The sequence below is a fragment of the Bufo gargarizans genome, chromosome 2, assembly GCF_014858855.1.
Source record: "Bufo gargarizans isolate SCDJY-AF-19 chromosome 2, ASM1485885v1, whole genome shotgun sequence".
In the NCBI taxonomy this organism is placed as follows: Eukaryota; Metazoa; Chordata; class Amphibia; order Anura; family Bufonidae; genus Bufo; species Bufo gargarizans.
The window spans coordinates 306816226-306945724 of NC_058081.1; the positions used below are offsets into that span (position 1 = coordinate 306816226).

General features: G+C 44.6%; 2 protein-coding genes across 2 annotated transcripts in view; both read right to left on the reverse strand.

The window, feature by feature from the left end:
• MYRFL (myelin regulatory factor like) overlaps positions 1–14068 on the reverse strand; it is a 158525-nt gene extending 144457 nt beyond the window's left edge. Inside the window, exons 1-2 of the mRNA XM_044277209.1 lie at positions 14014–14068; positions 6361–6451 (exon numbers count right to left, since the gene is read on the reverse strand). Coding sequence (XP_044133144.1) covers positions 6361–6451; positions 14014–14068 — 146 coding nt within the window. The remainder of the gene's footprint in view (positions 1–6360; positions 6452–14013) is intronic.
• A 22409-nt stretch (positions 14069–36477) lies between these two features.
• LOC122925797 (RAB3A interacting protein) lies at positions 36478–108384 on the reverse strand. The gene is made up of 11 exons (XM_044277152.1): positions 108256–108384; positions 72748–73011; positions 65119–65374; positions 61330–61425; positions 48471–48548; positions 45587–45787; positions 44655–44783; positions 43329–43441; positions 42303–42402; positions 42154–42223; positions 36478–36863 (listed from the first exon to the last, which is right to left on the reverse strand). Exons 2-11 carry the CDS (start codon positions 72987–72989, stop codon positions 36781–36783), a joined length of 1368 nt encoding a protein of 455 aa, XP_044133087.1. The 5' UTR covers positions 72990–73011; positions 108256–108384; the 3' UTR covers positions 36478–36780.
• Positions 108385–129499: the final 21115 nt, after the last annotated feature.

Consider the following 129499-nt stretch of genomic DNA (forward strand, 5'->3'; position numbering starts at 1 on the left):
TGACTTACATTGTAAGTCTGAACGGATCCGCTCGCCTCCGCACGGCCAGGCGGACAGCTGAACGCTGCAAGCAGCGTTCAGCTGTCCGCCTGGCCGTGCGGAGGCGAGCGGAGCGGAGGCTGAACGCCGCCAGACTGATGCAGTCTGAGCGGATCCGCTCCATTCAGACTGCATCAGGGCTGGACGGAGGCGTTCGGGTCCGCTCATGAGCTCCTTCAAACGGAGCTCACGAGCGGACCGACGAACGCTAGTGTGAAAGTAGCCTAAGCCATGTCCATCTGTTGGGCAAATCTTCATAGACAATAAAAATAGACATAGAATAAAAAATGGAACTCAAAGCAAGTCCCGCTTGCAATTGAGGACCCTCTGAAAAATAAAATTGACGAGACTCAGAGCAAAATGTCTTCAAATGTATTACCTCTTTTCCTCTCACCGCAAACCTTCTCAGCGTGCCTCCTCGCGATGAGTCTAAGGGCTCATGCACACGACCATTGCTGTTTGCGGCCGGCAAATTGTGGATCCACATAATACGGATATCAGCCGTAACTTATTTTTTGGGGAACAGACATGCGGACATATGCCCACGGAATGCATGCAGAGTGGTTTCCTTCTTTTAGTGTGTACCCATGGAAGTAAATGGTTCTGCATACGGGCCGCAAAAAAAACATGAAATGGACACGGACAAAAACATACATTCGTGTTCATGAGCCATAAAACACTACTCTGTTGTCAGCTGTATCACAACCAGCTTATTATTTCAATGAAGCTTGTCCTTTTCAGAGAGTGTACGTGGATCCCACCCAGGGTGTTTATTCCTTTGCCTCCTGATTGTTCATTCAGCTATTTCCTGAAACACTACAAGTGTGAACGTAGGTCTGAATATTCTGTGCATCTGAAGAGGACAAGCTACCTTTAAATGAGAAAGTAAACCTGATTATGATACAGCCGATATCAGAGAGGTTATTTATTGTATGGCATAGGCACTAAAAATAGCAACACATAAAAATGCATAAGTGAATCCATAGGAATAAACACATGCATAAACTCAACACTTAGTAAAATAAGGTGTGTAGGAAAGCGCAAGGGTCTGTTATCGACAGAAGATATGTGTCACCGAGGTTCCTGGCCTCGGTGAGGTAAGAGCTGGTAATTTTAAGTGTCAGCAGCAGCTAGTGCTGACTGACACTATTGGTTATTTAGTGTGGCTGTAAAGCCGATCCGGGCCGGCTCTTACTGGGAGCAGCCAAAGTGCAGGGTGGGTGGCTGTTGCCCACGTTCCAGGCCGGGTTTTGGTTAGGGATATAAAACTCAGCCAGCAGTCTTAGCTGGGTGTGGATTATCCTCCATTTCACAGTGGATCTGAGGAGTCTCTGTGGTTTGAGATCTGCATGATGTGTGCCGTACTAAAGAACCGCATTTCTGGGAAGCAGGCCCTAAAGCTTGTTGGGGACTGCTACTGCCAAAACAGCTGACAAGGTGAATGCTTTTTGTTCTGTGGACTTGCCAAGGTGCGAATGAACACCAAGACGACGAACTGTCATTTTTGTTTATGTGTGAATAAACACTGCACTGTTTAAGTCAAAGACTTTGTTTTTGCCTCTGTACTGCGTCCGCTAATCTGCCTACCAGAGCCAATCCCTACAGGTGACAATGATGAAGCAGAGTGAATATGTAGGTGTGGCAGGGTGGAACAAAGCAGGCTTTGTCTGTTCATAGACACTGAGGAAGGGGTGTATACCCTGAAACGCGGCTGGGTCTGCTGAGACAGTGAGCCGTTCCCTAATAACCAGGATTTATCGACAGAAGAAGGTTACAGTCCTGTGGATTTTCGCATATGGACTATTGCCATTGTCTCGAACTAGAGGCAGAATCGTGACAAGGATCCGATACTTTACAGCTGCCAAGCCGAGGAGTCACGTGAGACGTCACGTTTGAGACTCCATACCACGTGGGACGCCGTGTAGGGTAAGATCGGCAGAATCTTCGATTTGTAACATCGAGCTGGTGACGATACATGGTAACAGATCTCCCTCACGATTATTAATATATCGGATTATCCGAATAAGCCAGAGGACTGAATCTGGACAGAGTGTGGTGTGATACTGCCTCACATAGTAAGATATTTCATGCGAATCATTTGGAGCCCTTCATTTGGCTGGAGATAGGAACCATCACTCCAAGTGCATAAAGTATCTCCTGCGACTATTTACAAAGAGAATCGCTCATAGGAACACTGTGGGAATTGCTATATATTCGCGAATATGATTGTTTCATATACCTATGAATACTCGCGATTATTTGGCGATTATTTGAGGTCCTTATTTTTATGTATATTTTATGGATGTTTTTACTGTCTTATGTATTGGCTCCCTATAGTGAATATGTAATAAATATGTATTATTGACTTAGCCACTATACACTTGCTGCTCTCTTTTCCCAAACGTGGAGTGCCCCTCATTGTCTATTGCTTCTTCCATTGTTCGTGCGGTCTGGGTGGACCGAGAGGTGTGCACCCTGATCCATTCGGTTGATAGGTAGAGTCGCTGTCTTGTATTTTCTTCCATTCTGTTCATAGACAAACATCCAATTTGTCTATGTCTCAGGAAATCTTCAGGGTTGCCATCATGGGACCTTGTCGGACATTCTTCTATGATATGTTTTATAGTCTGGTTATTTCCGCAATCACAGAGTGGGGAAGGTTGTTTGCCCCATTTGTGTAGGAGGTATGCGCACCTTCCATGCTCGGTTCTGATCCTGTTTAGCGTAAACCAGGTTTTGCGTGGCAGGGCGAAACCCGGTGGAGTTTGGGTAATGCATGGCATAGGCATGTTGTTGTGATGCATGTTATGTACTTGGATCCATGCATTGGTGAGGTTGTACCCTTACTCCATGATCATTTTTGCTCCTTTGGTAGGTGATTCACGGGATCGGAGTCTGCCATAATTGGCATCTTCTATGTCCATGTGTATCGGCAGGTTTCTGTTGTCCATTATCTTTTTATATTCTCACTTTAGAGAATTTTTTCTCCCCAAGTGTGGTGGAGGGATATGGCTTAATGTTGGCAGCCAGTATGTGGAGGTTGATTTGACAGTCCCTGATATCATGCGCATAGTGTTTTTCAGTTGGGTTTCAATTTTTTGTATATATGGGCTGTTAAGCCATACTGGGGCGCAGTATTCAGCAGCAGAGAATACAAGACCCAGAGCCGAGGAGCGCAGAGTGGAGGCCGATGCTCCCCAGGTTGTTCCACGAATCTTCTGGATGATATTGTTTCTTGTTTTAACTTCTCAGCTGTTTTTGTTAGGTGTTCCTTGTAAGACAGGGTTCTATTTAGGGTTACGCCTAGGTATTTGGGTGTTTGGTTGTACTTTAGAGAGGTGTTTTCAAATTGTATTTTAAGTTCTCTATTAGATAATTATTAAGGTGGAAACAGGTTACTTTCGTTTTAGTAGCGTTTGGTTGGAGTCTCCATTTTTTTAAATATTCTCCCAGCACTTTTAGGCTGTTGGGATTTCTATTCCATTGATGTGCTTCTTGTTGCCAATACCCAGTCATCGGTGTATCCAAAATTCCTCGATCTAGTTTGAGGTATATCCGCGATGCACAGGCCAAAGAGTAGTGGTGCAAGCAATGACCCTTGTGGTAGTCTGTTCTTTAGCTTTATTTTGGAGCTGGTGTTTGTTTCTATGATTACTTGAAATGTGCGATCATTGAGCATGTTGTCTATTAGGCAGGATAGTGATTTGCAAGGGATTACACAGAGAAATTTAATTATAATCATCCCCTTTCTCCATACTGTATTATAGGCTGTGGACAGGTCTATAAATGCAGCAGAGGTCGATATACATAGTGAGTGATAGGATGGTCTGCGCAGCTTCTTTTGGGTCGAAATCCGGCTTGTTCGATGGGTATTGCTTTGAGTATTTCCAGACTGCTTTGATTATAGATAAGTCTTTCGAGTAACTTGTACATAGCAGATAGCAGGGAGATCAGCCTGTAACTTTTAGGATTATCTGATGGTTTGCCAGGTTTTAATATGGCTATTATCTTTGATTGTTGGGGTGCAATGCTAGTTTGCCTCCATATGGTGTACCCTGGGTAACTCTAAATGAACTAGTGAACATAGGCGGTCAGACAATCCAAGGATCTCCTGATACCAAATTGACACACACCTTATACCTCTTACTACAAAGTAACATGTCCCAGAACAGAAAAAATGGACCTTCTCAGGACGAACAGACCAGAAAGCTCGGACCATCAGTCCAAATCTGTCACCTGAACATAGAAAGCTTAAGCTATCCAAAAAGCCAATACCTATCAAAGCTCTTAAACATCGAATATCGATCTGATTGCCATACAGGAAACACATTGCTACACAGAGATGCAACTACAAAAAAGAGGAAGAATATCGGGTTATGATCTACTAGAAGCAACATACCATCGAGTGTACAGTGCAGCAACATATGTCAGACACAATATTAAAAACGCACTTCTTGTATCTAGTACTACAAATGAAGATATCCATAGTGTGGTTACAAAGATAGGAAATATGACAGTAACGAATATCTACAAACCACCAGTAACATCCTGGCCACCCCAAGTTATCCAAACTCATCCCCACCCTGCCATATATGTGGGAGATTTTAACAGCCATCACGAACAATGAAAGTACAGAGACTGTGATGCAAATGGAGAAGCGCTCGTGAAATGGGCAGAAGACAAACAACTCACCCTCATGTTTGACGCCAAAGAGTACAACCCCGATCTGTGCTTCGCCTCATCTGACCAAAGAGGACAACCCCTGGCAATTTCCAGAAATGTTCCCCTCAATTTTCCACACAGCCCAGTCATAATTGAGGTGGGAATCCAAATCCCCCTAATCAGCTGTATTCCTCGACAAAGATGGGGGGGGGGGGGGAAATGGCATTAATTCGCTACAGAACTGGACAAATGGCTAGGATGGATACCCCCCCCAAAAGCGGGAATTACAACAGATTCGTTGGCGCTGTCAAGTGCACTGCAAGAAAGTGCATACCCAGAGGATACCGCAAATAATACATCCCGGGGTGGTCCCAAGAAAGCGAACAATTGTATCAAAACTACCTCAAAACTGAAAACCATGATACAGCATACGAGCTTCTACACAGCCTCAATAACGCGAGACTGCAACCAAAATGGACTGCAACCGTAGAATCGCTAAATTTCCAGACATCAAGCAGAAAATCATGGTGGCTGCTTAGAAAACTAGAAAGCGGAATGTGCATACAAAGAGATTAGACTGCTGTAAGCCTGAACTCGGTTGCCTTACACATAGTCGCGACCTCCAAAGCACCAATAGACAAGGCTCATACAATAAAAACAAAGCGCGACCTGAAATCGATAAAGGCGGAAGCCACAGAAACTGCACACGCACTTCCCTTTACAAGTGAAGACATCAGAGAGGTGTTTTAGGCTCCTCGGTAGCAGACGCGCTGAGGAGGTTTGCGGTGACAGAAAAAAAAACATAATAAACACAGATAACACATTTGAAGTTATTTGAGCCCCATTAATTTTATGTAATAAATGCTCTGTGCTGTTCACACAGAGGTCCTGTCCAAAAATGACTGCTGATGGAGGGTCATGCGACCAGACACATCACTCAGCCTCCTCCATTCAAACACACTTCACCTGCCATCTGTACTTTCACTGTTGGGAGTTTAGTGATGTGTCTGGTCACATGACCTTCCATCAGCGGCCATTTTATGAACAGAACCTCTACATGGACAGCACAACGACTTGGCCAACAAGAAGGCAAAAACAGAAACAGAATATACAAAAGGCTGTATTAAGAGGAGCCATATAGTCATCTTACAAACACATTGGTCAACAGTGGCCAGAAAGTGACCAACCCCAACCAGCCTCCTTGTCAAACAGGTGATCAATGGGGGCGTTGGACCCCCGCCAATCAGATATTGATGACCTATTGTGAGCATAGGTCATTAATATAAAACCCCTGTACAACCCCTTTAATGTGTATGGCCACCTTTAGAGAACAGATCTACCAAAAGTGATTTGCAGGGATTCTACATTAATGTTGTCATAATACTAAATCTAAATGCAATAAAAATTTTTTTTTCCCAACATGAAATATCATAACAGCAAACGTTTCAAAAATGCATACAGAAACATGGATACATATACTGTACTACATGGATGTCAAACTCATGGCCCTCCAGATGTTGCAAAACTACAACTCCCATCATTCACTGATAGCTGTAGTATGCCCAGGCATGATGGGAGTTGTAGTTTTGCAACAGCTGGAGGGCCACGAGTTTGACATCCCTGCTGTACTAGAAACTAAAGCAAGCGATATTCACTTACAGTGCCCCAAATGCATAGTCACTACTAAGATACTCCTCCAGCATGCTCGTGTCCACCATAGGATTATCCAAGGCTCTGTGTACATCCTGGCCTAAGAGATTATACAAAAAGTCATGTCAGGCAATAGTAACTGTGGTTATAAGAAAATAAGAGTAAAGCCACTGGTAATTTTACGTGCTTCAGAAAAAATAAGCATGTGATAATTTAACACCTCTTTCCTCTCTGCTCTTGAAATCAGCAAGCTTTACTATTTGTATTAATAATAGGCACTAGAATACTCAACTTGCTTTAATTTATGAAAGGACAAAACTGTAATAATTGAAGAATATCACAAAAAATTGACGAATTCAGAATTGGATTTGCATTGATTTTCTTTGAGCCAAAGAAAAACTCTTTCCCCGGTAAAGTGAGTGAAACCACCAGATTTCCACAAAAGTATGAAGATCATCAAAAATGTTTTTCATCACACACACCACTCAACAATAAAACTGCAACACCATGAAGGACAAGCTATAAGGTTATGCAAATCGAGGAAGTAGCAGGTGTCGCTAAAATATGCAGATTGCACCTAGGTCCAATATGTGGAACGTGGGAGGGGCATAAAAGCCAGATTGAAACCCTTTTCGTCATATAAAACCTCAGAAATCAGATCAATAATTGTGTGATAGCTCCTGTTTGTTGATGTGCCAGTTATCACTACTTGCCAAGAACTAAAGGTCAGAAACCTTGAACTGAGAGACCTTGGTTAAAAAAAAATAAAAAATAAAAATAAAAAAACAACAACACAAGAATTAAATAAATAAATTTGGAATTGGTGTAATTGTACAAACCTGAAAAATGAAGGCAGTGTGTCATGTTTACCAGAAAAAACAATGAGCAAGTAAAAAAGTAATGGCTCTTCAAAGACATCTCCCTTCATCAGAGATTGACAACCGGCTGTTGCCAAATGACTGCAAGACTTTCAGCCTTCTCACCATTTATTGAATGCCCTGCCGCCGCACTATATGGCTGAATGAAAAAATCTTCAGTTGCATCATGCACAACACGTCTGCTAGGCCCACCCCTCACGCCTCCACCCCGGCCTCCATAAAGGAGCGATAGCAGAGAGTGGCACTCTGCTATGCTACTGGCTGCCTGCTACTGTACCTTAATGCAGCACGTCTCCTCCTCCTCAGGACTGCCACAAATTAAGAAAGGTATTTGAATGTACTGGGGGTTGGGAGGAGGATGGTCAGCTTTGGGAGATGGGTTAATGAGCATGTGACCAGATTTGGGGTGGGGGAGGAAGGTGAGCATGTGACCATAATTGGGGTGGGAAGAGGAAAGTGAGCTTGGGGAGATAAGGTAACAAGCATGTGACCAGATGTGGGGTAGGGGGGAGGATGGTAAGCTTGGGAGGATGGCGGAAGGAGCCCTGTGACCAGATTGCGGTTGGGGTAGGAAGGTGAGCTTGAGTAGATGGGGTAACGAGCATGTGACCAGATTTGGGTTGGAGGAAGGATGGTGATCTTGGGAGGATAGCGGTACGAGCACTGTGACCAGTTCAAAGGGGGGGGGGGGGGGGAGATGATGAGCCTGAAGTTGGTTATGAAGGGATGGTTTTTGACTACTTTGGGGAAAATAGTGGTGAGCATGAAAATGATTGCTGGGGAGGATAAAGAACAAGCTCTCTAACTACTTTGGGGGGTGCGGTGGGGATGGTGAGTCAGAATATGATTAGTCTGTGTGTGGGATCGTGAGATCTAGGTGTGATTGGTGCCCCTTATACTTGTCACCCTCAGAATAAGAAGAATCAGAGCTACACCAATGTATGTCAGACAGTGGTGCATGTTTGGTCGGGGGGCCCATATACTGGTCCCATAGTCAGATTCTGAGGAGCAGTGACAAGCTTTACTATTTGTATATTTGCCAGGAGGCAATTTTTCTAAAAGGTTGGAAACCTCTTTAAGGAAGCCTTCACACGTGGCAGATTTTGTGGGAGAAAATTCTGCAACTGAAAATCAGTTCCTTCACAAAATCTGCTGCGTGTGAAGGTACCCTAAGGGGTGCAGGTCAGGCAGTGTTTCGGGAAATAGCTAGTAAATACCTGGTTTATGTCACATATTTCCTGTATGGCTCAGCACACTGAGCGCTTCAGCTTTGATTTTATTTTTATTTTTTTCATTGTCACTCTGTACAAAAAAGCTTGCTGACCCCTGCCCTACATCATGGTGTAGGCGTTAAAAAGTCCCAAATGCATTTTTTTTTTTAATGCCCAGCTTGGCTGTTTTTAAAAGGGGAGCATGAGGAGAGCAATGGCAGAAAGTGTGGTAAATAATGACTGAAATATATGCCAGCTGCGAGTTGGCGTAGATTTCACACTGGCTTGACTTTCTATTCTCTCTGCAACTGCCGCTCCCTCTGCACTTTGATTGACAGGACAATGCAGTGAAATCATCATCATGCCTGCCCATGTCAATGAAAGTGCAGAGGGCACAGCAGTTGCAGAGAGAGCAGAGCCTCTAGGTGTGACGGCAATGCCCCCGTTTGCATATAGTAAAACATCATTTTTACCAGCAATGAGGGCCAATATGAACATGGGACCAAAACACAAATGCCTTCAGCTGCTAAGTGCACATGTAACAGATCAGCCAGTGTCATAGGTACAAATCTGCTGACAGATGCCTTTTAATTTATGAGGAGGCCTGCGCTGGAGCAGCATGCAAAAGCTGCATCAAAAGAGCATAGTGTGAACAAGAGCATTTCTGAATAAAGTCACTTGAACACAATAAGGTGTTTAGCGACAATCTTAAAAAAACACTGCTTGCAGAATTTGGATTTATGAGAAGCCGAAGTCACAATGAGCCGCACAAGGTGCTGTGTAGAAAGTAGCCTTGCTATTGATAAATCGATGAAGAGAGTAATGCTGGATTTACACCGCACAATTGTCAGGCAGATTATCAGGAATGAAGATTAGTACGAACACTTGTTTCGATAATCTGCCATGTAAAGGTGTCGCAGATAACCTGACGAATGAGCAAAACACTAATTAGTCGGCTGAGTTCATCGTTCATGCAACACATTAAGGCTAGGTCTACACGACAACAATAAGTCGCGCGGCAGATAGGGCACAACTACACTTCAACAAATGTCGCGCGACTGGATTTTTTGCGACTGTCGCGTCTCAGTCGCAGCATATCGCATGTTGCAGTGCGATACCATAGACTACCATTATAAAAATTGTCGCGCGACAAATGTTGTCGTGTAGACCTAGCCTAAATCAACAGCTATCTGCTGCCCAGAAACAATGAATCTGTATGTGGACGAGGGATAGCAGTATCCATCGCTCATCTCCATACAGTGGAGATGATTGCTGCATGTAAATGAAGCTCTTCACCAAAAAAAAGTGAGAAGGCTATTATCAGGAAAGAATGGTCCCTTCCCTATAATTGACTTCTCCGCCAGGCAGTATAAATGCAACATAAGTTTATAGACTTAACTAGTCAGAAACAAATAGTGACTGATCTCTGTCTTCACTAACTCAATTGTCCTGTATAGCTCAGTGGTATCCACTGTACAATGGATTTAGCAGAGGTTTGTGACTTTTGTTATGAACAGAAGCCACTACCCAAGTGCATGAGCAGAGCGCAAACATAGGGGTCATTACAAAGGGCAATGATTGGGAATGACCTTGGGATCTACAGTACAGACCAAAAGTTTGGACACACCTTCTCATTCAAAGAGTTTTCTTTATTTTCATGACTATGAAAATTGTAGATTCACACTGAAGGCATCAAAACTATGAATTAACACATGTGGAATTATATACATAACAAAAAAGTGTGAAACAACTGAAAATATGTCATATTCTAGGTTCTTCAAAGTAGCCACCTTTTGCTTTGATTACTGCTTTGCACACTCTTGGCATTCTCTTGATGAGCTTCAAGAGGTAGTCACCTGAAATGGTCTTCCAACAGTCTTGAAGAAGTTACCAGAGATGCTTAGAACTTGTTGGCCCTTTTGCCTTCACTCTGCGGTCCAGCTCACCCCAAACCATCTCAATTGGGTTCAGGTTCGGTGACTGTGGAGGCCAGGTCATCTGGCGCAGCACCCCATCACTCTCCTTCATGGTCAAATAGCCCTTACACAGCCTGGAGGTGTGTTTGGGGTCATTGTCCTGTTGAAAAATATATGATGGTCCAACTAAACGCAAACCGGATGGAATAGCATGCCGCTGCAAGATGCTGTGGTAGCCATGCTGGTTCAGTATGCCTTCAATTTTGAATAAATCCCCAACAGTGTCACCAGCAAAGCACCCCCACACATCACACCTCCTCCTCCATGCTTCACGGTGGGAACCAGGCATGTAGAGTCCATCCGTTCACCTTTTCTGCGTCGCACAAAGACACAGTGGAGTGGTTGGAACCAAAGATCTCACATTTGGACTCATCAGACCAAAGCACAGATTTCCACTGGTCTAATGTCCATTCCTTGTGTTCTGTAGCCCAAACAAGTCTCTTCTGCTTGTTGCCTGTCCTTAGCAGTGGTTTCCTAGCAGATATTCTACCATGAAGGCCTGATTCACACAGTCTCCTCTTGACAGTTGTTCTAGAGATGTGTCTGCTGCTAGAACTCTGTGTGGCATTGACCTGGTCTCTAATCTGAGCTGCTGTTAACCTGCGATTTCTGAGGCTGGTGACTCTGATGAACTTATCCTCAACAGCAGTGCTGACTCTTGGTCTTACTTTCCTGGGGCGGTCCGCATGTGAGCCAGTTTCTTTGTAGCGCTTGATGGTTTTTGTGACTGCACTTGGGGACACTTTCAAAGTTTTCCCAATTTTTGTATTCCCAAAGTAATGATGGCCACTCCTTTTTCTTTACTTAGCTGCTTTTTTTTGCCATAATACAAATTCTAACAGTCTATTCAGTAGGACTATCAGCTGTGTATCCACCTGACTTCTCCACAACGCAACTGATGGTCCCAACCCCATTTATAAGGCAAGAAATCCCTCTCATAAAACCTGACAGGGCACACCTGTGAAGTGAAAACCATTTCAGGTGACTACCTCTTGAAGCTCATCAAGAGAATGCCAAGAGTGTGCAAAGCAGTAATCAAAGCAAAAGGTGGCTACTTTGAAGAACCTAGAATATGACATATTTTCAGTTGTTTCACACTTTTTTGTTATGTATATAATTCCACATGTGTTAATTCATAGTTTTGATGCCTTCAGTGTGAATCTCCAATTATCATAGTCATGAAAATAAAGAAAACTCTTTGAATGAGAAGGTGTGTCCAAACTTTTGGTCTGTACGGTATATGCAGCTATAATCTGCTCTGTATGGAAATGAAGGATCATTACTGCAATATTTCGTCCCCACACAGATTCACTGTTTGTGAGCAGCATGTCCCTGCTTACAGCGCTGACGACCGCAACAGCGTGGATCAGGTTCTCAGGGAGGTAAGCCACTGTCAGAGATGTCTATCAGTGACTTTCTCCTCTCTCCCCATTTAGTATACATGCATACCCAGCCAGGCATGCATGTGTATGTAGAGGTAGAGAGATATAGCTGTTGGCCAAAAACTAAGTAATGTGTATGATCAGCTTAAAGTTGCAAGATAACATAAGTGAACCCTTTGGAATTCAGTGCATTGATTATTAACACAAAATTATATCAGAGTCATAACAAGAACCACATACAGGTAAAACTCGAAAAATTAGAATATTGTGCAAAAGTCCATTTATTTCAGTAATGCAAAATAAAAGGAATTGCATTAATGCAACTTAAAATTAGAATTTTGTGAAAAGGTTCAATATTCTAGGCTCAAAGTGTCGCACTCTAGTCAGCTAATTCATCCATACCCCCTGAGCAAAGGTACCTCAAAATTGTGACTTTGGGGTTTCATAAGCTGTAAGCCATAATCATCCAAATTATAACAAATAAAGGCTTGAAATATCTTGCTTTGCATGTAATGAGTCTATCTCATAGGTGAGTTTCACCTTTTAAGTTGCATTACTGAAATAAATTAACTTTGCACGATATTCTAATTTTTCGAGTTTCACCTGTAGTTCCCATGAGTTGTTGAGGGTAGCAGCTGAATTATACAGCTGACACTCCGTTCTAACAGCCATGATGGGGGCTAACTTTGATCCTGACCATTTAACTCCTTGGATGCCTCACTAAATCTGGGTTGCTACATCTAGCTCCCTTTGATCAACCATGGGAACAAAGGGCCTAACAAAAACATCCAGGCCAAGGCATCCGTGTTCTGTCAGTGCGTCACGGACTATTGACAGGAGATGTTCTGGAAATGAATTTTCTGCTGGGCAGTGACAATGGAATATGGATGACACATGTCAAATAACACACACGGACCAAACACGGATTCTTCACAGATGAAAGACGGATCGATTTCTTATGTTTGTCAGACACTGAAATGTGAATGAGGCCTTAAGGAGCAAAGATTTTTAAACCAATGTCACCTATGTGTGAAAAAGTAGGAATCTCTTGATTCCCTTACACTTTAGGCACAACAGTTTCAACCGAACTGCCAATAATTTGATATCAATATTTCATATCACCATATAGGAACTTAATTCACTAATGTTAGCACAGGTGTCCAGACATATTAGTAGGTCAAACAATTGAATAGCCCGGTGCAAAACTTCCATTTTCTTTTCATTTCTCATTTAGATGTAGAATTGCCTTTGTGTTTTGATCAGTCTTGCTGCATAACTCAGTTGAGCTTTACGTTTTTTATAAATTAACCTATTTATGAAAATTTTTGAAAAACCCAAGGGTATAAGTTGTGGCAAAAAAAAAAGTACAGTATGGCCTACACTGTGTGCTTAATATTTCATGAAATGGCATTAATGGCACAACAAACATAAATGAGGCATGGGAATAAATAAAGACCCCTCCAAAGGAAATGTTTTATACTGCAGAGCTATAGGGACTTAGTATTCTACTATATGGTGCTTCTGTATGGCACCATACTATTTTTGTACTCTAGAGGAAGCTTTTAGGGGAGAAAACTTCCATAATACAGAATGTGATGTACTGTAGCATGTTTTGTGTGTTGCGTGAAATGAAATCCTAGACATTTGAGGTAGACATCTATAGAACTGTACAGCTTTCTAGTCATGGATGCTTCAGAAATGGCAAAGGAGGAAACAACTTTAACACTATAACTTGTGCTGGAGGGAAATGGGGGGGGGGGGGGGGGGGTTTGGGCAATACCATTACAGTTTTTGCAATGACAGGTGAAGCACATTGTATTTGCAACCACTACACATAAAGGCAACATAAAGCGGTTTTCACACTGTTGCTAATCTCCTTTCATCTGGTTTCAAGAATATCAAAGTCTGCAGTGACTCCCTTAAATTATTGAGATATGTTCATTTTTCATTCAGATTCGTTTTAAAATGGATCTATGCTGTTAATGTGAACAGAGTTCAATAGAATATTATTCTGTACATATAGTTATTGGTAATATGTACTATGGACAGCAAGTATGTACGTCTGCTTAACTGTGTAAATGCCAAGCCTTCTGGAAAGGTAGAATAATTACTACAGAAAGGACATGTAAGTGTTGAACGTTCAAATATCTTAGCTGATGAAAAAACACAGAGCAATAATGATATCACAATTATGTACAAGAAAACTAAAAATTACCTTCAAAGAATTGTTGTAACGCCTCATTTTCCCCTAATACATCCAGCCGATCCATGACAACTTCCTTGGCAATTGTTCAAAGAAGACAATACTGACAACAGTAGCCAGTAATCCTGGACTGATTCAGTAGGCCATACTTGCTACTGAGAATGCATCACGCATGACCACAGCTCTTCTTGTATAACAGAAAACCTGCTTAAGTCCACCTCATCTACATATTTCAGTAAATCCAGAAAGTTATTTTGCTTAAAAAGTTATGGCAGAATATCCTGTAGATCAGAATATCCTGTAGATCAGTTGAAATATGTTTTAATTCTGAAGCAGATTAGACCATTACCATCCCTTCCTTGTTCCGGAGACCTTTGCTCTAAGAGCACAGCGCATGCATAGACACTAGAGTAATAACCATTAATTCTTATCTAACATTTGTCCTTCCATGCAGCAAAAATATTTTTACAATGCATGCAATCAAGGATTATGATACACCTCCATGAGCATTATTTGGATGACACAGCAGCAGGATGATGTTAAAAGGAACACCAGTCATTTAACTGTACATTATATTCAGTTGCAAGAAAAAGTATGTTAACCCTTTGGAATGATATGGATTTCTGCACAAATTGGTCATAAAATGTGATCTGATCTTCATCTAAGTCACAGCAATAGACAACCACAGTCTACTTACACTAATAACACACAAATAATTAAATGTTACCATGTTTTTATTGAACACACCATGTAAACATTCACAGTGCAGGTGGAAAAAGTATGTGAACCTCTAGACCAGGGATCAGCAACCTTCAGCACTCCAGCTGCTGTGAAACTACAACTCTCAGCATGCAAACTTTCTCGGCTGTTCTTGTGACTTCTACAGAAGTGAAAGGAGGATTCTGGGAGTTGTAGTTTTGGAACATCTGGAGTGCCGGAGGTTGCTGATCCCTGCCCTAGACTAATGACATCTCCAAAAGCTAATTGGAGTGAGATGTCAGCCACCTGGAGTCCAATCAATGAGATGAGATTAGAGGGGTTGGTTACAGCTGCCCTGCCCTATAAAAAACACACACCAGTTCTGGGTTTGCTTTTCACAAGAAGCATTGCCTGATGTGAATGATACCTCGCACAAAAGAGCTCTCAGAAGACATACGATTTGTTGACTTGCATAAAGCTGGAAAGGGTTATAAAAGTATCTCCAAAAGCCTTGCTATTCATTAGTCCACGGTAAGACAAATTGTCTATAAATGGAGAAAGTTCAGCACTGCTGCTACTCTCCCTAGGAGTCGCCGTCCTGTAAAGATGACTGCAAGAGCACAGAGCAGACTTCTGAATGAGGTGTAAAAGTCTCTGGCATATGCTAACATCCCTGTTAGCGAATCTACGATACGTAAAACACTAAACAAGAATGGATTTCATGGGAGGATACTACAGAGGAAGCCACTGCTGTCCAAAAAAAACATTGCTGCAAGTTTACAGTTTGCACAAGAGCACCTGGATGTTCCACAGCAGTACTGGCAAAATATTCTGTGGACAGATCAAACCAAAGTTGAGTTGTTTGGAAGAAACACACAATACTAAACCTATTAAACCTAAAAACTATTCCTATGACCCCTGCTCCTTTGGTTACTCTTGCAGGAGCATTATAGAATGCACGCTCTGTCTGTAACAAACTATCCTATATTCATGAACGTTTTATCTCTCAAAAACTTTCCTTTCTGGGTCTCACAGAAACATGGCTGACACCCTCTGACACCTCCTCCCCTGCTGCACTCTCATATAGTGGATTTCAATTCACTCACACCCCCTGCCCCGGCTGCAAACATGGTGCCCAACTCCACTGCCATCCCTCCATTGCGCTCACCTCATTTGAAGTACACTCTGTTCACATCTACTCTCCCTCCAACCTTCAAGTAGCCGTCATTTACCGCCCCCCAAGGCCCAGCCACCATCTCTCTTGACCACTTCAACACCTGGCTACTACACTTTTTTTTCTGCCGACATCCCCACTATCATCATGGGTGACTTCAACATCCCTATTGACACCTGCCACTCTTCCACCTTCGGCCTCTCACAGTGGTCTTCAGCTCCTACCCACAGAGATCTTATCTTTACCCGCCTCTGCTCCCTATCTAACCTCTCTAATTCACCTCTCCCCCTATCTGACCACAACCTTTTCACCTTCTCTTCATTGGTCTCTTCTGCTGCTCCCCCGGTCCACACACTAGCACACCCCCTCAGGAACCTTAAACATCTTGACTTTCGCTTGCTTTCTGACTCTCTTCTCCCATTCTCCCACTCTCTACCATGATAATTACCCCTTAATACTGGAGGCGGGTACTGGCAGATCAGCGGCAGTGAACCCCTCAGGTGCCGCACCTGAGGGGTTAACTGCCGCTGATCGCAGCTCCCTGTCAGAGGCAGGGTGCCAGCTATGTGATTCTGTTGCCGGCACCTGCCTTCTGTATTATGCGTAAAAGACTACTTTTCCTGGGTCCAGACTTTCAGTATTAGGCTACACAGAGCGGCGCCCAGCGATGTCCCAGCACTTACCATTATTCCTGGGTGCCGCTGCGTTCGCCCGCTGTGCCCCATTACTGTCTCCTCTCCTGCTCCATATGCTAATTACTATCGGAGCGATGGGAAGGAGACATCAGCTTCTCTAGTGGGTAAGTGCTGGGACATCGCTGGGCGCCGCTCTGTGTAGCAAAAGTCGTATCATTGGTGGTGCAGGGCGCCCGCCCGCCCCTCCTCCGCCCCTCTCTCCTCATTGGTGGCAGCAGCAGCACAGGGGGGAGGGAGACACTGCTTCCTTCTCCCCTGTGCTGCTAAAGGGAACATGAGCGCGCTGACAGCAGCGTGCTCATGTTCAGAGATACTAGACTGCGCAGCCCAGTATCGAAAAAATGGAAATCCCGGTATCGTATCGATACCGGGACAAAAGTATCAATTGGGTATCAAAATTTTGATACCCGCAACAACCCTACCTTGGATTCTGCCCTTTTCTTCCGACCGCACATCCAAGCCCTTTCCACCACCTGCCGCCTCCAACTCAAAAACATCTCCCACATCCGCGCTTTCCTCATCTTTGAATCTGTGAAAATGCTTGTACATGCCCTCATCATCTCCCTCCTAGACTACTGCAACATTCTCCTCTGTGGCCTCCCATCTAGCACTCTCGCACCTCTCCAATCTATCCTCAACTCTGCTGCCCGACTAACCCACCTCTCACCCTATTACTCCTCTGCCTCTCCCCTCTGCCAATCCCTTCACTTGCTCCCCATTGCCCAGCGAATTAACTTCAAAGTACTAACAAATACATACAAGGCCGTCCACAACCTGTCCCCGCCCTACATCTCTGAGCTACTTTCCAGATACATCCCCACACGCACTCTCCGATCCTCACAAGACCTCCTCCTCTCCTTTCCTCTTATCACCTCTTCCCACAATCGCCTCCAGGATTTCTCCCGTGCATCCCCCACACTCTGGAACTCGATACCCCAACATATCAGACTCTCACCGACACTGGAATCCTTCAAAAGAAACTTGAAAACCCACCTCTTCAGAGAAGCCTACAACCAGTGACCCTGCTGCCTCTATATCGCCATGACCAGCTTCACCCTCACCTACTGTGTCCTTCTCCTATACCATGTAGATTGTAAGCCCTCACGGGCAGGGCCTTCTCTCCTTCTGTACCAGTTTGTAACTTGTCTTGTTTAAGATTAGTGCAATTGTCTGTATTATGTATGTACACCCCTTTTCATATGTACTGTACAGCGCTATGGAATGAATGGCGCTTTAATTATAATAAATAATAATAAAATTCTATGTGTGTGAGAAAAAGAGGCACAGCACACCAACATCAAAACCTCATCCCAACTGTGAAGTATGGTGGTGGGGGCATGATGGTTTGGGGCTGCTTTGCTGCGTCAGGGCCTGGACGGATTGCTATCATTGAAGGAAAAATGAATTCCCAAGTTTATCAAGACATTTTGCAGGAGAACTTAAGGCCATCTGTCCACCAGCTGAAGCTCAACAGAAGATGGGTGTTGCAACAGGACAACGACCCAAAGCAAGTAAATCAACAACAGAATGGCTTAAACAGAAGAAAATGCGCCTTCTGGAGTGGCCCAGTCAGAGTCCTGACCTCAACCCGATTGAGATGCTGTGGCATGACCTCAAGAAAGCGATTCAAACCAGACATCCCAAGAATATTGCTGAACTGAAACAGTTCTGTAAAGAGAAATGGTCAAGAATTACTCCTGACCGTTGTGCACGTCTGATCTGCAACTACAGGAAACGTTTGGTTGAAGTTATTGCTGCCAAAGGAGGTTCAACCAGTTATTAAATCCAAGGGTTCACATACTTTTTTCATCTGCACTGTGAATGTTTACATGGTGTGTTCAATAAAAACGTGGTAACATTTAATTATTTGTGTGTTATTAGTTTAAGCAGACTGTGATTGTCTATTGTTGTGACTTAGATGAAGATCAGATCACATTTTATGACCAATTTGTGCAGAAATCCATATCATTCCAACGTTTCACATACTTTTTCTTGCAACTGTATCCAGAATATGGTGGAACCTGTCAGCATAGCATAGCATTTTTTATGGGTGTATTATATACATAGAGATGATTGTACATACTTTTGGTATTTATTTCCATGGTTGTCAACACCAAGCTAAAATGTCTTCTTTTAATTCCCAGTGCACTGTATCTGCTTGAATTTATAAAAGGTATCTTACTGATTTTAGCACAAAAGGAGGTACCAGCCCAAGAGACTCACAGGCTGGGTGCATGGACCCCACCTCCGGCCAAGCAGCACAGGATCCAATCCAAGAATGTCCAGCTCCACAGGCAAGTAAAAATGTCCAGTACGTTATTAAATCACATAAGGTTTATAATAATCAAGCGGCAAGAGAAGAGCTTACGCATTTCGATCATTATATGATCTCAGACTGGATTCATATCATGTATTTGCCCGTCCGTTCTGTGCATTGGGAACAGCAACTTGCGGTCCCTAATGCACGGGCAACATTCGTGTGGTTTCCGCTGACTGATGCAGACCTATTCAACTTGAATGGGTCTGTGATCCGTCAGCACCCCAAAAAAATAGAACATGTTTAATTTTTTTTTGCGGTGCGGAGGCACGGACAGAAAAACCACAGAAGCAATCTGTATTGCTTCCATTCGGCACTGCACCTTCCGGATTGCAGACCCATTCAAGTGAATGGGTCCACATCCGTGATGTGGTGCAAAAACGTCTAAGGCCTGTATATTGCTGACCCACTGTCTGCAGGCCGCAATACGGGCCTGGCCGGCACATGTTCGTGTGCATGAGCCCTAACGTATACATTGGGAAATAAAGAATGCAACAGTGTAGTACATTACACTTTTCCATCCTGCAGAGTCCGGCAAAAAAAGTATATATATATAAATACATATATATTGTAAGAAGGTACAAGGAATCATCGTGGATGATAGGTATGTGTCTCAGGAGGTTCCTGGCCTCAGTGGAGTAAGAGCCGGTTTTTATGTGTCAGCAGCAGTTGCTTTTTGACACCTTGATACTTAGTATAGCTGATCTGGGATGGCTTTTACTGGGAGTAGCCAAAGTTCTGGGTGGGTGACTACTCCCCATGTTCCAGGCTGGGTTTGGCCAGGCATAAAAACCAGCCAGCACTGCCAGGTGGAGAGGATTACTTTCGTCTGACAGTGGAAGGTCTCTGTGTTGGGATCTGAGGTTTTGTGCCGGACTGGAGGGCTGAGACCCATGTACAGGGGAAACAGTCCCTCTAAAGCCTGCTGTGAACTACTGGAAGAAGAACTGCCAACAAGGTGATTTGTGCAATATGAACTTTCCATTGTGTGTGAATTAACACCAAAGACTGCAAAGTGACATGTTGTTCTGTGCAAATTGAACTTTCCATTTTTGTGTGAATTAACACCAAAGAGTGCAAAGTGACGTGTTGTTTTATGCAACTGCCGCAAGTGTGAATAAACACTAAAGTTTGAGTTAAGAACTTGTATTTTGCCTCTGTACTGCGTCCGCTTACCCTATCTACCAGAGTGAAACCCCACAATTGGTAGAAGATACAGGCAAGTGCAGTGAGGCTGGCGTGAAGGCCGAAATATATATATATTTTTTCCGGGCACGGTTGTATGTCTTACATCAAACCAGAGAGATTACAACCCGTGTCCCTCGACAAATGGAAGCTGCCGTAAAAGCCCTTGTGGAGGCTAAACTGCAGCAGTGGAAGGCTAATAAGCAGCAGCAAGAAACAAACCAGCTGCTGTTCCTACATGTGATGAATTTATAAGCGGTGGTACGTGCGGCGTTCCCCAAGATGACCTCGGATGATGTTAAAACCTATCTGGCGGTGTTCGAAAAGGTGGCCGTGAGGGAGAAGCTACCCCGAGATCAATGGGCTGAGGTCATTGCTCTGTTTCTGGCATCTGGACCCCAGCAGGTGTATTTCGACTTACCGGACAATCAAGCGGCCCATTACCCGACAGTAAAGGGTGAGATTCTGGCAAGACTGGGGGTGAATGTGTTTGTTCGGGCCCAGCAAGTGCATCAATGAGAGTTTAACCCGGCTGAACCCGCGAGAACTCAGTATTATGATTTATTACCCCTGATGCAAAAATGGCTGCAGCCTGACATGCTATGCTGGACCATCTGTTGGCTGATGTATTCTGGAGGGCTTTGCCATACTCTCTCCAGCACTGGATCGGCCAGGTGTTTCCTGGTAAAAGTGAGCCCATGGACACTATCTATGGCTACCGCCACTCAATATATGCCAGGAAGCTGTGTGCCTCCAGTACCCCAGAGACTATAGACAACAACCACTTGTGGCAGGTGGAAGTAGGACTCTTGTGGTGGCGTTGATGGACTCAGGGAGTCTGGCAGGGGTCGAGTGGAGGGGGAACGCATGGGAACGGCGTTCCTGCACTTTTTTCATGGCAGGAACGCCGTTCCCTTTCAGCCTCAAGCCAGGAGAACACGGCTGAATCAGATTCACAGGGGGAGACGGAGCGCACAGGTTAAGGGAGGAGGGGCGGCTTCAGTTGAGAGGAAGCTGTCTGTGCGGTGCCGCTGCCTGCGACTCCTCTCATGGCGCCCCGCCCCCTAATGACATCATCTCCTTCACTATGAGATCATTTAGAATGTCTTTTAGAAAAGTTTGTCCTGGGATTCGAACTCACGACCTCTACACATCAGAGGAAGGCATTTACCCTCATAGCCATGAAAGCCGTCTAGGTAAATGCTTAAAAAAAAAATATATAAGACTTCTAATTATACCTAGTGTACTGATATCTAGTGTACAACCATACACATGACAGCTGCCCACTGTGTATGGATGTAGCAGAGCTGGGTGTGTTGGGGCAGCTGTCAGGTGTATGGTTGTACACTAGGTATCAGTACACTAGGTATAAGTAGAAGTCTTATTTTTTTTTTTTTAAACAGCTACCTTGACAGCTTTTATGGCTGTGAGGGTAAATGCCTTGCCTCTGATGTGTAGAGGTCATGAGTTCAAATCCCAGGACAAACTTTTCTAAAAGTGTTTTTTTTTTTTTATAAGACTTCTACTGATACCTAGTTTACTGATACCAAGTGTACAACCATACACATGACAGCTGCCCACTGTGTATGGATGTAGCAGGGCTGGGTGTGTTGGGGCAGCTGTCATGTGTATGGTTGTACACTAGGTATCAGTACACTAGGTATAAGTAGAAGTCTTAGTTTTTTTTTTTTTAAGCAACTACCTCAACAGCTTTTATGGCTGTGAGGGTAAATGCCTTGCCTGTAATGTGTAGAGGTCATGAGTTCGAATCCCAGGACAAACTTTTCTAAAAGTGTTTTTTTTTTTTTATAAGACTTCTACTGATACCTAGTTTACTGATACCAAGTGTACAACCATACACATGACAGCTGCCCACTGTGTATGGATGTAGCAGAGCTGGGTGTGTTGGGGCAGCTGTCATGTGTATGGTTGTACACTAGGTATCAGTACACTAGGTATAAGTAGAAGTCTTATTTTTTTTTTTTAAGCAACTACCTCAACAGCTTTTATGGCTGTGAGGGTAAATGCCTTGCCTGTAATGTGTAGAGGTCATGAGTTCGAATCGCAGGACAAACTAAAAGTGTTTTTTTTTTCTTTTTCTGATACTTCTACTGATACCTTGTGTACTGATACCTAGTGTACAACCATACACATGACAGCTGCCCCAACACACCCAGCTCTGCTACATCCATACACAGTGGGCAAAGTTACCTACAGTAGAAGTCTTATATATATTTTTTTTAAGTAGCAAGCTAGACAGCTTTCATAGCTGTGAGGGCATATGCCTTGCTTCTGCTGTGTAGAGGTCATGAGATCGAATCCCAGGACAAACTTTTCTAAAAGTGCTATTTTTTTAATTTATTTTTTAGTCCGCAGCGACACAAATTACAGCATGCTAGATTTTCTGTGCTTTTTTATTTTTTGGAGGGGGGGGGGGGGGGGGGGGTTGCAGTGGATCTTGGGTGAGTTCCCACACTTTTTTTCCCAGGACTTGACCCCTGGAGTCTGGTGGCCCTAGTAAGGGCTACACTGGTACAACCCGCTGAGTATACTGGCCGAAAGGTCGGCATTGTGTGCATTCATGGGGACTTAAAAGACTATCCCACCGCCCTGGTCTATCAACGGTGGCTGGCAGGTTGACTCATGAGGTGGCCGTCGCCACCAATCTACACTATGAACTAATAATAGGGGGAGACTTCCCGGCACTGTGGCCTGCTACAAGAATTACCGATACCCATGAGACAGGGGTAACCCTAGCAGAGTAGCCCTGCTCAGGGGGGAGACCAGAACCCTGGGAACCCGAGACCGAAGGGCCAGCAGTAGGGGTGACCGCCACTTCAGTGGAAGAGGGGGAGACAACCACGCTGAGTGTGATGGTGGGAGACATGGAGGACTTGCCGCCGGGTCCTGAATTGGCAGACCTCAATGTCTCCGGGGATAATTTTGGTACCCCCCAACGTCGGGACCCAACCCTATCCCGAGCCTGGGAAAATGTGTTAATAGTAGGTGGTGAACCACAACAACCTGGGGCAGAATCCGCGTTTCCCCGTTTTGTGGTTCATCAGGATATGTTGTATCATGTTGTATTGGATAAATCAACTACAGGGTGAGCCTATTGAACAGTTGGTAGTCCCCAAGGCTTATCATAAACTCGTGTTACATCTAGCCCACCAATACGTTCTCGGGGTCACCAGGGGCTGCAGAAAATTTTGGATCGTATTCTACAGCGGTTTTACTGGCCCATCATATTTAGACAGGTGGAAGAGTTTTTTAAATCTTGCCTGACCTGCCAGATAACTAGCCCCCAGACACATTTTAGTAGCCCCCTAGTACCTCTCCCGATTATCAAAGTACCGTTTGACCGAATAGCTATGGATCTCATAGGCCCAGTACCGAAGTCCGCCAGAGGGCATCAACGCATCTCAGTCATCCTAGACCACGCCACTCGGTACCCGGAGGCGGTGCCACTGCGACATACATCGACCAAACTCATAGCTAAGGAGTTAATGGAGATGTTTTCCCAAGTAAGACTACCTAACAAGGTTCTGACCGACCAGGAGACCCCTTTTATGTCCAAGGTGATGAGGGAACTCTAAGTAGCTGCACATAAAACAACTACGGAAGTCCGTTTACCATCCGCAAACGGACGGTCTGGTAGAAAGGTTTAACCAAATATTAAAAAATATGTTGAAAAGGGTAGTGTCTAAAGACGGGAAGGACTAGGACCTCCTTCTGCCCTATATCATGTTCGCAGTGCGAGAGATATCCCAGGCCTCTACTGGGTTCTTGCCCTTCGAACTCCTATATGGCAAACACCCTCGCAGTCTCTTGGACGTAGCCAAAGAGGCGTGGGAACAACAATCCACTCCACATAAAGGTATCATTGAGTACGTTACCCAGATGCAAGATTGGATAGACAGTGTTGCCTCTTGTTAGGGAGCATATGGAGGCTGCTCAGCAAGCCCAGTCGGGTCTATAATCGGCAGGCTCGGGTCCGGATTTTTAACCCGGGTGATCGGGTTATGGTTCTGGTGCCGACCGTGGGCAGTAAATTCCTGACTAGGTGGCAGGGGCCCTACGAGGTACTCGAGAAAATTTGAGATGTAAACTACAAGGTACACCAGCCAGGGAGTCGAAAGCCGAAGCAGGTTTACCATATGAATTTACTCAAACCATGGAAAGATAGGGAAACCTGTACTCAAGACAGCCCGCAGCCGGGTTTTCTAGGAGAAGAGGTTCCGGACCCTCGGTCTGATGCAAGAGAAGCGGCTGCCACAGTAAAAATTGCTGACAGCCTATTCTCTAAACAGACTCTAGAGGCCAGGGAGTTCGTTAGTCGGAACACAGTTGTGTTCGCGGACCTCCCTGGACACGCTTCCATAATGCAGCATGATATTGTCATTGCGCCTCAGGCAAAAGTCTGGTTAAAACCATACCGGGTACCTGAAGCTCTGCGACAAGCCATCTCAGAGGAGGTGCAGCTTATGTTGCAGCTACAAAGAAAAAATATGGGGGATTCAGCCCACACAACCCCTAGCAGGTGCAGATTGCTATGGCGAAATACAGATACAAATGCAAAAACACAAAATGCAATCACACACTGCAACCAGCACTCTGCCCTGCCTTTATGCTGGATGTTGAATAAGGCATTGGTGTACATTTTGGCCAAAGCGTAATAAGCCACTCACCACGTCAAGGTCGCCTTAATGAGTGGTCCCTAACGCTAGTTCCTACCTTTTATGGGCCATGACAGCCACACAAAGTCCAGGGAGCGCAGGTACAGCATGCACGCCAAGCACACTCTGCTTTTAACCCCGTCCGGTGCCATTACAGCTTGCATCGGATCCAGGGATGCAAGTACCAACATGCATGCTGAGCCCACTATATACTTCTCCTGGAGCCTAATGGCTACTGGTAGGTGCTATGTAAGCAGACTCAGTTTTATACTGACTTTAAAACCAGCCTCCAGGGCATAGTAACTGGTCAGGTGTGCATGACTGCTTGGAGATCGCCACGCCTCCAATATATACTACAAAGAAAAAATATGGGGGATTCAGCACAACCCCTAGCAGGTGCAGATTGCTATGGCGAAATACAGATACAAACGCAAAAACACAAAATGCAATCGCACACTGCAACCAGCACTCTGCCCTGCCTTTATGCTGGATTGAGAGGTTAGGACAAGCCGGGTATTTTTCAGTTTTGGACCTCACCAAAGGGTACTGGCAGGTACCCTTAATGCAGGCTGCCAAAGAAAAAAATGCCTTCATTACACCGGAGGGGCTATACCAGTATAAGCTGTTACCCTTTGGTCTGCATTGCGCCCCTGCCACTTTCCAAAGGCTAATGGACATTGTGCTGCGTACTTACCTGGACAATACCGACTGGGAAAGTCACCTGACCAATGTGCAGGCTGTAGTAGACTCCCTTCGGAAAGCTGGACTATCTGCTAACACAAAAAAAATGCGCGATAGGGTTAAAGGAGACAAAATACCTGGGGTATGTCATTGGGTGCGAAGTGATCAAACCCCAAGTAAACAAAAATAGAGGCGATAAGAAATTGGCCGCGATCTGTCACTACTAAACAAGTAAAGAGTGTTCTGAGCATGCTCTGTGTCTTGTGCAGGGGTTATTGTGCAGCTCTATCAAGCTATACCAGTCACGTCCCCGACTGTCTATGGTGGATACTATATGGTCTTTATTACTTTTCATTGTAATCCTGCTGTTGCAAGTTTTTTTCTTCTTCCAAATTTTCTGATGAGAATCCGATGAAAACAATAGGTCATTTTCTGATGATACATTCCTTTTAAAGAGTACCTAAAGATTAGGAAATTAAATTGGAAGCCTTACTTTGAAGAGACTATAAGTAAACATAGATGAACTTTCCTTATATTTCATTTTGGATTGAGATATCCCGTTATGAGTGGTGAAGGATGACCAGCTTTGGAGGAAAAACAAAACAAAAAACTAGCACATGAGTACACAGATTTCGCTGGTTTAGGTTGAGTTCGCATCACTGTTTAGCTTTCTGTTCTTCTGATTGGTCAGAAGAGGGGGGAAAAAAAACTGTATCCTGTATGAAAAAAAAAACAAAAAAAAAGAAAAACATTCTGTTTCATCAGTTGGCATCCGTTTGAGCCATTTCCGTCATAATTTTTTTTTTTTTAACAGGATTCTGTTTTTATTATTATTATTTTTTTCTGACAGTTCAGAAGAACAGAAAGCTAAATGGTGATGTTTTGTGTAGCTTAAAGGGAGTCTATAAGCAGTTTTATTAATGCTAAACTGCTGACAACTCTAGATGAGGCCTGGAGACAGCAATACAAACATACCTTTTGTGAAGCTTTTCGGATCTGGTGTACCGAGAATATGAAGTTAGATTCTGCTAAATTGTGTTCTTCCAAGTGCCCAGGATGGGGCTTCACTGCGAAGTGATCTCTGTATTGAGCTGCTTCAGAACCCCTCCCTTCTGCTCTGAGTTGTGGCTGTAGTGGTCGCCAAATTTGATGCCACAGCCGTCACTCACAGCAGAGTGGAGGGTCTTTAAAGCAGCTCCATTCAGAGAGCACTTCACAGTTAAAGGGGTTGTCCACTTTTTTTTTTATATTGATGACCTAGCCTCAGGATAGATCATCAATATCAGATTGGTCGATCTGATATCCAGAGGCTAGGTCATCAAGATAAAAAAAAAAAAAGTGGACAACCCCTTTAAGCCCCACTCTGGGTACTTGAAAAAGCAGAATTTGGCAAAATAAAACTTCATATTCTCACTACTCCTTATGAGAACAGCTCTACAAAAAGGTAGGTTTGCACTGCTTTCCCCATCCCCCACCTAGTGCTCTCACTAGTTTAGCATGATCAAAAGTGCTAATAGACTCCCTTTAAATGCAATGGTGTTAGTATTTTACGGGGTATAGGCTATGGTGTCAGGATACTGCAAACACTCTCCCTCAACCAATAAAAACCATTCACAAACATGTACATGCACATATCATATAACATACAGCGCAGGCTTGAGATTACAGGGTCAGGCAAAAGGACTTTGATAATGTCTAATGATGTGAAACGACAGTGAGAAATGCCAAATCAAGAATGCTTGATAGGAACAGGTCTAACTGCTGGGATCCTCAGTTGTAATAAAAACAGGGGTCCTGGAGGTTGGACCCATACCCATCAAAAATTTATACCGTAGAATATCTTGTGGATATGCCCATATTAATTAATTTTTACTTGTTTTCTTATCCACATTTACTATGCCAATAAAAACTGGGATATCCAAAATTAGATCAAGGATGTATAATGCAGAGGTTTTTTAATAGGTCAAAATGTCACATTTGTATAACATTTCAGGTTATGGTGACCAAGCACTTACAAAACTTGTGCCTGTGTGGTAATAGTTATATTAGGAAATATTCTTCTAAATACGTTTTTTTATTTTTATCACGAGTCCTTATTTGTACTTTTAGATTGGATTCATAAATGCAATTGCTCAGAGGTACATAGCTCTAGATAGTCCATTTTCTTGTGCTGAAGGCATGTATAAATAACTGCTTATCTCTTTATCACATTCCTGGTGTAAGTACAAGGAATAAAACAAACTACAACAAGTGATACCTCCAAGGTTAACTTCCATGACGAATGCCAGAGTGACACCTTACTCTAGTGATTCCTCATCTGTTTACTACAGAAGCAAGTCTATTCTCTCTTTCCTAGTGTTTTAGAAAAGTTTTGAAAAGACCTACAAAAACCTATTGTATGTGTGCATGTGTTCCATTAAATCAATACACTCTGTTTGTCTGTAAATCTAGCCATCACACTCATGGGTGGACATGCTGCATGAGGGTCCCAGAAGTAGGGGTCCCTTTTCTGCCAATGTAAGGCGAAGGAGCTGGCCCTTGCCATTTCAGAAGCTGCTTACTATATTGGGTCATGGCTTTCTCTCCGCAGTAGACCTCTCCTTCGCCTGCCTACACAATTTTACCAAGGATTATCACTGGTTAAAAGAAACTCAGTAAGTTTGAGAGATTTGTATGTAGTGTGACTGATTTAATTAAGCATGTCACCAGCGCGTGACTTGTGAGTTCCTTCTGCAGCTCCTGAACATGCTCTTCATTTCCAGTTTTACAGTATTTTGCTGCACACATATAAAGCCGTGTTGTGACCAACATTTATTTTTCTGTTCTTCTCACGGATCAGAAGAACAGAAAAATAAATGGTGATGTGAACCCGGCCTAAAGGGTTGTGTTAGATTAGAAATGGAGTATTGGAATTCATGAGGAGACATGAAGTATAGAGGACGGACAGGACAGACTGTGGTAATGGAGACTGCATACAAGAGCTGCTGCTCATTAACCCCACCTCCTCTCTGTACTTAATGTCTCCTCATGAACTCGAGAGGAGGATGAGGCAGCTCTTCAGCTCACTGCTGTGAGGTAACTTGTCCTGCTGTGTGATTAGGACAGGTTTTATGTGTACTAATAGGACGGCGGACATTTTATTTCCCCTGATGATCCCAGACAAAACAAGTTATTATAACTAATGAAAGGTATTTGGGAATATACATGTATTTATAATAAAGTAATCTTTTAGTATTTTTAGTAATTTTATTAATTACAGTAAAATCCCCTTTAAGAGGAGGGGAGGAAAGATCATTTTTCCTACTTCCGATTACTGTACAGTGGCCACAGTATAAATCAATTGAGGAAGGAAATGCTGGGAGGTTTTAGCTTTTAAGCCTGCAGCAGAGAGAGTACAGATCGTGACTTAAGGGTACCTGCACACAGGTGGAAGTTTCCAAACAGAAAAGCCACACAGGTATCCATGCAGATTTCTGTGCTTTTCAGTACCAAATCCACAAAAACAAACAAACAAAAAAACATGTTACTTGCAGTTTTTGGTATGGATTTGATGCAGTTGCCTCAGATTTCACCCTTGTGCTGAAAAGGTTTAAATCCGTACAAAAGAACTGCACAAAGAATTTATATTCATATCTGCGTTTAACTGATCCAACAAGCTGTTCCAGTAAAGGTGCAGCGGTTTTTGTCCATCCGAAACCCGGCGCTCATGACGGAAATTGGCTGGATACCATTATAGTCAATAGGGTCTGGCGGTGAATGGCAGTAGAACAGCCTGCTGGATGAGCTAAACGCATAAGTCAGTTGCCGAGACTCTGCAATTAGGACAATGAGTGATGTGATCCGGGAATTGAGGAGAGGCTGGAAAATTAAAACCAAAAATTGCGTGGTGCATCATTTTAAAATGTTTCACGCCACGTTTCGCTTATCACACACTGGCGGACCTTGCCCCAGCCCTCCAGGATTTATTCCCCGATCTCATCATCCATGGTGATGTGTTCCCACTTCTTAAACAGAGTGGATGGCTTGAAGTTGCCTGAGAGTGCCCCATATAACCTTGAAAGGGATCCTGTTTGAGGAGAGAAACTGAGAATATCATCAAAGGAGTTCTTAATCGCCTCCTTTGACAAGTCTCGTAACCTGTGTGTACAGAAACCCAGAGTCTGCATAATCAGCAGGAAATGGGAATCAGGCAGGGCGTATTTTTTTCTTCAGTTCCTTAGGGGTCAGCCATCGTTTCTCCTCTCGGTGCATCAGATGTTCCGCCCTGACCAACCCTCTAGACACCCACAGCTCAGAGAGTCCTGTGCAATTCCCCTGGGGGAACTCAGGATGTTCCCACAGTGGCATACACTTAGAGATCGAACGAGGCAAACCAACTGTTTTCCTAATCACCTTCCAAGCTGCCACCGTATCCCCTAATAAGAGTGAGGTTTTGATATCCTTGGGAAGCGAGGCCAGATTGGAATGGAGGCATGCCACTATATTCCACGGGGTCACTAGGTTTTGTTCCAGCTCTCTATTTGAAAAGTGGTCAGTTTGTGTACCCAATTCGAGATATGTCTCAGAAGGCAAGATAATTTGTATCCCCTTATGTTCGGGAATTTCACCCCTCCCTCTGGTTTCCATAACATAAGCTTTGAGAGAGAGATGCGGGGTCGTCGGCCAGACCACAGGAAGGTGGTAAATGCCCTATCCAAAGCAGTAACATCAGCATGTTTCAGTAGAATCGGGAGCGTTTGGAGGGGGTAAAGTAATTTAGAGAAGCTCATCATTTTGATGAGCTGACATCTGCCAAGGAGAGACAAGGGAAGCCAATGCCATCTCTGTAAGGCCTCATGCACACGACCGTTGTGTGCACCCGTGGCCGTTGTTCCGTTTTCTGTGATTTTCTGCGGATCCATTGACTTTCAATGGGTCATTTGAAAACTCGGAAAATGCACCCTTTGTTATCCGCCTCCGTGATCCATGTATCCTGTCCGTCAAAAAAATATGACCTGTCCTATTTTTTGGACGGACAACGGTTCAGGGACCCATTCAAGTCAATGGGTCCGTGAAAAAACACGGATGCACACAAGATTGGCATCCGTGGCCGTAGGTTACTTTCATACAGATGGATCCGAAGATCCGATGCTTGAAAAAGGCTAACACACAGCCGAAACGTTGCATCTGGAATTAATTCCACTTTTTGCACCCTTTGGGCGTGCTGTCTCCATTTTTTTTTTTTTTTCTGGATACCTACGAGTTGCTTTACTAGGGGCTTTTTACCTCCCCTCCTGGAGATGAGCACCCGAAACATTATTACTAAGGAGTGCTGTCCACCCGTATTTTCGGGATCCGAAGATCCATCTGCATAAAAGCTTTTTCAGAGCTGAGTTTTCACTTCGTGAAAACTCAGATCCGACAGTATATTCTAACACAGAGGCGTTCCCATGGTGATGGGGATGCTTCTAGTTAGAATATACTGAGAACTGTGTACATGACTGTCCCCTGCTGCCTGGCAGCACCCGATCTCTTACAGGGGGCTGTGATCCGTACAATTAACCCCTCAGGTGCCGCACACTGGGCCACCAATTATAAATACAATAGAGGGAGGGAGGGGGGCCGCACACTGTGCCACCAATTATATAAATACAATAGAGGGAGGGGGGGGGGGCCGGGGGCGCACACTGTGCCACCAATGATATAAATGCAATAGAGGGAGGGAGGGGGGGCCGCACACTGTGCCACCAATGATATAAATACAATAGAGGGAGGGAGGGGGGGACCGCACACTGTGCCACCAATTATATAAATACAATAGAGGGAGGGAGGGGGGGCCGCACACTGTGCCACCAATGATAAATACAATAGAGGGAGGGAGGGGGGGGGCCGCACACTGGCCACCAATGATATTCAAACTGGGGAGGGAGGGGGTCTGCTGCCTGGCAGCCCCGGATCTCTTACAGGGGGATATGATACGCACAATTAACCCCTTCAGGTGCGGCACCTGAGGGGTTAATTGTGCTGATCACAGCCCCCTGTAAGAGATCGGGTGCTGCCAGGCAGCAGTCATGTAGACAGTTCGTAGTATATTCTAACTAGAAACGTCCCCATCACCATGGGAACGCCTCTGTGTTAGAATATACTGTCGGATATGAGTTTTCACGATGTAACTCAAATCCGATGGTATATTCTAACATATAGGCGTTCCCATGGTGATGGGGACGTTTCAAGTTAAAATATACCATCGGATTGGAGAAAACTCCGATCCGATGGTATAAAAGGGACTCCTAACTTTACATTGAAAGTCATTGGGGACGGATCCGTTTGCAATTGCACCATATTGTGTCAACGTCAAACGGATCCGTCCCCATTGACTTGCATTGTAAGTCAGGACGGAGCCGTTTGGCTCCGCACGGCCAGGCGGACACCAAAACGACTTTTTTTTCATGTCCGTGGATCCTCCAAAAATCAAGGAAGACCCACGGACGAAAAAACGGTCACGGATCACGGTCCTATGGACCGCGTTTAAAAAAAAAAAAACGGTTGTGTGCATGAGGCCTAATTCAGATATTATTTTCGCTATGAGGGGTGGGTAGTTTAGCTGATACAGTGACCCAGGGAGCTTACCAATCTTTACCCCCAAGTGATATGTCGCTTAACAGTCGCTAGGGAAAAACCAGAGGCAGTCCAGAGGTGAGGGGGACTCGTGGTGTGCAGCTCCAGGACTTCGCTTTTGGAAGAATTAATTTTATATCCCAAAAAAGACCCAAAACGATGGAGGAGATCCATTAAGGGGCCTAGATATCGCTGGGGAGTAGCCATAAAAAGCAATAGGTCATCGGCATATAAAGCCAATTTGACCTCTTTCCTGCCTGTAGTGATTCCTGAGTACAGCTAGCCAGAGGTTTGATGGCCAAGTCAAAAAGGAGGGGGGAGAGCGGGCACCCCTGCCTGGTTCCTCTCTGAAGGGGAAAAATAGGGGATAGAAACCCTCCCGTATAAATGCGTGCCGCGGGGCTGGTATAGAGACCCTGTAGAAAGGTACGGATATCCCCGTATATCACCACCCCCAGCCAGTCCCACCGTAGCGAATCAAAAGCTTTTTCCGAGTCCAAAGCCAACAAGATAGGGGCTGTGTCCGGCTGGGGGCGGCACCGAACCCAATCCAAGGTTGCCAGCACTTTTCTGATGTTTGCTACCCCCGACCGCCCCTTTATGAAACCCACTTGCGAGGGGCCTATCAGGGCGGGCATTAGAAGGCTCAGTCTATCAGCCAGGATTTTGGTCAAAATCTTAAGATCCTGATTGATGAGCGAAATCGGGCAATATGAACCCGGATCCTGCGGGTCCTTGTTAGGCTTCAGTATCAATTTAAAGTAGGCCACATTGACGTGGGTGGGGAAACCGCCCATGTGCAGGAGGTGATTGAAGTATTCAACTAGGGTGGGGGCAAGGTTATCTTCTAGCATCTTATAGAATTCCCCTGAAAACCCATCAGGGCCTGGCGCTTTGCCATTATGTAGAGAACGTATAATATGCAGGACTTCCTCAGCCGATATTTCGGCATTCAGGATCCCCCGCTGTTCCTCCGTCAGGGACGGTAGCTTGATTGCTGATAAAAAACTTTCGCCCTCCTCCTGTTCCCCTGGAGTGTCCCTATAAAGCCGCTCATAATACTTTCCTAGCAGTTCATTTATCAGCTTAGGGTTCGTGTGAATTGCTCCGTCCTCACCTTTCAATGACGTAATAACCGTGGGAGCCCTCCTTCTCTTAGCTAAATTTGCTAGCATTTTGCCCGACTTATTTCCAAATCTGAAAAGATCTGACTGATATTCTGATCTATACATGGCTTCCCTTCTATCCACCCACAATTCAAAATTACTTCTAGCTACCATGTACTATATATTCTTATGGTAAGGTTCCATTAAATGATTTATCGTGCTTATTTCGTATTCATTTGAACAGTTTTCAGGAAAATGTACACAGGACAAAGTCTAAGGCATTTGCTGGTCTAATGGCTGCAGCTTCAGTGAAAGCTGTATTAAAGGGACTGTCTCATCTATTGCTAGGGGACCCACACCCATCTCCTAAATGGAGCCCCACATGCGCAGACGCCCTCCAATCATTTCTATGGGGCCGCCGGAAATAGCCGAGCACTTGACTCGGCTATTTTTGTCGGGCCCATAGAAGTAAATGGGAGCGCTGACCAGTCATGCTCAGTGCGCTCCCATTCACTTCTGTGGGGAGAGTGATTGGTGGTGGCTGGACTGCAATTCTCCAGCCTCCACTTTGCCGGCTCCGTTCTCGATATAAGTGTGGGTCCTGAGGTGGGACTTGCACCAATCAGTCTCAGATGAGACAACCCCTTTAAACTGTCTTGTCATAGTTTAACTATGGTTTTTCTAACTGAATTTATAGGCCAATCCACATGTAACATGAATATGTTTCTTGTATTTTACATTCAAATACATTACCATTCAATCCAACACTAGAAAATATAAACGTGGGAGGGTGAACTGAAAACCATTACTTTAGTGATCATGGTCTAATATAATGAACTGTGTAAGTAGGGGACAAAATCTACTAAGACTACTGTATACAATGTTCCATAGGCAGATGCTTCCTGACGGCAGCCTGCGTCTAATTATTACTTATCAGATGCTTGTGTTTAACTAAACAGAATGTATGTCTTTTTATCTATATTGAAATATGTAAAAAGCCATTAATGCATACTGGTGAAGAAACTAGCATGCTTTATTCATGTTAATACTGTATTTACATTGGCAAAAGAGCCCTCATTCTTAATCAGACAGGAAAAACTGAACAAAGCTACCTGCACCCAGCCATGCCTAATCGTATACTTGAAAAAAGTATTAACAGAGAGTAATACTTAAATCAATGTATCCAAAGAAATATTCTGACTGAGGCTACTTTCACACTAGCGCTTGATCGGATCTGTTCTGAACGGATCCGATCATATTAATGCAGACGGAGGCTCCGTTCAGTACGGATCCGTCTGCATTAATAACTTAGAAAAATTTCTAAGTGCGCAAGATGCCTGAGCGGATCCGTTCAGACTTTCAATGTAAAGTCAATGGGGGACGGATCCGCTTGAAGATTGAGCCATATGGTGTCATCTTCAAGCGGATCCGTTCCCATTGACTTACATTGTAAGTCTGAACGGATCCGCTCGCCTCCGCACAGCCAGGCGGACAGCTGAACGCTGCAAGCAGCGTTCAGCTGTCCGCCTGGCCGTGCGGAGGCGAGCGGAGCGGAGGCTGAACGCCGCCAGACTGATGCAGTCTGAGCGGATCCGCTCCATTCAGACTGCATCAGGGCTGGACGGAGGCGTTCGGGTCCGCTCGTGAGCTCCTTCAAACGGAGCTCACGAGCGGACCGACGAACGCTAGTGTGAAAGTAGCCTAAGAGACAGTTGATCCCATGTAACGAGAGGAAGAATGTGGTAAATAAAATATATGTACCAAACAATAAAGATGATTCAAAAGAGGGCTTGATTTTTGGAAGACAACTTGTAGTTTTCATTGGTACCATTTTGGGGGTACATATGACTTTTTAATTCTTAAAAAAAAAAAAAATTTAGGCAGATAAGCAAAAAACATTTCTGTTATTTTTTTTATTGCATTTACATACAAGATATTTGTATAGCTTGGGTGATTAGGGATGCGGCAATACCAAATATATGGAGGGGATTATATTATTTTTTTCAGTTTTTCTATTGAAAAGCATATTTTTCATGGAAAAGGTGTGTGTTTTTGACTTGGAGATATATTTTTTTAATAAAACGTTACCGTATTTAATTATTAATTTTACTGCTTACTAGTTGCACAAGGACATGTGATCTTCTGATAGCTCACATAGTACACTGTGCTACTTATATAGTTCAGCATATTATGCTGTCAGTAGAAAACTGACAGTCAATCTAATAGGCTGTGCCTCCAGTACAGCGTAATAGGCATACACAGAGGGCAGACCTGGGCCTTCCATGTGAAGACATCAGCTCCCCATAATCTCATTCGTGGAAGTGCCACTGGGTGACAGAGGAAAGCCCCCTTCATCTGAAACCAGTAAGATGCCACGGTATGTGCTGACTGTGCATCTAAGGGGTTTAAACGGCGATCAGTGGTTCTGCCGATATAAGCTATTAGAGCAGGAGCCCTGCTGTCATAAGATAGCCGAGCTCCTGCTCTTCCCTGCACAAGAGACCCATGCAGCGCTTAAACTAGGCAGCTGTTAAAAAGGCAGCAGCTTATCCTAAGGCCCCTTAGTGACCGCCGTAAAAAGTCGTATTGGTGGTCTTTTAAGGGGTTAATTCATTGTGTCATTACTCACCCTCTACCTTACTTCCCATTAAAATAAATATGGGGTTTGCAGATTTTCACTTACCTTGATGCCAAGAGGCTACTTGTCTGTGCCTGCAAACATTTAAAACATCTTGGGTCAGATGTATCATCCTCTTTACTTCACCTTTATGAAATAAAACAAGTGCAAATTATGGCACACACCATCGTTACGCCATAATTTGCGACTTTTCACTTTACTGGTGTAAATGATACTTCAAATCTATGTAAATTCATAGCTGGAGCAGATTTAAGTTAGGCTGATTTCACATCACCATTATTTTTCCGTTCTTCTGAACCGTCAGAAAAGAAAAATAAAGAAAAATAGGATCCCGAGTATCTGTTATGCACAGTTGGCATCCGTTTGAGCCATTTCCATCAGAGATCCGTTATTTTAGATGGAAAAAAAAAATCCTGCCTGCAAAATATCGGTGATGTTAACTGCTAATGCACCAAATTTATTAAGAGACTCGTGCGCATTCTACGCCAATTGACTTTTCACCAAGACTGACGTATGTATATTTGCCCCACCTGGTTTTGCTTCTGTAGGACATGAACCTTTCAAAAAGTAGCGGCAAAATAAAAAAGCCCAGTGAAATGCTTAAGTGGAGTTAGATACCCGAACGATGAGTCACAGCTCCAAACCTTCATGTAGGCCTTTAAAGCCCCAAGTGCAGACATTCAACAAAAATACAGAAATAACAAGATATACTTCAAACTACCGTTTATTTCTTCAAATCTGGATGTCACTAATAATTTACAGATGTAATGCCTGCAAATGCTTACCAGAATCTTAGCAGCCAGTCATATCAGGCGCACACAGGACAAGTCAATTTCAGAATACCACATGAACTCTACGGAGTTTAGCTCACAAAGAACATAGTATAAATATGTTGTGATATGGAGTTATTACGGTGGCTTACATATGCAGATCCCTGTGTTACCACTATTCATTTGTATTTCTTCCTTCATGTTTTTGAAAAAAAAAGTCTAGATATATTATTTTAGTGTCCTAAAGTTCTTCTTTGAAAAATCCAAGCTTTGCTCGAGACATTTCTTTTCTCAACTGCATAATTTCCCAAAACATCTGATCAGCTGTAAAAATAAGAAAAAAAATTATAAATATATGCACAGAAATACATATGTCATATGAATAATCTACATTACAAGCATAGATGTATAAAAGCATATAAATCACATAAAATCAGCCAAATGAACATGTGATTTGTATGCTTTTATACAGCTATGCTTGTGAATGTAATAAATATTTATATGGTAGAATCCTACAGGACTTCACTATTTGGAGCACACTTCCTTTGCAGCGGTGACTAAAGGGTGCAAAGTACAACAGGAATAGAGAAATGAATACTCTGATTGATGTGCATGTGTTTTCTTCTACGCTTGTAAGTACAACCTGTGCAAGTGTGTGTGAATAGTGACCACAATACTTCACTATCAGTGCTGTTTTTGGCATTCCACAGAGCTCTTAGTGGTGAGAAGACGTCTGTGGGAATCGATGTTTTACCCGTGTGTATAAAGTTGGATGACTCTGGGAGGAAGAGGTTACTGGTAGAAACTGCGCGGTCCACTGAAATATATCAACTTTATGCTGCCCATACTAATGGCATTTTACCATCTGGTGTAGGATTGTCTCTGTGGCACTTGTGGTCTGCTGCTGGCATCCTCCATTGTATGCATTTTTTGCTGGGGATCCCCGTTAGCAACAGACCACAAGCACAGTATCTGCTCCCCCAAGCATAAATGCACAACTGCATTTGGGGTTGAGCATTCCCTGCCTTTTGAGACCACGTATTTTTGTCATTTAAATCGTATATTTACTTTTGGAGGTGTATAAACTCAAATTTAAATGCGCCTTGATTACCATCCATAGGCAGCATTTAGGTGCACCTGTGAGACCTGCAACATATCAGCCAGCCATGGGTGGGAATCTAAGCCTCCTCCCATTGTATGTGTGGTTAGTCAAACTGGGAGCTGTGCTGCGAGTCGGACCTTACGCTGCTGTAATTTGCCCACTGGCTCCTGGTACTACCCATATGGTTACAGGTAGGTTTAGCGTTAGGTCCCGTGCCACTTGAGACACCTTGGCGTGGTGTGCAGGGTCAGGTATGTCCTTAATATAAGGATATACTGGCTAATGTCTCATTTTTAACATCAGTGTGAGGGTTAGTCAGGTGTTACTGTTTGCATCCACCACAGTAGTGCAGCTAATATTATAACTATTTATTCTATATATTATTCTACATCCACATATTTTACCATCTGGTGTAGGATGTCTCTGTGGCACTTGTGGTCTGCTGCTGCCATACTAATGGCAGCATAAAGTAGACAGAAGTGGGTTGATTTCAGCGGTCTGTGATTTAAAAGTTAAAAGTAAGTGGTTGCCGAGAACCAATATCACAATTATTGCAGACTGGGCCTGGAAAAGAGTCATGGCCACCTGAAAAGAGTCATGGTTATTCATGAATTCCTGCTCTCCCTGCCCACCTGCTGATGACTGACAGTCTTCTACCTAGTTTTCTCCCTTTCTTTCTAGGAGAGAACTGCCAATCATCAGCAGATGGGCGAGAGAGCAGGAGATTATGAATAACCAGGACTCTTCTCATTTAGATTTGACTCTTTTCAAGGCCTGGGCTGTAATGATTATGATGCAGGTTCTCGGCAACCACTTACTTTTAGCTGATGTGTGACACACCGCTGAAATCAGCATTTTTGTCACTATTTTATGCTGCCCTCAGTAAGGTCAGCATAAAGTTGATGAAAGGTTCCCTTTAAGTCCTCCTTTGAGGATGAACTGACTTTCAATGATAAAAATACATATATACGGTATATATACATATATACAATATAGCTTCAAAATTGGAAAGTATGCATTTATACAATTTTCGACCATAATCTATAGAAGTAATTTTTTTTTTAAATCAGATGATTTTTATTTAACATTTTTCTTGAAAAACAACGGAATACAAGCAATCGGGCACCTATTCCAACCGCCCCAAGACCACCCACTCCAGGTCTGCAACATATTGTCCATAGTAACGTTTCTGTTAAAGGTTCTCCTATAAAGTTCAGATTCATATCTTATCTCTTGACTGTGTGGTTCTTCGATCGTGTCTTCTGCTGTTTACACACAATTAGACTATCATCACATTCCCATGCACTCATCGTGTACAATTTTCGGCTAGTAAAAAAAACTTTTCTGTCTAGCTGCCACCTTCGCTCGACATTTCTACTTCAAACCCCATCGTTTCTAGACTACAGGCCCTGTCAGAGTCTCACTCCTGACCTCCTCATCCTGCAAACATGTCTCCTGTTACCGATTGCCCTATTAAACCGAAAGGGTGTTAAGTTATATTGTAATGTGTCATCCATGAGTTCCATATCGCCTCAAATTTTTTAATGGTGCCTCTCTTCTGGTATACGAATCTCTCCAACTGTATCAAATTATGGACCTTATCTACAAGTTCCTGCACCTTTGGGGGGCTGAAGCAATCCAATAGTATGCAATAAGTTGGCTTGCCTGGTATAGAATATGTATAATAGCTAGTTTCCTCCCTATTTTCACACACCCCATAATACATATCAGTGCTGACGGATCTATTTTTATGCGGAACACTGTGGTCAATACTCCCACAACTCTGTCCAGTAACGTCTTAGGGCTCTTTCCCACCTGCGTTCTTTTCTTCCGGCATAGAGTTCCGTCGTCGGGGCTCTATGCCGGAAGAATCCTGATCAGTTTTATCCTAATGCATTCTGAATGGAGTGAAATCCGTTCAGGATGCATCAGGATGTCTTCAGTTCCGGAACGGAACGTTTTTTGGCCGGAGAAAATACCGCAGCATGCTGCGCTTTTTGCTCCGGCCAAAAATCCTAAAGACTTGCCGCAAGGCCGGATCCAGAATAAATGCCCATTGAAAGGCATTGATCCGGATCCGGCCTTAAGCTAAACGTCGTTTCGGAGCATTGCCGGATCCGACGTTTAGTTTTTTCTGAATGGTTACCATGGCTGCCGGGACACTAAAGTCCTGGCAGCCATGGTAAAGTGTAGTGGGGAGCGGGGGAGCAGCATACTTACCATCCGTGCGGCTCCCGGGGCGCTCCAGAGTGACGTCAGGGCGCCCCAAGCGCATGGATCACGTGATCGCATGGCACGTCATCCATGCGCATGGGGCGCTCTGACGTCATTCTGGAGCGCCCCGGGAGCCGCACGGACTGTAAGTATGCCGCTCCCAGCTCCTACTATGGCAACCAGGACTTTAATAGCGTCCTGGCTGCCATAGTAACACTGAAAGCATTTTGAAGACGGATTCGTCTTCAAATGCTTTCAGTACACTTGCGTTTTTCCGGATCCGGCGTGTAATTCCAGCAAGGGGAGTACACGCCGGACCCGGACAACGCAAGTGTGAAAGAGGCCTTAGCCGTGGACAATTCCACATGAGGTGTATTAAATCAGCATTTGGCACCCCACACCTCAGGCACAAGTCATCTTCTCGATATCCCATTTTCTTCATCACTACTGGGGTTCTATATGCTCTATGGAGCAAATATAATTGAGAGACCCTGTGAGCCTCACTTACTGCTACCTCAGGGAAATCATGTAACACTTCCTCCCACATCTGCTCGGTCAAGTCTGAAACTTCTAGCTTCCATTTCTCATATAGTTGCATGGGATGTTTCTTATATTGCATTTCCATAAGACCTCTATAATTGAGTGAGATTTCACCACTAGTGTCACCATGCGTGGCAGTGAGCTCTATGATGGTGTGTTTCACCGCAGATAGAAGTAATTTGCATTGGGATTAAGATAATCTATTCTCTATAAACATTAGAACATCTTTAATTGTAAAACAGGAAATGTGACTTTTAATACTGGAACATTGAAATACAAATACAATATGAATTCAATGTACACTCACTGATAAAAAAAAAATGCTCTCAGAGGCTACTTTTGGGTAGTGTACCTTTTAAAGACATTTTTCCCAATTGACAGACTCTGAGAGGGGGACTGAAAGAAGCAGGATGGTCATTTTCTGACCTAGCTGTTAGGAGGTGTTGATAGCAGTGGTTATGCGAGGGCACACACAGTGAACAAGCTTGATGGACAGACAGACCTCCAGTAGAGAGGATCGTTTGATCCGCTGACAGGCACAAGCAGCACCCGGTGTCCACCATCCATACACACCATTGTCTCTGCTGGATCATTTCCAGGAGCTCAGCAGAAACACTTTCGGAGTCAAGGCTCCCATTATGTGCCCTGCAATTGTCAGTTGGCCGTCATCTTTATTTGCAGGTGGTGTCGTGAACGAGAAACCTGGACTGCTATGAACTGGAACCATATTGTCTTTAGAGACGAATCCAGGTTCTGTTTGGGATCCCACGGCGGTCGAGTTAGAGTATGTAGGCCTTATGGTGAGGGCTATAATCCTGCCTTTTCTGTGGAGTGACACACTGACTCAACTGCTTGTGTGATGATCTGGGGAGCCATCCCATATGGCAGTCAGTCACCACTAGTAGTGACATGTGTGCAGAATCTACAGGACTTTTACACTGGCGTTTTTCTTTTCTGGCATAGAGTTCCGTCCTAGGGGCTCAATACCGGAAAATAACTGATCAGTTTTATCCCCATGCATTCTGAATGGAGAGTAATCCGTTCAGGATGCATCAGGATGTCTTCAGTTCAGTCTTTTTGAATGATCAGGCAAATGATAAAACCGCTGAATGCTATGGTTTTATCTCCGGCCCAAAAAATTTATGACTTTCCTAAATGCAGGATCCGGCATTTTATTTAATAGAAATGTATTAGTGCCGGATCCGACATTTAAAATACCAGAATGCCGGATCCGTCCTTCCGGTCTGCGCATGAAAAAAAAAAAAGGTGAAAAAAATAAATGCCGGATCAGTTTTGCCGGATGACACCGGAAAGACGGATCCAGCATTTTAATGCATTTTTCAGACTGATCAGGATCCTGATCAGTCTTACAAATGCCATCAGTTGGCATACGTTTTGCCGGATCCGGCAGGCAGTTCCGGCGACGGAACTGCTTGCCGGATCACTCTGCCTCAAGTGTAAAAGTAGCCCTAGCTGCAACATCTGTGGGGAAATGTGCTGCAGGATATCATATGGAACCTGTATGCATCCATGCCCAACCATATTTCATCTTGCAATCAGGCTAGAGCCTCCTTACAATTGTACAGTTTTCTAATAAACTTATTATTTTGCTCTAATATTGTAATCATTTACATAAATCATCATTACATTCACACATAGAAAGTTTCATTCAATTCCAACAACTGCTTCTTGGTGCGTTATTTTACTTGACAATGAGTGTCAGCAATGTTTTGTCTTAATTCCACAATATTTACTCACCATCCTGCTGTTTTACAAGTCCTTGATGGATGTACCTAATGTAAGTGAAGAAATTACATACAGAGGTAATCTGTAAAAAAAAAGAAAAAGAAATGACTATACATTTACAGTAGTAAGATCGTCAGGGCAAACACTCTCCCCCTACTCACCCTATATCTACAGCATGGGGAAATATAGTAATAATTGCTGGAGTCTCCAAGTTTGATTCTGTGCTTACAAGGTTTTGTTTGACCAGTCAGAGCGCATTTTCTGAAAAACATACATAATAGTAATACATTAGTAATGACAAAAATGTTTAGGCAATTACCAAAAAATGTCTTTATGAAAGCAGACTAAAAGACCTGCTTTTAACATTTTATATCCCCGAAATAAAAGCATCTAAGAATCTCGGTCATCCCATTCCAGAAACTTGATAGTACAGCAGGGCCCTCTGTAGGGCACACCTACTGTAAATAAATTTGACCAAATTTATGTCTCAAGATACCAAAGTGTGTACATTTCATTCCCGTAGAAGTACAGGTAAGGTAAGGAAACAGTTTATTAGTTACCGTATATTAGTAGTTATGAGTTATAAGTTCCCTCAGGCTAGCCTGTAAATCATGCATTTATTTGTTAGCCTGCTTGATGAAGGTACTGCTGTGCTCTGAAAGCTTGCAAACGTAAATTATCTGGTTGGCTAATAAAGGTATTTGTGTTCTATTTTAACACAAAGTCTTTAACATCACATAGATTCTTCTGACTAACTTGGACCATGCTATTTTTTCTAACCTTCACACATGGAAGCAATGTGGATAATACAGCAGGACTGCAAGCAGAAAGCTCAGAACCACCTTCCCATCAAGCAGGATAAGTGGAGTATAGGCAGCTAAAAATGAATCTGTATACTGCTGAGGATGTTACTTTCCACAAACTGCCCAGCTCTATTAGTGCCAGTGCACCAATGTTTTTTTTCCACAAATGACATTCATTACACGATAGGTGACAAATGTATGTTTGCTGGGGGTGCCGCTGCTGGGATCACCACTGATCACTAGAATGGAGGTCCAGAGCACCCTCCCTGCAGGATCACAGTCAGGAGGAATTTGAATGAAGAGGCAATCAAGCCTGCACGCCTCCATTCAAAGTCCACACAACTAGCGTAGACAGCCAAGCACAATTTATTTTTTATTACTTACTTTGGTCCTCCACATTCAACAGCTGAGGCTTTCACAAACCGAACGGGCTGAAGGCCTGCAGGCTCAATACTCAAAGTGTTATTTTCAACAGCTTTCAGTACAGCTGCTGCCAGCTACAAGATAAAAACACCATTGAGTGACATTCATATAATACAATTGATCGCATCCTCTACTCTACTTTTCCTGAACAGTTTAAGAATGATCTTTTCACATTACTGCTTAACAGCAGAGAGGTTTCCACGTGGGACAATACAAATGTTAAACTGCCCCTCCAATGAAGCAGGATTTCCCACTCCTGTTCACGGAGGTGTAGCAGCCTTATATTCAAATCTGTAAATATGAATATACACTTAAAATCTGAAAGTTAATTTCCCTGGGAAATCAATACTGAAGAAGAAAATCATGAAGACCAGCACATGCTATGCTGGTCTTGATGGGCCCTATGCTGCTGAAACAGGCATTTAATTTACAACAAGGAACAGGCCTCAAGATAGATTACCGTATTTTTCGCCCCATAAGATGCATTTACTCCCCCAAAGTGGGGGGAAAAATGTCCCTGCGTCTTATGGGTTGAATACTAATGAGCACTTCCATTATGGAAGTGCTCATTAGTACCGGAGGATTGGGAAGCGGTGAAGGCTCTGCGCTCACCAATTCCTGGTCCTAGGCTGTGCGCGTTGGGTCACATCACAGCCGCAGCGGAGGAAGACAGAGTGTGCTGGATAAGAGGAGCGGCGGCGTCTGGAGCAGGAGAGGTAAGTGTTTTATTTTATGTGCTCTGTGGCATATGGGGGGGTGCTCTTATGTGAGGCATATGGGGGGGGGGGGTGATGAGAGGCATGGGGCTCTTATCTAAGGTCTGATTGGGGGTCATTCACATTGGTGTATGATCTGAGGTCTGATTGGGGTCTTCTTAACATTGGGGGTCTGATTGGGCCTGTCAGGTGAGTTCTGATTAACATTGTGGGTTTGATTGGTGGTCTGACCTGAGGTCTAATGAAAAATATTTTTTTCTTATTGTCCTCCTCTAAAACCTAGGTGCGTCTTATGGGCCGGTGCATCTTATAGGTAAAAAAATACGGTGCCTCCTCGGGCAGTCCAGGCTGTAATCTACTCCAGCTCATACCACATCCCACCCTCAAAATGCCCCCTTTTCAGAATTGCCACAGGCAGTTAAAAAGTCCAGCTTTTTCAATTTTTCTACACTGAATCCATGCGTAAGGGGATGATACATCTCCCCCTTTATCTTTAGTAGTACAAAAACGGTATAAAAAGTGTTATTATAAGGTCTAACAGGAAGGAAATACACCTAATGGAAGTACTTACCTCATTCTTTGGAAATGATAAACAGGGACAGATATCCTCCTGATAGATCCTTTCCAAAAACTGACATGTTCTGTCCATAAGTGGCTCCTCCTTCCATGCTTTGAATTCATTGTAAAGGGATGGGTCAGCCTGTAAAATTGAAGAACAGCATTATAAAATCAAACCTCTCGGCATTAAGCCTCATGCACACGTCAGTGTTTTGGTTAGTTATTTCCATCAGTGATTGGGAGCCAAAACCAGGATTGGAGCCTCCAGAGAAATAAGATATAAGGGAAAGATCTGCCCCTGTTCTTTGTTTAGAGCCGTACCTGGGTTTGGCTCACAATCTCTGATGGAAATCACTGACCAAACACTGATGTGTGAAAGAGGCCTTAGGGCCCATTCACAAGGCCGTATGAATGGGTCCACAAAAGATGTGGACCGAACACACTGTGCTGTCCGCATCTGCAGTTCCGTTCCATGGCCCCGAAAAAAAAATAGAACATGTTCTATTCTTGTCCGCAACTGTGGACGAGAATAGGCATTTTCTAAGATAGTGCAGGCCATGTGCGGTCCGCAAATTGCGGAACGCACACGGGCCAGCATCCGTGTTTTGCAGAAGTGGAATTTGCGGATCAGCAAAACACTACTGTCGTCTGAATAAGCCCTTAGACTGGTAGATTATAAACTGGCATAAAATCTATAGCTGTTTACAGATTTTTAAAAGATTCTTAAAATAAATTTGCCACTATCATATTGGACTATACATGAGTAGTGCTGCAACTATGGGTACACTTCAAAATACACAAGAATTAGTTATTCTACAGATGTAAAACTGGTCATCAATGAGAAGTGTTGCCTTACGAGAGAATAGCAAACCATTATAGTGACTGACATCGGCAATTTTTAATATTAAACGTATTCATAATACCAGAGATAAATGTTTTCATTACCTCCTTACATTTCTTCACAATTGGCTGCATTACAGTAAGGTCCAGAGTGCCACCTCCCATAGCACTGCTTGTGCTTTTGTTCCTTGCATGGCCTTTCTTGAATGGAGTCTTCCCACCTGGCTGTAACTCTTTTGTTGGAGAGGTTGGAGATGTGGACAGAAGAGCCTTAAGGGCTGCAACTTCTGCTTGCAACACATCAATCTATTAAAAAATAATAAGAGACACCAAAAGACAAAAGATATACAAATTAAATTATAATAACATGACATTAATCACTTCCTTCTGTACCTGAAAAATTCTCCTAGATCTCAGGCATGACACACATAAACAGCGCATACATCAGGGGGTCTACACACATACGCTATCTCCTCTGACCTCAAATGCTCTGCTTCCAGGCAGGGATGTTACCTTCCAGAAGTTGCCATGTCCAATACTCCTGCTTGCTAACAAAAGACATTGGGGTTGACCTCATACAAATTTTTCTAAAGGTGGCCATACACCTCATATAGCTGTAGGAGTGGGGAGTAAGCTATTGCCTCTAGCGGTGCCTTTTTTCCCTTGAGGACAAATGGATCAGTTGAAATTCAACATGTCTGATCCACCTCCCTGACATCTGCCATCAGTGGAGATTTAAGACACAACATAAGAGTTGATTGTTTGGTTCTGCTGACAAGTCACCTAATATGTATAGACACCTTATTAGGTATGGGTTATAAACAAGATGAATACATTTATATGATAAAAAGAAGGAAGTACTGAAGGAGCCATGTTAAAATTTTGCATGTCTGTGAAAAAATATTGAAAAATAAAGCACATAGATCCTTGGTAAAAAGTATGCTTTAACCCAAACCGGGTGACATATATATATGGCAGTATGCAGAGGGTCAATCTGTAAAACGTCTGTATATTTATGGTCCCACTATTCCCGACTATTGCAGAGGGCCTGCTAAAGGGGGAAGTCAGGCATGACTGTAATTAATAGCCAGTGGTCTGGGTGCCGAAACTACGTGCCTGGACCTGTGGCTCCTATTAACCCCTTTCAGATCACACTATGTAAATTAACAGGGTGGTTCAGATTACATGATTTGCTTCTTCTATGCAGGTCTGTCCCATTCAGGTCACTAGTAAAAGTAATCTCTGGGCTGTGACCATTAGAGCACTGTTATCAGTGATTTGTATATGGGGACAGCAGAGCACACATAGATAACGTGCCCAATAGAAAAAAAAAGTATACAATAAAATATAAAAAATAATATAAACAAAAAGTAAAAAAAAAAAATATATTAAAAAGTAAAACAGAGGGTGTGTCTAAAGCTAAGGGAGGGAGATCCATATAAGGCCAGGTTCACATCACCGTTTATTTTTCCTTTCTTCTGATCCGTCAGAAAAATAAAGGAAAAAATAGATCCTGTATTTTAAGCATCCATTATCAGTTTTTCTGTTAGTTTTTTTGTTTTCTGTTCTTCTGACGGATCAGGACGGGAAAAAAAACTGCGATGTGAACCCATCCCAAAGCTAAAATAGGGATTTTGGTGCTATAGAGATATCATATGTAAAAGCACACATATTTGACAACATGCCATTTGCTGAAGTGAGACAACCCCTTAAAGGGGACTTAAAGGGGTTGTCTCATCATGGACAATGGGGACATATCGCTAGGATTTGCCCCCATTGTCTTATAGGTGCGGGTCCCACCGCTGGGACCCGCACCTATATCGATAACAGAGTCCTGCAAGTGAAGGAGGGTGCACTGTGCACGCGCAGCCACCCTCCATTCATTTTCTATGGGGCCGGCGAAAATAGCCGAGTGCTGGCTCGGCTATTTTCGTCGGTCGGCCCCATAGAAATAAATGGGAGTGGGGCCGCGCAGGCGCAGTATGCTCCCATTCACTTCTATGGGTAGTGTGCTTGGTGGCGGCTGGCCCGGAGTCCTCCAGTCACCAGCTTGCGGGGCTCTGTTCTCGATATAGGTGTGGGATCCGCACCTAGCAATATGCCCCCATTGTCTATGATGAGACAACCCCTTTAATATAAATGTAAAAAAAAAAAAAAGGATAATAAAAAAAAAAATCATAAAAATTCACCCACTTTTCCCCATAGTAAAAATTAAAAAATATATATAAGATCATTTGCATCCCGCATTCCAAAGTGCTCATATTATTAAAATATAAACGTACTTATCCTGTATGGTAAATGCCGTAACAGAAAATAAAAATGTCCAATCGCTTTTTTTTTTTACCTCACCAAAAATTTTATGAAAAGTGATAAAAAAAAAAAAAGGTCATACAACACTCCTAAATGGTATCAATAAAAATTACAGATCACCCCGCAAAAAAATGAGCCCTCAGACAGCTCCGTAGATGTAACTATTAAAAAGATTTGGGGAAATAAATATGGCAATAAAAAGATAAAATACATTTTTGTTGAAAGTTTTTATTTTTCTCAGTATTAAAACAAAGGAAAAACTATAAATGTGGTATTGTTGTAATCATAATAACTTAGGGATGAGTGAATTTCATATTTTGAAATTTGAGTTTGGGTTCGGGTTGTGGTATAATCTGAATTGCGTTATACCACAGATTATACCACAACCCGAACCCAAACTTAAAAATATAAAATTCGCTTATCCCTAATGACAGTTGACAGGTTAATTTTACCGTGTAGGTAACGGCATAAGACTTACAAAATGAATATCCATTCTAATTTTAAGTAATAAGAAAGAAAGCCCCATGCGTCCCACAAAAATAAAAAAATAAAAAAAAATTGGGGTAGACTGAGAAACAAAAACAATAAAAAAAATAAAAAATCATCAGAATGCAACACTCCAAAAGGTAAAATTCTGCTCTGGTCTGATAATCTGAGATCACTACATTTTAACACATACCTTTCCTTGTGCTTCCTTGAGCTGCTTCTCTGCTGTGGCCTGTTTTACGTTAGCTTCCCGAACCATTTTGTGCGCCTCCTGGGACAAACATAAGTTGACAAATTTGACGTCCCCTGTTTTTCTAGCGGTTTACACGGAAGACATTAATGCCACATTAAAAGTAAAATGGCATCTAAAAGTTCAGAAATACAAGCACACGTTACAGTAACAAAACTGCTAATCTTACAAGAGTAGAAGCATAGGACTGAGATGCGGTTGCCATGCTCATAGTACAATTATAGTAGCATAGTTAATTCTGGCACTGCATTTAGGACTTTTCTGCGCTTGGTAATCGGCACCCATTAGGTCAAGTAAATGCCAGAGGAATTTTACTATGTTTTTCTAGGACGATGTCCAACCCTCATTAAATTTCTTAACAGTGTCTGGTAAAACTAGTTTCTGTTGTACAGAAGGGCTTGTGTTTTTTTTCTTAGAATATTTTTTTTTTGTGGAATGCTTTCCCAGCTGTAAATAAAGATTGTGTATTCTGTACAGAATACAAAGTGAACAAAAAGCAAAAAATCTTTATAAAGTCCAGATACTAAAACACACAATAAAATGCATACATTGCAACAAGTTTAGCAATCTTACAACCCAAACCATAAACACCTTGAGAAAATTAAATAACCTGGACCTAACAATAGGACAGAAAGTTGAAGAAATAAAATAAAGATTAGTATCGGTATCCTGTCAGAATACTCAGCCCATAACATCATTAATCTCATGTGAGTTAAAGGAACATCAAACCTAGAAATAATGGAGGAGAAACTTGCCCCACAGTTTGTTTCAGGAACAAACAGAAAATCCTACACAATGACAAACAGACTTGTAGCTAGCCTGCAGAGAACACAGGGGTTAATCTGCTGGTCAGTTCCATCTTCGGTTAGCGATCAGCTCAGGGGAACTGCTTAGCCAATAGGCTGGGCTTATTCATCCTATCCTACTGCTGACTGGACACAGTAGGAAGACACCTTCAACTCCAAGCTGTTTTATAGCCAAAGTACAGTGAGGAGAAGAAGGACATGGATGTTTTTTTTTTTATATACCTTATTTTTTGCTTTAAAAGACTCACCCGAAAAGACACCTAAGCTCTAGAGGAGAAAAATTATTTAAAAAATGATTTGCTCTATAACATGCTGCCTGTAGCTTACATTGCATTTTCATGGTGACGGGTTCCCTTTAAGAAACACTTCTATGCTGATAGCACTCAGATTTATATCTCTGCTATCCAGAGTTCTAGATTATCATCAATATCCCATTTTCAGGAATCTGCTTGTTTATCAACCTTGAGTCAACAAAAATGTCTGTGCATGTCCTCATCATATCCCACCTAGACTACAGCACACTCCTCTGTGACCCACCTTTTAACACACCCCTCCAATCCATTTCCAACTCCACTGCCTGGTGAAACCATGTCTCTCTCGTTCCTCTTTTACCCTCTCCCCTCTGGCAGTTCCTTCACAAGTTAACCTTTGTGTAGTGAATTCATTTAAAAATACCAACCTATCACCTCCATACATATCATCCCTAAGGTCTTCATCCTTTCCCCATGAGATGTAATCTCCAGTTCTCACACAAGATCTTCTCCACTCTTCTCTTGTCTCCTTCTCCCATTATCATCTACAAGATTTGACCCCTGCATCACTACTACTCTGTAGCTCAGTTACCCTACACATCAGATTCTCTCCCACCATCCAAACTTTCAAAAGAAAACTGGAAACCCATTCCTGCTGGAAACCTGCCATAACCCTGCCTCCGCTACTTTAGCAACTCCTGCCTGCCCCTACTGTCTCTTTCCCCTTCCCTTAGTAAGCCTGTCTAATTTACCAGTTGGTCCCTCAGTCTGCTCATGTGTATTTTACTTGCATAGTTTAATATTTCATTCATGTTATGTACTATATGTAAACTCCTCTTTTGATATGTACAGCAACCTGGGAGATAAGGGCACTAATAAGAATAATTATAAAATTATTAGCTCAAGCTTCCAATTTTCAGCAGCATGTCAGTTGCGCATCATCCACAAATCTGAGCCGCAGGCTGTGGACTGTCTTCCAGTAGTTGGGCATTGTATGACCTACTATATGGCCACTGCTAATACTGCTGTGACTTTATACAATAGTATTAGTTTGACCCAGTTAGGCTGCCTTCACAGTTTGTGTTTTTTTCTGCACTTTCATGGGTTTTAGTCGCATTTTTGCTCTAAAAACGCCACCTCCCGATGTTAGCTAAAGGTCTGTAGGGTAAATATGGAAGGACAAACACTCTTGGTAAGACACACTTGGTGGGGCAGATTTATGAAAACCATAGCAACCACAGTACAGTTTTCATTTTTCAAGAGCACTATAAGGAAATAAACTTATGCTGTGATTGGTTACTGTGGGCGCAAAGGATTTCTCTTTTAGACAGTTTCATAAATCCCCGAATTGTGTGCAGAAAACTAAACAAAAAAAGAACAAGACACAAAAACATACAGTCAGGTCCCTAAATATTGGGACATTGACACAATTCTAACATTTTAGGCTCTATACACCACCACAATGGATTTGAAATGAAACAAACAAGATGTGCTTTTACATCCAAATCAGGTGAACAGTGCAGGAATTACAACAGTTTGCATATGTGCCTCCCACTTGTTAAGGGACCAAAAGTAATGGGACATAATAAATAATCATAAATCAAACTTTCACTTTTTAATACTTGGTTGCAAATCCTTTGCCGTCAATTACAGCCTGAAGTCTGGAACACATAGACATCACCAGACGCTGGGTTTCATCCCTGGTGATGCTCTGCCAGGCCTCTACTGCAACTGTCTTCAGTTCCTGCTTGTTATTGGGGCATTTTCCCTTCAGTTTTGTCTTCAGCAAGTGAAATGCATGCTCAATTGGATTCAGGTCAGGTGATTGACTTGGCCATTGCAGAACATTCCACTTCTTTCCGTTAAAAAAACTCTTTGGTTGCTTTTGCATATGCTTTGGATCATTGTCCATCTGCACTGTGAAGCGCCGTCCAATGAGTTCTGAAGCATTTGGCTGAATATGAGCAGATAATATTGCCTGAAACACTTCAGAATTCATCCTGCTGCTTTTGTCAGCAGTCACATCATCAATAAATACAAGAGATGGGGAGCAGACACAGAGGACAGTGTGTTTTATCTTTTTCTCTCACTGTCTTCCTGTGTCTCCTTCCAATTCCTTTATATTGCTGTTCTTTGCACCAGAATGTTTAAAAACAAATTCTGGGCCTGGGGGAAAGGGTAGCCTCATAGTCTGCTCTGCTTAACCCCTATTAGGTCCGTGAGTCTTGGCTCGCTCATTTCTTTTTGGGCTTTCCAAGAGTCGCATAGTGGATACCACTTTCCACTGTTTTGGTTCTTATTAGTTTTGTCTGAACTGGGCTAGCCAGTTCTGATTGCTCGCCTTCTTTTTCTGGCGTATTGGTACCTGTTGATCTAGTCTGTTAGTGTGGTTTGTCTGACCTTTTGTTTCCCGTCTCGTCTTTTTCTCTCCCCCCCCCCCCCCGATTGTTTTCTCCCTTATTTTTTGTTTTCCACAGATCTTGGTCATGTCTGAAATCACCTTCGCATCCATCAATGCCAATGGACTGAATACGCCTGAGAAACGTTCCTCCATTCTCCGGCTCTTAGGCCCCTTTCACACGGGCGACTTTTCCGTGCGGGTGCGATCCGTGCGGCGAACGTATGGCACCCGCACTGAATCCTGACCCATTCATTTCTATGGGGCTGTGCACATGAGCGTTGTTTTTAACGCATCACTTGTACGTTCAGTGCAAATCGCAGCATGCTCTATAATGTCCGATTTTGACGTGACGCAGGCCCCATAGAAGTGAATGGGGTGTGTGAAAATCGGATGGCATCCGCAAGCAAGTACGGATGCCATGCGATTTGCACGCATGGTTGCTAGGAGACCATCGGGATGGAGACCCGATCATTATTATTTTCCCTTATAACATGGTTATAAGGGAAAATAATAGCATTCTGAATACAGAATGCATAGTAAACCAGCGCTAGAGGGGTTAAAATAAAATAAAAAATAATTTAACTCACCTTAGTCCACTTGTTCGCGAAGCCGGCATCTCCTTGTGTCTCCGCTGCTGATGAACAGGACCTGGGATGAGCTGCTCCATTAAATAGAGCTTAAGGACCTTCGATGACGTCACTCCGGTCATCACATGATCTTTTACCATGGTGAATCACCATGGTAAAAGATCATGTGACGTACCATGTGATGACCGGAGTGACGTCATCGAAGGTCCTTAACCGGTATTTAATGGAGCAGCTCATCCCAGGTCCTGTTCATCAGCAGCGGAGACACAAGGAGATGCCGGCTTCGCGAACAAGTGGACTAAGGTGAGTTAAATTATTTTTTATTTTATTTTAACCCCTCCAGCACTATTGTACTATGCATTCTGTATTCAGAATGCTATTATTTTCCCTTATAACCATGTTATAAGGGAAAATAATACAATCTTCAGAACATCAATCCCAAGCCCGAACTTCTATGAAGAAGTTCGGGTTTGGGTACCAAACATGCGCGATTTTTCTCACGCGAGTGCAACGCATGACAATGTTTTGCACTTGCGCAGAAAAAAATCGCGCATTTTCCCGCAACACACCCGGCTCTTAGCCGGGCCAAAAAAATGACGCCCGTGTGAAAGAGGCCTTATGGTGTAAAAAGGTGCAGATTGCCTCCATCCAGGAGACCCACTTTCGCAAAGACTCTATGCCGAAATTTAGTTCCCCCAGATACCCAGATGCCTACCACAGCTGCTACGACTTATCCAAATCTAGGGGTGTGAGTATCCTTATTGCCAGATCTACTCCCTGGGAATTCCTAGATTCGAGCTTGGATGATACCGGTAGGTTTCTGTTTGTCAAAGGTAAATTAGGTGGCCAGGTGTATACTTTGGCTAACATATACCTTCCTAACACAAAACAACTGAGAGCCCTGACTAGAATTCTATCTAAATTAGATGATTTTGCTGAAGGCACTCTATTGGTCGGAGGAGATCTGAATGTCGCACTGGATCCACTTGTGGATGTATCTAAAGGTTCCTCTCACTTGGCCTACTCCTATATCCGCCGTATCAGGAGCCTTCTCCATACTCATCAGTTGATAGATGTTTGGCGTACAGTCAATCCGGAAACCAGGGATTATACGTTTTACTCGGCCCCTAGAGATGTGTATTCTAGATTGGATTACTTTCTAATTAGACACTCGGCTGTTCCACTAATAGCTTCCTCCTCAATTGACCCTATCACTTTCTCTGACCACGCCATGCTGCATGTCTCCTTGAAATCTCCTCTTCCTACGGCTAGATCATGGCAGTGGCGTCTTAAGGAGTCGTTATTGCAGGATCTGGTAATCTCGCAAGACATTGACCTAGCTCTTTCCCGCTATTTTGAGGAAAACCAGGTTAATGATACCTCACCTTTGACGGTGTGGGCTGCCCATAAGTGTGTGATTAGAGGGGAGTTCATTAGACATGGAGCTCGGCGTAAGAAGGAAAGGGCACTAGAAATCTCTCAAATCCTGAAGGAAATTTCGGATTTGGAGCAGTTGCATAAACGCTCTCATGCGCAATCGGCTCGTTCAGCTCTTATACTAGCCAGATGTAAACTCAAGGATAAGTTAGACACCCGTACAAACTTTCTTTTATCCAAGGGTAGAAGACATTTCTTCGAGTATGGTAATAAATGTGGCAGGCTACTGGCCAGATCATTGAGGGAACAGAGAGCTAGGAATTACATTCCCCGTATCACTCCTCCGAGAGGTCACGCTCTGAGTAACCCCAATTCCATAACGGAGGCTTTTGCCCACTTTTATCGAGACCTTTATAATTTACCGCAGTCTACCCAAGCTGGTTTGTCATTGGATTCAGTCATGAGTACATACCTGTCAGCTTCAGGTTTACCTAAACTACCGAGTGAGGCCCTTGAGGGTCTGAATAGCCAAATTACTACTGAGGAGATAGGTGTAGCCCTAAAGTCAATGCAACCTAGTAAGGCACCGGGTCCTGACGGGCTTCCGGCCTCATACTATAAGAGATATCTCTCCCTTCTTCAAACACCTCTTACTAACGCCCTGAACAATGTGAGCTCTGGTACTCCCCTCCCGAAGGGTTATGTTACATGCTCACATTACTGTGATCCACAAGGAAGGTAAGGACCCGACCGCCTGTGCTAGTTACCGTCCCATATCTCTGCTTAATGTGGACATTAAGCTGTTTGCAAAAATTTTGGCTACACGTTTATCCCCCTTCCTATCTGATCTCATACATACTGATCAAGTTGGATTTGTCCCTTCAAGGGAGGCGAGAGACAATACCACGAAAGTGCTGAACCTGATTCATTGTGCCAAGCTACAACGCTCCCCCCTGTGTCTTTTATCTACTGACGCCGAAAAGGCGTTTGACAGGGTGGGTTGGCCTTGGTTATTTGCAGTACTTAGCCACGTGGGTATCGAGGGTCCTCTGTTATCATGGATAAGCTCTCTCTACTCCTCCCCCTCAGCGTCCACGAAAGTGAATGGAGTGCTCTCGCCTCCCTTTGAAATTAGGAATGGCACCCGTCAAGGTTGCCCTTTATCACCCTTAATTTTCATCCTGACTTTAGAGCCCCTTCTGAGATCGATAAGGAAAAACCCTGACATCTCTGGTCTGGTAGTGGGGAATCAGGAGTTTAAGATAGCAGCTTACGCTGATGATTTATTGTTTATGATTACAAATCCCAGGATTACCCTCCCCAACCTTATAACGGAATTTCAGAAGTTCCATAACTTGTCTAATTTGAAAATTAACTTACAAAAATCCGAGGCCCTTAATGTATCCATTCCAAATTCCCTTGAGGCAGATCTGGCGGGCTCCTTACCTTTCAGGTGGACGAAAGATGCCATCAAGTACCTGGGCACGATGATCCCCAAGGATCTGAAGGAAGTGTTCTCTAGGAATTATATTCCCCTATTGAGTCGGATTAGGGTGGACCTAAAGAGATGGTCCAAAGGCCTATATACTTGGTTTGGTAGGTGCGCTATATTCAAAATGAATGTCCTCCCACGCCTGTTATACTTATTCCAAACCCTCCCTATCCATATACCAGCTAGTTTTTTCAGTTCTGCTCACCGTGACCTCTTCAAATTTATTTGGGCGGGAAGGCATCCAAGGATGTCTAGATCCTTGCTGCATGTCCCGAAGGAAAGGGGGGGTCTGGGGATACCGGACTTAAGGAAATATTATGCTGCCTCCATGTTTCAACGTGTGTTAGACTGGTGCCGACACGTCCCCTTTAAAGGGACTCTGTCACCAGTTTCTAACCCCCCCTTTTAAAACTATTGTTCTCTCCATGGTGCCCTTGTCATTACAAAGCTGTTGTTATAAGATAAATCCGCCGTGTAGTTTTGATATCCTCTGGATAAGGTGCCCAGGGCGTTTCTGAAGGTCTGAATCTGCCGCTTTTCGCCGCCGCCGTTGGTGCCCAGCTCCTCCCATGATCCTTTCAGCGCCACCTCGATGTAATGAAATCCGCCTCCGGCTCTCCTCAGAATGCGCACTTCGCTCCACGAGGCAGAATCTAAAAGTCCGCACGGGCGCATCAGGCACAGGCCTGTGCGCACGCGCGGGATCTTTGAAAAGGAGGAGGGGGCACTGAGGAGAGCCGGAGGCGGATTTCATTACATCGAGGTGGCGCTGAAAGGATCATGGGAGGAGCTGGGCACCAACGGCGGCGGCGAAAAGCGGCAGATTCAGACCTTCAGAAACGCCCTGGGCACCTTATCCAGAGGATTGACAGGTTAGATAAAAGCGATTTTTATCAAAACTACACAGCGGATTTAACTTATAACAACAGCTTTGTAATGACAAGGGCACCATGGAGAGAACAATAGTTATAAAAGGGGGGGTTAGAAACTGGTGACAGAGTCCCTTTAAACAATGGATCTCTATTGAGCAACTCTCTTCCCGTACCCCGTTGGCTTTACTACCGTGGGTTGACAGGAAGACCCCGACTGAAATCTCCTCACACCCTATAATAGGCCCTACTCTACTCCAATTTGGTAAATACCGACGCATTCCAACAATATCGCCTACACCATCTCCATTGTTCCCAATTTTGGGACACCCGGACATTCCGGCAAGTATTTCGGGAGGCCCTTTTGTGCAGTGGAGACGGAGTGGGAGGTGTCGGGCGCCTTTCTTTAGGAAAACGGGACGCTGGCTTACTCACGCCGAACTGCTGGAGCAGTCCGAGCCATGTTCTTTCGGTCCTTGGAGAGCTATGCAACTGCATCACTTCCTTTCCTCTATTCCCTCTTCTCCGGATTTTGATAGAGCCCTCACTCCCTTTGAAAAAATATGCATAGGTTCAGGTGTCTATCGCCATTCTCTCGCAGAGATATACAAGACACTGGTACTACCTGACAAAGATTTCTGCCCTTCTTACGTAAACAAGTGGACTCAGGATCTACAGCTGGATATCTCCTCTGACCAATGGCTTAGAATTTTCCAATTAGCTCATAAGTCTTCCATTGCCAGTAAGTATCAAGAGGCTAGTTACAAAATCCTGTCACGGTGGTACTATGTTCCGACACGTCTCCAAAAGGATGTTTCCGACAGCGTCCCCTCTGTGCTGGCGTTGTGAATCGTCTCAGGGTTCGCTTCTACATATTTTCTGGCAATGTGACAAAATCAGGCCCTTTTGGGACTCAATTCATAGGGCTTTATCGTCCATTTTCCCTTTCAATATTCCGAATTCGCCAGTTTTTTTCTTACTGCTCCATTCGGATTTGCCCATGAGCTTACTCCGACGCTCCTGTTTGCGTCATATGGTCATTGCGGCTAGGTCTTGCGTCCCGATGAAGTGGAAATCCCCAGTTCCACCTTCCATTGAAATGTGGATTCAAAAAGTGGAGGAGATCCGGAGAATGGAGGAACTAACGGCATCCTTGAGGTGCAACAATAAGACCTTTGTTACGACTTGGACCCCTTGGTTCACCTTCCAAGATTCAGCAGAGTATAAGTCGTTGCTTACCTGAGCTGTCCTTTAAGCTTGTTTTGTCTATGCAGTCTTCCTTCGCTGGATGTGTTCCCCTCCCCCCCCCTCCCCGTATGTGGTGTGTCTTTTCCTTTTTGTCAGTCTGATTACTGTTTTCGTGTCTTGATAGGAATACTTCAAGACTAGCTACTTTTGGAGTGTAGTTTTTCTTATGTCTGCCATGTCCTTTATTATTTTGTTTGGTCGCTATCATGGTTACCGTATGCAATGTATATTCAGACTATATTGTCAGGATATCTATGTGTTACTTATATTAGTATGTCGGACTGGTTTCGGCTATGCCTTTTTGTGATATGTGATTTAACATGTTGCAAGCTTTATAATACTCTTGAAACTTATAAATAAAGAATTAAAAAATAAAAATAAATACAAGAGAACCAGTTCCATTGGCAGCCATACATGCCCACGCCATGACACTACCACCACCATGCTTCACTGATGAGGCGGTATGCTTAGGATCATGAACAGTTCCTTTCCTTCTCCATACTCTTCTCTTCCCATCACTCTGGTACAAGTTGATCTTGGTCTCATCTGTCCATAGGATGTTGTTCCAGGACTGTGAAGGCTTTTTTAGATGTCGTTTGGCAAACTCTAATCTGGCCTTCCTGTTTTTGAGGAAGTTTACATCTTGTGGTGAACCCTCTGTATTTACTCTGGTGAAGTCTTCTCTTGATTGTTGACTTTGACACACATACACCTACCTTCTGGAGAGTGTTCTTGATCTGGTCAACTGTTGTGAAGGGTGTTTTTTTCACCAGGGAAAGAATTCTTCGGTCATCCACCACAGTTGTTTTCCGTGGTCTTTTTGGGTCTTTTGATGTTGCTGAGCTCACCGGTGCGTTCCTTCTTTTTAAGAATGTTCCAAACAGTTGTTTTGGCCACACCTAATATTTTTGCTATCTCTCTGATGGGTTTGTTTAGTTTTTTCAGCCTAATGATGGCTTGCTCACTGATGGTCTCATCTTGAGAGTTGACAGCAACATATTCCAAATGCAAATAGCACACTTGAAATGAACTCTGGACCTTTTATCTGCTCGTTGTAATTGGGATAATGAGGGAATAACACACACCTGGCCATGGAACAGCTGAGAAGCCAATTGTCCCATTACTTTTGGTCCCTTAACAAGCGTGAGGCACATATGCAAACTGTTGTAATTCCTACACCGTTCACCTGATTTGGATGTAAATACCCTCAAATTAAAGCTGACAGTCTGCAGTTAAAACACATCTTGTTTGTTTCATTTCAAATCCATTGTGGTGGTGTATAGAACCAAAAATGTTAGAATAGTGTCGATGTCCCAATATTTAGGGATCTGATTGTAGTTGCCAGAAAAATACTTGTACTTATTCTGGTGTTAAATTCATGTGTGTAAGGACCATTGCATAGTATAGTATAGTACAGAGGTACTCAACTGGTGGAATCAACTGGTTGCCAGCTGTCCGGACTCCTGCAGTGGCGTGCTAAATGGGAGGGGGTGCCAGAGTCCAGAAGCAATGAGTGCTTCCATCAATACAGATGGAAGCGCTCATTGCTGAAGTGCAAGGTGCTGGGTCCTGTCACTCACCGCTCAGCTCCCCACGCTTCTCCACTCCTTCAGGCCGGGGGCACTCTGAATGGTGAAGCAGGAAGACTTATCCCTGCTCCACCATTCAGCCTGCAGGCACGGATCGCTCTGCCGGCCTGTTTGAGCGGAGCCTGCAGCCAAGAAATCTGCATAAGCTCCGTCCACACAGTGCTGCAGAGCGATCTGTGTCTGCAGGGGAGAGAGGACTGTGAGCTTCAGGAATGGGACAAGGTGAGTAGTTACTGTGTTGTTGTTTTTTGCCACAGAGGGGGCATTTCTACTCCGGATGTGGCACAATGAGCATTGCAAATGTGAAGGGGGCACAATGGGCGTTTCTACTCTGAAGGGGGCACAATGGGCGTTGCTAATGTGAAGGGGGCAGAATGGGCATTGCTAATGTGAAGGGGGCACAATGGGCATTGCTAATGTGAAGGGGGCACAATGGGCATTGCTAATGTGAAGGGGGCACAATGGGCATTGCTAATGTGAAGGGGGCACAATGGGCATTTCTACTATGGAGGGGACACAGTGCACAGAGGGCATTACTACTCTGAAGGGTGCACAGTGCACAAAAGGCATTACTAATATGAAGGGGGCAATGTGGGCATTATTACTGTGAAGGGGGCACAATGGGCATTACTACTATTAAGGGGGCACAATAGGCATTAACTTGAAGGGGGTACAATGGGTATTACTACTATTAAGGGGCATTATTACTGTGAAGGAGACAAAATCGAGATTATTACTATGAAGGTGGAACAATGGGGATTATTACTATAAAGGGGACACAATGGGGATTATTACTGTGAAGGGGGCACAATGGGGATTATTACTGTGAAGGGGGCACAATGGGGATTATTACTGTGAAGGAGACACAATGGGGATTATTACTGTGAAGGGGGCACAAAGAGCATTACAATTGTGAAGGGGCACAGATAGGGCATTACTACTGTGCAAGTGGCACAGAGAGGGCATTACTACTGTGAGGGGGTATTCATACTCTGTGGGGAGGTACTAAGGAGGCATCGCAATGTGTCAGGGGCACTAAGGAGCATCATAATGTGTGGGGGCACCAAGGGATCACCCTGCTGTGAGGGTGCATTTAGGGGTATCATACTCTATGGACAACTAAAGGGATATCATACTGTCTGAGGGGCATCATTATTGTTAGGGGGCATTGAAAAGACATTCTTACTGTTTGGTCGCAGGAAAGGAGATTAGGTGGGCTTGGAGGTGTGGTTTATGGGAAAAAAATAATGCAGCTCTATACGTCAATGGTGTTGCCCCTCCTTATATATTTTTTTGGTTTTGCAGCTCGGACTTTCATCCTACAGCAGACTCACTGTACTATAGGCATTAATACACTGAGCAACAAAATTACTGATAATTTCAAAGCTGGAAGCCTGGTCTGGATATTTAACACCTTAGGAATGCTCTATGCCCATGTGTTGATGGACAGACAGCACAGATTTTAATTTAAGTTGTGAAAATAACGTTTAAATTAAAATGTTGATCCAAAGTAAGCTATTCTGAGGTTCGGCTGCATATAGGAATGCTGGTATCATCAGATATGAATAGTAAGATCAATTAAGAACAGTTGGTTTGCTGTACATTCATGCACGTCGAATTGCGTATTTATCCCATCTGAGACAATGGGGCATATTGCTAGGATATGCCCCCATTGTCTGATAGGTGCAGGTCCCACTGCTGGGACCCGCACTTATATCGAGAACAGAGAGGGCCAAAGTGGTGGTTGGAGGACTCCGGTTCAGCCATCACCTAGTGCTCTCCCCATAGAAGTCGATGGGAGTGGCGCATGACCGGCCACTGCTCCCATTCACTTCTATGGGGCAACGGAAATAGCCAAGCCAGCGCTTGGCTATTTTCGGCGACCCCATAGAAATTAATAGAGGGCGGCTGAGCATGCGCAGTTCAACCCCCACCACTTTTGGGGCGCCATTTAGGAGATAAGTGCAGGTCACAGTGATGGACCCACACTTATTAGACAATGGGGGCATATCCGAGCGATATGCCCCCATTGTCTCAGATGAGACAACCCCTTTAATATCAAATTGATACACCATGAAAGTAAAGAATATTATTGTGGTTAAAATCAAATAGTTCCCAATACATATTATCAAAATTAAATGTGTCATACAAGACATTTTACTTATCCAGTATATCCACCTACCTCAAAAAGACTGGCTGTCAGCTCTTCCAGCTCCTGCCCCAGTTGATCCCGCACTTTGGAAAGTCTTTCACATTCTTCATCTTTCAGTTTAAGCTCCTGTGAGGAATAACACTTGGTGGTGAGACTACTGAATTCAATGCATAGATTTCTTTATGTAACATTTCAACAGATCCACAAGTGCACACATTATGGATGATGAGCATGATGTAGACTAAGCAGTGACAGTGGATTGCTGTCTTTATTCAAGATCTGTACTGTGTTGATCTGCCTGCTGGAGAGGTCATTTAACCACTTTATCTACATCTTCTGGCGGCGTGGGGTGGGGGTCCTCAATCTGCAAAGATGTATCATTGCTGCAGTAGAGGGGTTAGAGACTCCCTGAACTTTTCTGCTCTAAGAACCACCCGTAAAGAACAACTTGGGTTCTTACAGAAGACTCATGCACCACAGTCAGGGTCTGAGGAAGCGTGGATCCTGGCTATTAACCTATTGATTTCCATGGAAACACATTATCAGGTCAACGGCTTTCCTAGGGACTGCAGACGTCTCCCCCCAGTTATTTGATCAGCTATTTCCACCAGTTTTTGTGAGCCAAAACCCATGGTAAAGCCTACACAGAGATAGGGTATACGGGAAAGATCTGCACCTGTTCAGTGTTTTTTGACCGCACCTGGTTTTGGCTCACAAAAACTGATGGAAATAACTGATCAAATGACTGATGTGTGAACAAGGCCTTAAAAACTTGGGGGAAATGTCTGCAGTCAGTCATGGTGACCTACGCCGTCTGTTCAATAATGCGGCTATTAGGGCACACTAGAGTTGTCCTAACAGGCAGCCTGTGTCGTAGAGCATAAAGACTGACATAATATAATGGCATCCAGGAGTATGCTCATACGTACAAGTTTAGAATAAAGTTGTCAAATAGTAAGCCCATGATGGGATAAAAAAAAAAAAAAATATTTAATAAAATAGTTGGGAAAAAAAAAAATACACCATCATTCCATACAAAATACTTTTATTGTGGATAGAATAAAAAAATTATCATTAAGTAGCCACACAATCATAACCTGAAAATGTAATTTATCAGGTTATTTAGTGTGAACCATGAACAATATAAAAATAAAAAATGCTGAATTTTTTTCTATATTAGCACAGACGCAAACATGAAAAAAAATGTCCATCATTAAAGGGAACCTGTCATCAACTTTATGCTGCCCATACTAACAGCAGAATAAAGTAGACACAGGTGAGTTGATTTCAGTGGTCTGTCATTTATAAGTTAAAAGTAAGTGGTTGCTGAGAACCAACATCACAATCATTGCAGACTGGGCCTGGAAAAGAGTCCCGTCCACCTGAGAAGAGTCATGGTTATTCATAAATTCCTGCTCTCCTGCCCACCTGCTGATGACTGACAGTCTTCTACCTAGTTTTCTGCCTTTCTCTCTAGGAGAGAACTGCAAATTATCAGCAGATGGGCGAGAAGAGCAGGAGATTATGAATAACCAGGACTCTTCTCATGTAGATTTAAGGTCCCTTTCACACGGGCGTTGCGGGAAAATGTGCGGGTGCGTTGCGGGAACACCCGCAATTTTTCAGCGCGAGTGCAAAATATCGTAATGGTACTTCACAGAAGTTCGGGCTTGGGATCGGTGTTCTGTAGATTGTATTATTTTCCCTTATATATAAGGGAAAATAATAGCATTCTGAATACAGAATGCATAGTAAAATAGCACTGGAGGGGTTAAAAATAAATAAAAAATAATGTAACTCACCTTAGTCCACTTGCTTGCGTAGCCGGCATCTCCTTCTGTCTTCATCTTAGCTTTGTGTAGCAACAAGGACCTGTGGTGACGTTACTCCGGTCATCACATGATCCATCACCATGGTAAAAGATGGATCATGTGATGACTGTGAAGTCACCAAAGGTCCTTGTTGCTACACAAAGCTAAGATGAAGACAGAAGGAGATGCCGGGCTGCGCAAACAAGTGGACTAAGGTGAGTTAAATTTTAATTTTTTAACCCCTCCAGCGCTATTTTACTATGCATTCTGTATTCAGAATGCTATTATTTTCCCTTATAACCATGTTATAAGGGAAAATAATAATGATCGGGTCTCCATCCCGATCGTCTCCTAGCAACCGTGTGTGAAAATCGCACCGCATCCGCACTTGCTTGCGGATGCTTGCGATTTTCACGCAACCCCATTCACTTCTATGGGGCCTGCGTTGCGTGGATTAATCGCACCGCAACGCACAAAGAGGAGCATGCTGCGATTTTCACGCAACGCATAAGTGATGCGTGAAAATCACCGCTCATGTGAACAACCCCATAGAAATAAATGGGTCGGTATTCAGTGCAGGTGCAATGCGTTCAACTCACGCATCGCATCCGTGCGGAATACTCGCCCGTGTGAAAGGGGCCCAACTCTTTTCAAGGCCTGTGCTGCAATGATTATGATGCTGGTTCTCAGCAACCACTTACATTTAGCTCATAAGTGACACTCCGCTGAAATCTGCATTTCTGTCACTAATTTATGCTGCCCTCAGTGAATTAGGGAAAAAATTTAAGACAGGGGAACCTGTCACCATGAAAATGCAAAGCCATCTGAAAGGACCATGTTATAGAGCAGGAACAGCTGAGCATATATATATATATATATATATATATATATATATATATATCAATTTGTGAGAAAAGATTCAGTATATCTTGTATTCATTTAAATTCCTGCTCATTCTGGGCTTTGAAGTCCAGGAGACGTCCCTATCAGTGACTGACAGCCTTCCCTCTATGACTGTATATTCAGAGATAGCTGTCAATCGCCGATAGGGCCGCTGCCTTGACTTCAAAGCCTAGAATGAGAAGGAATTTAAATGAGTGAAATATAAGTTTCATTGAATCTTTTCCTACAAGACTGTACATCAAGCTGAGCTCCTCCTGTTCTATAACCTGCTGCTCAACCACAAGTTCAACATGGCAGGTTCCCTTTAAGGGGTTAAGACATGCAACTACACAAGATAGAATCTCCATAAATCAAATTACTTTTGTTTGCATTACTTAAGATGCCATGGTCCCTACTGGCTACAGTGTTTAGGGGGTTAAACTGTGTTATTGCTAGTCTCAATCATACCTGTCCTCCAAAAGAAGATGGCACAGGGACAGCTTTAGTGCTTGCATCATCACTATGCCATACATTTTAAAGGCTAAGGACACCTTTTGGGGGCAATTTTTTTATCATTACATTTTAATCATTTTGGTCTAAAAATAGTTTTTTTTCATTGGTATTTATCAAAAAATGTCAACAGTTGTTATCCTACCGCTCTCATGTTCAGTACATCTATCAGTTTGATAAGAATTTAGCTCAAATGAGTGTTTATGAGCCGTCAGGTGATCAGAGATAAAAGTAAAAAAATACAGCCATCAGAGCAGTTCCCTAACAGATTCAGTGTAACGTAGAAAGCAATAGTCTGTAGATTTTCAGAAAGTGAAAGCTGTAGAGGAAAAACTGTAATATATATTTTTTTTTTTACAGACCAGTTGAAAAAATGATTTTGAACCTAAAATGTAAAAGGCAGTGATGAAAAGAAAGGTGCACATCGCCTTTAAGGCGGCTGTCCTCTACTGCAAGCTTCGAGCACTGTAAATGAAATGGAGTGTGGTGACAAGGGGATAATTATTATAATAAACAATATATATTTATTGTAATGCAGTAGCTAAACAAATACAGAAGTGTAAGGTTCATGCAAACACATAAATATCAATATGGTAAATGTACACATTATGATTACTCTTTGCGCTTTAGCGAGTTCCTCCTTGAGTCGCTCATATCCTTTTTCTCTGACTTCTAGGACAGATGGGCTCCGTAAACGGGACAGGCTGTCTGTGCTCCAGTTAAGGACATCATCCTGCCCATCCACTGCATCTATCACTGCTCCCTGCAAAAATTCCCGCTCTGCTCGATTGCCGTCCTTCCTTCTTCCATGTTTGGGAGAACATGTCTGACATCCAGAGGTAGAACAAGATAAAGTGTCTGTTAGGCTGGTGCTGTAAATGATATAAAATAAATGCTTGTCAGTATAGTTTGCTGCGAGCAATGAACACATGCAAAAAACAGTGGTTTGCGTTATCTGTTTCTACAAGACAACAGTGAGGCAAGCCTATGAACTGCTAGTTTATGGAGAAAAAGGTTAAAGGTTCTCCAAGAGTATGAAATGTCCCCTCATGTGCCGGGCACCCCACATGGAATATACTAACCCCGGGGACGCTCCTGGTCCCTGCACTGCCGCTGACATCTATCTATCTGACATCTACGGAATATCGATATGTCATAAATGTTTCAGATGAGAAAAACTTTTTTTATAAGGATCAAAAAATAATAAAAAACACAATTCTGGCATCATTTTTCTCACTGCGTTCATGTTATGTTCATTAATGTATCACTCCTACGCTGACGACACACAAATCTACCTCTCTGGTCCAGACATCACCACCTTACTATCAAGAATCCCACAATGTCTATCTTCTATATCATCCTTCTCCTCTCGCTTTCTTAAACTTAACATGGATAAGACAGAATTCATAATCTTTCCCCCATCTTGTTCAACCCCCCCAACAGACCTATCACGATCAATGGCTGCACACTCTCCCCAGTCAACAAAGCCCGCTGCCTTGGAGTGACCTTAGATTCTGCCCTTTCCTTCCGACCGCACATCCAAGCCCTTTCCACCACCTGCCGCCTCCAACTCAAAAACATCTCCTGCATCCGTGCTTTCCTTAACTTTGAATCTGCAAAAATGCTTGTACATGCCCTTATTATCTCCCGCCTAGACTACTGCAACATTCTCCTCTGTGGCCTTCCATCTAGCACTCTCGCACCCCTCCAATCTATCCTCAACTCTGCTACCCGACTAATCCACCTCTCACCTTATTACTCCTCTGCCTCTCCCCTCTGCCAATCCCTTCACTGGCTCCCCATTGCCCAACGAATTCACTTCAAAGTACTAACAAACACATACAAGGCCGTCCATAACCTGTCCCCTCCCTACATCTCTGAGCTACTTTCCCGATACACCCCCACACGCACTCTCCGATCCTCACAAGACCTCCTTCTCTCCTCTTATCGCCTCTTCCCACAATCGACTCCAAGATTTCTCCCGTGCATCCCCCATACTCTGGAACTCGCTACCCCAACATATCAGACTCTCACCTACAGTGGAATCCTTCAAAAGAAACCTGAAAACCCACCTCTTCAGACAAGCCTACAACCAGTGACCCTGCTGCCTCTATACCGCCATGACCAACTTCACCCACACCTACTGTGTCCTTCTCCCATACCATGTAGATTGTAAGCCCTCACGGGCAGGGCCCTCTCTCCTTCTGTACCAGTTTGTAACTCATCTTGTTTATGATTAGTGCAATTGTCTGTATTATATATGTGCACCCCTTATCACATGTACAGCACTATGGAATGAATGGCGCTTTAATAATAAATAATAATAATAATGTTGGACAAATAATGCATTTGTTTTATAGTACAAGTGATTGAATACCAAATATCTAGTTTGTGTTTTTTTCCTTTTTAAATATTTCTAAACACTTTATTGTCTAAGTTTTTTTCTTCTTCTTTTAATCCCACTATATTACTTGAGGACTCAATTACTAATAATAATCCACAATACTTCTGTGTATTATGGCTGTCAGTCTTATGCTAGTGGATGTGAAAAGATGGCAGCAATGGGAGCCTACACAAGGCCACCACGGTCATCAGAACATTTTAGCACACTGTGATTGCATTGTAATGTGGGGTTGGTGGTGCCTCTGTCACACAGCACATTCACGATGCAGAGAGAAAGTGAACCCTTGATAAGGGGTGTTGTGCAGTAGCTTGTTTTGGGCTTTAGAGAACAATCATATTCCACTTTTATATTTTTTCATTGATGTATACCATATATATATATGTTGTTTTTTTGCGGGACAAGTTGAAGTTTTTATTGGTACCATTTTGGGGTACACATAACTTGCTGATTAACTTATATTGATTCTTTTTCAGGTGGGGGGGGGGTTAACAGCAATACTGCCATTTAGTTTTTAACGTTATCAATTTTGCAGTGTCCATTTTTATGCATAAATAACATAACTTTATTTTCGGAGTCACTTCTATTACAGCAATAGCAAATACATAAAGTATTTTATTTTTAAGTTTTATCCCTTTTGCATTGATATCATTGAGGTACATAACTGAATCATAAACATAAATCATTTAATTCCCATGATAGATCATCAATATCAGATCGGCGGGAGTCTGACTTCCAGCACCCCAGCCAATCAGCTGCTTGAAGAGAAATCAGCTATGACCTATCATTGAGGATTAAATGGCAGGGATCAAAGTCATCCCCAATATTAGCTGTTGCCGCGCAGTTTCAACTATGATTGTACAACCCCTTTTTTATGGGAATTTGCAGAGGGCGTTATTTGGGCATGCACTGTGCTGGTGCTGTTTACTAGAGGCACTTGAGTAGCACTGTTTATGTGGTACACCCTGCTGGGGTTGTTTATGCGGGTGCTCTCTTGCAAATTATATCTGCTGCCATAGATTTTCAGACCTTCTGCGATGGCTAGGCTGTACAGCCTGGGACTTGCTGTACTACCAAAGGCAGTGACACCAGATTTGAAAAATTATCAGCCATGCAGGCTACTGTGTGCCCTAAAACAGCAGCCCACTAGTACTGCATATGGCTTCTAACTACCCACTCTTTGGGCTGCTTGGGTACTTGAGTATTCTAAGTTCTAAAGCAAGGGCAGGAGGTGGCACTGTTTCTTCCTTTGGGGTCCGTCACAGAGTATGACTCGGGCTCACTAGTGGAGCAGCAGTTCCTGCTCACAGCTTCTACACCAATCAGTTTAACAATACTGCTCCACGGTGCGCAGAGAGGGGAAATCACTCGTCTCTTTCCTCCTCTGCCTTGTTAATGCTGCAGCCTGCTGCACACAGTACCCAGACCCTCTTCGCTTATGATCTGGTTAACTGGTGGGGGAAGGTAGCCGGGGAATAAATAATAATTCAAAAATTTCTCTGGCACTACCTACTACATGCTGGCACCCTAGGCACTGGACCTCCAGTGCCTCGTTGAAAGTAGAGCCCATGCCATTGCAACACCTTGATTCTTTTCTTTTTTTAAAGGGAACCTGTCACCTGGATTTTGGGTATAGAGCTGAGGACATGGGCTGCTAGATGGCCGCTAGCACATCCGCAATAACCAGTCCCCATAGCTCTCTGTGCTTTTATTGTGTAAAAAAAAACGATTTGATACATATGCAAATTACCTGAGATGAGTCAGAGCTTGAAAATATGACTCTTCTCTGGTCACACAAGTAAGATATGACTCTTTTATGTTAATTTGCATAAAAGTCGGGAAGTACAAAAATGCATAATACTTATTGAATTAGTCTGCAAATGAAATTAAAAGTGTAATTTATATGTTTAGGGTAACACAATGAAAATTTAGAAACGCTCAGTGAGGGTAGCATAGTAGAGGTGACAGGTTCCTTTTAACCATTCTGTTGTACATTTACTTGGCATCATTGTCCTGTTGAATGACCCAATTTCAGCCAAGCTTTAGCCGTTGATAAATTCCCTGACATTTGACAATGACTGCAAGGTGCCCAGATCCTGTGGCTACAAAACAAGTCTAAATGCCAGGGGTCTACAGAGCCAAAATTCTGTTACAGGCTAAACTGGTTGCCTTGTCGACCAGTCCAGCTCCAGGTGGAGCTATCAGTGAGTGAAGCTGGAAGCCAAGCCAATGAGGTTCCTGGGTCAGCGTCAAATCCCAGAGCTAGGCAGGGTATTTTAGTCTGCTACTCAGTCACGGCCAGCTATTGATTACTGCATGTGTCCTGGCTCTGAACCTCTGATTTGTAGCTGAATGCTAGTCCTGCTTGTTAGCCTCCTGTACCAACCGTGGCTTGATCTTTTGTATTAACCCCTCGTCTGCCGTAGTCTCTTCTACTTGTACTCTGACCATGGCTAGTTTCTGGATTAACCCCTTGTCTGCAGTTTGGGATCTATCTATCTGAACCTGCTTATATACTACTGTTTTCACCTTGGCCTGCTTCTAGAGAGCTCGCAATGGTTTTCTGCTACCTTACTCCCCAGACGTAAGCTGGGTCCACAGCAGCCAAGGCCTTGTGGCAGGTTACCTAGGGGTAGCCTTAGCTTCCTATTAACTGGGATGGTTAAGGAAGACCAGGAGCAGTTACTAAGTTCTCTCTATTTGCGACATTTTAACACCAATGGCACTAAAACTAGACTTTTTAAAACTAAAATGCGCCATTTCAGCCAACCCTGCCAGATCGCACTTGAGACTTTTTGGAATATATTTGCCACAGTGGTAAATTGCAACTTTTGTCTCAGACTCAGGACGTGTTTGTTATTATTTTGTTTTTGTTGCATGTCCATTTAGGGTACTTTCACACTAGCGTTATTCTTTTCCGGCATAGAGTTCCGTCCTAGGGGCTCAATACCGGAAAAGAACTGATCAGTTATATCCCCATGCATTCTGAATGGAGAGCAATCCGTTCAGGATACATCAGGATGTCTTCAGTTCAGTCATTTTGACTGATCAGGTAAAAGATAAAACCGCAGCATGCTACGGTTTTATCTCCGGCGAAAAAACCTGAAGACTTGCCTGAATGCCTGATTCGGCATTTTTTCCCATAGGAATGTATTAGTGCCGGATCCAGCATTCAAAGTACCGGAATGCCGGATCCGTCCTTCCGCATGTGCAGACCGGAAAAAAAGGTGAAAAAAATAAATGCCGGATCCGTTTTGCCAGATGACACCGGAAAGACGGATCCGGCATTTCAATGCATTTTTTTGACTGATCAGGCATTTTTAAGACTGATCAGGATCCCGATCAGTCTTACAAATCAGTTGGTGACGGAACTGCTTGCCTTATCACTCTGCCGCAAGTGTGAAAGTACCCTTACTGACAAAACCCTGCAGTTTAGCTCATTTCTATTAGAAAAAAATTAAATGCCTCCTGTTTTAATACTTACCCATCACCTGTTCTCACAAGTAGGTTCTCTTTTCAGAAATGCAACTTTTTGACAAAAAGTTGCATCTTTCTGCCATAAATGCGACTTTTTACACAAACCACCACCACATAAGCTTAATTGTCCGCAACAATTAGAGCCATTTCTGCCGATAAGAGGATAACCGAGGTGTAATATGCACCAATTTGATAGCCCCGACCACTTTGACAATTATAACTCATTTCTGGCGTGATGCATGCTGAAAAATTCTTGAGAAAACTGTTGATATATTTGGCACAAATCAGAACAACATTGTTTTTGGCGCATTTTAAACCATAGTTCTGGTGCAACATGCCTAATAAATGTCCCCTAGATGTCCACTCCTAGGGAGATTAACAACAGTCCTGAATTTTCTTCATTTGTAGATAACTTATTTAACTATGGACCGATGCACAATACTTTTGTACCCTTTTCCTACTTCATGCATCTCTGTAGCACATTGTCTCAGGCATGGTTCACACTAATCAATCTTTCTTGAATAAACAGATGTCAGTAACCAGGCTTCGTGTGCCTTTATCACATGGTCAAAGCACCTGAGAAACCACACTTCAAATCTTAGCTCCTTAACTAAAACTCATTTTGCCGATCACCTCTTGGACAAGTCATTAACAAACAGGCTCATGTAGGCTAGGATCACATCTGTGGCGGAGGTTTCCAACAAAAGGGGGGGGGGGGGATTCTGCTGCATGCAGTGGTATTTTGTCCACCGATCGGTTACAATAGCAGCCAGGACGCTTACTGAAGCCCTGGCTGCCATGGTAAGCTCCCTGCTGCTGTGTGTACTACGCACAGGGCAGCAGGGAGAGTGTGAGATCCTATTCACCCTCATAGAGCTCTATTAGGGTAAATGAAAAGATCCCAGGTTCTAGCCCCTAAGAGGACTAATAGTTATTAAATACTGTAAAAAAAAATATATATATTGAGTATAAATCACCCCCTTTCCCAATTTTACATATAAAATATATAAACAATAAATAAACTTATTACATATCGTCACGTCCGAAAAGTCCAAACTATTAAAATATTTCAAAAAAGTGTCCTATGCGGTGAGCGCCGTATCAGAAAAAATAAAAATAAAAACTGCGCGATTCACCTTGTACCCGCAAAAAATAGGATCGGACTGTTCTATTTTGGGCCGGACGTTCCATAAAATGCGGAATGCACGCGGCTTTTATTTTTTTCGTGTGGTATCGAATGGTATCGAGTATCGCAATACTTTTTTATGGTATCAAATCCGAATAAACCCTAGTTTTGGTATCAAAACAACCCTAGTGCTGGCAGTGCCTGGGATGTGCTGGATCCAGGGATTCTGGTATTCTGTTCCTATGCGGCCACAGATGTGAACCTACCCTTACTATTTACTATTAAAAAAACATGAGCAGTACATCTGTTCATTGTTATTGTGCTTGTCTGGAATTGTAACTTAGATAACAATCAGACCACACTTTACTGGCAATCAATGCAGATATTCAAGTAATACTTGCGTTATTCTTTTATGGCATTGAGTTCAGTCCTAGGGGCTCTATACAGGAAAATAACTGATCAGTTTTATCCTAATACATTCTGAATGGAGAGAAATACATTCAGGATGCATCAGAATGTCTTCAGTTCAGTCTTTTTGACTTGCCCCGGTTTTATCCCCGTCCAAAATTCCGGAACACTTGTTTTCCCATTGAAATGCATTAATGCCGGATCTGGCCCCGAATGTTCAGGCAAAACAGATTCGGCATTGCGGTCTGCGGATTCTCAGGCCACAAAAAAAATTGAAAAAAATAAATAAATGCCGGATCCATTTTTCCGGATGACTCCGGCATTTAAATGAATTTGTCATACGGATCAGGATCTTGATGCGTCTGACAAATACCATCAGTTTGCATACATTTTGACGGATCCGGCAGGCAGTTCCGGAAATGGAACTGCCTGCCGGAATTCTCTGCCGCAAGTGTGAAAGTTCCCTTACTTTTTCTTACATGTACAGGTCGGCTCCAGCAGAGTGGGAGCTTCTCTTACAAGAGTAGAATTAAAGCAGTCTTCCAGTCACAGCTAATAAATGAATATATTCCAATATACTTCCTGCATCAATTCCTCGTGGTTTTCAGGATCTCTTAGCAGTCATTTAGTAGGAACTTTCACCGTTTACTCTTAAGGGGCAAAACGTTCTTCTAGTCATATGAATGAAGGACTGCACCTTGAAACACCAGGTTGATATGTTGATACAGGAAGTATACTGGAACACTGTGTAACTTGACATTATACAAAGAATAACATTTGCTGACCCCAGAAGCCTTCCTTTAAAAGATCACTGTAAATCTGACAGGTCTCACCTTTTCCCTGTAAGGTCCCGACAGTTTAAATGCCTTGGAGAGGAATATACAGGCTGCGTTGGTAGGTCTGATGCATTTAATGTGTTTGGTTGGACAGGGTTTGAAGTGACACCTAAATGTCTGTAGAGGACATTAGGCGAGGTAGTAGGTTCCTGAGGTTTTATATCAATAACACCAACATCTGGAGTTGTGGGTGAAGCAAGGTTCACTTCGTGAAAACCTTCAAGGGGGTCGCTAGCCATAGTAAACACATCATCCAAAGACCTGAAAAAAAATAAAATAAAATAAAATCACCATCAACTTTTTAATCAACTGCAAACATCACCTAGATGAGCATATTCCCCAGCTCCCTCATGGTGGCGGCAGTGCTCCGATTCCCCAACTCAACCTTCATTCAGAGGAGAAAGAAACTGAATAAAGATATATACAGGTTTGATGAGGTTAGCAGCTCACTGACAAAACTTGCCATTTTTTTCTTAATTAGACTTGCTTTTTCCTGTCTGCAAGCAGTAATGCTATGCCGACAGCCCGTAACAGGTGTGAGGGTCACCCTTTGTTACCCCTTCATGGAATATACCAGCCAAAAGGAAATACAATCGCACCGTTCTCAGAGAATAACCGAAAAAAGAAACCTATTCTGTCAAGGGCATGGCTTATCTGCTTGCAACTTTATCCTGATTAACTGTAATGCTCTTTAGAGCAGCCAGCTAGCGGTGTGCAAATCTCAGTGTGCCCTTATTACTGCCGCTGGTAGAATTTACAACTAAATCATATGAATTATATAATTTTGCAGATCATATGTATTCCACTTAGACAGATTTGCACACTATTGGAAAAAGTGACGGCCTCTCTGGTGGCCAGGACCGTGGGAGCGCATATAGGCACACATGCGCTACCATGGGGACCATAACCCCTGGAATGAGCAGTGTATAATGTGATGAAAAAATGAATCCAGATAGCAAAGAAAGCAATATGGACAATCACAATACATTAGTAAGTGCCTTGTATTAAAGTCCTCTACATGATAAATGATTTGCTGAAACGAGACAGCCCCTATAAAGTGGTATTCCAGGTTACAGAAAGCCATCTCCTATCCACAGGACAGAGGATAAGGCCTCTTTCACACTTGCGTTGTCTGGATCCGGCGTGTACTCCACTTGCCGGAATTACACGCCGGATCCGGAAAAAACGCAAGTGTACTGAAAGCATTTGAAGACAGATCCGTCTTCAAAATGCTTTCAGTGTTACTATGGCACCCAGGACGCTATTAAAGTCCTGGTTGCCATAGTAGGAGCGGGGAGCGGGGAAGCAGTATACTTACAGTCCGTGCGGCTCCCGGGGCGCTCCAGAGTGACGTCAGAGCGCCCCATGCGCATGGATGACGTGCCATGCGATCACGTGATCCATGCGCTTGGGGCGCCCTGACTGTCACTCTGGAGCGCCCCGTGAGCCGCACAGATGGTAAGTATACTGCTCCCCCGCTCCCCGCTACACTTTACCATGGCTGCCAGGACTTTAGCGTCCCGGCAGCCATGGTAACCATTGAGAAAAAGCTAAACGTTGCATCCGGCAATGCGCCGAAACGACGTTTAGCTTAAGGCCGGATCCGGATCAATGGGCATTAATTCCGGCTCCGGCCTTGCGGCAAGTCTTCAGGATTTTTGGCCGGAGCAAAAAGCGCAGCATGCTGCGGTAATTTCTCCGGCCAAAAAACGTTCCGTTCCGGAACTGAAGACATCCTGAACGGATTTCACTCCATTCAAAATGCATCTAAATGCGCAAAAAAAAGTTACATTTATTTTTACACTATTTAGACATTAAAAAAATATCTATACATATGGTGTATCGTTGTAATCGTACTGACCCAGAGAATTAAAGGGTAACTGTATTTTTTTATTTTATTTGCTAGTTTATTAGAGCTAGGCATGTATACCTGAGTTAGTCTGTCAATGATTGTCAAAAGATCTGTAATTACCAGATTTCATTAATGTCCTGTCCCTTTCCACTGCTCCCTTAAAAGGCCGTTGCTAGGGCTTGTCTGTCTTCCTTTTAGTATAAACAGAAGATAGAGGGGCGGTCTTCCACACTGCATGCCTGCATTAGACTTCAGAGTGAGGAGGCGTGTCTCTCAGTAATCCAATCTGGCTACAGCAAGTGTGAATGGGAAGTGAGGGATAGCAGTTTTGGCCTCAAAGAACTGGCAGAAGAGCCATCTTGAGAAGGTCCGCATATTGTAAATGTTTAAACAGCCGTAACTAAGGGAAAAACTCAAGGAAAACAGTGGTATGTGAAGAAACTAAAGATTGCTTTATGCATAATGCTGCTGCATCAGTAACATATGCCAAAATTGTTTTTTTTTTATGAAAACATGACAGTTACCCTTTAAGGGCATGGGTCAGTTTAGCCAGAAACTGAACATTGTGGGAACAAAACCCGTAAAATGGTGGAGGAATTGCGTTTTTTTCCCCCAATTCCACCTCATTTGGAATTTATTTACCGCTTTCCACTACACTGTATGCCATAATTAATGGTGGCATTAAAGTACAACTTGTCCCGCAAAAAACAAGCCCTCAAACAGCTATGTGAACAGAAATATATAAAAAAGAGTTATGGCTCAAGGAAGATAGGAAAGAAAAATGAAAACGCGAAAAACTAAAAAAAACTCTGGTATCCTAAGTGTTAAAAACAGGCAGCAAATCACATATAGTAAGAGGTTTCCATAATCATAAAAATATCACAAACTGGTCTTGTGATATTTTTACGATTATGGGAACCTCTTACTATATGTGTTTTAAACCCGTATTCAATAAAGCTTTATATTTCGTTATATTAAACCGTGGAGGAGCTTATAGGCGATATTTCCAATTGAGTTTTTTCCATTATTTTGACAGCCCAGGTGATTATTGTGTTGGTGTATTTACAATTCAACAACAACTAACAATTTATTCATTTGGATAAATGATTTTTACAATCAAGCGTTTTCAGTACAATCCTACATAAATTCACACTACAAGATTACCGTACTGTCTACCATAAATCTTTGTAACAGTGACCTACTGGTCTAAATGCGCTGTGCTTCTACTATTCCTATATACTAGATCTCCGCAGCAGAAGACAAACGACTGCCACCACAGATGGTGGGTAAATGTTGCTTTAAGACAGCAATGTGATGAATGTAACCTTCTGTACGCTCTTCTCATGTTGCAGTAAATTACTTTTGATAATTATCCTTGCAATAGAAATGAACAAAATCTGTCTTGGCCAGGGGTAAAATTACATGGTACTAGAGCTGCTCATGCATCTTTTAGACCTTTCCAGTGGGAAGAGGCAAGCAGGAACACAAAGGCCTCCTATACGGCAATGCACGAGAGCTGCCAATAGAAGGGTGAGAGCGGTGACCCCACAGCAGATAGCAGTGCCAGCATCCAATAGCCAGGCCCCTAAGAGTTATGGACATATTGTACATGAAACCATCACGGTCATATAAGTTTGTGTTAAAATTAAAATGGACAGAAGTTTATCACTGAAGATTTCCAGTTTTGCAGATATACGAGCATCACATCCAAACACTGGTGATCCTGCCAAGATTTTCTATTGCTCTTTGTTCCTTTAGGCCCCTTTCACACAGGCGATAATTCAGTGCGGGTGCAATGCGTCAGGTGAACGCATTGTACCCGCACTGAATCCGGACCCATTTATTTCAATGGGGCTGTGTACATGAGCGGTGATTTTCACTGCATCATTTGTGCGTTGCGTGAAAATCGCAGCATGTTCTATATTCTGTGTTTTTCACGAAACGCAGGCCCCATAGAAATGAATGGGTCTGCGTGAAAATCGCAAGCATCCGCAAGCAAGTGCGGATGCGGTGCGAATACACGCATGGTTGCTATTAGATGATAGGAGTGAAAGCAACCCCGGAACCCATTAAAGTGTATTCCCTGTATTATTTTCCCTTATAACATGGCTAAAAGTGAAAATAATAGCATTCTTAACTAAACATTCTTGTAACTAAAATGTGGATTAAGGGGTTAAAAATAAAAAATAATTAACTCACCTTATCCAATTGATCGCACAGCTGGCATCGTCTTCTTGCTTCTTTCAGGACCCGCAAAAAGGACCTTTGATGATGTAATCGCGCTAACCACATGAATGAAAATAGAAATCTTACGTCATCAAAGGTCATTTTGCAGGTACTGAAAGAAGACAATGCCGGCTGCGCGAACAAGTGGATGAGGTGAGTTAATGTTATTTTCTTTTTTTAACCCCTCAGGCACATTTTTGTAAGCATTCTGTATTTTCCTTTATAACCATGTTATAAGGGAAAATGATAAAATGAATTGAACACCTAACCCAAACCTTAGTGAAGAAGTCCGGGTTTGCGTGCAAAACGCATTGCACTCACACAGAAAAAACTGAACATCGGAACGCAATCACAGTCAAAACTGACTGCAATTGCATGCCTACTCGCACGGTTTTCCCAGAATGCACACGCGACGCACACCAGCAAGTTACAACATTATATAAGCAATTAATGCAATAATGGGCAAACCTAGCCAATATATTAAATATAATACAATACGCCGGCCTGTTGTAACACATTAAAGGGCTGTCCAGCTAGTTCTAGTGAATGGGAGGTGAGTCGCCTGCTTCAGATAGTGTCAGGCTACTTTCATACTAGCGTTTTCCCTTTCCGCTATTGAGATCCGTCATAGGGTCTCCATAGCAAAGGAAAACGTTTCAGTTTTGTCCCCATTCATTGTCAATGGGGACAAAACTGAACTGAAGGGAGCGGAGTCACCAGAATGCATTCCGTTCCGTTTCATTGCATTCCCATGTCGCACACAAAAGCGCTGCAAGCAGCGTTTTTGAGTGTGTCCTGGGATTCAAACCAAAATGGATCCGTCATGACTAAAACCATTGTAAGTCAATGGTGGACAGATCCGTTTTCTTGTGTGTCAGAGAAAACAGATCTGTCTCCACTGACTTACATTGTGAGAGACGGATCAGTCTTGGCTATTTTAGAGGTAATACAACCGGATCCGTTTATAACGGTTGCAGATGGTTGTATTATCAGTAACGGAAGTGTTTTTGCTGATCCATGACAGATCCAGCAAAAACGCTAGTTTGAAAGTAGCCTTAGTTTGATGGCTCCTGCTAGGAGCTGTTCGTGAGGGGTGCAAGAGTGTTGGACACCCACCACACTGATATTGATGATCTATTCAGCAAAATGCTGGGAGTGACCCAAGTGTACGGAACAGCACCTGTGCAAGCCCTCGTATTCATGAGCTCCCAGCTCTTCCAATCCATGGCTGCTGATTGCAGTAGAGAAGAAATTGCCAATCAGCAGCCAGGATGGGGCAGATCATGAAAATAAGGACTCATCGGTATATATTAGGACTTAGGGCAGCAAAAAAAATACGGATTCCTTTCAATGAATGAAAACCATATCAGAACTGTTCTTCAAGACATATAATAATTCTTTAGTCTGTCAGTTACATTTAGGGCTCGTTCACACGACCGTTCCATTTTTTGTGGTCTGCTAATTGCGAATACGCAAAAAACAGAAGCCGCCCGAGTGCCTTCCGCAGTTTGCGGAACGGAACAGGAGGACCATTAAAGACATGGCTATTATTGTCCGCAAAACAAATAAGAATAGGACAGGACTCAATTTTTGTGGGGCCACGGAATGGAGCAACGGATGCGGACAGCACACAGAGTGCTGTCCGTATGTTTTGCAGACCCATTGAAATGAATGGTTCTGTATATGGACCGTATGCGGAATGCAGAAAACGGCCCGTATACGGAACGCAAAATACGTTCGTGTGAACGAGCCCTTACTGTATTACCTAAGATTTGTAAGGATTTCTACAGTATAAATATATCTGGTTTGAAACTTTGTTGTTGGGGGATGTTAAAAAGCTCAGTTATATTTCTAGAATGGATTTCTCTCCCTGATACGACCAGCAGAGCAGTCAGCTATCTAAGGCCCTGTTGACAAAGTATCATGACACAATGAAGATTATTGTCAACCCAAGCACAACTACTGTGTGATCATGCCACAAGGTTTGCTACATCAACAAACAAGATCCTTAAAAGGTAGCACACCTCTCTCAGGAACACTAAACATAGAACATATCCCAGGAACGGTTTCATTCATTTCTCATTTCCTTTGATCCTATCTCACATTACTCTGTGTATCTTTGAGGATGTGGTAGGCAGAAGGAAGAGATCAACACGGGACAGCAAGATAAGCCAACACATAAGGTCTGATTGCAGCGTGTAAAAAGATACGTATTCATAGGCTGTGCGTACACTTAATAGTTAGATAAATCTGAAAGCGGATCCGAAGGAAAAACTGCACAACAAAAAAGGCCCGAAACGAGCAGATTTTTGAAAAATGACTGAATGGCTGAAAGCCTCAGGTAAAGCCAGCAGCATAATCAGCATGGAACAGATTGAAAACCCTCAGCACAAGTTAGGCTACTTTCACACTAGCGTTCGTCGGTCCGCTCGTGAGCTCCGTTTGAAGGGGCTCACGAGCGGACCCGAACGCAGCCGTCCAGCCCTGATGCAGTCTGAATGGAGCGGATCCGCTCAGACTGCATCAGTCTGGCAGCGTTCAGCCTCCGCTCCGCTCGCCTCCGCACGGACAGGCGGACAGCTGAACGCTGCTTGCAGCGTTCGGGTGTCCGCCTGGCCGTGCGGATCCGTCCAGACTTACAATGTAAGTCAATGGGGACGGATCCGTTTGAAGATGCCACAATGTGGCTCAATCTTCAAGCGGATCCGTCCCCCATTGACTTTACATTGAAAGTCTGGACGGATTCCGTCCGAGGCTATTTTCACACTTAGCTTTTTTTTTGCCATTTTAATGCAGACGGATCCGTTCTGAACGGAGCCTCCGTCTGCATTATTATGAGCGGATCCGTTCAGAACGGATCCGCCGGAACGCTAGTGTGAAAGTAGCCTTAGTGTACACTGTGGATTTTGTCTGCAGCATGTGGATGATATTCCTTAAGGGGGTTTTCCAAGATTTTAATACTGATGACCTATCCTCTGGATAGATCATCAGTATCTGATCAGTGGGGTTCCAACACCCAGGACCTCCGCCGATCAGCTGTTTGAGAAGGCACCGGCACTTGCAGTCGCACTGTGGTCTTCTTGCTGCTTTCCCTAGGGCTAGTGATGAAATGTTCACCAGTCACATGGCTTAGGAGCAGCTTAGGGGGTTAAAATGGGGCTGAGCTGCGATATCAAGCACAGCCGCTATACCATGTACAGCACTGGGCTTGAAAAACACAGAGAAGGACGTGACACTCACAGGAGCGCCAGTGTGGGACCCCCACTGATCAGATACTGATGACCTACCCAGAGGATGGGTCATCAGTATAAGGCCGAATGCACACGGCCATGTTCCGTGGCCGAGAGCGGTCCGTGGTATGCCGGGCTGGATTTCTGTTCAGAGCAGAAGCGCACGGCGTCATTGGTTGCTATGACACCGTGCGCTTCATATTGCCGCTGCACTACAGTAATACACTCGTATAGTAGAGCTTCAACATGCAACAAGAAGAAATGAGAATCAGACAAAATATGTTTTGAGCATTCAATTAATTGAAAATAACGATTAAACTGAAACAGGCTGTTTTTCAGCTGATCCAAATTTTAGGACCACATGCCTTTAAAAAGGCCAAATCTGTGCAAAGATGTGGATTCATTGTCATTTTCTGTCAGGTAGTCACACGTTGTTATGGCAAAGGCAAAAAAACTCTCCCTTTTTGAACGTGGTTGGGTTGTTGAACTGCATAAGCAGGGTCTCTCACAGCGCGCCATCGCTGCTGAGGTGGGATGCAGTAAGACAGTCATTTGGAATTTCTTAAATGATCCTGAGGGTTATGGAACAAAAAAGTAAAGTGGAAGACCCAAAAGAATTTCATCAGCACTGAGCCGGAGGATCCAATTGACTGTCCGTCAAGACACTGGACGATTCGCGACCCAAATTAAGGCCCTTACTGGTGCCGACTGCAGCCCCATAACCATCAGACGGCATCTGAGACTGAAGGGCTTCAAAAACAAAAAACACCTTCAAAAACCTCGTCTCCTTGAACGCCACAGAACTGCTCGTTTGGACTTTGCAAGAAAGCACCAAACATGGGACATTCAAAGGTGGAAGAAAGTTTTATTCTCTGATGAGAACAAATTTAACCTTAATGGTCCTGATGGTTTCCAACGTTACTGGCATGACAAGCAGATCCCACCCGAGATGTTTTCTATGTGCCACAGTGGAGGGGGCACCATAATGGTCTGGGGTGCTTTTTCCTTTAGTGGAACAATAAAGCCTCAGGAAGTGCAGGGGCGTCAAACGACCGCTGGCTATGTCCAGATGTTGCAGAGAGCATTCCTCATGACTGAGGGCCCTCGTCTGTGTAGTAACGACTGGGTTTTTCAACAGGACAACGCTACATTACACAATGCCCGCAGGACAAGGGACTTCTTCCAGGAGAATAACATCACTCTTTTTGCCCCATCCTGCGTGTTCCCCTGATCTACGGTAAATCCAATTGAGAACCTTTGGGGATGAATGGCAAGGGAAGTTTACAAAAATGGACAACAGTTCCAGACAGTAGATGGCCTTCGTGCGGCCGCCTTCACCACTTGGAGAAATTTTCCCACTCACCTCATGGAAACGCTTGCATCAAGCATGCCGAAACTAATTTTTGAATTGAAACAATAACGGCGGAGCTACTCATTACTGAGTTCATGTTTGGAAGTTGGATTTCTGTTTTGTGGGGGGTAGTTTTTTTGGGAGGTGTGGTCCTAAACTTTTGATCAACTTAAAAACAGCCTGTTTCAGTTTATTCGTTGTTTTGATTAAATTGAATGCTCAAATGTTTTGTCTCACCCCCATTTCTTCTTGTTGCATGTTGAAGCTCTACTTGGAACCTTGTTAAGATCCAGCCATGCTAAATATTATTTTTTGCCATTTTTCAAGTGGTCTTAAACTTTTTATCAGGACTGTATCTCTAGCTGTTACCAACTCTGAAATATAAAGAGCTAAAGCAGCCCTCCCCCTTTGAGCTGGCCGTGACCTCATCTAGCCTGGAAAATAAGGGGCAGTAGGCGAGCTGACAGGCTGCAGGGAAAAGAGAAAAACAAATCTAAAAAATATATAAATTTGGCAACTTTATTCTGACCAACAGAGTAAAAATTATATTATTTATACCACATATCAAATGCCAAAAAAATAAATCCCAGAAAATGTTAAAATTGCTATTATTTATGTTGTTAAATACACTAAAAAGTTGTTTAATACACTACAGGTGCATCTCAATAGATCATTAAAAAGTTAATTTCAATAATTCAATTCAAAAAGTTAAAACTCATTTTATAGATTCATTACATACAGAGCGACCTGTTTCAAGCATTTATTTCTTATAATGTTGATGATTGTGGCTTCCAGCTAATGAAATCCCAAAAGTCAGTATCTCAGAAAAAGAATAAGACCAATTTAAAAAAATATATATTTTTAATACAGAAATGTTGGCCTACTGAAAAGCATGTACTGTACATGCACTCAATTCTTGGTTGAGGCTCCTTTTTATTATTATTATTTATTATTAAAGCGCCATTCATTCCATACCGCTGTACATATGAAAAAAGGTATACATACATAATACAGACAATTGCACTATGCATAAACATGACGAGCTACAAACTGGTACAGAAGGAGAGAGGGCCCTGCCCGTGAGGGCTTACAATCTACATGGTATGGGGCAAGTACACAGTAGGTGCGGGTAAAGTTGGTTATGGCGGTATAAAGGCAGCAGGGTCACTGGTTGTAGGCTTGTCTGAAGAGGTGGGTTTTCATGTTTCTTTTGAAGGATTACACTGTAGGTGAAAGTCTGATATGTTGGGGTAGCGACTTTCAGAGTGTGGGGGATGCACGGGAGAAATCTTAAAGGCGATTATGGGAAGAGGTGATAAGAGGCGAGAAGGAAGTCTTGTGAGAATCGGCGAGTTTGTGTAGGGATGTATCGGGAAAGTAGCTCCGAGATGTAGGAAGGGGACAGGTTGTGGACGGCCTTGTATGTATTTGTTAGTATTTTGAAGTGAATTTGCTGGGCAATGGGAAGCCAGTGAAGGGATTGGCAGAGGGGAGAGGCAGAGTAGTAACAGGGTGAGGTGTGGATTAGTCGGGCAGTAGAGTTGAGGATAGATTGGAGGGGTGCGAGAGTGCTAGATGGAAGGCCACAGAGGAGAATGTTGCAGTAGTCTAGGCGGGAGATGATGAGGGCATGTACAAACATTTTCACAGATTCAAAGTTGAGGAAAGCGCGGATGTGGGAGATGTTTTTGAGTTGGAGGCGGCAGGTGGTGGAAAGGGCTTGGATGTGCGGTCGGAAGGAGAGGGCAGAATCCAAGGTCACTCCAAGGCAGCGGACTTTGTTGACAGGGGAGAGTGCAGCCATTGATCGTGATAGATAGGTCTGTTGGAGGGTTGAGCAAGATGGGGGAAAGATGATGAATTCTGTTTTATCCATGTTAAGTTTTAGAAAGCAAGAGGAGAAGAAGGATGATATAGAAGATAGAAATTGTGGGAGTCTGGATAGTAAGGTGGTGATGTCTGGACCAGAGAGGTAGATTTGTGTGTCGTCAGCATAAGAGTGATACTTAAAGCCATGGGACTCTATGAGATGTCCCAGGCCAGAAGTGTAGATAGAGAAGAGCAGGGGTCCTAGGACAGAGCCTTGTGGGACACCAACAGAGAGGGAAAGAGACGAGGAGGTGGTGCGAGAGTGGGAGATGCTAAACGTCCGGTGTAATGGATGGGTGTAATGGTAGTATGTTTAAAAGCAGGAGGGGAAGACACCAGAGGTTAGTGATAGATTGAATAGAGGAGTTAGGGCTGGGATACACACTGTGGTGAGGTTAGGGATGAGGTGGGATGGGATTGAGTCAAGTGCACAGGTGGTGAGATGTGATCTGGAGAGTAGAGTGGAGAGTTTTTCTTCTGTAATGGTGGAAAAGCGGGTTTTGGGAGAAGAGGACCGAGCAGTTGTGTAAAGGGTCTGTGGAGACTGTGTACTGAAGCTTTCTCTGATGTTAATATCTCTTGTATGAAGTATTTGGCAAAGTCCTCAGCTGAGAGGAGAGGGTGGAGGCGCTGGGGGACGGAGAAGGGAGTTAAAAGTGTTAAAAAGTTGTTTAGGGCTGTGGGACAGGGAAGATATGAGAGATGAGAAGTAGGCCTGTTTTGCATCAGCGAGTGAGGATTTGAATATGAGGAGGGATTGCTTGTATGCGGTGACGTGATGCTTAGAATGGGATTTCTTCCATTGCTGCTCAGCAGCCCTGGAAGCTTGTCTGAGTTTTTGGTCACGTTGGTGTGCCAGGGTTGTCTGTTGATTTTTTGGGTTTTGTTGTGTGTGAGGGGGGCAACAGTGTCCAGAGCTGTACTTATTGTGGTGTTATACAGGGTGGTGGCAGCATCTGGGTCTTGGAGGGAACAGATGGTAGAGAGTGGGAGAAGAGAGTCAGAAAGCAAGAGAAAGTCGAGATGTTTAAGGTTCCTGCGGGGGGGGGGGGGGGGTGAATAGTGTGTGGACCGGGGGAGCCGCAGAAGAGACCAATGAAGAGAAGGTGAGTAGGTTGTGGTCAGATAGGGGGAGAGGCGAATTAGTAAGGTTAGATAGGGAGCAGAGTTGGGTAAAGATAAGATCCAGAATGTGACCATCTCTGTAGGTGGGAGCTGTAGACCACTGTGATAGGCCGAAGGAGGAAGAGAGTGATAGGAGTTTAGAGGCGGCCGAGGGGCAGGTGTTAATAGGGATGTTGAAGTCACCCATGATGAAAGTGGGGATGTCGGCAGAAAGAAAGTGTAGTTGCCAGGTGTTAAAGTGGTCAAGAAAGATGGTGGCTGGGCCTGGGGGGCAGTAAATGACAGCTACTTGAAGGATGGAGGGAAAGTAGATGCGAACAGAGTGTACTTCAAATGAGGTGAGCGTAATGGCGGGTGGCATTGGAGTTGGGCTGTAGGAGCATGAATTACTGCATCAATGCGGCATGGCATGGAGGCCATCAGCCTGTGGCACTAGGTTGTTTTGATGGCTGTCTTCAGCTCATCTGCATTGTTGGGTCTGGCGTCTCTCATCGTCCTCTTGACAATACCCCATAAATTCTCTATGGGGTTTAAGTCTGGGGAGTTTGCTGGCCAATCAAGCACAGTGATACCATGGTTATTAAACCAGGTATTGGTAGAGTAGACAGGTGACAATTCCTGACGAAAAATGAAATCAGCATCTCCTTAAAGCAAATTCTCTCCACTCTTGCTCGAGACTCTGGGACATTGATTTCCAAATGAAATACAACATTTTACCTGAGTAACATTTCTAATTTTTTTTTTTACTGGTCCGTTAGGCTAAAATTAGTCATGTCACTAAGGGGTTAAAAAAATGCATTTGCAGTGCTCCAGACCAAAAAAAAAAAAATATCAAGGAGCCATTAGCTCCTAACCTGAAAAATTTAGGAGCCAAATTAAATTTTCGGTCGCCAAATTTAACCACTTCAGCCCCGCTAGGTGAAACCCCCTTCATGACCAGGCCACTTTTTACACTTCGGCACTACACTCCTTTCACCGTTTATCGCTCGGTCATGCAACTTACCACCCAAATGAATTTTACCTCCTTTTCTTCTCACTAATGGAGCTTTCATTTGGTGGTATTTTATTGCTGCTGACATTTTTACTTTTTTTGTTATTAATCAAAATGTAACGATTTTTTTGCAAAAAAATTACATTTTTCACTTTCAGCTGTGAAATTTTGCAAAAAAAACGACATCCATATATAAATTTTTCGCTAAATTTATAGTTCTACATGTCTTTGATAAAAAAAAAATGTTTGGGCAAAAAAAAATGGTTTGGGTAAAAGTTATAGTATTTACAAACTATGGTACAAAAATGTGAATTTCCGCTTTTTGAAACGGCTCTGATTTTCTGAGCACTGTCATGTTTCCTGAGGTTCTACAATGCCCAAACAGTAGAAAAACCCCACAAATGACCCCATTTCGGAAAGTAGACACCCTAAGGTATTCGCTGATGGGCATAGTGAGTTCATAGAACTTTTTATTTTTTGTCACAAGTTAGCGGAAAATGATGATGATTTTTTCTTTTTTTTTCTTTTTCTTACAAAGTCTCATATTCCACTAACTTGCGACAAAAAATAAAAAACTCTAGGAACTCACCATGCCCCTCACAGAATACCTTGGGGTGTCTTCTTTCCAAAATGGGGTCACTTGTGGGGTAGTTATACTGCCCTGGCAATTTAGGGGCCCAAATGTGTGAGAAGAACTTTGCAATCAAAATGTGTAAGAAATGACCGGTGAAATCCGAAAGGTGCACTTTGGAATATGTGCCCCTTTGCCCACCTTGGCAGCAAAAAAGTGTCACACATGTGGTATCGCCTTACTCAGGAGAAGTTGGGGAATGTGTTTTGGGGTGTCATTTTACATATACCCATGCTGGGTGAGAGAAATATCTTGGCAAAAGACAACTTTTCCCATTTTTTTATACAAAGTTGGCATTTGACCAAGATATTTTTCTCACCCAGCATGGGTATATGTAAAATGACACCCCAAAACACATTCCCCAACTTCTCCTGAGTACGGCGATACCAGATGTGTCACACTTTTTTGCTGCCAAGGTGGGCAAAGGGGCACATATTCCAAAGTGCACCTTTCGGATTTTGCAGGGCATTTTTTACACATTTTGATTGCAAAGTTCTTCTCACACATTTGGGCCCCTAAATTGCCAGGGCAGTATAACTACCCCACAAGTGACCCCATTTTGGAAAGAAGACACCCCAAGGTATTCCGTGAGGGGCATGGCGAGTTCCTAGAATTTTTTATTTTTTGTCGCAAGTTAGTGGAATATGAGACTTTGTAAGGAAAAAAGAAAAAAAAAGAAAAATCATCATTTTCCGCTAAATTGTGACAAAAAATAAAAAATTCTAGGAACTCGCCGTGCCCCCCACGGAATACCTTGGGGTGTCTTCTTTCCAAAATGGGGTCACTTGTGGCGTAGTTATACTGCCCTGGCAATTTAGGGGCCCAAATGTGTAAGAAGTACCTTGAAATCAAAATGTGTAAAAAATGGCCTGCGAAATCCGAAAGGTGCCCCTTTGCCCACCTTGGCTGCAAAAAAGTGTGACACATCTGGTATCGCCGTACTCAGGAGAAGTTGGGCAATGTGTTTTGGGGTGTCATTTTACATATACCCATGCTGGGTGAGAGAAATATCTTGGCAAAAGACAACTTTTCCCATTTTTTTATACAAAGTTGGCATTTGACCAAGATATTTTTCTCACCCAGCATGGGTATATGTAAAATGACACCCCAAAACACATTCCCCAACTTCTCCTGAGTACGGCGATACCACATGTGTGACACTTTTTTGCAGCCTAGATGCGCAAAGGGGCCCAAATTCCTTTTAGGAGGGCATTTTTAGACATTTGGATCCCAGACTTCTTCTCACACTTTCGGGCCCCTAAAAAGCCAGGGCAGTATAAATACCCCACATGTGACCCCACTTTGGAAAGAAGACACCCCGAGGTATTCAATGAGGGGCATGGCGAGTTCCTAGAATTTTTTTTTTTTTTGCATAAGTTAGCGGATATTGATTTTTTTTTTGATTTTTTTCTCACAAAGTCTCACTTTCCGCTAACTTAGGACAAAAATTTCAATCTTTCATGGACTCAATATGCCCCTCACGGAATACCTTGGGGTGTCTTCTTTCCGAAATGGGGTCACATGTGGGGTATTTATACTGCCCTGGCTTTTTAGGGGCCCTAAAGCGTGAGAAGTCTGGAATATAAATGTCTAAAAATGTTTACGCATTTGGATTCCGTGAGGGGTATGGTGCGTCCATGTGAGATTTTATTTTTTGACACAAGTTAGTGGAATATGAGACTTAGTAAGAAAAAACAAAAACAAACAAAAAATGTCCGCTAACTTGTGCCAAAAAAAATGGCTGAATGGAGCCTTACCAGGGGGGGAGTGATCAATGACAGGGGGGTGATCAATGACAGGGGGATGAACACCCATATAGACTCCCTGATCACCCCCCTGTCATTGATCACCCCCCCTGTAAGGCTCCATTCAGACGTCCGCATGATTTTTACGTATCCATGGATACATGGATCGGATCCACAGAACGCATGCGGACGTCTGAATGGAGCCTTACAGGGGGGTTATCAATGACAGGGGGTGATCAGGGTAATCAGGGTGATCACCCCCCTGTCACTGATCACCCCCCCTGTAAGGCTCCATTCAGACATCCGCATGATTTTTTACGGATCCATGGATACATGGATCGGATCCACAGAACGCATGCGGACGTCTGAATGGAGCCTTACAGGGGGGTTATCAATGACAGGGGGTGATCAGGGTAATCAGGGTGATCACCCCCCTGTCACTGATCACCCCCCCTGTAAGGCTCCATTCAGACATCCGCATGATTTTTTACGGATCCATGGATACATGGATCGGAGCCACAGAACGCATGCGGACGTCTGAATGGAGCCTTACAGGGGGGTTATCAATGACAGGGGGTGATCAGGGTAATCAGGGTGATCACCCCCCTGTCACTGATCACCCCCCCTGTAAGGCTCCATTCAGACGTCCGCATGATTTTTACGGATCCATGGATACATGGATCGGATCCGTAAAAATCATGCGGACGTCTGAATGGAGCCTGACAGGGGGGTGATCAATGACAGGGGGTGATCAATGACAGGGGGGTGATCAATGACAGGGGGGTGATCAGGGAGTGTATATGGGTGATCACCCGCCTGTCATTGATCACCCCCCTGTAAGGCTCCATTCAGACGTCCGCATGATTTTTACGGATCCATGGATACATGGATCGGATCCGTAAAAATCATGCGGACGTCTGAATGGAGCCTGACAGGGCGGTGATCAATGACAGGGGGTGATCAGGGAGTGTATATGGGTGATCACCCGCCTGTCATTGATCACCCCCCTGTAAGGCTCCATTCAGACGTCCGCATGATTTTTACGGATCCATGGATACATGGATCGGATCCGTAAAAATCATGCGGACGTCTGAATGGAGCCTGACAGGGCGGTGATCAATGACAGGGGGTGATCAGGGAGTGTATATAGGTGATCACCCGCCTGTCATTGATCACCCCCCTGTAAGGCTCCATTCAGACGTCCGCATGATTTTTACGGATCCATGGATCGGATCCGTAAAAATCATGCGGACGTCTGAACGGAGCCTGACAGGGGGGTGATCAATGACAGGGCGGTGATCAATGACAGGGGGGTGATCAGGGAGTTTATATGGGGTGATCAGGGGTTTATAAGGGGTTAATAAGTGACGGGGGGGGGGGGGTGTAGTGTAGTGTGGTGTTTGGTGGGACTGTACTGACCTACCTTAGGAGCATGGGGTTTTCTAAGCTACAGCCCACGCAGCTAAAGGGGTTATGCACTCATTTCCATGACCTGTCAGACTAGCCAGATTCGAATTGGTAATTCTTGTGCTCTCTGCATCTGTATGTCTGTTCCACAGCCCCCCCAAAAAATATAGAACATGTCCTATTCTTGTCCGCACTACGGACAAGGATAGGACTATTCTATGATGGGCTGGACGTTCAGTAAAATGCAGACTATCCATGTTTTGCGGATCACCAATTTGCGGACCGCAAAAAATCCAACGGTCGCGTGCATTAATTCCTTTCAAAAGGTGACAATTGCAACATAAATTGACATGATGTAGATTTTCTTGTGGAAAGCGTCTGCAGAGCGTGGATGAGATTTATTAAAAGTTAAGTAAACTTTCCAAAAATCCCTAAAATGTATTTTCGCAATGTGCTGCAGGAAGACTGTTGCGTTTATTACAGGAACAGGCGCCAGTGTCAGCTCAGTCCTGGCGGAAGCACATCGCTGCCCGTGTCCGCTCCATAAAGCCTGGCACAGCACTTTAGCTCAGGGTCTCCTGTACTGGACAGGTTATGCAGAGATTTAATAACAAGTGCTTTTTTTTTATTTATTTTCTTTTAAACACACTGGCCCCGATTTACTAATCCTATAGATGGCGTGAATTTAGACCGGCGGCCCAGACCTGCACCAGATCTATCACAGGGGTCAGGCTGGAGGATAAATCTGGTGCAGGGACAGACCCTTAAGGGTCCATTCACATGTACGTAAGTATATTGTGGATGCGTTGCGCACATGGCCGGCCCTATAATAGAAATGCCTATTCTTGTCTGCGATTGCGGACAAAAATAGGACATGCTCTACCTTTTTTGCAGGGTCGCGGAACGGAGCAACAGATGCAGACAGTACACAGTGCATCTTTTGCAGCCCCACTGAAATAAATAGGTCCGTCCGTTGTGCAGAATTTCGCAACAGATGCAGACCCAAAACTACGGACGTGTGAACGGACCATTACTCTGACTCTGCACCAGCTACTGATTGGCTTATTTTGAGTCGGAATTTTATACCAGAACTGTGGCACAATGTTGGCACTAAGTTGTGCATCCAAGTCTCCATCCATTTCCGCTAAGCTGCTTTCCCTAGGTGTAGAAGACCTAGAGGCAACACTTTTTAGACATATTTTTGGCGCAGACACATTAGAAAATCTGGGCCAGTGTGTCTTCCTCCTATACGGAAAAAAAAAAAAAACATCCACTAAAAACCCTCATGTGAAAGCATCCTCAGGCCCGTTCACAGATTCTGCACCAAAAAGCCACCAGCAGTTCATCTGCCTCCCACTGTTTTCAATGGGAGATGGCATGTAACGTGGCCATGGTTTATAGCGGCTAAACCACAAGTGGGTCTGCAGATTGAAACTGAAAAACTGTACCATGTGAACCTGCCCTAAAGGAGATTTTTTTAGCTGGCACTGACCTATTAGATTCTGTCTCTCTCTGAAATGACCAATAAAAGAGAATGAAGTGAAGATTTGTGCGGGTTCCTTTAAGCGTACAACGCTAACATTGTAAGAAGCAAATATCCCCAGCACCTGTGGTACTACAAGTACCACAGAGCCCGGCACGAGCCTAGCTAATCACATGTGAAATCTGACTCACTGTACAACCCCCGCTAGTTGCCTGGCGGCAGAACATGTGTCACTAAACTGTGACCACCCCGACTCCCTCACCTTCCTACAAGTGCCCCTGATACTGACAGGATACTGCAGCCTATCAGCGCTGTCCATCAAAACGCCCGCCATCCTAAGCCAAGCCCACTCATCGGCGACAGCCTATCACAATGCAGGAGTGCCAGATTAGCCAATCAGTGAGCAGAATCCAAAGTCTTTCGCCTGCATGTGACCGGACACCTGATTGGAGGATGAGGTTTGTTGCTATTCCGGGCTGGCGATAGAGATTGGATGTGTGAAGCGCAATGTTTACCCGACCTGGAGTAGCAAGATGGCCGCAACTGAAAAAGCATCTGGTGGTCAGAGGCTTTGCCCTCGAAGTGTTGAAAATGAAAATATACTGAAAAAACAAGATGTGGGAACCCAAGCCACGCCCACCCTCTATGCCGGGTAGTGTGAGGGGCAGATCTTCACCCAGCAGACGTCTGCAGTGTGTGTTTGCTGGATAAAAGCCTTAGGCCTCTTTCACACGGCCGTTGCGATAACATGCGCGGGTGTGGGTGCGTTGCGGGAACACCCGCGATTTTTCCGCGCGAGTGCAAAACATTGTCATGCGTTTTGCACTAGCGTGAGAAAAATCGTGCATAATTGGTACCCAAACCTGAACTTCTTCACAGAAGTTCGGGCTTGGGATCGGTGTTCTGTAGATTATAACATGGTTATAAGGGAAAATAATACATTCTGAATACAGAATGCATAGTACAATAGGGCTGGAGGGGTTAAAAAAAATAATAATAATAATTGAACTCACCTTAGTCCACTTGCTCGCGTAGCCGGCATCTCCTTCTGTCTTCATCTTAGCTTTGTGTAGCAACAAGGACCTTTGGTGACGTCACATGGTAAATCATGTGATGACTGTGACGTTACCAAAGGTCCTTGTTGCTACAGAGAGCTAAGATGAAGACAGAAGGAGATGCCGGCTACGCGAGCAAGTGGACTAAGGTGAGTTAAATTATTATTATTATTTTTTTAACCCCTCCAGCGCTATTTTACTATGCATTCTGTATTCAGAATAGAGTTGTTGCGATACCAATTTTTTGATTCGGTTTCGATACCATGAAAAAGTATTGCGATACTCGATACCAGTCGATACCACGCGAAAAAAATAAACAAAAAAAGCCACGTGCATTCCTCATTTTTAAAAATGGCGAATCGCGCAGTTTTTATTTTATTTTTTCTGTTCCGGCATTCACCACCTAGATTTTTTTAATATATTTTAATAGTTTGGACTTTTCTGACGTGGCGATGTAATATGTTTATTATTTATATATTTTATATGTGAAATTGGGAAAAGGGGGTGATTTATACTTCATATTTTAGTGTTTTGTTTGTTTTTTTTACACTTTTTATTTAATAACTATTTCCCCCTTAGGGGCTAGAACCTGGGATCTTTCATCCCTTTTCCTATTCAGCCTGATAGAGCTCTATCAGGGTGAATAGGACTTCACACTGTCCCTGCTGCTCTGTGCTTTGTGCACACAGCATCAGGGATGTTACCATGGCAACCAGGGCTTCTGTAGCGTCCTGGCTGCCATGGTAACCGATCGGAGCCCCAGGCTTACACAGCTGGGGCTCCGATCAGAAGCTGCCACTGCACCACCAAGGAGGGGGGGGGGGGGAGAGGTCCCTGTGGCCACTGCCACCAATGATTTTAATACTGGGGGGTTGAGAGGGGCCGGCGCACTGTGCCACCAATGATTTTAATGGGATGGGTGGGTTGAGGGGGGGGGGGGGCAATGATAACTACCCCTTTATACAGGAGGCGGGTACTGGCAGATCAGCGGCAGTTAACTGCCGCTGATCGCAGCTCCCTGTCAGGGGCAGGGTGCCGGCAATGCGATTCTGCTGCCGGCACCCGCCTCCTGTATGTGTTAAAGACTGACACTACTGTATATGAGTCCAGACTTTCACTATCAGGCCACACAGAGCGGCGCCCAGCGATGTCTCAGCACTCACCATTAGTCCTGGGCGCCGCTCCGTTCGCCCGCAGTGCCCCATTACTGTCTCCTCTGCTGCTCCACATGCTGCTGATTACTATCGGAGCGATGGGAGGAGACATCAGATTCACTAGTGGGCGTTCCTTCTTCCTGGCTGTAGCGCTGTCCAATCGCAGCGCAGGGAGAAGGAACGCCCACTAGTGAAGCTGATGTCTCCTCCCATCGCTCCGATAGTAATCAGCAGCATGTGGAGCAGGAGAGGAGACAGTAATGGAGCACTGCGGGCGAACGGAGCGGCGCCCAGGACTAATGGGTGAGTGCTGGGGCATCGCTGGGCGCCGCTCTGTGTGGAAATAATCCTATCATTGGTGGCGCAGTGCGCCCGCCCCTCCTCCGCCCCTCTCTCCTCATTGCCGCCCCTCCTCCGCCCCTCTCTCCTCATTGCCGCCCTCCTCCGCCCCTCTCTCCTCATTGCCGCCCCTCCTCCGCCCCACCCTCTCTCCTCATTGGTGGCAGCGGCAGCAGCACAGGGGGAGGGAGGACAGCTTCCTTCTCCCCGTGCTGCTGAGAGAGAACATGAGCGCGCCGATAGCAGCGCGCTCATGTTCAGAGATACTAGACTGCGCAGAAGCGCAGCCCAGTATCGAAAAAACGGAAATCCCGGTATCGTATCGATACCGGGACAAAAGTATCGATTGGGTATCGAAATTTCGATACCCGCAACAACCCTAATTCAGAATGCTATTATTTTCCCTTATAACCATGTTATAAGGGAAAATAATAATGATTGGGTCTCTATCCCGATCGTCTCTGGGCAACCGTGCGTAAAAACCGCACCGCATCTGCACTTGCTTGCGATTTTCACGCAACCCCATTCATTTCTATGGGGCCTGCGTTACGTGAAAAATATAGAGCATGCTGCGATTTTCACGCAACGCACAAGTGATGCGTGAAAATCACCGCTCATGTGAACAACCCCATAGAAATGAATAGGTCAGGATTCAGTGCGGGTGCAATGCGTCCACCTCACGCATTGCACCCACGCAGAATACTCGCTCGTGTGAAAGGGGCCTTAGGCGCCATTTTGCAATTCTAAGTCGCATTGGCGACCATTTTGGTCGCCATCTGGAGCCCTGATTTGTGTCCCGAGTTGTGCACCAACTACATTTCAGACAAAAATTAAATATCTACAATAAAAAATGTGACATTTTCGGCAGGGTTTTTCCAATTGTAATGTCACTGTTAAGGGATTAAAACCTCATCGACTTTGCTGGGACTGTAGAAAGCTTCGGGTTTGTCCCAATTAGGGGTGGGCAATATGGCCTAAAATCTATATTGCAATATCATTTTAAGCATGTGCGATATGCGATATATATCGCGATATATTGTTTTCTATATTTTTTGGAGGGGGGGTTTAAACTTTTTTTTTTTTTTTACTTTGTATTTAATAACTATTAGCCCCCTTAAGGGCTAGAACCCTTGTCATATTCACCCTAATAGAGCTCTATTAGGGTGAATAGGACTTTACACTCTCCCTGCTGCCCTGTGCTTTGAGCCACGGCGCCTGTTAGTATAATGCTGCTCACTGACATACCATGGCAGCCAGGACTTCAATAGCGTCCTGGCTGCCATGGTAACCGATCGGATGCCGCTCCGTGCCCATATAGCAGTCCGGCGATATAGGCGATATGCACAAAATCCATATCGTGGTACAAATTAATATCGCATATCGCCTATACTGCCCACCCCTAGTCCCAATGATCAATTTGATAACATGTCAATCAAACAGAATTTGCCAGTCCCAGTGCTGACCAATCAATGTTAACGTATACTGAGATTTTCTCACATTAAGGCCTCATGCACACGACCGTTGTGTGCATCCGTGGCCGTTGTGCCGTTTCTCCGTTTTTTTTGCGGACCCATTGACTTTCAATGGGTCCGTGGAAAAATCGGAGACTGCACCGTTTGGCAGCCGCATCCGTGATCCGTTTTTCCTGGCCGTGAAAAAAATAGGACCTGTCCTATTTTTTTCACTGCCAACGGTTCACGGACCCATTCAAGTCAATGGGTCCGTGAAAATCACGGATGCACACAAGATTGTCATCCGTGTCCGTGATCCGTGTCCGTGATCCGTGTCCGTTTTTTCCTATCATTTCAATGGCAAACTTGACTTAGATTTTTTTTTCATTTTTCATGTCCGTGGATCCTCCAAAAAACAAGGAAGACCCACGGACGAAAAAACGGTCACGGATCACGGACCAACGGAACCCCGTTTTGCGGACAGTGAAAAAATACTGTCGTGTGCATGAGGCCTTACAATGAAAAATGTATATTTGTGGTAGGGGCTGAGGTGTACATTGGCGTGGAGTCGGGAGGGATGCCTATCACCCTCCAAGAACTGTCTGGCTGAACTGTGCCTGGAGCCAGTGCGGGGTAGGCCTGGATAAGTGGGCCACCCAAGAGAGTGGAATGAAAGAAAGAAGGGTCGGGAGGGTGGGGCATGAAGCAGCCGTCCTCCAGGTGAGGACGCGTGGGGAACATATAGTCAGCAGCCCCTCCCACAAATGCAGGCTGTAACCAGCCTTAATACTTGTGGTAGGGGCTGAGGTGTACATTGGCGTGGAGTCGGGAGGGATGCCTATCACCCTCCAAGAACTGTCTGGCTGAACTGTGCCTGGAGCCAGTGCGGGGTAGGCCTGGATAAGTGGGCAAGAAGACTACCCACGCTGTAGGAGGGAAATAGTTAATTGGACCGACCGCCACGGGAGGTAACAAGGGCACGAGTGATTCAGGCCGGAGTTGGGCTGTTAAATGACCTGAGCGAACCGGGAAGGCAGTGGGTAGTTAGTGACGTGACGGTCCAGGTGACGGCGGAAGAGCAAGCTGGGCGATCCAGGATGTGAGAGGCAACATGGGCCTGGGCGACCCAGGATGAGAGAGGCAACATGGGCCTGGGCGACCCAGGAAGACTGAGGTAGAGCGGGCCTGGGTGATCCAGAATGACAGAGACAGAGCGGGCCTGGGTGATCCAGAATGACAGAGACAGAGCGGGCCTGGGTGATCCAGAATGAGAGAGACAGAGCGAGCCTGGGCGATCCAGCATGACCGAGGTGGGGCGAGCCTGGGGGAGCAGAGCGAGCCTGGGCGATCCAGGGAGACTGGAGCCGAGCGAGCCTGGGCGATCCAGGGAGACTGGAGCAGAGCGAGCCTGGGCGATCCAGGACGACAGGAGCAGAGCGAGCCTGGGCGATCCAGGACGACAGGAGCAGAGCGAGCCTGGGCGATCCAGGACGACAGGAGCAGAGCGAGCCTGGGCGATCCAGGACGACAGGAGCAGAGCGAGCCTGGGCGATCCAGGACGACAGGAGCAGAGCGAGCCTGGGCGATCCAGGACGACAGGAGCAGAGCGAGCCTGGGCGATCCAGGACGACAGGAGCAGAGCGAGCCTGGGCGATCCAGGACGACAGGAGCAGAGCGAGCCTGGGCGATCCAGGACGACAGGAGCAGAGCGAGCCTGGGCGATCCAGGACGACAGGAGCAGAGCGAGCCTGGGCGATCCAGGACGACAGGAGCAGAGCGAGCCTGGGCGATCCAGGACGACAGGAGCAGAGCGAGCCTGGGCGATCCAGGACGACAGGAGCAGAGCGAGCCTGGGCGATCCAGGACGACAGGAGCAGAGCGAGCCTGGGCGATCCAGGACGACAGGAGCAGAGCGAGCCTGGGCGATCCAGGACGACAGGAGCAGAGCGAGCCTGGGCGATCCAGGACGACAGGAGCAGAGCGAGCCTGGGCGATCCAGGACGACAGGAGCAGAGCGAGCCTGGGCGATCCAGGACGACAGGAGCAGAGCGAGCCTGGGCGATCCAGGACGACAGGAGCAGAGCGAGCCTGGGCGATCCAGGACGACAGGAGCAGAGCGAGCCTGGGCGATCCAGGACGACAGGAGCAGAGCGAGCCTGGGCGATCCAGGACGACAGGAGCAGAGCGAGCCTGGGCGATCCAGGACGACAGGAGCAGAGCGAGCCTGGGCGATCCAGGACGACAGGAGCAGAGCGAGCCTGGGCGATCCAGGACGACAGGAGCAGAGCGAGCCTGGGCGATCCAGGACGACAGGAGCAGAGCGAGCCTGGGCGATCCAGGACGATAGGAGCAGAGCGAGCCTGGGCGATCCAGGACGACAGGAGCAGAGCGAGCCTGGGCGATCCAGGATGACCGGAGCAGAGAGAGCCTGGGTGATCCAGGACGACAGGGAAGACAGACGAAAGGCGTATACCTGATACCTGAAGAATTCGGGAAGCTGATGAGCCGCTACTTCTGATCGGGAGGGCTGAATAAACGACAGCACCGCAGCCCTGTTTGTTATAGAAAAGATTGCCCAAAATGGTACATTAGGAAACTGGAAAAATGGCACAGTAACGGAAACCCCACGACTAAAACGACATCCATGGAGTTAGCTACCCCGGAGGGGATAACCTGTGTTACATCTGGCAGCAGCAGTGGAAGGTGCAGTTTCTGGTTCCAGTCGAGGAGGCAGAGAGCGATTGTGCAGCGATTAAAGGGCAGTTGTGGGAATAGGGGTCCACTGGAGGTTCGAACTTACTTAACCTGGGCCAGCGGTAGCCTAGACGATGGGAACCAGAATCGCAGTTCCAGAGCCCTGCAGCAGCGTCCGCAAGGCAGCACCTTAATGATCACACCGGCGTCTGGTCTCTCCACTGCGTTCCTGAAGCTTCTTTTCTCCTTTTTTTTTTTTTTTTTTTTTATCGAAATGGAGAAACAGGCCGGCCAGCCCCGTGCCTGCTAACCACGGCTTCTCGGCTGGAATGTACTGCAAAATAAATGAAAAAATAGACACAATACATGCAGTTATACCTGATTACAGTTGTAGATACCCCCAGGTCCGGTGTACTAAAGAAGAACTTGTACCAGTTGGCTTTGATATTATCATTATTCTTAAACATCGCTTTAGGAGAGCAGGGAAGAGAAAGAGGATGCGGGACCGGAGGACCGGGCGGGGAGCAAGGAAGGATGGCAGAGGCAGTGTGGGCCCGGGCGATCCAGGATGACAGAGGCAGGAACGAGCCTGGGCGATCCAGGATGACAGAGGCAGGAACGAGCCTGGGCGATCCAGGATGACAGAGGCAGGAACGAGCCTGGGCGATCCAGGATGACAGAGGCAGGAACGAGCCTGGGCGATCCAGGATGACAGAGGCAGGAACGAGCCTGGGCGATCCAGGATGACAGAGGCAGGAACGAGCCTGGGCGATCCAGGATGACAGAGGCAGGAACGAGCCTGGGCGATCCAGGATGACAGAGGCAGGAACGAGCCTGGGCGATCCAGGATGACAGAGGCAGGAACGAGCCTGGGCGATCCAGGATGACAGAGGCAGGAACGAGCCTGGGCGATCCAGGATGACAGAGGCAGAACGAGCCTGGGCGATCCAGGATGACAGAGGCAGAACGAGCCTGGGCGATCCAGGATGACCGAGGCGAAACGAGCCTGGGCGATCCAGGAAGACTACGGATGATGTGTGCGAGCGAGATAAGAAGCAAGGAAAACAGACCCAAGTATAGACAACAAGCAATAATCAGCACCTAGGTGTAACACGGCGGTGCCACACGCATGTGCCCAGGAGGGCCGCACGGGACAGCCGTGCCAAACCTGAGCATGCGAGGACGGCACTGCAATGGTGCCCGACGCATGCGCCCAGGGGGGCGGCAGACACGGCCGCCAGACACGGCACTAGATACGCACGGAACTCGCACGCTGCCCTAGCTGTGATCACTAGAGAGGATACGTGGCATTGCAGGCTCCGCTATGTGGTGCTGGATTTTCCGAGGTGGAGGACGCTGGCATTGTCTATAATGGACCGGCAATCGGCTGCTAGAATTAACAACTCATGCTTAAAAAATAACAAATATTCTATAGTCCGCTCCAGGGTTTTAAATAATGACACCGGTTCGATGTAGTCCGGTTCAGGCTTTAGAGATTATGTTACCTCTATATAAGTCACAACTTAGTCCCTCGTTTTTATGACATTTTTACCACTGAAGAAAAACCTACAGGGTTTCGAAACGCGTTTGAAGAATAGAAAACGCAGCAATATATGCAGAGTGCAAGGACTTGTATTAAGAAGCGATCCACGCAGTTACGGAGCATGTGCCAGGTAATAGGAGCTGGCACCAGCGCGCGCACAGAGCGTGAAAACAAGCGGTCAGAAAAATAGATTGATTCAAATAATCAAAATCACATATGTATTAATCACTACTAAAACATATCTACCAACATATCGGGATTCTGGTAAGCAGACAACATTGATATCTACCAGATTACAACGCATGACTATTATGGAACTGAGCTACGAGGTAGCAATTACAAGATTACATGATAACAACTGCCAGTTCACACTGAGAGCCCGGGCCCGGCTGGATTCCGGCGTGCGCTCCAAGCTGGAACGCACGCCGATCACGTGACCGGAAGCCCAGGCCCGGCCGAGAAGCTCCGGCGCGCGCCCCCCGCCGGAACGCACGCCGGCCTGGGACGGCGCCCAAGCCGGAGGATGGGAGAGACCCAGAGGAGGGGGTAGCCCGCAGGCCGGACCCTACCCGTCCCGCCGACGCGTGGGGGAGACGAAGCGCTCGGGTCCAGAGTGCAAGGAGCACGTGACCGCCGCTCGGAGGAGCCCCGGAAGTGACGCGCTGCGACCGGAAGTGACGGGACGGATCGAGGAAGCTGCATGAAGCAGCCGTCCTCCAGGTGAGGACGCGTGGGGAACATATAGTCAGCAGCCCCTCCCACAAATGCAGGCTGTAACCAGCCTTAATACACAGCACAAGCATGGCCACTTCTCCATTGATGGTTGGTTCCAGACCAGGGCAGTTCACTAGCTCTCAGCTGCAGTATCCCACTAATCAGTGGTTTATGGTATGTCATAGGGCTGCAGTAAACGATTATTTGAGAAATCAAGTATTCTACCAATTAATCGAGTACTCTAATAAGGTAAAAATGAATTAATAGACTTTTCCTTTATAAAAACTCATCAGACCCCCTGCCATCAGTCCCCAACACACTTTGTTCCCCCCTGTGGGATCAGCCCAAGTGCATCAGTTCCCCCCCCCCCCCCCCCATTGCCATCAGCTCTCACCATCGTAAAAGATCATGTGATGGATCATGTGATGACTGTGATGTCACCAAAGGTCCTTGTTGCTACAGAGAGCTAAGATGAAGACAGAAGGAGATGCCGGCTACGCGAGCAAGTGGACTAAGTGCCATCAGCTCTCCTCCACCCCAGTGCCATCAGCTCTCCCCCACCCCAGTGCCATCAGCTCTCCCCCACCCCAGTGCCATCAGGGCCACTATCCCCCAGTGCCATCAGCTCTCCCTCACCCCAGTGCCTTGAACTTTCCCCACCCAGTGCCATCTGCTCTCCTCCATCCCAGTGCCATCAGCTCCTCTCTCAATGCTATCAGTTCCCCCCACTGCCCCTCCTAGCCATTAGTGTCCAGCTGCAGCGCCAGTGAACTAAAATGTCCTGACGATGTGTGTACGTCAGGATCCAGTGCAGCGTTGTGCGAGCAGGCGGGTGACCATAGCAAGCTCTTCACTTACACTCTGTGCTCACATGGCACAAACGAATCATCGATTCGAGGATTTTTTTGTGTCGAGTTAATTGATTAATTTGAGTAATCGTTTCAGCCCTATTATGTCATAAAAGCATTTCTTTGAACAAATGAGCTTAACCCAACCACATAAAAGTTACTAGCCAAGTTACGTTTCTTGAAATAACATTAAAATAACTGCCGAGCTTTCAACAGAAGCACCAACAAATGTCCTCACAGTAACCACTAGATCATCACAGTCAAAGGAACATGCCAATGTTTTATAAGGACCTACAAATAAAAGAATATCCTAATAAATCAAAAGACTATGGTTTAGGTACACTAGTTGCATCAAGACTTAGACAAAAGTGGCATCACATCTCCCGAAATATTTTTCCACTAAAAACAGCAGTGCATTAGGCCGATGGTCAAAGATCTTGAGCGTGTTCCTGGCAGACATTCCCATTTCTATGCCAAGATTCACTACACAGCGCGCATTATGCCAAGCAGATTAAAGGAAAGATTATGCATTCTAAAAGCTTTTAAGAGACTGCAGGACAGGGTATATTGAATGCCAGGAGATACTTACTTTATGTAATATGAAAATGCATTAGGAAAGAGAGAACATCTCCACCAAATATCATAAATGGCTGAGCCTGCAAGGGCTCTCAAGCCGTACATGACATGTCAATAGGACACATTATAAAGGACTGAATAACGGGGGTCCTACCACTAGGGAACCTGTTAAATCCAGAAACTGACAGGTTTTGTCCCCCAGTTGCCTGTATAGAGCGTGCTGTGCATGTGCACTTGTACCAACTACTTACTATTCAGTGATTCTAGCACTAAACAGACTGCTATTTATTTTACGGTAAATGGGGTTACCCACGGCCACAAATTAAAAAAATATCTGGCGTATTGCTCACCCTTATTTTTACCAAAACAGTGTTCTGCATGGTAATTTCCACCTATACTGAACCCACTGCAGCTCCTGTCTGTTCACTTTCTGTGGGCGGGTGTCAGCTTGTCACGTGGCATGTCCCAGGAGTGCACTGCAGTCACCTCGTTAACCCATTCCTCCCTTACACACACACCCAACAATTCCACTGTTCAGTCCACCACTGAATGCAGGAGAACTGCAGGGGGCACTACTACAGAAATAAATGATGACATAATATAACAATTTAATATAATTTATATTGCCATAATAAATTATGTAATATACCCTATACATTGCATAGTAAGGCCTCTTGCACACAAACGTGTTTTCTTTCCGTGTCTGTTCAGTTTTTTTTGTGGATGCAGAACTATTCACTTCAATGGGTCCGCAAAAAAACTTAAGTTACTCCATGTGCATTCCGTTTCCGTATGTCAGTTCCACAAAAAAATAGAACATGTCCCATTATTGTCCGCATTATGGACAAGGATAGGACTGTTCTATTAGGGGCCCAGATGTTCTGTTCCGCAAAATACAAATACAGTATTTTTTGCCGATCCGTTTTTTGTGGACCGCAAAATACATATGGTTGTGTGCAAGAGGCCTAATATTGTGGAATACCCCTTTTTTTCTATCCACTTGACCCATTCACCTTACCTAAAATGCTCCTTCTGTCTGTCAGTAAATCCACTAGCGGTATGTTGTACAAAGGATACCTAACCAAGGGGCTTCAACAACGCCTTCCTAATACGGCATTATAACACAATAAACGACGGTATTTGCATACTGTATATGATTACTCAAGGTATCCCTTCAGTGATACGGCCATGTTCCTAAAAATGTCCTAATATATTTAATAGATTTGTGCTGCCTCTCTCCGGTAATCATTCTGCAGAGACTGCTGAGTGTCTTATGATGCAGTAGAGAAGTCTGGCTCGGTCTTCAAATGCAAGAAATAGGAATAATGGGGCCAGACACCCGAACTGTGTGCACCTAGGAGCCTGGGCGCACCTAAGTGTGGGTGCCCTGCAGCCTATAACATGATTTCTACTGAGAATAAAGCTGGCCATACACATTAAGGGTCCATTCACACGTCCGTTGTTTCTTTCCTGATCTGTTCCGTTTTTTGCGGAACAGATCTGGACCAGTTGCGTACCCATTCATTTTGAATGGGTCCTGAAAAAAAAAAAAAAAAAAAAAAAAATCGGACATTGTGCTGTCCGATTTTTTTCAGGACCCATTGAAAATGAATGGGTACGCAACTGGTCCAGATCTGTTCCGCAAAAAACGGAACAGATCAGGAAAGAAACAACGGACGTGTGAATGGACCCTAAATGTTAGCTGAACCCACTGTCCGTATGACCTTCTAATGTGTATTGGGTCCTTCTAGCTCTTCCCTGATGGCAGATGTCAGGAGCGATAAGGATCAGGCGGTAGAATTTCAACTTTCAGACCCTTTTGTTCTCAGGGAGACTCTATCCATTCACATACATGCTCAGTCAAGCTGAGTGTACATGTGTATAAAGGAGCTGGGAGAAACAGCTAATGAGCGCTTGACCAACAGATGAGCATACAACTCACTCACAACACCTTATGCGGAAGTCTGCCCTTCATACTGGGGTTAATACAGAGTTGGTCTGTTCCCAAGAAACAAAGACAAAAAAGTTTCCAAAAGAGCTGTGAAAAATGTAATCTGGAATCTGGTTGGTTGCTATAGGCACCTAAGCCAGTTTTCCTTTACACCAGTTTTGATAAATCTCCCTCTTTGTCTATAATACGCCACAATTTATGGTCTATGTTAGACATCAACAGTTAAAAAAAAAAGCAGATGCAAAGTGTGATGAATACCAGACCTCATGCCCGCTTGACGTCGCTTACATCGAGCTCACGAGAAGCGGTATGGTCACGGGTTACCAAAAACGTGACGTTACGCCCTCCAGAGGAGTAGGTAAGGTCAGGTTAGTACAGTTTACACACACAGCTCCTGTCCACGCGGGCACAGAGAGGCAACAAGCTGTGAGGGCCTTTTCACTGCCGCAGTAAAAACAGCGCTGTCTCAGCCCGGGAATTCTGCCACCAGCTTCTCGTTTGATATAAGCCCGGTCCGCTAACGGGATTATATAGGGTGAGAAACCAACCCGCGGTAGCTTATAACTAGGCCAAAACACGGACGTGGGGATTCGTGTTTGAGATACAAGATAGCACAAGATTAAATTCACCGTAACGGCACACTAGATGACACAATATACACAGAGAATATATACAGTGGTCTGAGGTTACAGATACAGGTTATATGGGTACAACAGGGTTAAGCAGAGCAAAAGTCAGTTAACAGGTAAGATGACAGTTCCTTTCAGTTGTGGTGTTTTCTTTGCTGTAGTCACATGAAGGGCAGTGATCTCAGCTAGTTCCTGGGTCCCCCTTAACACATTACACGATGTGACCCTTCTTCAGAGAAAGACACGCCCACTTGCTGGCACAAGCCTTTTAACCTGTAGCCGGCCCCTCCCGACCTTTGGGAGGGGTCCACCCCCCTTCTGCTGGACTGGCTGCAAATGACCCACAAAACCCTTTAGGGTTTAAAGCTCCAGTCCAGAAGGTCACAGGGAGATGGTTCTGGGACCAATGGATCCACCTGGGTTCCGGCTACAACTAGAGTCCAAACATGGTGCCTCTAATTGGTTTCTGTGGGGACATATGGATATCTCCCTTCCCTGGCATGCCACCATCAAACAAAGCCTATGGGTATGTTCACCGTGGCCACCGGGACACATATGTATCTGGTTTGCGCCTGCGATGGCCGGGCGATTCATAATTCCTGTAGGTGCCAACATATCTGGGAGGTATCATAGATCTTGGGCAAGAGCTGAGAACCCCTGCTGGGGGTTTTCCTGCAGATTTGGTTGCCTCCAAACTGTCTGGTCCTTGAAACCTGGGGCTTTCTCCCTTCCTAGATGACAATCAAATGGCTGGGGGGTGAGAACATATTTTGCATGTACACCGACTGTGTACAAGCCAAAAGGTGAATAGACTGACAATCAGGGCTGCCAGTAAATAATAATCCGTATTCCTCACACAAAGTATAAATAATTACTATTTTTTACTATAGCTCTTAACAAAGCACAGTTTTATCATGGCAATATAATATACTCCCGGTTAAGGGCTCATGAACATGGTTGTATTTTTACTCAGATTGATATCTGTTTTTAAAATGGATTGCACATTGAACCACATAATTCAATGGGCCCATCCATACATCAGTTTTTTTCACTGATCCATGTGCCTGATCTGCAAAGCTCACGTAAGAAGCAAAAAATACAAAAAAAGCCAACAGAAAAATGCAGTGTGGAGGCCCAAACAGCTACACCTCAAAACCCCTCTAATAAGTATCATTTACTCCATCCAGCAAACCTTCCATTTCCAAACCCTATGATGACTCCGTATTCTATTTGTAGCAACCGGTACTGTGCTAAATTACAGTCTGCTGTAATTTTAGCTAGTCTTGAGTCATGAAGGGAGGCAATTTGCGGTTCCCAATGCACGGGCAACATCCGTGCGGATTTTGCAGATGGATGCAGATCCATTCTACTTGAATGGGTTCGTGGTCAGTTCGCACCGCAAAAAAGTAGTGCATGCACTACTTTTTTGCGGTGCAGAGGCATGGACAGAAACCCCATGGAAGCACTCCGTGGTGCTTCTATGGGGTTCCGTGCCGCCGTTCCGCACCAACCTTCCAGATTGCAGACCCATTCAAGTGAATAGGTCCATATCCATGATGCCGATGCACGAGACAGTTATTTCCATCAGTTATTGAGAGCCAAAACCAGTAGTGAAGCCTTCTCAGAGATATAATGTAAAGATTTGCACCTTTTCTGTGTGTTTGACCCACTATGGGTTTTGGCTCACAAAAACTGAGAGAAATAACTGATCAAAGCCTTAGGGCTAATGCACACAACCGTATGCCCTCCGAGACATGCGGTCCGTGAGCGCACCGCATCATAGGTTACTATAAAACTGAGCGCATCGAGCCGCCTGCAGGGCTATTGTCCTGCACTCATAAGATCATATGTATGCCGCTCCAGGACATATGGCCCGCTCATGGACCGTATGTCTCGGAGGGCATATTGTCGTGTGCATGACCCCTTAGGGCTCTTCACACAACTATATCTGTTTTTGCAGACCACAAATTGTGGATCCGCAAAACACAGATACTGGCCAGCTGCCTTCCACATTTTGCAGAACGGAACATCCTTCGCCATGATAGAAATGCCTATTCTAGTCCACAGATACAGGCAAGAATAGGACTCGCCCTATTTTTTTTTTGCGGGGCCGCAGAATGGACATACTGATGTGGACAGCACATGGTGTGCTGTCTGCATCTTTTGCGGTCCCATTGAAATGAACGGGTGCGCAACCGATCAGCAAAACTGCAGAATGGATGCGGACAGAAATATATGGTTATGTGAATAGGCCCTTAGTTGTAGGTAGGACTCCTTTTCCCCCCTTCATGAACTCAGCCTAAGGGTTCATGCAGACAGCCATCCCCGGGAAAACAGCGCGTGCGCAATATATGGACCCCAGCCATTAGTGCACTGCATAATGGATGCAGACCCTTTCACTTGAATGCTGTTATTGTAGGCAATAACATCTAACAGGCTCAATGTGGAGAGAACCAGAGCAGCAAGTGATCTGCTAATTTCAGCTGAAAATTGGGTTACGCGCTAATGGATCATGACTCATAATCATTCAAAGTTGATAGCACACCTTTAGGGCTCATGCACACAAACGTTTTTTTGCGTTCCGTATACGGGCCGTATTTTGATTCCGTATACGAAACCATTCATTTCAATGGGTCCACAAAAGATGCTCCGTTCCGTGACCCCGCAAAAATTATGAGGCATGTCCTATTCTTGTCCGTTTTGCGGACAAGAATAGGCATTTCTATAATGGGCCTCCTGTTCCGTAAATTGCGGAAGGCACAAGGGCGGACTGCAAAAACGGCACGGTCTGTACATGAGCCCTTAGTCACAGCTGCAGAACAAGAGAGATCTTGTGGGTTCAGCGTATGCCACGGAGGGGGCTGTGGGAATGCAACATCAGTGCCACTGAGGATGCAAAGATGGACTCTCAAGTTTGTTCTCTGCGTAAAATGCTCCAAAAAAGGGAGCTATTTTGGTTTTTGTACAATTTTTTTAAGTCCGCAGATCTGCAAAACATGGAAACCGCATTTTGCGGAATGGAACAGCCAGAACTATGATGTAAATGATTATTCTTGCCCACAAATGCAGATAAGAATACATGTTCTATCTTTTTTGCAGGGCCACGGAACAGAAGTACGGATGCAGAGAGCACAGTGTGCTGTCCACGTCTTTTGCAGCCCCATTGAAATAAACGGGTCCGCATCTGTTCCACATCCTGGTGATAGGTCCTTTTTAAACAGCGTCTCCTGTTTGCTATGGAATAGTGAACTTTGCTAGTCTCCATTATTAATTGAGATCCACAGTCAGGCAATCTTGGGCATCAGTTTACAGGACCAGAGAGTAGTGTTGAGCGAACTTGTGTTTTAAGTTCGGCGTCTAAAGTTCGGGTTATCGAAGTATCCCGCTATGGATTCCGCTACCACAGACAATAACAAAATTTAGAATCCATAACGGAATACTTCGATAACCCGAACTTTATACGCCCAACTTAAAACACAAGTTCGCTCAACACTACCAGAGAGGCTTCTGCAGTAAATGTTTTATACTTTACATGTATGCATAGGGCTAGGCGATATGGCCTAAAATCTATGTCGCAATATAATTTGAACTATGTGCGATAAGTATACTTACAATCATCCATGTCCCCCCAGCCAGCGCCATCAGCCCCATGCCATAGCCATCCTGACGATGTGTGCACGCAAGGCCCTGGCCAATGCAGTGCGGTGCCGAGTCAGGAGGCCACGGAGCGGTGAGTGAGAAGCTTCTTCAATTCACTAGCGCTCCGCGGTCATTTATCGCGATAGGGCGATATAGACAGAATCTATATAGTTGCCAAACTTTATATCGTATATTGTTTATATCGCCCACTCCTACTGGGCCCCATAGCAAATTTTTTGAAGGATGGGTGGCTGAAGAGACCTGGCGGTCACCGCAACGTCACGTTAATGGGTCACATGGCCTAGGCACAGCTCAGTCCCATGCAAGTGAATGGAACGGAGCTGCAATCCAAGCAAAGCCTCTATACAAAGTACTGCACCATGACTGATGAGCGGCGATCTTTAAACAGCTAATTGGCGAGCATGCCCAAAGTCACACCCCCACCAATCTGACACTGATGACATATCCTGATCATAGGGCATCAATATCTAAATGTCAGAAATGATTCTCCAATAACTGGATGATAATGAATGTGCATTAGTGACCCAGCTCAATAGAAGCCATGCTAGTAGTGTGAACAGGGCCTGATAATACTTAGGTAACTCCTATTTAGATAGCACCAACATATTCTGCAGCGCTGTACAGGCACCACCTGTAAGATGCCCTCCTAGGGCTCCAGACACACTCAGTGATGCCCCCAAAGGCTTGAGGCTGTCATCTCTAAGGAAGGGGACTACTAGCCACAGGCGATGGAGGCCTCTCTGACAAAAAGGAACGTCTGATGACGTCATCAGCAAGCTCTTCTTTACGGGACTCTGGGCAGAGGGCACCAGACGCCCTCTATGTAACCCCTCTCTGGGTTGGCCGCTGCCATGTAAACAGGGAAGCTCCTGCCCTCTCCAACAGCTCACACAATGACAGGCGCACATTCTTATAGGAAGCGTCACACTGACAAGAACACCATGTGCCACCCCCAAACCTACGGTGGAGCCCCGCACTCACCACAAGTAAAGGCAATCCGTGCCCGCGCTGCGCGTCACCAACAAAGACGGGCAGGTGCACAATGAGAACACAGGGACACAGCCACACCGACTGGAACCGCCCACGTGACGTCATCCCCTGTCAGGCGACCTATCAGAACGGGAAAGCTAGCTGCACCTGCGTCCGTACCCGGGAACGCTACCAATCAGCGCGCTGGGGATTGTGTGGGTGTGACGTCAGAGCGTGCAGAGGCTAGGCGGTCTAGTCACTGTGCTTGGTGCACTTCCCGTAGATCCCGTGTGGTAAACATGTACTTTGGTGGAAGCCGTGTTACCTCAGCCATGTGGTGGTGCTTATGACTAAGTGTCCATCAAGGCTGTGGTAGCAGTGTGGGCTCTGTGTAGTCCTACAACTAAACCACTTCCAGAGGTCTTCCTGACCGAAAAATATCTTTAAAAACTGCTAAAAAAAATACTGTACAGAAATAAAAGGAAACTATTAAAACTATAGTCTCCTCATGGACCTGCGCTACTGCCATTCCACCACTGCCCAGGTAATGGCTGGAGTGGACACCTGCCACCCACATGTCAGGGGGGCCCGTTCTAAAGATAACCTCCGGCACTCCAGCTGTGGTGAAACTACGACTCCCAGCATGATCAATTCATTTCTATGAAGTTCTGAGAACAGCCAAGCAAGTGTACATCTTGGGAGTTGTAGTTTTACCACAGCTGGAGTGCCGATGGTTATCCATCACAGGGATAGGCCATAGATGCCTCTGGGACCACTCATATCAATATGCCATAAATGTCCCAGATAGGATTTCCCCTTTAACCACTTCAGCCCCGCTAGCTGAAACCCCCTTCATGACCAGAGCACTTTTTACACTTCGGCACTACACTACTTTCACCGTTTATTGCTCGGTCATGCAACTTACCACCCAAATGAATTTTACCTCCTTTTCTTCTCACTAATGCAGCTTTCATTGGGTGGTATTTTATTGCTGCTGACATTTTTACTTTTTTTGTTATTAATCAAAATGTAACGATTTTTTTGCAAAAAAATGACATTTTTCACTTTCAGCTGTAAAATTTTGCAAAAAAAACGACATCCATATATAAATTTTTCGCTAAATTTATTGTTCTACATGTCTTTGATAAAAAAAAAATGTTTGGGCAAAAAAAAAATGGTTTGGGTAAGGCCTCATGCACACGACCGTTTTTTTTTAAGGTCCGCAAAAACGGGGTCCGTAGGTCCGTGATCCGTGACCGTTTTTTCGTCCGTGGGTCTTCCTTGTTTTTTGGAGGATCCACGGACATGAAAAATGAAAAAAAAATCTAAGTCAAGTTTGCCATTGAATTGATAGGAAAAAACGGACACGGATCACGGATCACGGACACGGATGACAATCTTGTGTGCATCCGTGATTTTTCACGGACCCATTGACTTGAATGGGTCCGTGAACCCTTGGCCGTGAAAAAAATAGGACAGGTCATATTTTTTTCACGGCCAGGAAACACGGATCACGGATGCGGCTGCCAAACGGTGCATTTTCCGATTTTTTCACGGACCCATTGAAAGTCAATGGGTCCGTGAAAAAAAACGGAAAACGGCACAACGGCCACGGATGCACACAACGGTCGTGTGCATGAGGCCTAAAAGTTATAGCATTTACAAACTATGGTACAAAAATGTGAATTTCCGCTTTTTGAAGCAGCTCTGACTTTCTGAGCACCTGTCATGATTCCTGAGGTTCTACAATGCCCAGACAGTAGAAAACCCCCACAAATGACCCCATTTCGGAAAGTAGACACCCTAAGGTATTCGCTGATGGGCATAGTGAGTTCATAGAACTTTTTATTTTTTGTCACAAGTTAGCGGAAAATGATGATTTTATTTATTTATTTTTTTCTTACAAAGTCTCATATTCCACTAACTTGCGACAAAAAATAAAAAATTCTAGGAACTCGCCATGCCCCTCACGGAATACCTTGGGGTGTCTTCTTTCCAAAATGGGGTCACTTGTGGCGTAGTTATACTGCCCTGGCAATTTAGGGGCCCAAATGTGTGAGAAGAACTTTGCAATCAAAATGTGTAAAAAATGACCGGTGAAATCCAAAAGGTGCACTTTGGAATATGTGCCCCTTTGCCCACCTTGGCAGCAAAAAAGTGTGACACATCTGTTATCGCCGTACTCAGGAGAAGTTGGGCAATGTGTTTTGGGGTGTCATTTTACATATACCCATGCTGGGTAAGAAAAATATCTTGGTCAAATGCCAACTTTGTATAAAAAAATGGGAAAAGTTGTCTTTTGCCAAGATATTTCTCTCATCCAGCATGGGTATATGTAAAATGACCCCCCAAAACACATTCCCCAACTTCTCCTGAGTACGGCGATACCAGATGTGTCACACTTTTTTGCTGCCAAGGTGGGCAAAGGGGCACATATTCCAAAGTGCACCTTTCAGATTTTGCAGGCCATTTTTTACACATTTTGATTGCAAGGTACTTCTCACACATTTGGGCCCCTAAATTGCCAGGGCAGTATAACTACGCCACAAGTGACCCCATTTTGGAAAGAAGACACCCCAAGGTATTCCGTGAGGGGCATGGCGAGTTCCTAGAATTTTTTATTTTTTGTCACAAGTTAGCGGAAAATGATGATTTTTTTTCTTTCTCTTTTTTCCTTACAAAGTCTCATATTCCACTAACTTGCGACAAAAAATAAAAAATTCTAGGAACTCGCCATGCCCCTCACGGAATACCTTGGGGTGTCTTCTTTCCAAAATGGGGTCACTTGTGGCGTAGTTATACTGCCCTGGCAATTTAGGGGCCCAAATGTGTGAGAAGTACTTTGCAATCAAAATCTGTAAAAAATGACCGGTGAAATCCGAAAGGTGCACTTTGGAATATGTGCCCCTTTGCCCACCTTGGCATCAAAAAAGTGTCACACATCTGGTATCGCCGTACTCAGGAGAAGTTGGGGAATGTGTTTTGGGGTGTCATTTTACATATACCCATGCTGGGTGAGAGAAATATCTTGGCAAAAGACAACTTTTCCCATTTTTTTTATACAAAGTTGGCATTTGACCAAGATATTTTTCTCACCCAGCATGGGTATATGTAAAATGACACCCCAAAACACATTGCCCAACTTCTCCTGAGTACGGCGATACCAGATGTGTGACACTTTTTTGCTGCCAAGGTGGGCAAAGGGGCACATATTCCAAAGTACACCTTTTGGATTTCACCGGTCATTTTTTACACATTTTGATTGCAAAGTTCTTCTCACACATTTGGGCCCCTAAATTGCCAGGGCAGTATAACTACCCCACAAGTGACCCCATTTTGGAAAGAAGACACCCCAAGGTATTCCGTGAGGGGCATGGCGAGTTCCTAGAATTTTTTATTTTTTGTCGCAAGTTAGTGGAATATGAGACTTTGTAAGGAAAAAAGAAAAAAAAAGAAAAATCATCATTTTCCGCTAACTTGTGACAATAAATTCTAGGAACTCGCCGTGCCCCTCACGGAATACCTTGGGGTGTCTTCTTTCCAAAATGGGGTCACTTGTGGCGTAGTTATACTGCCCTGGCAATTTAGGGGCCCAAATGTGTAAGAAGTACCTTGCAATCAAAATGTGTAAAAAATGGCCTGCGAAATCCGAAAGGTGCACTTTGGAATATGTGCCCCTTTGCCCACCTTGGCTGCAAAAAAGTGTCACACATGTGGTATCGCCGTACTCAGTAGAAGTTGGGTAATGTGTTTTGGGGGGTCATTTTACATATACCCATGCTGGGTGAGAGAAATATCTTGGCAAAAGACAACTTTTCCCATTTTTTTATACAAAGTTGGCATTTGACCAAGATATTTTTCTCACCCAGCATGGGTATATGTAAAATGACACCCCAAAACACATTCCCCAACTTCTCCTGAGTACGGCGATACCACATGTGTGACACTTTTTTGCAGCCTAGATGCGCAAAGGGGCCCAAATTCCTTTTAGGAGGGCATTTTTAGACATTTGGATCCCAGACTTTTTCTCACACTTTCGGGCCCCTAAAAAGCCAGGGCAGTATAAATACCCCACATGTGACCCCACTTTGGAAAGAAGACACCCCAAGGTATTCAATGAGGGGCATGGCAAGTTCCTAGAATTTTTTTTTTTTTTGCATAAGTTAGCGGATATTGATTCTTTTTGGGGTTTTTTCTCACAAAGTCTCACTTTCCGCTAACTTAGGACAAAAATTTCAATCTTTCATGGACTCAATATGCCCCTCACGGAATACCTTGGGGTGTCTTCTTTCCGAAATGGGGTCACATGTGGGGTATTTATACTGCCCTGGCTTTTTAGGGGCCTTAAAGCGTGAGAAGTCTGGAATATAAATGTCTAAAAATGTTTACGCATTTGGATTCCGTGAGGGGTATGGTGAGTTCATGTGAGATTTTATTTTTTGACACAAGTTAGTGGAATATGAGACTTTGTAAGAAAAAACAAAAACAAAAACAAACAAAAAATTTCCGCTAACTTGTGCCAAAAAAAATGTCTGAATGGAGCCTTACCAGGGGGGGGGTGATCAATGACAGGGGGGTGATCACCCATATAGACTCCCTGATCACCCCCCTGTCATTGATCACCCGCCTGTCATTGATCACCCCCCTGTAAGGCTCCATTCAGACATCAGCATGATTTTTTACGGATCCATGGATACATGGATCGGATCCACAGAACGCATGCGGACGTCTGAATGGAGCCTTACAGGGGGGTTATCAATGACAGGGGGTGATCAGGGTGATCACCCCCCTGTCACTGATCACCCCCCCTGTAAGGCTCCATTCAGACATCCGCATGATTTTTTACGGATCCATGGATACATGGATCGGATCCACAGAACGCATGCGGACGTCTGAATGGAGCCTTACAGGGGGGTTATCAATGACAGGGGGTGATCAGGGTAATCAGGGTGATCACCCCCCTGTCACTGATCACCCCCCCTGTAAGGCTCCATTCAGACATCCGCATGATTTTTTACGGATCCATGGATACATGGATCGGATCCACAGAACGCATGCGGACGTCTGAATGGAGCCTTACAGGGGGGTTATCAATGACAGGGGGTGATCAGGGTAATCAGGGTGATCACCCCCCTGTCACTGATCACCCCCCCTGTAAGGCTCCATTCAGACATCCGCATGATTTTTTACGGATCCATGGATACATGGATCGGATCCACAGAACGCATGCGGACGTCTGAATGGAGCCTTACAGGGGGGTTATCAATGACAGGGGGTGATCAGGGTAATCAGGGTGATCACCCCCCTGTCACTGATCACCCCCCCTGTAAGGCTCCATTCAGACATCCGCATGATTTTTTACGGATCCATGGATACATGGATCGGATCCACAGAACGCATGCGGACGTCTGAATGGAGCCTTACAGGGGGGTTATCAATGACAGGGGGTGATCAGGGTAATCAGGGTGATCACCCCCCTGTCACTGATCACCCCCCCTGTAAGGCTCCATTCAGACATCCGCATGATTTTTTACGGATCCATGGATACATGGATCGGATCCACAGAACGCATGCGGACGTCTGAATGGAGCCTTACAGGGGGGTTATCAATGACAGGGGGTGATCAGGGTAATCAGGGTGATCACCCCCCTGTCACTGATCACCCCCCCTGTAAGGCTCCATTCAGACATCCGCATGATTTTTTACGGATCCATGGATACATGGATCGGATCCACAGAACGCATGCGGACGTCTGAATGGAGCCTTACAGGGGGGTTATCAATGACAGGGGGTGATCAGGGTAATCAGGGTGATCACCCCCCTGTCACTGATCACCCCCCCTGTAAGGCTCCATTCAGACATCCGCATGATTTTTTACGGATCCATGGATACATGGATCGGATCCACAGAACGCATGCGGACGTCTGAATGGAGCCTTACAGGGGGGTTATCAATGACAGGGGGTGATCAGGGTAATCAGGGTGATCACCCCCCTGTCACTGATCACCCCCCCTGTAAGGCTCCATTCAGACATCCGCATGATTTTTTACGGATCCATGGATACATGGATCGGATCCACAGAACGCATGCGGACGTCTGAATGGAGCCTTACAGGGGGGTTATCAATGACAGGGGGTGATCAGGGTAATCAGGGTGATGACCCCCCTGTCACTGATCACCCCCCCTGTAAGGCTCCATTCAGACATCCGCATGATTTTTTACGGATCCATGGATACATGGATCGGATCCACAGAACGCATGCGGACGTCTGAATGGAGCCTTACAGGGGGGTTATCAATGACAGGGGGTGATCAGGGTAATCAGGGTGATCACCCCCCTGTCACTGATCACCCCCCCTGTAAGGCTCCATTCAGACATCCGCATGATTTTTTACGGATCCATGGATACATGGATCGGATCCACAGAACGCATGCGGACGTCTGAATGGAGCCTTACAGGGGGGTTATCAATGACAGGGGGGTGATCAGGGAGTGTATATGGGTGATCACCCGCCTGTCATTGATCACCCCCTGTAAGGCTCCATTCAGACGTCCGCATGTGTTTTGCGGATCCGATCCATGTATCCATGGATCCGTAAAAATCATGCGGACGTCTGAATGGAGCCTTACAGGGGAGTGATCAATGACAGGGGGTGATCAGGGAGTGTATATGGGTGATCACCCGCCTGTCATTGATCACCCCCCTGTAAGGCTCCATTCAGACGTCCGTATGCTTTTTGCGGATCCGATCCATGTATCCGTGGATCCGTAAAAATCATACGGACGTCTGAACGGAGCCTGACAGGGGGGTGATCAATGACAGGGCGGTGATCAATGACAGGGGGGTGATCAGGGAGTTTATATGGGGTGATCATGGGTGATCAGGGGTTTATAAGGGGTTAATAAGTGACGGAGGGGGGGGGGGTAGTGTAGTGTGGTGTTTGGTGCTACTGTACTGACCTACCTGAGTCCTCTGGTGGTCGATCCTAACAAAAGGGACCACCAGAGGACCAGGTAGGAGGTATATTAGACGCTGTTATGAAAACAGCGTCTAATATACCTGTTAGGGGTTAAAAAATTCGGATCTCCAGCCTGCCAGCGAGCGATCGCCGCTGGCAGGCTGGAGATCCACTCGCTTACCTTCCGTTCCTGTGAGCGCGCGCGCCTGTGTGCGCGCGTTCACAGGAAATCTCGGCTCTCGCGAGAGGACGCGTATATGCGTCCACCCAGAAGAGCAGGACCGCCGGCAGGACGCAATCCTGCGTACGGCGGTCCTGAGGTGGTTAACTCGGACACCAGACTCCAAAGGATCCATTTTCTATTGTGTCAGAGAAAACGGATCCGTCTCCATTGACTTACATTGTGTGTCTTGCTCCGCACCACATCGGGGACAGCGTTTTTCTGTCCGCGATGGAGACGCAACCAAACGGAACGGAATGCATTTTGGTGCACTCCGTTTCGTTTTGTCCCCATTGACAATGAATGGGAACAAAACTGACGCGTTTTTCTCCAGTATTGAGATCCTATAACGAATCTCAATAGCGGAATTGAAAACGCTACTGTGAAAGTAGCGTAAATTAGATGTATGCTCCAGGATTTTTCTATTAAAGCGGTTGTCCAGGATCAGAACTGAACCCAGACAGCTCCCCTGATATGAGCATTAGAGCATTTCATGCTCTGATGCTGTCCTTTGCCTTGCGCTGGATCGTGCAGGGCAGAAGCTTTTTTGGGAGATCAGGGGACCTACCGGGTTCCCCATGGCTAAGCTATGAGAAGGCTTCCGCCTAGCAGTGAGCCCGGTGATGTTACAGGCACTGATAGACAGGCGCTGTCCTACCCTGTAAAACGGCCTGGGCAGCACTAAAGCCCGCCCATTAGTGACGGTGGCGTCACCGGCAACACTGCTAGGCGGGAGCCTCGCAGTGTAAAAAATATATATAAACAGCCCTTGCCCTGCGCGATACAACACATGGCAAGGGAGAGCAAAAATGCTCCGAAGCTCATATCAGGGGGGCTGCCTGGGTGAAAATGGGGTTTTGTCTGGGTTCAGCTTTGAATCCGGACAACCCCTTTAATAGCCTAACCTAGGCCATTAACATAGGCCATTAATATCTGATCCAACACCGATCAGCTGTTCTACAGCTCCATCTACTATGTACTGGGCAGGACTGGTTACTGCAGCACTGCTCCCACTGAAGTGAATAGGAGTAGCACTGCAATACCAAGTGCACTACACTACCCCGAACCAGCTGATTGGAGGGAGGGTGGCTTGTTAGACTCCCACCATGCAATGATGACCTATCGTGAGGTTAGGCCAACGGTAGTAAAATGTTGGAATACCCCTTTAAGTTTAAAAGTTATGGTTATTCACATCCATTTTTTTAAATTCAATTTAGGCCTCATGCACACGACCGTATGTATTTTGCGGTCCACAAAGAACGGATCTGAAAAAAATACAGATGACATCCGTGTGCATTCCGTATTTTGCGGAACGGAACAGCTGGCCCTAATAGAACAGTACTTTCCTTGTCCGTAATGCGGACAATAATAAGACATGTTCTATTTTTTTGCGGAACGGAAATACGGACATACAGAAATGGAAAGCACACGGAGTACCTTCCATTTTTTGTGGACCCATTGAAATGAATGGTTCCGTATACGGTCCACAAAAAAATAGAACGGACACAGAATGAAAATACGTTTGTGTGCATGAGGCCTTAATCTGTTATGTAATTAAAATTATTATTTTTAATTGGTTTCAATTAAAACAATTCTCAACTACTTGTCTTCTGCAGTCTGCATGTGTTTATATATATATCACAGGCTGCTCAGACCGGTTCAGGGGGAAATCCCTCACACAAGCTCTCTCTCTCCTCTCCTGAACAGTCTACTAAGTTACATCCCTACAACCAAGTAAAATAAACTTATAAAGATCATACAAGGGAGCAGAAGTAAGGCCTACAGGGTGGGACCTCAGAGAGCCCATCTGATTAATTTCACACTGAATAGTGTATGAAAACATGCAGACTGCAGAAGACAAATGTTTGAGAATTTCTAATTAAAACAAATCCCATAATAGATACAAGTCAATAAAAAAATGATCTCCATAGCTTGTACATTAGACGTTCTAAATGTGGCTAACCGTCAGGGTGCTCTCTTGACCTATCCCTGTGTACTAGAATTTCCAGATAGCCGTAAGGAAAAAGAACAATGATTATAGAATATGAAATATGAGAAAAATCACAGAATGTAAAGTTAGTACACAACAGAAAAAATACACCACAAACGAAAACCTTCCACCCAAAGGCACAATGGAACTGGAGACCAGATAACGAGACCTTTTCCCATGGCCGCTGTATTATAGTGGCTTGTAAAGGACCCCTATCAACAATGGTAAATATGATAGTTTGTAGAGGACACCTATTTAAATGAGTAAATGTGATGGTTTGTGGAGGACACCTATCAACAGTAGTAAATATGGCTTGTAGAGGACACCTATCAACAACAGTAGTAAACATGGCTTGTAGAGGATATCTATCCACTATAGTAAATATGATGGTTTGTAGAGGACATCTATCCACTATAATAAATATGATGGTTTGTAGAGGACACCGATCAACAGTAGTAAATATGGCTGGTAGAGGACATCTATCCACTATAGTAAATATGATGGTTTGTAGAGGACATCTATCCACTATAATAAATATGATGGTTTGTAGAGGACACCGATCAACAGTAGTAAATATGGCTGGTAGAGGACATCTATCCACTATAGTAAATATGATGGTTTGTAGAGGACATCTATCCACTATAATAAATATGATGGTTTGTAGAGGACACCGATCAACAGTAGTAAATATGGCTGGTAGAGGACATCTATCCACTATAGTAAATATGATGGTTTGTAGAGGACATCTATCCACTATAATAAATATGATGGTTTGTAGAGGACACCGATCAACAGTAGTAAATATGGCTGGTAGAGGACATCTATCCACTATAGTAAATATGATGGTTTGTAGAGGACATCTATCCACTATAATAAATATGATGGTTTGTAGAGGACACCGATCAACAGTAGTAAATATGGCTGGTAGAGGACATCTATCCACTATAGTAAATATGATGGTTTGTAGAGGACACTGATCAACAGTGGTAAATATGACGGCTTGTAGAGAAAAATCTATCAACAGTGGTAAATACATATGAGGACACCAATCAATGCTCGTATATATGGCTTGTAGAGGACATCAATCAATAGTAGTAAATATGACGGCTTGAAAAGGACACCTATCAACGATAGTAAATATGATAGTTCATATAGGCCACCTATCAACATCAACAGTAGTAATGTAGTAGTAACTTCAGGGGCCTGTTCTGAAGATAACCTCCGGCACTTGTAGAGGACATCTCTCAACAGTAGTAAATTATATCCAGGCAGGACATATTGAAAGCATTCTTAACAAATATAATAGCATTTTTGCTGGATTCGTCAGGGTTCGTTATGAACGGATCCAGTTGTATTATCTTTAACATGGCCAAGACGGATCCGTCATGAAATGCATTGAAAGTCAATGGAGGACGGATCTGTTTTCTATTGTGCCAGATTGTGTCAGAGAAAACGGATCCGTCCCCATTGACTTGAATTGTAGAGGTAATGACGGATCTGTTTTGCTCCGCATCCCAGGACGGAAAGGAAACCGCAGCATGCTGGGGTTTGCTCTCCGATATGAGAACGGAATGGAATGCATTTTGGAGCATTCCGTTCTGTTCAGTTACTTTTGTCCCCATTCACAATGAATGGGGGCAAAACAGAAGCGTTTTTTTCCGGTATTGAGACCCTATGAAGGATCTTAATACCGGAAAATATTAACGCTAGTGTGAAAGTAGCCTTAGGCTACTTTCATATCTGCGTCTTCCTTTACAGTTTTGAGATCCCCATTCATTCATTGTCAAAGGGGACAAAACGGAACGCACCAGAATGCATTGTGAAACTGAACATGCTGGATCCGGCATCAAAAACCATGTAAGTCAATGGTGCCGTTTCCTTTTTTTTTTCAGACACGAATCCGGCATGTTAATTTTAGAAATGATACAACCGGATACGTTCTGAACGGTTGTAATATTCAAACAGATGCATTTTCTTGTGGTTTAGAGATTCTCTGACGGATCTCAAAACCGTAAGGAAAATGGAAATGTGAAAGTAGCCTAAAGTTTTAATGTCCTTGTCTGTAAAATAAAGCGATGAACAGGAGACTGTCCTACTAAGAAACATTAACAGTATGATCTTTACTGATGCCACTCCATGCGTGTACACTCCTTCCCAATACTCATCAGACGACCAAATCTTTCATGGGCCTGTTCACTCTGCATTCAGTCGTATTTTGTTGACAGCAGTTGGACATAGGGGTCAGCAGACTGACATCAGGTGAACTGGAACACTAACCACAGTCTACACAGAGATGCCAAATCCCTGGTAACACTGGGTGAACTGCCCACGAAAGAGGTGGATTAAGACTGCCAACTGGCAGAGAGCAAGGCTGTCGGGAGAACATGGTAGAAGGAGGTGTATGTTTGCAGAGCAGGAGCATAGTACTGTATAGTCATAGCCAATAGCATGCTGTGCACAGGGTAAAAACTATACATCATTGGGTGAGGGATGGTAAAAATTCGATGACTCCTGGTGAAATCAGGTGAATTGACATGCCTGCATGCTGCGGCCTCTGTAAACAGCTGTTCGGTGGTGGTGTCGGGTGTCGGACCCCCACTGATCAGATATTGATGACCTTTGGTTTTCTCCATACAGCACCTTTGGAAGTTTTATGTTATGTGTATGGGTGTTAGGGATATTATTGCATGTGTGGTTGAAATGTGTTAGTTAGACATTGTCACATACCTTCTCATCCATTCGCTCAAATCTGCAGAATGAAAAACAGGCAGATGAAATGTAGACATTTGATCTAAATTAATAACATTTGGCCACTGAACTATTCCTGATCTTAACACAAAATGTTGTGACTGATTTATAAGTTGGGTCACGGGTATGACCAGCGGTAGCTCTTTTTCTGCTGCTTCATCCTCTCCTTTTATTAGTTTGTTTGGGGCAGTTTATATGCAAATGATTCACGGCTGATCTAGTAGATCACTGATGCACATCAGTCTCTCTTTCTGATTGGATAGCCTTCTTTAAATTATTTTTGGTCTCTGCTGTGATCTTGCAGATAATAGCATGAGCTCTGTGTGTTTGTATCCAGTATGTCCTATCTAGCAACCTTTATAGTTGGTTTTTGAGAGTATCCTTGTCCAGTCTTTAGGTCCTATTAGACTGCCCGATGTTGAGATAGGACAAGCGCTGAGGGACAGTAAACACATCTATCAGCGCTCCTTCACATTGGCCTATTACACAGCAAAGTGAATGGTGAAGGGGGAATTGCTACCAGAGTCGTTCCACCCTTATTCAGTTCTATGGATTATCGAACAGCACATCCTTGATTACACAGGGAGATGTGCAGTCCAATAATTGTTCCTCTTTCAACCCCATGAAGGATGTAAATCAGCCAACAAATAAGCACTTTCTTGTTTATCGCCTGATTGGTGGCATGATGACACGGGTCAGTTCCTATAATTGCCTTTTTCCAATTATTGGCCTGAAAAGAATTCAGTCTAATATGGCCCATAGTTTCTGACTCTTGTAGTGTGTAGTTTGCTTTTTCTTGTTTGTTTCTGTCTTGCCTCATTTACTGTAGCTCTGTTATTTGGGTATCTTGCCCCTGCTGTTGTATTAGGGTCAGTATTGCAGCGTAGGGTTTCAACAGGGAAATATGTAGGAACATTGAGGGTCAGTTGTGTTGGTGTTACACTATTGTTCAGAGATAGATCTAGGGGAAAGTTTGAAGAAGAATTATGGTTCTTGTCATGTATGAGGCTGTGGAAAAATGGCCCAAGGGTCATTGAAAAGGGTTTAGGCAGAAACCCTTCTGTCCTGTGTGGGGGGCCTGGTTTGATCCTTGCTATGGGGCCCTTACTTCTCTATGTATGGGACTGTTGGTTAGTTTCAATGATAACATCCAATATTACCAAAACACAAGTAGCTGAATCTGTGTGTATATATAGAATATCTCACCAAAAATTAGATAAAAAACACATATAATGTAACTTCATCCTTTATTAATAAAAACACATACAACACACAGTATCTGACATAATAAATAAACTAGTAGCAATACAGGAAAGTGCCATGACAAAAAATGGTTCCCCCCAGCCACAATAGGTGAGCACATATAAGTCTCAAAGGAGTATGCAATCTATGTATGTAACAAAAGACACAAAAAATGTCAAGTATTAGTGCCAACTACACATGGTCCTCCATTTTGCTACAAACATACCTACACAAGCCTATGAACTCAATGCCAATAATCATTTGCAAAGGATGCCAATCCAGATGCGCGTTTCGCCTCGGTTCCTCTTGGGAAGCGAGGCGAAACGCGCGTCGGGGTTGGTGTCCCCTGAGCTGTTGGTCTCTATATCTCTCTCTTATTGTGCTACTTGTTAATACTGTTTATTGCCCTTCCATTGCCTTTTGTTGCTTGTAGTGTGTATTATCACCTATTTAGGTATCTCTGGGTTTTTTGTCATGGCACTTTCCTGTATTGCTGCTAGTTTATTTATTATGTCAGATACTGTGTGTTGTATGTCTTTTTATTAATAAAGGATGAAGTTACATTCTATGTGTGTTTTCTCATTTTTGGTGAGCTTAGTTTCAATGATCTTGCATTCATGTTACCTGCTATTGTTATTTTTGTGAACCATCTGGTAGTTATACAATTTGGTCATACTGCAAGTCCTGGGACATCTGTGTACCAGAAGAAACCCTTAGTACCTGGGATAGATGACTGCTTTAGGTGAAGTCCAGTTCTGTACAATTTAGAGGGATGATACATCACTGTGAGTGGTGGGGACTCTTTTCATATTTTTTCTCCATTAAAGCCACCCTCTCTTTCAAGAAGAAAAATTCACAATGAATAGGGAACAAACAAAAACTTACCTGGTGACCTCCTTGTCATCTTTTTAGCTGCAGATCCTCCAATGCCCAGGCTCCTCTTCTGCCATCCAGGATGCTTCTCAGACTGCTTGATGCATAATGTGCATTTTTGGAGCTCAAGACATTTTCTGAAGACCTTGGATTGGCCAGCACTGCTCACGGGAACAGTGCTGGCCAGTCCAAGAGCAGGCCTGGCCAAGAAGGAGGTGGTATGGGCTGCTAAAGCATAAATGGCACCAGAAACAGTGCAGCCATCATTGATGGCAGAAGAGGAGCCCAAGAATTAGCGGATCTGCAACTAAAAAGATGAAAAGGAGAGCACCTTGTAAGTGCTGTGTTCATTCCATAATTAATGGGATTTTTTTCCTTCAACTTTCGCTTTAAAGTTTTACTGACATATTCCCTTCACGCCTGCCGGCAAAAACAATGAAAAATTATGTTCAGAGCCCCTCCACTTCTTCAAGTCATGTTTAACTAGACATGGCCAATGTAAGCAAATCAGTAATGTCAAATATTGGGTATATAAACAGCATAGAGTGGGGTTGACCAATATGAGCCAGAACAGAGAACTGCTCTGTACAAGAAGCTCCTTTTCAGGGGACTCAAGCTGTCCTTGTATTGCAGGGATGGTTATTCATCTGAATGGCCACTGTGTCATTCTAAAGATTCCCTGCAGCTGCATTCAAATCTTGAGTAGCCCTACTCAATGGGAAAAAAATCTGTTGGAAGACAACTGCTAGGAGCATGTATTGTAGATAGCCTGTCAGATATGCTATGGAAACGTTTGTGACATCCCCTTTGGGAGTTGTGATAGCAGACATTAAATGTCACAGTGAGGGAACATGGAGGCAGGACTAAACAGAATGTCAATATAATAAAGGTTTTCTAATTTGTTCAAACCATCACTACATAGTCAGGTGAGGGAGACTAGAGGTGTATTTAGATGCACCAATTATCGGGCAGATTATTGGGATGGACCGTTCCTGCAAACAGTCGTTCCCCACAATCTGCCCGTCTGAATGTGCCGATAAATGAGCGAATAGGGTGATCCTATCGCTCGTGCAGGCACCACCGATCATTGTTTCTGGACAGCAGATCATGTGGTCTAAACAGTGATCTGCTGCTCAGAAACCATGATTCTGTATGAGGATGCAATAGCAATTCCCCGTCCTCATACTGTGAAGGAGAACGCTCAATGTAAATGTGTGGTATCCATCACTCAACAAGCAGCAGTCGGGATGGAACGCTTCCTTTCCAACAATCGGCAGTTGCATTGCCCTGTGTAAACTTAGCTTTAGGTCACCGTCCAGATGACCGCCAGTGAACCCCAAAAACTGCTACCAGTCTTCCAACACCACTCCAGGTAGTATGAATCTAAGGCTACCCCTAGGTTCTTCACCAGAGCGCGCTGCAAGGCTGGATTGGCTTTGCTGCTAGTGACCCAGGTTACATCTGTGGAGTATATAGCAGAAAACTGGTGCAGGGCACAGTGCAGACCATACAGAATGACCAGGGAAGTACAAGGGAAGTTAGCAAGGCAGGCCAAGGTCAGTTACCAGGAGAGTGGATCTAAGCAGGAACAGCAGCCTCTGGGTAAATCCAAAACAACAAGCCAGAAGTTAGTTCACCAGAGAAGCCAATAGGAAGTTTCACAATATGGAGCAATTTAAGGGTCCATTCACACGTCCGCAATTTCATTCCGCATTTTGCGGAACGGAATTGCGTACCCATTAATTTCTATGGGGCAGCACGATGTGCTGCCCGGACACGGAATTGCAGATCCGCCTTTCCGGGTCCGCACTTCCGCCAAAAAATAGAACATGTCCTATTCTTGTCCGCAATTGCAGACAAGAACAGGCATATTATTAGTGCCGGTAATGTGCGGGCCGCAAAATGCGGAACGCACATTGCCGCTATCCGTGATCTGCAAAACACGTTGCGGACGTGTGAATGGAGCCTAATCAGGAATCAGCAGTTTTAAACCCCTCGCCCTGCTGTGGGATTGGACACACCAGAAACCCGATTGACTTGGCTATATGTCAAACTGACAAGTCGAACAGCTGGGAATTGGTGCTCGACATGGCAACCCTCCCACTGATTTGGTTGAGAGAACTCCTGACACATGATCTCTAAACTTATTTCCTGTGGGGTCTGTCATCTTCCTCCTGGCCAATGCTGCTCTCCTGCATCACATCTCTAAGTCAAGGCTTGCGCAGATGGGCAAACCTCCAGTCGCTAAAAGAGCTAGTAACACAAAATCTCCTTGATGTCAGCCAGAGGCCGGACGCTATGGGTCTTAAAACAGACCCTCCACTCTGGGCCTAAGCAGCAAGTTCCATTGGGTCCCAGTACTCTGCTAAGGTATTTCTACCTTTTCATTACTGACCCATCTTGTATATTGTGTCCATAAGTCCATCTGCTCAGCTTCACTTTAGCTGTTGCTAACGGGCACTATGGAATCTGGGGATTCCCTGTGGGACAGTCCACAGCTCCTCACAGAGGTTATGGGTGAGGAACTAATAATTCTAAAGACTCTCCCAGGTTTAGCTCTAATCAAAATCAGTTAGTGACCCATTGGATTCATACCTCCTTATAGGCATTGTGACATACACTTGGCAATTACCTATACCTATTCCATAGTTGTCTGTAAGGTTCTCATTTATCCAGGTCATGGTATATCTGTAAAGAATAAATCAAGGCAACTGGACGTACTGTAGATTTCTTGAAAACGTTTCACTCGTTCTTCCAACGAGCTTTCTCAATTCCATAGTTGCTCTTTACAAAATTACTTGTTACACTGGTGACCTAGTATCACATATTGGGGGAGACTTACAAATCACAGTAAGTGTGTCAGAATTCTGGTGAAATTAGCACCGGAAATCTGGAATATGTGCCTTCCACCATATTTATTAAAGGGCTTGTCCCATGAAAACTGTATTGACTATAATCATTGTAATGTATGGGATGAAAGCACGGATACCCAATCCCAATTTTGGCACTAAATATAGCTCCCAATATGGCCATGTGAATAAAGCCTTAGGTAGTCTGGCTGTTAGGGATACAGTGACTAACAACCAAAGTCTTTTTAGCTGTCTGTCAACTAGCATGTCTGTAGCAACCAATATATCTGAGATTATTTATACTTTGGCACAAGAGAGAATTGACACTTATTTAAGTAGAAAGAAAGGTTTTTTTTGTGATCTGCAGGTATATTAATAGGTAGGCCAGAGTCACACATCCAGTCCACATTCTGGACATGTGTCTCAGCCCAACAAGGGGTTTATTCACCTGAACCCACAGCATCATAGAGAACTGAGATAAGGACTTGGCCAGGAAACATGTCCAAAATACGGAGTAAGGAATCTGGCCTCAGTTACAGTCAACGGCATTGAATATTTTAGAGTGCATTTATGCTGTGTATGCCACGCATAGTATTTAATATATAAAGCTGAGTGCATGTACAGTATATGTGTGTTTGTTTGTACGTATGTCCGCTAAAGGAATCCACATCGTTTCATTTACAATCACGAAATGTGGCACACAGGTACATCAGGTGGCCGGGTCTCGGGTTTTAGACCGGGTCTCAGCTCTCTAGCGCCTACCGTTCCTGAGATAATCCCCAAAAATGCAAATATGGCACATCACATCACCTATATTAGCCAATTTCTCTTCATATCCCAACTGCCATACACACGTCACATCTCGCTCATCAGCCAATAGAAGCTCACAGGTCCTTAGTCTCCACAAACACACAGTTTTACACCAGGTTTCCATAACAACCCAGCCATTTTTCTTCACTGCTGTGGATGACACTGTTAAGGGAGCGGTGCTGTGGAGGTCACAGTTCAGGGGGCAGGTAGACAGACTTAAAAACCCCGCCCACAGGTCCCGCTAAGTCATGCCCTCAAACTGGTTAGGCCACGCCCCCTCCCACTCCTCAGACGACAGGGATTGAAAAAATGAAGGTAAAAATCAACTTCTGTCAGCTGCAGGGGTAGGAGGGACGGTGACTTTCTCCCTGCAGCTCACACTCAGACAGCACAGTGCTGCTGTCTGAGAGTGAGCTGTTCAAAAGGACATCCCTGCGTCTGTCCAGGCCCTGCACCGGATGGAGGACAGGGAGTCTGAAAGCCAGAACCTAAAACTGGACCTCTGGCTACCCTAGGGGCAGGCTGCTGTGGAGGTCACAGTTAAGGGGACGGTCCGCTATGGAAGTCAGTGATAAGGGGCAGATTGCTGTAGAGGCCACTGTTAAGGAGGCGGAGAGTTGTGGAAATCACTGTTGAGGAGATGGGGTACTGTGGAGGGCACTAATAAAGGGGAGGCCGCTGTTGAGGTCACTCTTAAGGGGGCGGGATGCTGTGAAGGTCACTGTTAAAGGGGCGGGCACTAGAGAGCTCTCTGTTAAGGGGGCAGGAAACAGTGGAGGTAACAGTTAAGGGGACGGTCCACTATGGAGGACAGTGTTAAGGGGCAAGGTGCTGTAAAAGTCACTGTTAAATGGGTGGGGTGTCGTGGAAGTCACATTTTAAGGGAACGGAGCTCTGTGGAGGTCACTGTTAAAGGGGCGGTGTACAGTGGAGGTCACAGTTAAGGGAGCGGGTACTGTGGCAGTCACTGTTGAAGGTGCAGTCGCTGTGGAGGCTGTCTCTGTTAAGAGGGCCGGTTATGCTGGAGGTCAGTTAAGGGGACTGTAACCTATGGTCAATGTTAAGGGGTGGGTGCTGTAGAGGTCACTGTTAAGGGGCGGGCCCCTGTGGAGGTCACTGTCAAGGGGGTGGGGTGCTGTGGAACTCACTGTTAAAGGGGCAGGCTGATAGTTAAAGGGGTTGTCCGGGATTGGGGACATGGGTCTACATGTACAATGGTCCCCTAAATATTACATTCATGCCTGTCCTTCCCTTACCAGACATTTCTGATGGCCCTTTTTCACTTGACAAATTTTCAGCCGGAAGTGCAGTTTCTATCACAGTCAGTGACGTACCGGGTCCCTTTCTGCATAGTGAAGCCTCTCCTTCCGCTTCACAAGGAGCCCGGTGACGTCACCGTCAGCCTCTAATTATTCCAAGCGCATGGAGGGGCAGTAACTATGCGGCAACAGAAGCGCTAAGCCACGCCCTCTCACAGCGCGAAGCCACGCCCATCGCAGCGCTAAGCCACGCCCCTCGCCGAGCAGGGCGCATTCTTAGTAAGGAAGGAGGCGTTTAGCTGCGCTGGGACCCAGAAAGCATTGAGGCAGGAAGTTGCCACACATAAACAGAAAGGTAAACAATCAGTGGGGGACTGTAGGAGCCCTGCTGAAGTGTAAAAATACCTAAAAACATCTGGGGGGACCTTCAAACCGCTATTAATAGTGATTTAACTGTTTTTTAAAAAAAATCTTGATCCCGGACAACCCCTTTAAGGAGGTGGGCTGCTGTGGAAGTCCCATTTTAAGGAGACGGGGTACTGTGGGGGAAGGGGATCAGTGTTAAGGGGTGGGTGTCACGGACGTTCCCTTGACAGGTGGGAGGAGATTGGTGAGACTGGCAACACGTGGTTTGATCTGACATGTTTTCTGTTTGGATCAAATGACGTCTGTGGTTCTTGCCACACCTTCTTTCCCCAGGTGTGGCTATTATGGTCATTAAACCTTCTCTCTTTATTGTTGTTTCTCCCACTATGCTATGCGGTTCATAGCTTCAGTTTGAGTTGTGGATAGCTGGTGTGTGGATCTCGGCTGAGTTCCTGGTGCTGCCATAGCCACTTGAAGTTAAGTGTTTACTTTCCCTTTTGTATTTTGTTTGGGTTATTTTGTATGTTGCATTTCCCTGTCATTTGTATTAAGGCCTGAGGGAGACTCCTGTTCGTCCTTCCTTTTGGAGGAACAGGTTGTCTCAGTCCTGAGATTAGTACCAGGGACCTATAGGGTGAGTTAGGACATTAGATATTCCTGTGTATGAACTCACCTACCTCTGGGGTCTGTTCATACTAGTAGTTAGTCAAGACTGGGGTTTTACTAGGAGATGTCCATCTCCTTTCCCTAGTTTCCAGGCCTTATTCTCTCACCCCTTTCCCTCCTATGTTCGGTGTGGTGTTTCCCTCCCACACCCAAAGGTAACAGTGGGGGGCTGTGGATGTCACTGTTATAGTGGATAATGTCAATATCTTTTAACGACACACACAAACATTAAATGAAATAGATTAAATATACCTGTGCGAAGCCGGGTCCTTCAGCTAGTATCAAATATATCTTAAAACCAATTGATGGAAGCCAACCGAATGTTCTTTTGGCCTCTGCTGGGCTGGTGTATGTCTGCATACTATTTTTCTGCTGTATAGAATGGCACAGTTAACTATGGTATTCTATACAGAAGCATACAGAAGACTACCATTTTTTCTACAATGGTAGTCCATGGACAATATATGCAAAATGCATGCCTACACAGTGGCATATGATGGAGGTATCTGTCAGAGGTATGTGTCAGTAAATCTTCCTGACGCATACAGAACATCCACATATAATTGCAAATAGAGATCGACCGATTATCGGTTTTACCGATATTATCGGCCGATATTCAGGATTTTGAACGTTATCGGTATCGGCATCTATTTTGCCGATATACCGATAACGTATCGGGAACAAGGATCGCACTGCAGACAGCGCTCTCCATGTTCCCTCAGCAGCACAGGGGAGAAGGAAGCAGTGCCTCCCTATTTATTTATTTTTTTTAAATGAAAATTCACTGAATATCGGTATAAATTATCGGCTATTGGCCTGAAAGTTCACAGATTATCGATATCGGCTCTAAAAAATCTATATCGGTCGATCCCTAATTGCAAACACAGCAATCTGCATCCTTATACTGTCCACATTGCAGGTCCAGCTGTGTAATACACATATTCCCACATAGAAATCTTCTGTAATCAATAATGTTTTGTAGTCCATAGATTTCAGCCACAATGTTTTCCACCAAGTAAAGCAAACATAAAATTACATTATACTTTCTTTCCATCTTTGACAGAAGGTCATCCATTAATCTATCAGTAGTGGATTTGCAGTGATAGTGATACACTAATGAATCTTATGTGTTTACAAGGAGATTTATAACTTAGTCTCCAGTTCATACATCGGTCAATGAGTTCATATTCTATGTGTTCACTATATGCCCATATTCGAATGGAAGGTTTTCTATATTGAAAAAAAAGATAATCCCCAGTCGTTGTGCTTATACAG

Excerpts from the sequence above, each read along its gene's own strand:
- LOC122925797 (XM_044277152.1), bottom strand. The coding sequence starts at position 72,989 with ATGGCTAGCGACCCCCTTGAAGGTTTTCACGAAGTGAACCTTGCTTCA. Across the intron at positions 65,375-72,747 it reads CGGGACCTTACAGGGAAAAG|CACCAGCCTAACAGACACTT; the intron begins GTGAGACCTGTC and ends TATCATTTACAG. Across the intron at positions 45,788-48,470 it reads TCAAGGAAGCACAAGGAAAG|ATTGATGTGTTGCAAGCAGA; the intron begins GTATGTGTTAAA and ends ATTTTTTAATAG.